General features: G+C 47.0%; 7 protein-coding genes and 1 long non-coding RNA gene across 35 annotated transcripts; 4 read left to right on the top strand and 4 right to left on the bottom strand.

The window, feature by feature from the left end:
• Nucleotides 1–18,530: 18,530 nt before the first annotated feature.
• On the top strand, nt 18,531–34,575 carry BAK1 (BCL2 antagonist/killer 1). The gene is made up of 6 exons (XM_049832972.1): nt 18,531–18,674; nt 22,784–22,903; nt 29,292–29,427; nt 29,561–29,704; nt 31,873–32,053; nt 32,250–34,575. The coding sequence occupies exons 2-6, from the start codon at nt 22,816–22,818 to the stop codon at nt 32,352–32,354; spliced, it is 654 nt and encodes a 217-aa protein (XP_049688929.1). The 5' UTR covers nt 18,531–18,674; nt 22,784–22,815; the 3' UTR covers nt 32,355–34,575.
• Nucleotides 34,576–46,766: 12,191 nt separating this feature from the next.
• Nucleotides 46,767–52,348, top strand: TSPO2 (translocator protein 2). 2 transcript variants are annotated; one of them, XM_049832980.1, is made up of 5 exons: nt 46,767–47,087; nt 47,240–47,576; nt 49,232–49,438; nt 49,900–50,038; nt 50,993–52,344. In XM_049832980.1, exons 3-5 carry the CDS (start codon nt 49,266–49,268, stop codon nt 51,173–51,175), a joined length of 495 nt encoding a protein of 164 aa, XP_049688937.1. In that variant the 5' UTR covers nt 46,767–47,087; nt 47,240–47,576; nt 49,232–49,265; the 3' UTR covers nt 51,176–52,344. The 2 variants fall into 2 exon arrangements, with proteins under 2 accessions (XP_049688937.1, XP_049688938.1); XM_049832981.1 differs by lacking the exons at nt 46,767–47,087; nt 47,240–47,576 and adding an exon at nt 47,607–48,945 and having other exon boundaries at nt 50,993–52,348.
• LOC126052397 (uncharacterized) lies at nt 52,332–67,750 on the bottom strand. Of its 3 annotated transcripts, XR_007510020.1 has the most exons (3): nt 60,278–67,750; nt 56,547–58,873; nt 52,332–55,539 (listed from the first exon to the last, which is right to left on the bottom strand). It is a non-coding gene; the product is annotated as an uncharacterized LOC126052397 (long non-coding RNA). The 3 variants fall into 3 exon arrangements; XR_007510018.1 differs by having other exon boundaries at nt 52,332–58,873; XR_007510019.1 differs by having other exon boundaries at nt 52,332–56,645.
• APOBEC2 (apolipoprotein B mRNA editing enzyme catalytic subunit 2) lies at nt 58,862–69,393 on the top strand. Its single transcript, XM_049832971.1, has 3 exons — nt 58,862–59,959; nt 67,749–68,296; nt 68,906–69,393. The coding sequence occupies exons 1-2, from the start codon at nt 59,832–59,834 to the stop codon at nt 68,287–68,289; spliced, it is 669 nt and encodes a 222-aa protein (XP_049688928.1). The 5' UTR covers nt 58,862–59,831; the 3' UTR covers nt 68,290–68,296; nt 68,906–69,393.
• A 1,489-nt stretch (nt 69,394–70,882) lies between these two features.
• OARD1 (O-acyl-ADP-ribose deacylase 1) lies at nt 70,883–74,721 on the bottom strand. 6 transcript variants are annotated; one of them, XM_049832975.1, is made up of 6 exons: nt 74,569–74,721; nt 73,327–73,394; nt 72,627–72,771; nt 72,416–72,474; nt 71,924–72,036; nt 70,883–71,594 (listed from the first exon to the last, which is right to left on the bottom strand). In XM_049832975.1, exons 2-6 carry the CDS (start codon nt 73,360–73,362, stop codon nt 71,492–71,494), a joined length of 456 nt encoding a protein of 151 aa, XP_049688932.1. In that variant the 5' UTR covers nt 73,363–73,394; nt 74,569–74,721; the 3' UTR covers nt 70,883–71,491. The 6 variants fall into 6 exon arrangements, with proteins under 6 accessions (XP_049688932.1, XP_049688930.1, XP_049688936.1 ...); XM_049832973.1 differs by lacking the exon at nt 74,569–74,721 and adding an exon at nt 73,910–74,044; XM_049832979.1 differs by lacking the exon at nt 74,569–74,721 and adding an exon at nt 73,843–73,941.
• NFYA (nuclear transcription factor Y subunit alpha) lies at nt 74,169–90,727 on the top strand. 13 transcript variants are annotated; one of them, XM_049832964.1, is made up of 10 exons: nt 74,169–74,325; nt 77,524–77,645; nt 79,374–79,454; nt 81,764–81,910; nt 83,204–83,335; nt 83,997–84,102; nt 84,635–84,801; nt 85,600–85,773; nt 86,145–86,246; nt 87,041–90,726. In XM_049832964.1, exons 2-10 carry the CDS (start codon nt 77,571–77,573, stop codon nt 87,092–87,094), a joined length of 1,038 nt encoding a protein of 345 aa, XP_049688921.1. In that variant the 5' UTR covers nt 74,169–74,325; nt 77,524–77,570; the 3' UTR covers nt 87,095–90,726. The 13 variants fall into 13 exon arrangements, with proteins under 13 accessions (XP_049688921.1, XP_049688919.1, XP_049688920.1 ...); XM_049832962.1 differs by having other exon boundaries at nt 79,374–79,457; XM_049832963.1 differs by having other exon boundaries at nt 79,371–79,454.
• A 1,732-nt stretch (nt 90,728–92,459) lies between these two features.
• On the bottom strand, nt 92,460–108,479 carry LOC126052390 (triggering receptor expressed on myeloid cells 2-like). Of its 2 annotated transcripts, XM_049832955.1 has the most exons (6): nt 108,263–108,479; nt 105,278–105,622; nt 104,846–104,900; nt 97,729–97,832; nt 97,438–97,490; nt 92,460–96,804 (listed from the first exon to the last, which is right to left on the bottom strand). In XM_049832955.1, the coding sequence occupies exons 1-6, from the start codon at nt 108,438–108,440 to the stop codon at nt 96,475–96,477; spliced, it is 1,065 nt and encodes a 354-aa protein (XP_049688912.1). In that variant the 5' UTR covers nt 108,441–108,479; the 3' UTR covers nt 92,460–96,474. The 2 variants fall into 2 exon arrangements, with proteins under 2 accessions (XP_049688912.1, XP_049688913.1); XM_049832956.1 differs by lacking the exons at nt 92,460–96,804; nt 97,438–97,490; nt 97,729–97,832 and adding an exon at nt 102,895–104,441.
• Nucleotides 108,448–118,646, bottom strand: LOC126052389 (polymeric immunoglobulin receptor-like). 7 transcript variants are annotated; one of them, XR_007510017.1, is made up of 9 exons: nt 118,431–118,638; nt 117,044–117,394; nt 116,360–116,677; nt 115,332–115,661; nt 114,182–114,257; nt 112,653–112,768; nt 112,184–112,233; nt 111,441–111,720; nt 108,448–108,536 (listed from the first exon to the last, which is right to left on the bottom strand). XR_007510017.1 is itself a non-coding variant. In XM_049832949.1 (8 exons), exons 1-8 carry the CDS (start codon nt 118,621–118,623, stop codon nt 111,514–111,516), a joined length of 1,515 nt encoding a protein of 504 aa, XP_049688906.1. In that variant the 5' UTR covers nt 118,624–118,639; the 3' UTR covers nt 111,230–111,513. The 7 variants fall into 7 exon arrangements, 6 of the variants coding, with proteins under 6 accessions (XP_049688906.1, XP_049688905.1, XP_049688911.1 ...); XM_049832949.1 differs by lacking the exon at nt 108,448–108,536 and having other exon boundaries at nt 111,230–111,720; nt 116,360–116,551; nt 118,431–118,639; XM_049832948.1 differs by lacking the exon at nt 108,448–108,536 and having other exon boundaries at nt 111,230–111,720.
• Nucleotides 118,647–139,086: the final 20,440 nt, after the last annotated feature.

The raw sequence follows: 139,086 nt of genomic DNA, 5'->3' as shown, positions 1-139,086 counted from the left end.
TTGCTTGAGCTGCAAACCCAAACCCTAAACCTTCCCCCCAGCAGCCGTTTGAAAGGCGACCCAAGTTCTGCTGGGGCAGGGCTGAAACCCCCTCGGGTGACTTCATTAACCAGCAGAGACGAGGGCCAGATCCCTCCCGCCTGTCCCATCTGTGCCTCCGCTCGCGCCTGGCCGTCTCCGACTGTGGCTGTGCGAACGGTCTCACGGGAGCAGCCACGCTCCCCCAAAATAGCTCTCAGACTGGATGACTTTGGCCCACATCCTCAAAGGTATTGAGGCTCCGGGTTACCTCGGAGAACCTGAGCCTCCGTCCCCGCAGAGGTGGCAGGAGATGGCCTGGGAAGGAGAAGATGCTGGTGCACAAGCGGTCCTGCTCGGACTGACCTCCACCGTGCACAGGAGGATGCCCACACGCTGGTGTCACCCCAGCAAGACAGAGAGGCGGATGCTGTAGAAAAATAGGGCAAAATAGAGCAATTCCTGCAGTCCCACACTTGCTCCTTGCCCACCCTCCTGTCCACATGTCCAATCCGTGGGTGGGTGCATCCCACCCTGAGGATGGGCAGGGCGAGCAGCGGGAGCTGAGAAGAGGGGAAGGACCCCCGGCTCCCACCCACCCTCCCTCCCCGAGAAGGGTTAAGCGACACTCGCACCGAAGACACTTTGTACTTGGATTTAAAAATACAGCCAATGCCCCGGTGGCTCAGCTCCGTGCAACTTGCAGGTATATTTCCACACTTGAGCCAATAACCTTCCCCGAGGGAAATTTAGGTTTTTTATGATTAAAAGGGGAAAAAATAATAGTGGGGAATTAAATATAGTACAGAACAAGAGAACAATTAGCAGTTGCTGTTAGCGACACCGGGCCAAGTTTGGGACAAATGCTGTGGTTGTCTGGAGAACAGCGGGACTGGGGACAGCCACCGGTGTGGCCGGGTGACACAGGAATCGGCCGGGGGTTTGGGGCAGGGAGGGACTCTTGGTCCTTGGCAAGTGGTCCTTGGGAGCCCAGACCCAGCACGACCCAGACCCACATGAGCAGCCTGCTGGGACTGGCCACACCTCATGGGCATGATTTTTTTCTGCCTTCACTTTATGAAAAGCAAATGGAAGTGTTTGCACAGGCTTGTAGCTTCCCTAATAAGCAAACACTGGTTAATTGTGGGGTGGAGCAGGGGCTGGGGCTGCCAGCCGTACCCTCGCCGTGGGCCAGGATGGCAGCCGGCAGCAGGGACAGAACGGGTGAGGGAAGAGCCCCATTCCCCATTTCCCATCCCTTCTGGTGCATTGCCCAAGAGATTTTTTCATTGCACAACCTGCCCTGGCTCGGCTGGCCGTCCGCTGCCCCACACCTTGCTCATCGCCTGTGTGCAGCTACCATGCAAACTCCTCCACAGTTGCACAACAATTTTGCTCCAAATCAGCTGATTTATTGCCCACTACAGTCATGCCCATGTGAGAGCATCACTAACAGCTTTGCTGGCTCATCTCTGAGGGCACACACTCATTTACATCCTGGGCAAAGCCTCCTGTCATTTCCCCAAGCCCTCTCGCTCCTGCGCATCAGGGCAGGGACCCAGACTAGACTTCCTCGCACGGTCCCTATCGAGGGGAAGATTTCCAAGAGCAGCCAGCAGCTCCAGAGTGACCCCGAGCACTGCTGGAATCAGATCACACCAGCATGTCTCAGCCCCTGAAGAAATCCGGAGGGATCCACTGCAAACCACGCTCCAGCACAGAGGAGCCAGCGGCACAGCCTCTTCTTTCAATAGCTCTTTTGGAGATGGATTACCACGCCAAGCAGCATTTCCTCTGCCTCCAAGTGGACCACGCAGGCCCTCTTGCCTGGCTTGCGGTCAACATGCAGCGATGAATGAACAACACATCTTATCGGAGAGCGGACGGAAAATGCTCTCCAGCTACAGCCCGGGACGGGCACGGTGCCCACCTCCATGCGCTGCTGGGACACAGGACGGGCTCCAGCTCCATCCCGCTGCCTCCAAGCTGGGGACGGGGATGCTCTGCCAAACTGGCTTTAAACAGGGTGTACTACTGCACCCAGTCCAGCTCCTCTTCAGGTGGGTCTGGTCTGAAGGGTGCAGGGACCTGTGGGAATGTCACAGAGAGGAGAAGGGACAGAGCGCAGAGGAGCTGGCTTCCCCCTACAGACCTGTCCTGCCCCGACCTCCATTTCTCCCTGCAAAGTTTCATATAAAATGGCTGATCTGAGGTTCTTCCCTCCTCCCCAGCTTTTTGAGACAAGTTAGTGCCAATCAGCCTAATTACAGTCTTCGCTGAGATAACCACATGCTTTCCTGCTGAATGACAGGCTGGGTTACCATGTGGCTCAGGGCCAGGACCAGCTGCCTCCCTGTCTGGCCCAGGCCACCGCCTCCATCACACCGGTCATGTCCCCAAGGGATGGGGGGGACAAGCAGGCTCTGCTCCCCTCCAGCAAGGGCGTGCTGAGAACAGGAGCACGCAGGCAGCCCTGCCTGCAGGAGCCCGACAGCCGCAGCCCGCGCTTGCAGTCGGTTTTATGGGCTCCCTTAATGTGACAATGAAAGGAAACACGCTGCGAGTGCGGCCAGGCTGCTGCACGGGTGTTATGCCTCTGAGATCAAAGGAGATGCTCGGGGCGAGCTGGGTGATGCTGCGGTGCAGGCAGCTGTACGTCCCACGGCAGGGGGATCCCACGCCATGCTGTACCCCCAATCCCAGCACTGCAAGTGAGGAATGCCCCGGGCACCCAGCACAGCCTGCTGTCACCTCAAATTGGGGACTGGCTGCAGTGCAGGGCGCTGGGAGGGTTTCTGGGCATGCAGCATGGCAAGGGCTGGCTCTGCAAGTGGGGTCTTGCCGTGCTGCTGGTGGGGTCCCTGCTGGGGTCACAGCATCCGCATCACGGGGGGACACAGGTGCTCGATACGGCGAGGTCCCACGCAGGGCTCAGTACCGTTCAGTGTGGAGATCCCAGCCGTTGGCACTGTGCGGGGAGGTGAGCGCAGGGAGCGGGGGGCTCTGCTCTTGCCCCGACCATGGGGGCTGCATACGGCCAGAGCTAAACCCAGCCCAGGGCAGCAGAAAACCCACAGCAGGAGCACAGAGCAGGACTGGCTGCCAGGGCTGGGCATAGAGGGACACCACCACAAGTTACCAGCCCAGGCCGCAAAACACATTTTTGCTTTCACCTCAGGCAAGCTCCCTGCTCCCTCTCTCCCTTTGCTCTCAGACAAGCCCAGCACAGGGGGAACAGCTTTCCAGGCTGACATCCCTCTTGCACGGGCCCCAATACAGCAAATCCCAAATGCACCAGCTGCCTACCAAAGATCCACCAGCATAAGTACTCACAGTGCAGGACCTGCCGTGGTCAGGCACCACAGACTCCATCAGCCCCCAGAGCTGCATCAGCCCAAGCTTCCAGAAGGAAATCCCCCCCCTCCCCCCCCCCACTCCAGCTGCCTCCTCTTTAAGGGCTCCCCACCCACCACTGCAATTAAAGGGCTGGGGTGGGCTCACCTCCCTGCACACACTTGGGTGTTGCTGGACCAAAGAATCAGGTTCTCGGCTTTTTCCCACTTGAGATTTGCTCAGCAAAGAGAGAAAGGAAAGATGGGGTGTATGGTAACAGTGCCTCATCGAACACATTTCCACCCTCACGGTGATGGACGTCCCAGGTGATGGACGTCCTCGCTCCCAAGCCCGTCTCATCATGCTGGGGGGTTGAAGAGAGCCTGGATGCAAACCCCAACAGCAATCAACTTTGCGGTTGACAAACCCCTGCAGCGGGTCCAAAAGCTGCTGGGAAGGAAACAGCCCAAACAGCACCAGAAGGACTGATAACAACCAGCCTGTGATCTGATTTCAAGGGACCGGCCACATCCAGTTCTGAGAATAACACTTGCTGGGTGGGACCAAGGGAGCGCCGGGCACGGCGAGGGCAGGAGAAAGCTGGCAGCTCTACCTGCTTCTAGCCCGGCACGGCCACGTGCATCGGTCCGGCTGGAGCTCCCAGAGCGGGATATGTGCAGAAGCGGTGCTGGAGAACCCGGACATCCTCGCGTCCCGGAGATTGGCGTGCACCTCCGTGGGATGAGTCACGCTGCTGTGCCAGGGCGGTTCGTTAGGCAGCTTCCACCAGCACAGAGGAATGCATTGAACAAAGACCCAAAATCCCTGTTTGTTGTAGAGGGAAGAGTTAGTCACGCTTGTGCTCCACACTGCTGAGTCACCCAGCAGCCACGGAGTCCTGGGATAAGGGACTGGAGAGGGTGGGAGCGACTGTTTACTGACTTTACGTGTAAATCAATCAGGAGGTTGTGATGATGCCATAAACCAAGACAGTCACCAGCTGAGAGGGAAGAGGAATAGTTGGGCAGAGTTTATAGCTGTTAAAGAAAAGAAAAAAGGAACCATAGAGGAATTTTATTTGCGGGACTGGAGCTGGCTTTAAAAATTATAGGTAACATTATATTGCATTTTATATACCACCAACAGACCCAAAAGCTCTTTTATATGCTGCGGCAGACGCAGCTCCTTCCTGCCTGATTCAGAGCAGCAGCTGGGCCGCGATTTCTGAAGGCATCAGCATCTCGGCTGGGGCCGTGGAAAGGCGGCTGTAACTGGGCAGCTGATGGCTTGAAAACCCACCCGGGCTGTCCCAGGAGCAATGCTGGTTCAGTGCAGCTAACGAACAGCCCGCAGGGAGGCAAGATGCAATTGCCTCGCTGGACTTTTAAACTGGGACACAAAGCATGTTCGTGCTGGTAGAGCGGAGTTTTCTTTATCATGGATGCCAGCTTAACATCTAGCATTTAATTTTAACACCAGAGGCTCAAGTCTCCAATGACTAATGTTTCCTTTGATCAAAATCATGGCTCTGGCGAGCAAAATGCCCCAACGCTGCTGGGAGGGAGGCGTGGGCAGCACGCAGCCGCTTTGCAGTGGCTGGCCCCGGCCCTGTGCAGGACACGCTTGCTGGAAATGCTGCGTTGGATTTCTCTGGTGAGGTCGAACCATCAGTTGTTGTTCCTCGTCCCGGCCAGGAGCAGCTCTGGGGCTCCGCCGGCAGCGTGCCGGAGTTTCCCCGGCTCTCTGCTGCTTCGCCCCGTTGCACAAGCCCGAGGCATCCCTCTGGCAGGGCTATGGATGGGTGCAAACAGAAAAATAGGTGTATCTGTAGCCTACATCCACAAAGAGATTCAAACCATTCCTGAATGTAAAGCAGGAATTCCATCTGCTTGTAAAAGGAGCCCTTGCTCCCATTGTGGATGAGGCAGAACCGCTCAGCCCGTGACATGAGAATTTCCTACCCACGCTGGCTCGGGCCGCTTGCCTCCAGAGCTTGAATCATTTCTCTCATTCAATGCAGAAGTCGGAGGATTTCCTTGAAAATAGAGTCTTTGTTTGGCAAATATTTCTCCCGTCTGGACCGGGGCTGTAAGCGCTTTTTGTTGATGAAATGACAATCTCTTTCTTGGCCAGCATGATACCATCAGCAGAAGGAGAGGACTTTTGAGGCCCGTCTGAATTGCCAGGGAAGGGTCCGTGCCTGTGCAGACGCCCTGCGCGGAGGAAGTGCTGTGTGTGTTAGAGAACAGGTTTGTTTTCTGAAAAATACCAGGCTACATCCTTAGCGGTTTCAAATTTGGGGCACAGACTGTCGAGCTGTTCTGTGATTTTAGAGCACCTGAAATAATGGGATCTTAAGCTGGAGGCGATCTCCTAGAACCTCCCAGCCACCATCATAATACAAATGGGTCATAATAAAAAATAAATTAGTGTGAGTCCACAGAAGCCAGGAGAGCTCTATCCCTTCCACAGGCTGAGGATCCAGATGAATATTTAATTTAAAATATTCTATTACGTTGGCTCGTATCATTGTAATATCTGAGTATCTCACATTTGTAATGCAACTTTACAACAGCTTTGTGAGACCTGGAAATCTCAGACTGGAAATTATTTCAGGCACCAGCCATTTATTTTACTGTGTGTTGGTGCAGCATCTTACACAAAAAAGTCCACGACTGGGGCTTCGTGGTGCTACTGAAGATGCGGAATAAGCAGAGCAAGACCATGCATCTCAGAACAAGGTTGCACCGAAGCACGGGACGATGCGGGAAATTGGATTGAGCCTCCCAGTGCCAAAGCGGTCCCACCGGCCCATCCATCTCCGCAGCTGGAACAGACGCAGCAGTTAGAGCACTCCAGCGCTGGATTGTCATCTTCTATCAGGGCATGGGAAGTCAATGAGGTTTGCAGAGGCTTTTCTATCTCACACGATTTGTGAGCAGCCTCGCTCGCCCTAGCACCACATCGGTGTTTGTAAACAACCTTCTCAAAATACATCGAGCAGGATGTGGGAGCACCACGTGAACGTGCAGCTTCTTGTCGAGGCAACGGGCCCGACTCTGCCCTCAAAGGGTAGAGCAGAACAACTCACCGAGCTCATTTCCACTGGCCTGCCCCAAACATCGCCAAGGACAGCTCAGCGTAGGCGTCTCCACTGCCCACCTACGCAGTGGGGACAGCACAGGGACAAGGACCGCGCCGACCAGGGATGCTCGGATGCTGTGGAAATGACCTGCTGCTTCTGCCAGACCTGATTTAGCAGACGACACCAGCTGCTTCCCAAAGAGGTGCACATAACCCTGAAACAAGCTGCTATGAAATGACTCAGCCAAGGCAAACCCTTCCTCCTAACACCTCCTTGTGCTGGTGTTTGACATATGACCTGGCAGAGGGAGATTGCTAATAATACCTACATTTTATATAGCACTTTTCTTCGGGAAATCTCAGACCGTTTTACACAGAAGTCAAGTCTATTTGGAGCTCAAGGCTTCTAAGGATGTGTCAAGGACAGAGAGTTTTGGTACCCCGCAAAGCATCATGGGAAGGGTCTATTGCCAGGATAGATCTGCTAAACCAATCTAGCAAGAAAGTAATGATGGCTGTGGTTAACTTGCCATTGTTAGGGCCCAGAGTAAACAGCCCAGAGATGATCAGGGAGTTCGTCTCTTTCACAGCCATGATTTCAGGTTAGCCAGCAGAGTTTAGATGCTACAGCCCCATTTTGCAATGTGCCCCAGAGAGACTGGCAGGAGCACGAGATGGCAGTGAGAGCATCCCATGCCATGCCAGGCCGGGAGCCCTGTCCGCTCGTGGGAGGACCGAGCTCTGACACCGCAGCCAAAGCAGGTGCCCGACCCTCGGGCAAGTCCGGGGAGGGAACCAGCGAGGCCTCACACGCTGGAGACCGCTCAGAAGTAGCCCCAAGCCGTGCAGAGGAACGCCTGGGGAGAGCTGGTGCGTACACTGCGGGCTTTGTCTCCGGCAGGTCGGCTGGGTGTGTGTTTCCTGGCATACAATTCCCAGATTAGCAGGAGTCGGGCTGCCAGCAGCTCTGGCCGTGAATGAGCTGCCCGGGGCTGGGAACCGCTGCCGAGGTCAGTGGTTCAAGCACCGAGCGGCTTGGGGCGGAGGGGATGGGACGAGGTGAGGATGTGGGGATGGGGCATCTCCGCCCATGCACCCAAGGGAAAAGGAAGGGGCAGGGGGGCACTTCTCCAACCCCCACCCCTCTCTGGTACCTCTGCAAGAGGTTGGCTTTAGCCCCAGGGGATGGAGATCACCACCAAACCGATCTCACCGCTCCTTTTGCGGTGGGTGGGGAACAGAGGCAGGGACCTGTCTTTTCACACCCTGAAATTAATAAATAAAAACCTTAAAAGCCACAGAGAGTAACTAATGTGGAGAACATGAAAAAGCTGGAGGGTAGAAGGGTTGGGAAAGGAGAAAAAGTAATTCAACACAGAACTGTTTAATAAGGGAAAGTGAATGATCAGAGGGAGAAGTGAGAACAATTTACTCACACTAAATGCTTAATCTGAAAAAAAAATAAAAATTCAAACCAAAGCCAGGCTGTGCCAGCCAGGGGGTGAGACTCACGGGTCCTTCCCAAGGAACAAGAACGGGGAAAGCAAAAAGGGAAACGTGGTATGTTCATTAAAGAGAAACATAGGGGAAAGAAGAGGAAAAAGCTGGAGCTGAGGAGCTCTTTGGGACAAGCCTAAGCCCAGCCGGTACTGGGATGGGGAGCAAAGACGAAGCGTTGACCGAGATCTTCTCTGGGAGGGTTGCCGACGTGGGGTGGTCTGTCGGGGGCTGCTCCCCACCTCTCCCAGGAGCTGGATCTAGAGAGGGAAAAAGATGCACCTCAGGGACCGAAGCGGCTGACGCAGAGCGGCACTGCCTCCCACCAGCCCTGCTGCCCGCTCCCATCACCCAACGGGGCTCCCGGTGCTGCCCCGTGCCCCAAAATGGGCTCTTCCATTACCTGCAGCCACTGGGCAGGGGGCTCTGGACACTTCCAGCATCTCTCGCTACGAGAGCTGGACCCATGCTGCCACGTTGCAATCATTAGCATGAAGCAAGCTTGACCCGACACCCCGCTGACACCCAGCTGCTTGCACCCCTCCAGCCTCCAGCCCCATTTAGTGCCTCAGAGAAGCTGGACACCAGCATTTCCCCACTGACTGCGGCTCCGGGAGCCGTGCCAGGCATGCCCCTGCCTTTATCTGCCTGTGAAGACCGTGCTTATGAATCGGCATCTGTTTGCAGACACCCCCTCAGAGGCTGAAAGGAGCTACTGTGTGGGCTCTCGGGATCAGACCCGCACCGGGGAGCTCATGGCAGATGGGTTCAGACAGAGAAGCATCCCTGTTAAACTCTGGGTGCCTTCCTAAATGCTCAAAGTCTGCGCCTGCCCACGCACTGCAGAGTGAGGCGGCTGCGGAGAAAGCCGAGCAAGGAGGAAAAAAAAAAATTAACCAACCAAACAACCTGGTAAAACTCCTGGCCCGCACGGCATGAGACAAAGAAACCGCCTCCACGCTCCGTTTTCCAATACTATTTGGGAGTTTCCCATTTCCCTGCTGCAGGTACTGAAGACAAGACGAGACGTCTGGTCTTTGCAGGAGGGAGAAGACGGGATGCTGTGAAGTGACCCCCACGCACACGTGCCCGGTGGGCAGCGAGGGCAGGCAGCCCCCCCAGCACCCCTCTCTCCACCTCCCAGACATGCTCTTCCTGTGCATGGAGCGAAGGAAGTCACTTTTTCCTCTCTCCCGGGCTGTCCCTGCTTTCGGGAGGAGCGTCCTGGCGTTCAGCTGCCCTCGTCTCACACCAGCGAGGAGCGATAACCAGCACACGGATCTGCCTTTCGCAGAGCCAGGCTTGGAAACTCCCCAGGTTTCCTCCGTGCGATGGTGGAGTGTTTCTGTAGCCAGTTGTCTGGTACTGCCCGGAGCCCTTGTCAGCCCAGATTTCAGAGGCATTTAGAAATATGGCACTGATCCATGAGGTGCTTTGGAGGGGATGAGCTGGTATGCAACCCCTTGTATAAAAGGGGACACTGAGGCAGGGAGTGCAGATCCAGTCTTCTCAAAGGGGACACTTAAAACTAGGCTCATTTAATAAATAATCTCAACTGAAATGTGCTGGGTTTTTTTTTCTACAGAAGCCACCAGCTTTTCTAAAATGGATTTATGGACCTGACACTATGCAATTTTAAGCATATTGGCTAAAGTGCCTTGCCTGTGGTCCCACAATGGCTCGGTGGAGGAGGCAGAAATACAGCTGTGGCCACAGTGCACCGTGGTGGCACACGGTGCCAAGAGAGATGTCCCATGTCAGTGCACCGATGGCATTTTTCTCTTCTCAACCGACCTCAGCCTTTTCCAGGGGCTCCCGCTCCACTTGCTCCCAGCTGTACCCAGCTTCTCCCAGAGCAGCCAATGGTTTCTGCTGCTCTGTCCTCAGAAAACCTCGGTTAGAGAAAGAAATATGTCAGAGAGACAGACACCCTGAGTACTACAGCAAATTGCAATAACACTCTCATCGTGTCCTCGCAGCCAGGAATCGACCCCAGACACTGACTGCTTGGCCACATCGTCACAGACCTGCAGGACCTTAGAAGCAGCAGAGAGCTCTGCTGCCGCGCTTGAGCACCATCTGTGCTGACGTGCCAAGGATCTGAGAGTCTTCTCGGGGTGCTCGCAGGACCCCTGTGCTTCAGGACTCACACCCAGGACACGATGAGTTAGCTTTCTTAGCCTGATTAGGAAAAATACTTGGGACACCACGGTGTGCCTCCCAGAGGGAAGAGATGGGAGCTCTGTTATTTGAAATACTGCAAATCCAGTGGGCAAAGTTGGAGAGAATGGTCTGGACAGAACAATTCTGTGCTGGGGACGAAGGTGAAAAGGAGGAAGGTCTGGGAGTCCCTTCCCTCTCCTCTTGCTGGGAGCCCGTACGATGACACTGAACGCCCCCCCAGATTTATCAGACCTCTGATAGATACAGGCAGTCACAGAACCTCCCCCCTCTTCCCATATTTATACACCACATTATCAGAAGGTGTATTTATAAATTATTTAGTCCTAAACAGATTATAGCTTGACAGCTCTTCCAATGCCTGAAAAACACAAGCTGGCTTACGCTGGCTTCTCTGGACACGGCAAACAGACGGTTTGATTAACGTCCAACATGCTCCAATAGCTATTATAGGAACAAGCCCTGGATCTGTTGGGGTTTTTTTTTAATCAATTTGATAAATCTGGTGCATGTGAGAAGCGCTTTGCCTGAAGCCTCATATTCTCTCTTCATCCAGAGCCCAGAGACAGCACGGCCGTGATAAACTCGGCGTGGAGACACACGCGGTCTTGGCACAGTGGCTGTGCTCCGCGGGGAGCTGAGACATCGATGCTCCGACCTCGGCCCCCGGGCGCTTGGCACTGCCACCGCCTGCATCCTCCCACCCTGCCCCAGCGCGAAAGGCGCCTTGCCATCCCCAGCAACCCCGGAGGGAACCGGGAAGAAACTCTGTGGATAAAACCTGATGAACGACAAGGGCTTTGCTATTGCTTTTCACAGTTGCAAACGCTCTCCGTAGCACAGCATCCTCCGGAGAGCCGTCGCATCCCACTGAGTTGGGTGCTGTGGAGCCAGGCGAGCTGGACCAGCTCCTTCCCACTGGGGAGCAGTGGGCAGCCCAGCTCTGGAGCAGCGAGAGGAGCAGAGAACAACTTTCCCTTAGTCACATCCTCCGGATAGTTAAGCAACGCTGCGGTGAGCCGGACTGAGCCGTGGGCGGCATGTACGCGCTGCTGGCACCGTGGCCGGGGTTCACAGCCGGACTGTGCCACCCACGGCCGCCCACGGCCACCCAGGCTCCAGCAGCTCCGGGGCAGGGGTTGGAATCTTGGATTTGCCAAGGTTTTGCAGGAGACGAGCCTGCCCACCCCTGACACTCGCGCCGCGTGGGGTGACCAAACCTGTAGGTTGATGGAAAAACCTCTTTGGCCCGTGCAGAGATGGTCCCTCGATGCACCCCATCCTCCTGTCCCCACTGTCCCCAGCCCTCACCCAGGCGCAGGGCAGGGAGACAGGGTGCCCCCCCCCCCTCCACACCCACGGGTGTCTGTGTCACCCGACTGGGTTAGCCCGGCTCGGCTCAGCTCGGTTGGAAGTCGGAGAGTGCCATCTGGTGCTCCGAGGAAATTTCTCTCCCCAGCAGGTTCCCGCAGCTCTGCTGAAGGGCTGGGGGGAGCCGGGGGGGGGGGGGAGAATTCTGCTCCCATCCTCGGCAGGAGAGAGCGGAGCAGCTCACCTCTCGACCAGGACCACATCAGAGGGGTTGGCAGGCGGGAGAGGGAGAACCGGTGTTGCAGGTGTATTAGCAGCTGCATTCAAAAGAGGCTTCTCTTTGCTTTCCAGCTCCAGCGGAGCTTGAGGCTGCAGCCGGAAAAAAAAGAAAAAGATGATGTCAGAGTAGACAAACTGCCTCTGTACAACAGCTTGATTCCGATGTAACGCGAATTCCAGTAGCTGATCTTGAAAAAAACCCTCTACCTCTCCTTCCCTCCGCTCCCCCCACCATGCCAATTTATCATGCAGAGATCCCAGAGCGCTTCATGCAATTGAGTAGATGTCTCCTGGCACAGATGGGAAACTGAGGCAAGCAGAGGAAAAGGCTGGCCCCGGGGTCACATAGGGAGTGCGAGTGACAAAACCCAGCAGACATCTGGTCTCCAGGCTCCCACGCCCTAACTGTTAATTTGGCTCTTGTCTCCCATGTTTTGCCAGGCAGCGGCAGGATCTGTAGCATGGTTATGCCGTATAGAAAGGAAATCTATTAAAAACCCAAGTTTTTAACAGCTTCAGGCAGCTCCCCAAGGTTACTGTTAAAACAGCGCCCTGGAGTCCCTCTTCGCTGTCTGGAACAAAATATTGACCATTTCTCAAAGAGCTGATTTAATGCACTGCACCATCCAGCAGAGAGGGGGCCTAATTTGTCTTGTATCTATGTGCTGCACCATTCACACCCCACACCCACGCACCGGCAGAACGGCTTTATTAAACCACCAACCCGTCCGCCACCTCAGCTACTTCCTGCAGCTTTACCAGCTCCTGCATCTTTCTCAGCGCCTCTCAGAGCCCCGACCGAGCAGCTGGAGTCTCTGCTCTGCTGCAGATTTGTTTCTCTGCTGCAAACCTGCCCTGCTTATGTTGTCTGGATTGGAGATGCCCATCTTGCTCCATCCATGGCTTCTTCTGGCTTGCTTATGCTGTCTTGCAGATACTTGGGAAAATCACCAGCATCCCTGACCTGACCCTCATCTCGGATGAAGACCTAGTCTGCAGGGGCAACTCTTGTTCTACTTCAGATCAATGTGTTCGGGAGGTCTAGGAGCTATTAGAACAGGTTTGTCAGAGACAGCAAGATTAATTCTGCACATACAGCTTGTTCCAGGGCTGGTGGGTAACCGGTTACCCCAGTTAAACAACCACGGTTACAGTGGGGCCTGTAAGAAGACCAGGAAGGGAATTCCAAAGGCCTGGCTCTTCCCACTATCCCTATTCCCCTCCCATCCATCCTGTCTCAGCAAACATCCCTATACCATGTGTCGCCCATCACTGACCAGCAGCACCCTGAGACCATTCCCTGCTCAGCTGGAAAGGACCACGGAGGTACAGAAGAACTTCAAAGACACCCCTGAAAGTCCACAGCCTCTGACGCAGCAGTGCCTTGGCAGTGCCAGGGATCAGTTTTAGAATCCCCCATGCTGATCTATCCTTGTGCCCTTCCTAAGGCCTGAGGGCACTTAGATCTGCCTGCACATAGATCCTTCTCGGGAGTGATCACTGCCTTAGCCCCATGCCCCATGTCCTTTCACCAACCTTACGTGAAGTCCGTCGATGTCTGTTCATACTGAAGAGCCTGTTCCACTGGGACAGCTCTTCTTTTGGGGATCCTGCACCCTCACCTGCTGTTTAAAACAAGCCCAAAGAAAACAGTGACTCCCCAGAGCTGTCTTCTCCCTTCCTGCATATGGTCCTTGGCACAGCAATCATACGTGCCCCCAGTGGAGTGTCTGAAAGAGGATACCATGCCAGGTCCAGATCCTCTAGGACCACCAAAGCAAATGGACTTATTGCCAGGCACACTGGGCAATGAGTTCAGTGGGCAGCTGGCTGAAGTGCTCCAGTCCCTCACATCTCCTGGGCAATTTTCAGTGCTCTCTACCCTGGCCCTCGGGTACTTTCCCCAGTGATCTGACTCCCTGGGCAATCCCCCTGGTTGGGCCTCTCCAACACGCAGCTTTGATGCCAACATTTAGCCAGCAGAGAGTAGGCAGTGTGCGGCACTAGCCCCGAGGCTCATATCCAAAAAGCAGAATACAGACTGGGAGAAGGGCTACTGGTCGTTCCTCAGGACTTCTCCCGCCAACCACCAGGCAGCCCTCAAGACCTCAGGGATGAAGGGGGGGATTTCCTTTCCCTCTGAGCCACCCTCTCACCTTTCAGGAGCTGCTCTTTCTCCCATTCAGCATCAAAGTCAACAGAAAACATTGGCTCGGGGCTTGTACCGCAGGTACCATCTTCACCATCAGCACCCAGACCTTGAAGGAGCCCATCCCTGGAAGCAAAGCAGAGTTAGGTGTGTTCAAACAAAGGCCAGCAGGACCAGCGTCGCAATTTCTGACCCTCTAGCAGCAACACCAAGACAGCTGGATCTGGTTGCATCCCTTGTCAGCAGCCTAGAGAGGCCAAAGACCGCAAAGAGCTATAACTCGAGTTCCTGATGGGAGCCACGGTCCATAGACAGCCGCCTGGGGGGGACCTTTGGGGAAGTAAGAGCAGCACAGGCAGCGGTGGGAACAGATGCAGGATGTCCCGAAGCTGTGTGGGTTCTGGAAGCCAACTGCAGCCTTACTGGAAACACTGGGCTCATTTCAATATTTTAAGGAAGTAAGGGGAAAACTGGGTTTTATAAAATCCAAATGAGCAGCTGTTTATAAAATCCAAACAAGCAGCCTTCTGCAAAACACCGGCTGCTCGGGATCTGACAAGGCTGATGCAGCCAAGCGGGCTTCTCCCTATCCCTCTAGGGCATCGTGTCTGTGAGGACACGCTCCCTCAACAGGGACACTGAAGCAAGCTGAGCTTTTGGCCCCACGTCACCCCCCCCATGCCAACGCTTACGTCTCCAGCGCTTTGTCACCGAAAGCTTCTGGCACGGCTGTCCCCTCCTCGCTGGCCACCCCACCGCCTGCACGTTGCCGGGCTGGGCTGCCCGCAGGAGCGTCCACCATGTCACCGGCCACCGCCAGCTCCGTGTCACTGGCGCTCAACGTCAGGCAGCTCCTGCTGGTGCTGCTCCCCAGGGAGCCGGCCAGGCTGAGCTCCTCCAGTTTCCCCAGCAGCGGCTCCGTGCTCTCCCCCTCGGCCCCCACCCAGGGCTCCCAGCTCGGGTCCTGCTGGCCAGCCCGCTCCCCTGGGACGCTGTGGCCCCCAACAGCACCCAGCTCTTGCCCCTCCGCTCTGGGCTCCTGTGTCCCCCACATGCTCCGTGCTCCGAGCCCAAAAAGATTCCTGAGGAGCTGGAGCAGGGAGGGACGGCCGGGAGCCCGAGCGGCGGCCGTTGGGGCATCCATGGGTGCCAGTGCTGGTGGCTCAACGGCTCAATTTGAATCAAACGGCCCCAAACCGCCCGGAGCCCAGAGCTGCGGCACTGAGGCAGTGGCAGGGATCTGAAACAAGGCTGGGGGGGGGGGCAAGATGTCACCCAGGGGGGCAAAGGATGCACAACCCAGGGCTGGGAGGGGGATACAGACCAAGCACAGCCCAGAGCTGGGGGAGAAGACGGGCCCCAAAAGGTGAAGCCTTCCTTCTACCCACAGTGACTCATTCTTGCAGCATTCCCACCTCTGTCACAGTTTGGCCTAGCCCTGAAATTTCGGAGGGTGGGAGGAAGGAGGAAGGCTCACAAAAACATGCAGGAACCCCTCTGGCAGCGCAGTACCATGGCCAAAGAGAGAAAGATAAAAAATTACTTCTTCAGCAGGCAGCAGCACAGCAAACGGCTTTAAAAATAAGCAGCATCTGCATTTGCCCATCGCAATGCGATACATTCATGACAATAACGGCAGGAACCGAAACAGCAGCAAGCCCAAGGACCCATTTCTCCCTCGGCCGCTCAGGCACATTTCCGATGGGTATTTTCCTAGGACCACAGTCTCAGGCAGGGGCATGATTTTCCCCGCAATGTTCCTGCACTCAACAGAACCGTGCTGGAGCTGCAGTAACACTGGCATAAAGCTGCTCTCGCTGCTAGAACGTATCCCTCGCGGAGGCATGCTGCTAGGAGTTCAGCTTTGCTTCTGCGCTAGGAGTTTCTTCTGGCTGGCTCTGCCAGTGTCTGCTTATCCTTGGCTCGGCTAGCCCACAAGCTGCTGGCTGCAAGAAGGGTTATTTTTCCTCAAAAAAACTCATCTAAAACTGCCATGTCATTGTGACTAGTTGAAACCAAGATTCTCCCACCCTCCAGCTGCACCCTCCTGTTTCCTTTCCTCTGCTGTCGCTGGGTTCGGGCGGCCAGCACAGGGCACAGCTCCTGCAAAGCACCGACCACAGCCCTCCTTGCCGCCAAAAGTATGTTTTCACATCAGTCCCTTGCTCTTGCTGGCACAAGAGGAGGGCTGGGGATGCATAGCTGAGTGCAGCCCCCTTTCCAGTAGCAGCACAGATTAGACTACATCAACCAATTGGTGAAACCACATCCTAAAACATCGCGTAAATCCCGAAAGCAGAGGGTCCTTCTCTGCATTTGCCGTGCCTCTCTTACTTATACCACCAAATATAACTCTTCATTTACACCAGCAAAAGGGGCTGCCGGTGGAAGCACGGAACATTTCACATCGGCATCAGTAATCGCAAAGCCAGTGTGGCAGAGCCAGCTGGGAATTTCTTCCCTATTGCCTCAACATCTTAAAGCCACTGCAACAGCAAAGCAGGCTGTCTCCCACCAGCAGAGCCACATGCAGGATTTAGATCACTCATCAAATGGTCTCCTAAATACTTGCTTGCCACCATCATTTCTTAATGTCCACATTGGCCATTCCCCTAACAGAGCTGGTGCTTTCAAACTAATTTCCCTTTTTTCCTGATACCTCCCCCTTCTCTAACACTCTCCAGCAGCCATTTGCAGACACATTGCAGTGCAAGTCCCTGCTGCCCACCCACAGCTCTGTCCCCACAAGCTCCTTGCTGCACTTGCTGTGGACACAGAGGAGTTGTCCAAGCCTCCTGCACAGCTTATTTTCCACACTTTTTGCTGCTCAGCGTGATTAGAAGCAGCTACGAATATCGTACACTTGATGCTCACCTAATACCACTTTCCCAGCTGTTTTTCTACAGCCATGCCAGAAGTGTTATGCAGTGTATTTGAGGTGGAAGAGAAGTGGTTTGCAGAAAAGAAGAAGGATTTAGAGATGAGATTTGCTTTTGCAAAAGTTCTCACCAACGCTGCTGCCTGATGAGGTAATACTAAGGGATGCTAACTCTGAAATGGTGGTAAGACTCAGGAACAGCGCAGATTGATGTAACGTGGCAGAGAGAAGCACAGGATCCATCCTGCAGCAGTCAGCACATCTCGATGTGCCTGTGCTGGTATTCAGCCTAAAAGCCATCCATCCGTCATGCTGGTTGTGCACAAGAACAGCCACCACCAGCACAGATCAGCAGGGGCACTGGGATAACCCAGAGGGAGGGACATTCAGACCCAAACAGCCACCATTGCTACATTCACCACCAAAACTCACCCCAAGGCTCAATTTGTTGTTGGGACCTCGAGCCCCACCAGGACCAGGAGTTTCTCTGCGACTGCACACTGGGAGGAAGGCAGACCCCTTGCTACCAGGCTGATGCGGACAGTCCCCGTTAGCTGATTCCTCCCCTTCCTCTGCTCCATGATTAGTCTTGCCTCCCTGAGAGCCATCTCTGGCCAGGGCACACCTCTCCTGGCCCCTGGCCCCCGCAGTCACCGCAGCCATCCTTTGCTTCACCCTCCACAGCCTGCTTTTCACTGGCGTCAGTGCAGCTACCACGCTCAGAAAGGTCTGCCAAGGCCACGTCCCCGGCAGCCCCCACCTCCAAGGGGGGAGAAAGCTTCTCTGGAGCCAGAGAGGGACCCTCTGCAGCCAGGGGCCCATTTTCCCTGGCAAAGCTCAGCCAAGTAAGTCAAGGATTCAAAAATATCTGTTTGGCTCTGGGACAGGGAGCATCCCACAGGGCATGTCATCCCAGGGCATGAACAGTGCTCCTACCATTGGACAGACAGGTAATTTGATAATTAGCAGGCAGGCATTTATACTGGCCCCAAACCTCAGCTTATCTGGCATTTTTCAGCAGAGTGAAGTCCCTGGCAGTCTCCCAAGGAGTGAGGGGAAGAAAAGCAGCTGGGGCAGCTTGCTGAGCCAAAGAGCCACCTCCAGCGAAGAAGCTCTCTTGCTCTCCTGGGTGAATCATGCTCTTTCCTCCAGCCACTGTGATTTTTCCTAATCTCAGTGGAATTCAGATTTCTGAAGTCACTTGGGGTGAACCACCTCCACCACCAGCAACTCTTTTTTGTCTGGTGGATCAACACAGAAGTTACCTACTAGAAACCAGAAATGCTCTTAATAATGACTTTAACAGGGCTCCTGGCCCTACCTGCCAGGCAACCTGACGGAGGACAAACCGATCGTGCTGAGGCGCCACAGCCTCAACAAAAAGGTCAGAAACTCACTGGAGAATCCACGGAGAAGCCGAAAACTCCCAGAGAACCACGACGAGCAAGGCACTGGGATGTCCTGGGCCACTCCATCCCCGCACAGCTGAGCTCAGCGAAGCAGCCCCCAACCCCGCTCCCAGCAAAACCGCAACCAGGGCGATGCCCCAAGCCCCTCAGCCCCCCCCCAGGAGCCCCGGTACCCCCCCTTTCCCCCGCCTGCAGCCCCGCCGCGGTGCTCGGCGCTGCACAGAGCCGCACGGCAGCCGCTTTCCCACGCTCGGCCCGGGGAAGGTGCCTCTAGAGGGAGCTAAACGCTGCCCGGCTCCGCGGCTGCGTCTATGGTCTGGGGTTGGGTTTCTAATTTTTTTTTTTTTTTTTTTTTTTTTTTTCTCTTCTCTCTCCCTTCTTTTCCCTCCTCCTCCCCGGCCCCGCTCGCTTCCTTCCCCCGCGCCGCGCTCCGGGGAGGAGGCAGGAAGGGAGGCGGCGGGGATGGAGCAGCTCCCCGCCGGGATGCGTTAGCTTCCCGGGACACCCCGGCCCGCTTGGTCCTCGCCGGGACGCGGTGAGTAGTGGGGAGACAACCCCCCCCCCCCCCCCCAACACCCCCCCATGGCCCTCAGCCTCCCCCCCGGGATGGGTTATCTTTATTCACCGGGCCCGGTCGGGGTTGCCGGGAGCCAGGGGAGGGATGTACGGGGAACCCCGGGGTGCCGGAGGGCTCTGGGGGAGCCCGGCAAGGCGGGAGGGGTGGGAAGAGCTGCAGGGCCTCATCCTGCACCGCCCGGTGCAGAAGGTTAAAGTACACAGGGGTACCTCAGCAAGCAGCGCTCTGGCGTGTGCGATAGCTGGGCCAGGGCTGAAAGGTCTCGCTCTTGAGCTGATCGTTGCCCCAGAGAGGGAATATCACCTTTTTTAATAATATTTTCTCTAGGTGGGTTTTTTTCCCCCCTCCTTGCAAGGCCGCGGTGGTGACAGCCCCTCCCGGCATCCCCATGCCAGCGCTCAGTGGGGGGGGTCAGGGTGGACAAAGTTGGTTGAGGTGTCGGTGGGAAGAGTTGTACTGGGGTGATAGCCGTTTCACCCCGCGCTGGGCTGTGACCTGACACGGGTACGGCACGCGTGGCTTTGCCGGTTCGCCCGCACTGCTTCCCGCCCAGCAGCACCGGGGATCTCCGGGAACGCGGGTGCGTGGGCTTTTGGGGGACCCTGGTTGCACTGTCTGCGTCTGCTGGGGCTCGTGGGCCAGCTGGACCCTGGTGCCGTGCTGCGTGGGTAAACACCAAACTGGACAAACTCACCTGTTTGCTCTTCTATGGCAGGCTGGGGGGAGCGGGCCTGATTCTGCTCTGTCCGTGCAGGGATGTCAGTAGGGCACAGGAGTCCTGCAGGATCTCTGTCCTGGAGAGAGTTAGCTGCCCTGCACGCCACGTGATGGAATCACTCCCATGCACAGGCCCAGGGCCAGACCTGTGAACTGCTCGTCCCAGAGGATGCTCCATGCATTTCCTGGAACAGGATCTTCATAACATGTCGGGGGGGACTGCAGAGCCCCATAGCCTGACTTGCTCATAGGGATTAATGGCTGCTCCTGCACACCCTCTCCTCTCCTGCAAGCTTGCAATTCTGCTTCCCTCTCTGGGCCAGTCCCGCCATCTTCCCGGCATCCAGGCACTTTCCTTTGGAGAAAAGTTGGGAGAAGTGGTGAGCATGTCATGAGGTCACACAGGAAATGTGTCAGAGACCGTTAAGGAGAAGAGGGCGAACGGAGAAACAGCTGAGGCAAAGGTCTTTTTTTTTTATTAGGGAAGGCTGGCAGGTTCCAGGAAGGCTGATTCCGTGCATGGCAGGTACTAGTTAATAAAGATAAGACTCCGTGCCATCTTGGAGGTGTTGCTAAATCCACATCCCAGGTGCTGTCTGCTGCTTTTAACCCTTTATTGCCTCCTACAAGAGCAAAAAGTCAGGGTGGAGCTGAATCTTTTAGCAGCTGCTGAGAATTAGACACTGCTCCCCGTAACCTGCAGCTTCCCCCAAACCCTCTCTTGAGCCCCGTCTCAAGTCCTGGAGCCTTGGGCTGTCTTTAAGTGTACGGCTGTCATCCTCCTTGACACTCCTCCCTGCTCTTTTCCAGTAACGAAGGCGGAATGGGGCAAATCAAAGGGGCATTGGGCCGGAAAGCAGGAGGAGTCTGGGCAGCAGCACTCTTGATACTGGAGAGGATGGTCCAAGGCACTTTGACCCCAGCAGACACTGGCAGTGAGCTATCGTGGGCGCTCACTTGGTTTGCAGGAGTAGGAGGTTAGGGTGCTCCCCGGGAAGGAGGTTGGGGACCGGCAGCGTGCTGACAGGGATGTAGCTGCCGGTCCCAGATGTGCGCATGTGCAAAAGGGCTGCCGTGTCCCATGTTGCAAGAGAAGAAAGCACTGCAAGAAACTATATTGAGAAGGAAAGCGAAAATGAAAGTTCCTCTTAAATGACGGCCACAGTCGCAGCCTGCTGCTTCCTACGGTTTGGCAGACGGCAAATGTGAAGAATCACTTGAGTCAGCTGCTTCTCTGGCACTGGACTCCTGTGCTCACCAGCCATCCTTCATACCGAGCAGCCAGGTCTGCATCAGAAATTCCTTGTTATCTGTGGCTGAGCTCTGGGTCAGAGGCAGCGGATTGATGTGAAACACAGTCGGTTGCACCGATAGACCAACTCTAAAACTCCAGAGGCAGCTGAACTCTTTGGCTGGATGCGTCCGCATCCTCCCTAGTGCTCAGCACATCCTCTGGGTGTAGCAGCATGGAGTACAGTAGAAATTCCTACTGCTTCGCTTACCCACGAACTCCAGAGAGCTGCTCCGAGTCTAGTCTTGCTTCCTCTTGAAAGGCACAGAGGCTTTCCTAGGCAAGGTGGGCTGCAGCGGTAGCCTGGCTACGCGCCCGAGGAGGGGCTGGGGATGGCAGCGGAGGAAGCACGGGAGGGTTTCCTCCGTGGAGGAGGGGATGGGGGCAACGTGCATCTGCTCCAAGCGCTCCCTGAGCTGTCTCCATTACGTCCCGGAGCAGAGAAGAGCAAGGAGAGGAGCAGCTCTGGAGCCTGGGTCTCTGCTGAACTGGGCAAGTGGGAGCCAGCTCTCCTCCCAACTTTACCATTGGTCTCAACTGCTGATCCTCATCGTGTTTTCAGCTTTTCCATGGATGGGGATGTTTGAGGTTGGGGAGGAAAAGGGAAATCCTGTCCTTGGAGGCACGTAGGAAAAAACAGCATCTCTGTCTGCGTGTCACTGCTGCTCAGGCTCCCTGAATGCAGCTATGCAAAGACACGATGGCTTTCTAAGCCAGGCTGATAAGCTTTGCATTTTCAGCCCCCCATCCCCACCTTGACTGCAGGCCGTACTTCACATTACGGCTTGTGGTCTCAATTTATTTTCCCTTTTGAATAATCTTCAGTGTGAGGTTGTAAGCTCGGACCACGTGTTGCACTTCTAATCTTGACATAGGTGGTTATTTATCCATGACCAGCACTTTTTTAAATTTTTGCCCAGGATACAATTGAAAGTTCTGGGTGCTGATGTGTCTTCATGAATTTAGACTTGGTGCAAATCAGAAAACCCACCGGTTCAGCCCTGTAGAAGTCTGGCCTGGGAACATGTACTGGCATGCCAAACAGCAGGCTAGGACCTGCAGTGATCTCTCTCTAACCCTGACGGTAACCGCGTGGCCTCACTTCCTTCTCTGCAAAAACCAGAGGGTGAGGTCAGTGCGATGAGCAGGAGGGTGAAGGAGCTGCCGTGAACTACAGGACTGGGCTTAGGATACCTGTGAAGTTTAGGGGTGATATGAACCACGCGTTTGGTTCTCACTTAATTTTCTTATTCTGAGAGGAGCTCAGAGTAAGAAACGTAAAGAACAGGGGGAATCAGAGCCTCTGGATTTAGGAAAACAGAGAGCTCATCTCTTGTAGAAGTAGTGGAAAACAAGCCGGAGGTGCTTGCCAGGAGACGTCGGCACTGTCGCTGCAGCTCCGCGTGGGAGCCACGGCAGCTCGGTGTGGTTGCAGGTCGGTTTGCTCTTGCCGCGCTCTGAACCGTCGTGGTTGCAGGTGGGGGTAGCAGCAGCAGCATTTCGGGCAGCAGCAGAGCCCCACGACTCAGCTCCCAGACACGTTCCTCCGGGTGCAGCCAGGGAGTCGCAGAACCCTTTGTGCCGTGATTTTTTTGCATTCATCCCAGCGCAAAGCCACTGCAGATGCAGCTGTTGTCTGGGCTGAGTAAGAGCCGGTGCAGCCCGTGGCACTTGCTGAGTGGGTCAGAGGAGAGCTGGGCTCGTTTCCAGCAAGGGTGGGGAGGTGGCGAAGCGGGGTAGGGAGTTGGGTGACTTCTCTCTTCTGGCATATGACTGTCCGCAAACGCGTTACTGAGAAGAGGCAGGAAGAGAGGAAAAAAATCTAGCCAAGGGACTTGGTGTGGCCAGGAATCGGGGAGCAAGTGTGCTGGGAAGGGAGGAGCCAGGTCGCTGGCAGAGATAAAAGCAGGCAGCGTTGCTCTTCTGAGCACTTGGCTCAGCCGGAGGGGCTTCCTAAGGCTGGCCTGGGAGCTGTGTAAGGGAGCAAGGGGCCGCCAGGCTCCCGTGTCCCTTCCGGCTGCTCATAACCTGGTTCGCTTACTGTCTCTTGTCATTCCAGGTAAAGCCGATACTCCCAAGCATCTCTCTGCAATGGCCTCAGGGAACGACGGTGACCCACCGAGGGCCCACAGACGCCGGGGAAGCAACAGGCGCAGGCTGTCACAAGAGCTCAACTCAGGTAAAAAGGTTGCTGTGATATTCAGGGGATGAAGCATTTTCAACCCATTCTGGGTTTTTTTTTCCCCTGCTGTGTCTCTTTGAAAAGATGGGGGATTTCTTCATACCTCTAGGGCCCTTTGCAAGACTGGGATAACAGGTCAGTTCCGTAAAGCCGAGTTGAACTGGGAGAGCACACGCTCAATGCTTTTGGGAGACGCTTGGCATTGGATTAGCGCGGTGGGCAGCAAGAGGGGCTTGAAAGGCACGGAGAAAATAGTGCGGAGGGAGCTGCTGGACTGGGGTACGCTGGCAGCTCCGGGCAGGCAGGCTGAGGCACAGGGGTTGGGACGTGGGGCAGATCACCCCGGCTTGGCTGCGAGATGTACGTCTGGTTCCTGATGTCATTTACTTTCCCTTCCCCGAGCGCAGGAGAGCGAAAGGTGCTTGATGTTTAAGACACAGAGAAAAAACACGTCTTGCTGAGCAGCGCCTGGTCTCAGGCAGTCGGTTTCAGTCTTGCCGTATCGGCTGCTGGATGAAATCGGGTCTCCGGTGTGCCTTGGCAGAGCAGCGATGAAAAGTTATGGCTCGCCAACATTCAGAAGCGGTTCAGTCCGTTTCTCCTGTGTGCCGAGCCCAGCAGACTGTGTAATTGCGTTTCACACTAATGGGTGAAACTGGGAACGGGGCCGAAAGGAACCCAGGAAAAACCTCAGCTCCCGTTTCATCCCCAAATGATAAAATGCCACCGCACAGAAAGCTGTTAAACATGGGTGACTTCTTAACCTGCTTGCAGGTGGACTTGTAAATAAGGCTGAGTCACTGCGGCTCTGTCAATAATGGAGATTAGAAGCTATACCTAACTGCTTATGTATTTGAGCTCAGATCCAGCTCAGAGCTGTTTTATTGGCCTGATAACGTTATTTATACTCTGGTATTGCCTGGACTCCTCTCCATCTCAGAGTACCATTTGTGCTAGATCCTGCGTGAATACACTGGAAGAAAAAATACCCTGTCCTTCCCTTACCAAAGTCTACAAGGTATGAGAAGAAATAAATAAGAGCAGTTGTTTACGTATGCTGATTTCCTGTTGAGGCCAATGAGATGCTGATGTGAAAACCAGTAAGAGGATCAGGCCCTGAGCTCTAACCACACTGTTGTACAGTCACGCTTCCTGTACGCTTGCAAATACTTACTGGCTGTACTGGCATCCGTCTGCTTCCCAAAACTCAGGGGGTCCCTCAGGAATTTGGAGGTGGGATCTGCATGCCTCTTAGGGAGAAGCCTCATGGACTCCAGCGGGAACAGAAATGTGCAGCTTCCACCAACACGCGCTACGGGATTACGGGGTGGAAGGCGGTTTTCCTCAATAGGTATTAAGCCTGGCTTTCATTTAGGGCTCGCTTGCTCTGTTTGTTGATCTTTGGATGGGGTAGGGAGCGAAGAGTTTGTCTGCTGCTCAAGGACTCGCTTGAGCATCGTTCTGAGCCCTTGTTCTACCAGCCGTTGCTCGGGGCACGGACAAGATGCTGCTGCTTCTGTCTAGGTTGGGTGGCGATTTGCACTTCTGGTGGTTTTAGGGCACGGTGGACGAAGGCAGGAGCTTCATACTCCTGGCAGTATGGAGCGGGAGGCCCAGGACCAACGGTGCTGAGCTGAGCTTAGGAAACAGGGCTCAGACTTCAGAAAAGTAACCTTGCCCTCCTTCAGTTCTCATCCGTAACATGACGGTGGCAGGGCCTCCCTGTTCAGATGTGCTGCCAGGGTCCGCACACAGCTACAGGAATGGCTTGGATAATTCCGTCGAGGCTTAGATCTGTGGGACACGCCATGGACGCGGCTGTCCTCACACTTGCAGGTAACCACGCCAAATGCAGCTCAGCCCCCGCTGCACTGCAGAGGGGCTAGTCCAGGTGGTGAAAATATTGCTTATGTGGTCACACTTAGCTCCTGTGTGGACCACATTAGCTGGAATCCCAAAGTACTTTGGTGAGAAAAGCGATGTATTGCTATGTCCACTCATTATTACTAAGGAGATGGAGAGAGCGTTGATGTCAGTCTCTGCGAGGGTGTCCAGGGTGTCAGGGCTGTACCTGGAAAGCCCAGCCACCCTGCCTCACAGTTTGCAGAGTCAGATTGGCAACTGTTCTCTTCCTCAGATTACCTGGGCTTTCTCATCTGTCCGTGTGTGTTTAATACTCACGTAACATACCTGGAGAGGTGTGAGATTTGGTCCTTAGTTGTTTATCTTAGCTCTGGACTTGATGTTGCAAGTCATGAACGGATAAATAGTTGCTTGGGGATGTTAGTCATGCATCTGCGAATGTCTTCATCTCCCAGACCACCTGCAAAATGAGTAGGAAAAACACGAGCTGCCTGTTTAAACCTGGATTCTCATACATTCTGTAGAGCACCCAAAACCATTTAAATGTACTTTTCTCTCGTCTGGTGCCCATGCAGTTCCTATTTCCAGCACACACACAAAAGTACTGGACTTCCCGTTGAACTGCATCTCCCATCAATATGTGGTTTCCTTTTTTAAAAGAAAGAAAGAAAAAAAAAATCATCCTTCTGATGACTGTGCTGGGAAATAACTCTACTATGGAATTGCCTCATGACTCTCTTGTTCTGGCCTGCAAAGGATGCCCCAAAAAGTCTTTTATGAAAAACTTGATGGGGCAGAGGAAGATACATTGCCAGAGCCGAGATGCCCACCCATCTCGAGCATCCCACTGAGCACTGGGTCCAGTGTCCCTTTGCAGTTCAGTAGATTAGCAAATATGGGACAGGTCTCAGCTTGGGCAGCGAAGTACCAGAGAAAAACCTTGCTGCAGCCCCCAGCCCCTCCTGAAAGTGTGTAGCTCTGGGTGTGTTGGTGGGACACCATTGAACAACAGAATTAAAGCAGGTTTCTTGAGTCCAGCCCAGAATCTAGACCAGAGCATCTCCCTCACTGACAGATGAATTTCTGTCTTAAAGCCAAGGGTGTTTGCCCATTAGCTCTGCAGGGAGGCTGTTTGTGAATATTGCTTCTCTTTTGGGTGAGAAGATACTTGTTCTAAATAGAAGAATAAGGGGAAGGGCTTTGTGCTGCACAGACGCCTCTGGGGACGGCAGTTTTCCATTTCCCTGTCTAGGAGCTTTGCTCTCGGGTGCAAGCTGTGCAGGATTATGCCAACATGATGCAATGTCAGGCTGATCAGCCTTTGATCCTGGATTCCATTGCTATTGACAGGCGATAGTGTTCACAAGGGGCTGTCTTGCCTGGTGGAAGCCAACACAAATCCAGATACTGCTCATCCTTACGCTTGAATTGCAACTACCATGAGGTGGAGCTGAGCTTCCCCTCGAGGCAGAAATCTCCAGAGACGGCTCTTGGTTCCCCAGAGCTGTCTTCTCCCTTCGAAGCCAGTAGCTGTTTCCAGGCTGGATATCTCCCTCTGTGCAAACAGAGGCACCTCTCAGTGTAGTTACTGCCTGTCTCCTGAGCTCAAAAGGGATACTGCCAGGTTGCATCTGTCATTATTACAGTCTGTAGCAAGCCTATTTAGTTGTAACAAGGTCTGATGGATAACTTTGGTGAGACCTGCCAGTTTTTACTATAGCGCAGCTGCTCTGCGGGAGATGAGAACAATGAGAAATAAAGGATCTTGCACAGAAATGCGGGTGTTGCGCGTTTGAGACTGGCCGGGGTCCGGTCAATGCTGTCTACAGTGTGGGTCCAGGCAAGAGGTTGTTGGGGCAGGTCTGGTCTAGATGCTGAGAGTGAGCTGGGGACCGAGGATGACGGGGTCGCTGCTCCGTCAAGCAGAAGCGGAGCAGGTCCTCCCTTGCAGTGTGGGGGTTTGCAGCAGCTCGTGAGCCCCCTAACACGGCCCCGATGATCCCACAGGGAGACCAAAGATCCCAGAGGAGCTCCAAACCCCTCTCCCCCTCTCCGCTGCCAGTACTGGGAGTCCACAAGGCAAATCTTGATCCGGATCCTCTTCCTTTGAGTGGGAAAGACCCAGAGATGGTCCCAGTGGGTGCTGTGGATTAGCACCTGGGGGAAAAAGATGCGCGTTCGCTTGTCCTTGTGTTACTAAAAATAGCGCCTTGGGGTAATTAAAACTAGGGATTTTTTTTGGTACACTTATTTCCTCTTTTGTTCTCGCAGTGTGTTTACCCTGTCTCTCACTGAAACTGTGAGTCAGTCGGTTTCGTTTTCTGGCTCTCGGTGGAGCGGTCACTGGCTCCGCTGGCTCCTCCATAAGGTGGGATTTGTTTACCGCCAAATAAACCTGTTCCTGCAAAACAAAAAAACAATCCCCTGAAAACACAGTGACCAGGGCTTGTCATTTCCCTTCACCTTTATTTACCCAACCCAAACTCTGCGTAACCTGAGTCTTTGCACGACAGGTCCTCTCCCTTCCCCGCACCCCATCCAGGGCTGGGCCCGTCTCCCCGGAGCCGCACGTGGGCCACGTAGATGTGACCAGCTGGAAAAACCCGGTGACGAGTAGCACGGCATGTTTTGGAGACTTGGATACAGGGTTTTATGGGGCAGTGTTGCCAGGACAGCTGTGTCCATGAGGCCAGGTCCTGACATCCCAGCTCTGGCATGTTGCTCAGGCACGAGCATCTCCGCATTGGAAATCCAGTTTCCAGTGGCCAGAGAACTGCATGGCCAGTCTGGCGGGTGGATATACTGGCATGCTGGGAAAGGGTTTCAACTGGGTTGGCTGCAGTGAGCTGCACCGCTGCTAGACAGTGTTGCTGGTGCAGATGTGCTGCTGCATGTCACCAGCACGCCTTGCAGGATGATCACCTAAAGCCGCGGGTTTGCAGGGTCCTGCGCTTCTGACGTTGCCCCAGGTAGCTCATTTACCTGGGCTTTGCACCTTGTTTAATGGCTGTGAATCTCCACCCTGAATGGTGATACCCTGTCAAATGAGCAGGGCTCTGATCCATCCATACCGTTTCTGTCCCCTACAAATTTTGCATCTTAGAAAAGAAACTGGAAAAAACTGTGTTACCAGGACCTTAGGGCCAGCTCCCCCTGAGCCCGGCGACATGACTTAGCTGGGCTGCCATCAGTTCGGGAACTGGTGCTCTAGCCCAGATTGCTTCTTGAGCCAGCTGAAACCGAGCTGTAATCAAAGACATCCCGTGACGGTCCGGGTACTTTCCCCAGGAGCTATGTAATGCATGTGATAAGGTATCGGTCACCATGGTACCTACGGGACTGAAACGCCTCGCCGGGGGCTCCCTGCTCTGGAGGGGGCAGGTCCTGGCCACATCCAGACCCTTACTCTTCCCCAAGCAGCGTGGGCACGGGGGACACACGTGGGGGTCCCAAGCTCGAGCCGTTTTCGGATGGGCGCACGCGTGTCGACGCCAGTTGTTTCCGACTCGCTTCCTGCTTGCGCAGAGCCGGGTCGGTTTTCGCGCGCTATCGGGGCCGGGTGACGTTACCGCACGGGCGCATTCCCCCGCTGAACCCTGAATACCTGGCGTGCCGAGCCCTGCTTGTTTACAAGAGGAGGGGAAGGAAGCTGTGGCACCCAAAACCAGCCTCAGCTCACCCCCTGCCCGGCTGCAGCCTCCCGCTCGCCGTGCAACGGGCTCGTTGCTTCCACGGGTATTTGTCAGCGAAGCAGTGTCCGCTCTCACACAGCGGCAATGGGTGTGCTGGAGCGGGAACAGGCATTCGGTTCAAACTTATCACCTGGCTGTTTATCTGCTTTCAAGCGCAAGATGGGGAGTCACCTCTCTGGGTTACAGTTTAGGAGTTATTCAAAAGCTCGTCTCCTTTCTGCTCTGCCAGCAGCTCGTGCAGAAGTTGCAAACCCTGCCCTGGCATTGCCGCTGCCGGGCTGATGGGTGTCTGCGAGACCGGTGATGGGTGATTGAATCGGCAAGGAATTATACCAAAATGACCAATTTAACTTTTGCTCACCGCATCAATGCTGATGCCATGCTAGGGCAAGATCGTTGGTGACACTGAAAACCAAAGATTGTTTGCTGAGGGTTGGTGGGCAGCACTAGACTGAGCTTTGCCCCCGGTTTGGGTTTGAATCTGAGATTCCTGAACTTGTTTGTGCTGAGCAAACCCCTTATCAAGAGGTAACAGAGCTGCCAAGCACAAGCACTTGAACATCTGGTTTGTGTTGTGACAGTCCTGTAGCTGTCTCTTGCCAAAAATGGATTCAAAAGGTGGGCCTGTGCCCCGAAGAACAAAGACTGGCTTAAAAATTAGTTTTCTGAGAACTAATTTATGTTGGATTCTTTTTGTTTTACTGCAAAAGGCCAGAGCTAATACAAACAGCACAAATTTAGGCTGAAAATGAGGGAATGGTCTCTTTCTGACTTGGGAAAGGGGGGAGACGAGGTTCTCCCTTGACTTTTCTTCCTTTTGTCTCTCTTAGAAGACCAGGTGGTGGAGGAGACGGAGGAGGTGTTTCGGAGCTATGCCTTCTACCGCTACCAACAGGAGAGAGAGGAGAGAGGGGAGGAGGTGCCCATGGACCCAGAGATTGTGGAGATCCAGCAGGAGCTGGGCAGGTAAAAACTCTGATACCAGCCGTATGCGTGTTCCTCAACCCCATTCTGAGCCAGGCTCTATTACAGATCCACCCCTCAGTCCTGCTTACCAGTCTTGCTGCCCTCTCCATAACGCCGTCTTCCCTCTGGGCAGCACCGGGAGCCTGGTAGGAAGGCGCCTGGCCATCATCGGTGACGACATTAATAAGCGGTACGATGCGGAGTTTCGCTACATGCTGAAATCCTTGCAGCCCACCAAGGAGAACGTCTACGAGCACTTCACCAGAATAGCCTCCAGGTAAGGCCACAGGCTCCCTCAGCATGGGCTGGATCCCTTCTCCTGGAGAAGACCGGGGAAGGAAGGGTCGGACAGGGTGCAATGCAGTCGGTTAAACCCTTGCCCCCACCCCAGAGCAGCTACCCCAGTATGCAGACCCTGTCCATTCAAGCTTCACCCACCGTCCCCGGGTTGAGCTCCCAACAAGCTCACCGTGACAGTTCCTGTGTTTTCTGCCTGTCTGCTCTTTCTCCTGCGCACTGTTTGGACGGTCTTCACCTGACAATCACCTCGCAGTCCTTGCACAAGCTGACCGGGGTCAGAAAGTTTGGGGGAACATGCCTGGGAAGCGTGGCCCGTGCATCAGTAGCCAAGTGAACGTCCCAGCAACCCTTCAGGGGTACGACCAGCCCCGGACCATGGCAGACTTGCTGCTGGTCCCACTGCTGCTTGCTCGGTAGCTGGAAAGCCCTGATGAATCAGGCTTTCAGAGGCACAAAGCAAACGCGGCTGCAGGCTGCGGGGACGGGCAGGTACTCGCTGCCCTTGGTGTGGTCCACATGGAACAGGATCCGACTAACTCAGGATGGGGGATGCTCTGCGGGCTTGCAGAGCCTGTAGCCATCTCGTGCAGGCGACGCGTGCCCACCTCACCCACGCAAAGCACAGCAGCAGGGCGAAGAGCGAAGGCAAACACCTGGACGACTTACAGCCCTGATCGCCTGAAGTACAGGCTTGGATCGAGGTGGCTGTCGAGGGGTTCAGTTCTCACCTCTCTCTGTCCATAGGGAAACCAAGTATGCACGTGAAATAGTTTACCCAGGGTCATGCAGAAGACCTCTGGCAGAGCCAGGAGAGAAGCCGGGATCTCTGGGTTCCCAGGTCCCAGGCTCCTGTCTCTCCTCCGAGCACACCTGGCTCTGGCACAGCCCCGTCCCTGGGCACCCTCCGCTCAGTGTTTGTTGTCTAACTGCCTCTCTTCTGTCCTTTTCCTGCTCCCCTGTCCTTGGGAAGCCATGCTGCGCTGTTTTCACCGCTTTGCCAGCCTGAGGCGGTTAACGCACCGCAAACAGGTAAATTAACCTCTGTCCCTCTCTTTGCGCTACCTGTTTCTCTGTAGTTCCTTCCCTGGCTCTAACTTCCCTCTCCCTCTGCCACCTCCACGGTGGCAGCTCCACGCCAGGGCTCTGCAGAGAAGACAGTTCCCTTCGGCTGTGCAGGCAGGGACCACTAGGACAGGGCACCAGATTAAAACACAGAGCCCGAGTCTACTCTATTATTCTCCCCGTCCGTCCCCCGTCCCCCCCCTTTTTCTCCTTCTTGCTTGCCTTGCTGGAAACCAGAAAAAACACCTTCAAAAACTGGTCTAGATAAATCAGTGCCAAACCTGCCCACAGCGATGCAGTTTGTGCCCACAGCAACCAAAAGCTGGATCAAAAGCAGTAGGCATCGAGTAGGCACGTTTTGGAGCCCCCCCAGCCCCTGCGAGCCTCAGTCAAAGGAAGGATCAGGTTTTGTTCTTGGAGGGGTTTGTCTGTGCAGGAAAAGGGAAAATCCTGTTTTAACATGCTTTGACCTTAGATATAATTAAACTTCCTTACCTCCTCCAGGTATGACCGCACAAGCAAGGGATGCTCTGGGACAGGTGGGTGGTAGTTGCTGCTCCTGGCTGCATGTGTAGCAGCTACTGAGCTTGCTGCAGCCTACAGCCTGATGGCTTAAACCACCACCAGTTCCAGCTTACCTTGTTTAATACCCTTGCCCATGAAAACACAGGACCTCCAGGCAGCTGATGTGTCCTGGATTCGGATGGAGACCTCAGGGAAAGGCAGAACAGGCAGGAAGGTGGCAGGTCAACAACGGCCACTGCAAAGCTTCCCCTCCAGCACTTCAGAGCTTGTAGCTGTGTAGACTTTTTCCCTAGGACATCCTCAACCCACCTGGCTGAGAGAAACAGCAGTTGTGACCAAGACTGTGTTTGTTCTGCTCCGAAAGCACATCCTGGTTATGGGTGGCCATGTGTCACTTAGCCACAAAATGACTACGTTGTCTGTGCGGCTGGGATGCAGCCCGAGAACTAACACAGCATCCCCAGCTCTGCTCAAGAGCCCGTGGCCTGGGACGCAGAGACTAGGGAGGTCTGAGCCAGCCACGGCAGTGATTTAATCAGACCATCGGCTTCATTTCAGCTTGTTCGAGAGCGGCATTAACTGGGGCCGGGTGATTGCGCTGCTGGGTTTCGGCTACCGCATGGCCATCCACGTCTACCAGCACGGCACAAGGGGTTTCCTCTACTGGATCACCCGCTACGTCTCGGAGTTCATGCTCCGCAACCGCATCGCCCAGTGGATCGCCCAGCAGGGAGGATGGGTGAGCCAGCGGGAACGTGGGGCTGTCCCAGGGGGAATTTGGGGACAAGGGGAGGCAGCCGTGCTCCGGCCAGTGAACGGTGCAGCCTGGGGACTACGGCACTGCTGTGGTCGGTGGGGTTACCCGGGTGCCAGCAGAGCAGCAACCTGGCCCAGGCAGATCTAACACGCTCTGGTTATTCTCTGTTTCCCGTCAGGTGGCTGCACTCGAGCTGGACAATGTTTACATGAAGTACATGCTGGTGGTGGTGGCCCTGGTCATGGTGGGGCATTTAGTGGTACGACGCTTCTTCAGGCCCTAACTGACATGGGGGCAGAGGCTGGGGGGGTCCAGCCAAGCTCTCTCTCAAATCTCTGCTCTGCGTTGACGTCTCCCAAGAGAGGGGGGAATTCGAGGAACCTCCAAGAGAGAGAGCAGCTTGGACCTGTGACCCTCCCGCCACGGGGCCCAGGGTCTCTGCCATCTATGCAGACACCACCAGGAGCTATGGGGAGAAGAATTGAGGGAAAGGTTCAACTTTCTTGCCTGTTTTATGCCTCACTTAACTGCTGAGGACACTGTGATGGTCCTAGCACGCAGCAGCGAGGCAGAACAGGCTCCTCTGGAGTCAAGAGTCCGAGGGAACAAACGTGTTGTGATAATGCCAGCATATGTGTGTGTGTGTGTGTGTGTGTGCACGAGTACGTGGGTCTTGTCCACTCCGTGGGGCAGGTGCAGAGCTCCCCATTTGCTAACGGCTCTAGCCCAGACCATCGGCGCATTTGAGGAGGAATTGCAGCCTTGGTTGCTGCAATTATTGTCTGTAAGTCACTGGAGGGGCAAGCCAGCATTGGCCCATGCGGGGCTTGCTTTCACCTTCCCTCTGATCCTGAGCCCAAGTTCTTGAGCATTCTCTTTCCTTTTAACAAACATCCCTACCCCTTTTTAAGGAAACACACGGACTACCCGTCCTCTGACAGTCGATGGAAACATCTGACAGCACCTGCAGGCAGGTTTTTCCCTGCCGCAGCCCAAACCTGGAGACCTGCAGCTCTCCCGTGGCTGATGCAGGTGCTGGGGTGCAGCCTCACCGCCCTCCGTGAGCTCCGAGGCTGCGTGCCAGCAGACCGAGGAAGCACCAGCAGGTTTCCAAACACTAAAAATCTGTGGGGTTACTAGCGGTCGGTGTAGGCAGCCTGCCTGCCTTCCCTCCAGTTCTGCTGGGGGCTTCCATTCGGTAGACTTGGATGCTGGCAAACAAGCAGCCCAAGTGAGACCAGTTGGTCTCCCTTGCTCTCAGTGGGAGGCACTGGAGTTGCATCCCATCCCTGCATCAGCTCTTTGCTTTCTGAGCTCAGCCAGGCAGGATGGTGCGGGCATGCCCTGGTTAAGCCCAGGGCTGCAGTGTTTTATAGCTGCCCAGAGAGCAGGACCCAGCGTCTTTGGGAAGTGACTTCAGCTTGTTCTGTTCATGACTAATGCTTGAGCATGATTTTTGGGGGAGGGAGGGAAGCAAGCTCCACTCTCCCATCCCAAATCTTTCTGAATTCTATAAAATAGGGAGAGCGTCCCAGCGTGGACCGCATGGTTCAGCTCTGTTCTTTTTACTCCAGGTGACACTGTAAGGCTTGAAACTGTGACTGGCCCCTGTCTGAGCCAAATTCACCCTACCTATTCCAGCATCACCCATCTCCTAGAGCAGGTCAGCCAGCTGGGGGAGGGAGCCGGAGGGACCTCGGAGGTAGGAATTGAGCAGTGGTCCTCGGTCTGGGCTCCTCTCCTAATGCAGCCAGAGCCCTTCTGGGCTGGAGCCTGGGACAACGGGAGTCACAGTATCGTAGCCCGAAAGAGGCTGAGCCTCCTGCCCTCTGGGGCCTTTCCGCGATGGCTGGAGCGGGGAACTTGCCTGGTATTGCTACCGCAAAACGGGCTGAGTGACCACAACTGACGGCGCTCCCACTCATCTCTGCGGCACGGGGATCGCCAAACCGGGGCAGAGCCCGGCTCACCTGCAGTCTGCCTGGTGTCACCCGCTGCGGGGACCACCGTGAGAGCCCAACGGGGGTCAGGGAGACCTTGAGAGCAGCCCATCTGCCCCCCTGTAACAAAGGCGTTCCTGACAGACGGCTGTCTAACCTGTTTTTAAAACCCTCCAGTATTGCCTCCCCCATATCACTGATTCTTACCTTAATCTTTACCTTCAGATAGATTTCTTCCCCCCCCCCCCCTCAATGCCTATCCCTCACTGCAGTTTAAGCTTGTTACTACACGCCCTGTCCAAGCACAGAGACAGGACACCTTACATCCTTTCTCTTTGCAGCTGCAGAGGCTTTGCAGGACCAGCCATAATTTTATAACACTTAATGTTCCTGCCTCTTTTAACATAAGAATAGCAAACTTTTCAGCCTATTTCCATATCAGGGTCTTTCTGTGCTTATCATTTTGACCCTGACTGTTTCTGCAGTATCCCTTTCCCTGGTGGAATGCCCTGGACTGTGCTTAATAGAAAGCATTAAAATATTTGCTATAATATTTCTCTTCTATATCTCTCTGTTTTGGTTGCTTTATTTGTTTTATCTGTGCTGAGCAGCACAAATCCCCAGTGGATTTTCCATGCTCAGGTTTTGCGGCCATGCTGACTCTCTGAGCAGCTGAATGCCCACTGAGCTCATTTGTCCCCCTTGCAAATGTATTTATTGCTTTGCATTTATCCACACGCAACTTCATTTACCATCGTGCCACCTGGTCACCCGTTTTGAGGGGATCTTGAGATTTCCTCAAGATCTCAAGACTCTTCTCTGGTGTGAACCAGTCTAACCAACTTAGTATCATCTGCAGTTTCCCATCCCCACTCCTTACCTTCTTTTTTGGGTGACACCACCACCAGATGGAGCCTTTTTGCCACGATGAAAATGAACTACTAATTGTCATTTTCCTTTTCTCTTAATCAGCCCCATTATCAACATGTCACTGTCCTCTAGGGTAGTTATCTGGTTTGGTTGTGTCTCCAGCGGGACTTTTGCAGAGGACCTTGGAAAGAAAACAGTATATCAACTTTTATTCACTACTTCACTGACACACTCCAAGAACTCTAATGGATTGGAGAGAACTTTTGCTTGTACAAAAAGCCATGCTGCTTGTAATTTATTCTCGTCTTCCAGATAAAATGTTTCACCTTGCAAACCAAATTCAGCTGTATGGCCAGCAGACTTTAAATGAAGAACATTTTTCAGCTTTATGGTAGATGATCAAGCCTTAGTAAAGTCTGTGATACCAGATACCAGGACAGAGAAGGGAACTTTTAAAACAGGTGCTATAGCAAAGGAAAGTTTCCATTTTATCCGTTTTCTCAGGGGATTTGCAGGGAGGATTGTCTCAGGATATCAGCAGATTGTCTCCCTCTGCTCTCACCTCTCCTAGCCTTCCTGACACTGGTTAGCAATTGGAAAAAAGCTTGAACTGGGACTGTGAACGGGCAACTTAGTGCTGTGTCCTGTCACTGGATGGCAACAGCACTGCAGGCACAGCCACAAGGGTGCTGGCTCCGAGGGGAAAAAAAAAAACCCAACCCCTTCCAGGTCCCATCTTTGTCCAGGAGCCCTCGGTATCCATCAGCTGTGGTCTGCACACCCAGAGCTGTGGGCGTGCGCCGTGCTCTGACCCGTAGCAAAGGCAGGCATCAGTGGTTTGTACTGGACTGCTGGTAGGGAAAGCGCCAGGTGCTTTAGTGGGGCAGGAACAGGCTGCAGCGGGGTTGGATTTGCTGGGATCAAAGCAGACCAAGGTGAGAAGGCTTGGTTCTCCCCAGAACCTGATGCTCTTTGTAGGGTTGGTGGGCTCTCTCGCGAGGGCCGCAGCGGGTATCTACCTCGAAGCCCCACTCGGCAGAGTTTGGGCAGGGGGCCTGGACAAGGTACCACAGGCCACCTTGACTACATGCAGAAGGCTTTTGCTCTGGGACTGGCAGTGCCAGGAGCCAGTTTTACAAAAAAGTACGTCTCTGCTATAGAAGCAAGAGCTCTAGATAAAACTACTTCCCTAGAATAACCCCAGACTTCCTTTACAGGGCTGAATTAGCTACTTTATTCTGCGGGGATAAAGCCCTGATCAACTACAATATTTTTAACCAGTGTAAACGTTGTTTAACCACCAACCCGGTCACATATTGTACCTTGTAGGAAAGCAAGCTCGTCTGGTGCACTGAATAGCAGGCTGTCCCTGCTGCTACCTTCCTAGCCACTGTGGTGCTACTGGGGCACAACTGCCCCTGGGGCTTTGGCTTCTTCCCTTGGTGAGCAAGGGAAACAGGGGTGGGAAGCCCTCAGGTGGAAAATGAAAGCAGAAGATGAGGAGGGGGCTCTGCCATTCACAAGGAGAGGATTGTTCACCGAATCATTTGGGTTGGAAGGAAAGTCTCACCCCCACTCAAAGCAAGGCTACCTAAATCACCGCAGGGTTCGGTGGACAGCTGCTCAGCGAGCATCCCATTTTTCTAGCATCAGAGACCCAAGCTGGGTTTGCACCCGAGGAAGGACTGGCTCTCTCTGATGCCTACAACTTAGCTGCACCCACTGGTACCAGTGCCTGCCTGGTCTGCTCACTCCTAGAGCTGGTAGGAGGAGGGACCAAAGAAAAGCCTGTGCTGGTTCCCTTCTCCACCCAGCCCCAGGACTAACAGATGGGATGGCTTCAGCATCACAGTGCCCAGTGAAGGCTGACGTGCACCCCCAGAAGTAGCAAAGAGGGGGTGCAGGCTGTCCAGGTAGCGGTGCCAGTCCCCAGGGCTGGAGGAACCGTACGTGGATGCAAGTCAGGGCTGCTGGTCACAGCCCCACGCGAGGCCACAAGCTCTACGCCGTGGTTCCTTGTACCTCTCCCTGCCAGCTCCCTACCTATCAAGGGGTGCAGGAAGGGAAAAGGTACATTTGTCGGGGATTTCTTTGCGCAAGAGGCTACCCCAGGAGAGGTGTTAAGGGAGCATGGCACAGGGAGTTGTCCAGACAGAAAACTCTTGGTTCAAGCAGAAGCATCTGTCTTCAGGAGGGTGGGCAGAAGAATTTCATTCAGAGGGTTATAATGCGTGCATAGAAAAGGGGTGAGAGTCTGAAGAAAGAGTCCCATTTACTGAGCCTATGTGAGAGCATTTTTCACTCCCACCCTCTTTCCTTCTGGACAGAAGAATCTGCCTGAGCTATTAGTTTGCTTGTCAGAACCACCTCTCCCTTCTAGCCATTCCTCACGCTGCGAGCCAGATCCCGAGCCATCCCTGCCAAACGCCGGGTGCCACGGGGCTCAGGCTGGCAAGGACCAGCACTGCCCTGGAGAAACTGGTCTTTTCACGGCCAGGACTAGTGGCAGCCTTCTGTGAAGCTCCGTGTGATGGGTTTTACACATGTACTTGAAAACACATTATTAATTCTGGTTCTTCCTTGCCTTCTTCACAGTATCAAAGCGCATGGTGTTTCACAGCTCCTTCCCTTCTCCACCCCTCCAGGAAGCCCCAGTCTCTCCCAGCACTGCAGGAAGGGGACAGGGTGTATGATGGAGCAATAAAGCATGCTTTGCACTGACTCTGGAGGGAAGGGACTTGTAAACACCTTTCCTTTCCAGGGGAGGAGGAGAGGAAGACCACAGGTTGTCCCAGTAGCAGCAGGGAGATGGGGAACAAGCTCTGCCTGCAGGCCAGCCTTTCCCCAGTGCAGGTCATCTTTAAATGGCAGGCAAAGGGGCTATGTGGAACATGGTGGGTTGCTTTTACCTGAAAAAAAACCCCACATTTCTTTCACAAATATTCTGTTTTAAAATGATGTAATATATATATGTGAAAATAAAAATGGTACATGCAGTGCAAACTCTTTTCCTGGCTGTGTTGAAGGTTTTCTTCCAGAAGCTGTACTCCTTTGCAGGGTGCTCTGGGTAGCTCTTGGGTGCATTATAGTTCCCATGCACAAATTTGCACAAGCTAGTCTCAGTTGCCCCGTTAGTTTAGGGATACCAGGCGTTCTTACACTTTCTCTAGCATGAAAATTTAGATAGGGAGAGAAATCTGGTGCTGAAGCTTGCTTTGCCATCCCTGAGAAATACTGCCTTTACAGCAGATGCTGTGGGGATGAAGAAGAGACCACAGTAGAAATCTGCTGTCTGATCAGCTGCTCAGCCTGCCCAGAAGTTAAGGATCTTATCTCTGGGGCATCCATCCCTCCCTAGTAGGAAACAATAAGGACAGGAAATTGCAAAGGAAAAATCCATTACAGAGGAGTGGAACAGGATTCTCAACTGCCATAAAACACTCCAGCAAATCAAAGGGAGATGGGTGTTCATATCAGAAAAGCCCAACACGTACAAGATGGAGAGATGCTACCGCTGTCCTGCATTGGAATGACAGCAATACCTCCTGCTAGCTAACCACTCCAGCTGAGCGCGCAGAGAACTCCCATTGCTAAGCAGAACTAGAGTTGGCACAAAGATGGGAAGCTGGGGCTCCTGCAGCAGTCACTGTCCTGGGCTACCTTTCCCAAATACCAGCTCAGATCCCCAGGCTACGCCACTTCCAGCTGCTCTCTTTTCACATGCCAAGACAGGGCACGAGCTTGTATCTAGCTGCCCTCCCTTCCTTTGCTCGGAGACAAACCTTGCTGCTTACCTGATTTTTTCACCCCTCGCAGGACCGATCTGGATTCCAGCTTCCACCAACCGTTCCTACTGGTACTGCAGAGCTCCAACAGTATCTCTAAGGGGTAAAGCAGCAAGTGATGTCAGGGGGACGGGATGCTTTAACACCACTGCCTGGGGGGTGGGACCTGTGCCTTGTTAATGAGCACACTGCCTTGCTAATAAGCACAGAAACCCCCAGTCATCCCCACCTGGAACCACTTCTGCTGATGCCTTCTCACCTCCAGCACTAGTCACTGTAGTCCTTGCTTTTGGGGCTGGGAGGAACCTCCCAATGGAGCCCCAGTCTCTTGGTCACTGGTTGCGGTGGGAGCCCAGGGCAGCCCCTGGTGACTGCGAGGGGTTAGGGGAGATGCTGTCCCCACCCTCCATAAGGATCCGCTGTCCTGGCTAAGGAAAGGAGGGGGGTGGGCAGCAGCAGGATTTGTGGTTACTGTAGGACGCTGTGGTGTAACGGGGGGGGCTTTACAATGGGGATGGCTCTGCTGGCACTGGTCAGCCAGCTTAGCGATGAATCCCAGTGACTGCGCAGCTCCCATCCCCTGCTCTATCCCATCCCACGTCATTGCAAACAAGTCTGTCGATCCAACAGAGCAATGACGGCTTCGTGCCGTTACCCTTCATGCTCCCCGGGTGCCTGGATTTGCAATTTCTACCTCTGAATGCCAGTCAGTTAAAATGAGGGAGGAGAGAGATGGAGGGCAGGATGCCTGCCAGCATGGTCTGGGACCAGAAGGTGCCGGAGGGTCTGAACCCAGGCCATGCCCATTTTCTGCAGAATTAATCCAGGGGAATGTGTATGTGAGCTCTGGGAGAAGGAGAGGAGATGAAGGCTCCGGTTATAAATTGCTGTAGAAAGAGTGGGGGCTCAGGCTTTCCACACAATCAGCCAGTAGCAGATTAAGCATTGGAATCTAAACAAATATTTACCCTCTAGTTCCTGGTCTCTATAAATAGCCCTATGTCACGGTTGCCAGTTGGTACTTTAGGACTGCTGCAGTGAGATTCGAGCAAGATGAGAGTATTCCCAGTCACGCAATCTTGCGCATACCTGGCTGACCTGACGCTCTGCACATAAAAACACGCTGCTGAAACTCTGTCCCTTGCTGTCACTGCCTCTCTGTGCAAGTAAAGGTTAAACTTTAACAAAAGATAAATGGCCCCAATTAAAGAGCCAGCTGCTCCTCTAATCCACTTTGTGTCCTGCCCCAAAACCAGATCAAGCTCCTAATTAAATTACCAAAAAAAAATTAAGGCCGCTATTATTGAAGTGTTTGCCTTTGGCCATTCAAATAGAATTGACCCTAAACCAGAATCCAAGATCTGGTAGCAATCTAGATCTAGATCTGGTATTTGAGACAGGTACCTTATCTCTAAAACTGGGTCAAACTCTGAACCACCCGGAGTTTTGGGGAAATAAAGGCTTTTCTAGTTAACTTCCAGGATATGAAATGAGAGTGGGCAGGAGCTGGGAAATCACACTTGTTTTTATCATCTTAATTTTAAAAATAAAAATCCTTCGCTCCCAGGCAGGTTTCCTTCATTTGGCATGTGTTTGAAGCTTCCCAGCCTCTGGCTAAGATTCAGCACGCTGTCATTACAATGTCAGGGATCCGCTTCCTCCCAAGGGCTTGTTCACGTCCATTCATCTCACACATCATTTCTACCACTGATATCTGGGATTCCACATGGGACCTGGCTGCATTGACACAAATGAATTGAAGGAAACAGACTTTGATCTCCCGGCTGAAAGGGGAACACGTGCAGCAGTAAAACCCCATGACTGACATGAACTGGCACTAGCACCTCCGACAGCGGGAGTGCCTTTGTGGCAGCGCTGTGAGAATAGCTTGCAGCAAACAGTTTACTAAGCCAGTGGTTTTTTCCATCCTCTGAATTGGCAGCCAGAGATGCAGAGTCTTCTCCAATTTATTCCTTATTCCCAGATCTCCCTGACTTTCCCTGAACAATCTCCACGAATCAGGGTGGTCTGGGCAAGTTCAAGAGAAGACAACCCTGGAGCTACGTCTATCGGTTAGACCGCGGGGTGAGGTGAGCTTGTTCCAGCACACGTGACTGTTCTGACACGTATGAAGTTGGGCTCTGCTCTGCTTTCCTGGCAGTCATACAGTTTTCTGGATCAAAGCTGGAGTCTGTCCAGATATCAAGAACTCTGGCAAAGCAATTTCATGTCTGCACTCAATATACCATTTACACATACCCTTATCATCAGATGGCTGTGGGGAATACTGTGGTAATTCAATGTCCTTGGATGGATCTCTCTTGTAAAGGAGGAACCTCTTCTATTAAAGTTAGAAGACCTGATTCAGCACAAAGCAAGCAATAAATTCAGTTTTCTACTTACACCAGTCCTTGAAGGAGACCAAACCATAACACCGCCTTTGTGCAAGTCGTATTTCTAATTCAGAACTCCCTCTCTCCAAAAATGCCCTCGCATTTGCTTGAACCATGACTCTGCCCATCAACTTGTTCACCAGAATAGTCCAGGGAAGTAACCTGGCATTTACCATGTGCTGATTGTGCTCTTCTGGGGGGATTTACACCCGTGATTTAGGTGGGGTTGTTCTACACTTACTCTGCAGAACCTGGCCCAAAGGTCAGAAAGCTGAAACGGGATGAGGTCTACATGGCTCAGATGACACCCTCTTTGAACTCTACGGCAGCACACAAGTAGCACAAGATGTCTCACAACCCTTTTTTGCTTGTGAGCTTGCAAAAATATGTAGCTAAACAATGACAACACATGCAATGACCATGGCTCAGCTTGAAAATAAAGCAATCCTACCATCAAGACACCAAGCAGCAAGGCTTTGCCAGGGCAGCAGCACAGCTTTCTAAGAAGAAATGAGTCATTTTTAGCAGCTGGCACAAATGAGTGAGGGAAAGGCAAACCCACAAAGACAGCAAAATTCTGGCACTCTACAGCTTGTTCAGACTTTGAGCCTTGTCTTGTCTTTAAAACAATTCATAGATGCTCATTTTGCTATTTGCAAGCAGTGTTACTCCAGCTGCACCCCCATCTTTGTTACTCCTTGGTGCAGATGTTGTCAGGGGAAAACACAACTAAGCATCATTCCCAGCAGAAGCGTTGTCCTTCATCCCTTCTAGACTTTACAGCTGGCAACTCCTCTGCCGCTGAACGGAAAAAACCATGCTTCTGCCACGACAAGTTTGCGTGGACCATCATGCCAAGGGTAAAGCCACCACTTAAGAACCACCCCAGCTGCTGAGGAACTGACCTTAAAAGCCACCAGAGAAGTACATCAGGAATGGATACTGCATTTCTCCTGTGACCTGCTCACTGTCCCTACCTGGACAGCGCTCAGATGTGAAACATCTGCTCTCCTTCACAGCTGGCTGCAGCCTTCCAGAGAGACTGCTGCAAGAGGCAATAAGCACTTTACTCACACATCTCTATATCTGGGAAAAAAATGAAGAATAAAAGACAGGCTTGTAGCAACTCACAAAAAAACAAAGGCAGGTCCTAAATAAGAGTAACACCAAGGTTAGAGCTGTTAGCTCAAGAAGAGGATGCACACTTCAGAACAAATAAATGAAAAAACCCCCACATTTATCCTATCTTCCGAGTGTTGTGGTTTCTCTTCCTGTAATAAAACCTTGGTTTTCTGCAGATTCTTTACCTTTATTTTCCTCTGGTTCCTGTATTCTTTCACCTTTTCACTTTCTATTTCTGCTACAACTGAAGAAACAAAGAAGAAAAGCATAGTTTTTCTCTTCTCAAAGCACCATTTTGATGCATTTTGACAGATCCACAATTCTCAGAAAAAAATATTTAGAGCAAAAAGAAGCAGTCACTGAAGTTTTCCCTCCTAGTAAAAAGGGCATTTCCATTAAAAGAACAAGAAAATACTTTAATACAAGTTTCTCTGCCAATCTGATCTTGAGCTGAACTCTATAGTGAATGCAGGTGTACAGGTAACGTTGCTTCCCAGGTCTGGTGGAAGCCTTGAATTAATGAGTTAGGGTAGAAAACTCCTTCCACTGAAAATCCAAGACAGCTGGTCCCTTTCTTCTTCATGATCACCAGCAATAAAAACCTTGCAGGCTGACTAATGCCTTCCCTAATACCTGGACAAAGCTTGTTTCCAGGTTTTATGCTTACTGAGCCCTGGAAGCCGAGGGTTTGGCAGACCCCTCGAACCTGGAAAAGCCCTTGTGAAGGACCCTGACCTCCTCTCGCTGCCAGCTCAGTAATGCTGCATTAGCAGGAGGGAAAGGTGAGTTATAAATCACAGGCAGGAGGCTGAGTTAGCCAGGGTGTGTGCAGGAAAGGGTTACACCATCCTGCTCCGGGAATAAGATGCATCCAGTCTGCTAGACTGGAATTCACCATTCGATGCCTGTCCCTGGTGCTTGTCTTACTTTCCCAGTTCACTACCTGAACCACCTGGGTGAGGAAATATCCGAGAACTTTTCTTAGAAAAAAGTTGCAGAAAACACAGCTAAGGGTCCAGAAGCCGTCCGCTGCTTTTTTAAGGCCTCAGGGATGTAAGCGCTGCCCCTCAGTTTCTGGCTTTCCTCTGAAAGTACCAGCAGGAAAACCCTCTCCCCAATGTTTTTGTAACTGGTGAACATCATGCCCTTACTACAAAGCCTTGCCTGGCTGGAAATCTGCACCAGTGTAATTTAGGGCACATCAGCGCACAAAAGTGAACTTGATTTAAGTGAGAGCATCACTTGAAACCGCAATAGCTTTTCTCAATTAGCTCTGCGTGTAGGAAAGACCTTGAAACGCATTTTAAACTGCTATATTAAGGCACGACGAAATCCTTTGTGAACACTATTATTCTGGCTCAGTATAAACCTGATACCCCAATCTGACAATAATACAAGGGTTGCAATCGTGACTTAGTGAGACATAACTAAGCGGCTGAGATGTGATAACAGTTAACCCTCTGCAATACAACACCCTGCCAGTGACTTTGTACCATTTTTGCAGCTTTTTTTTCCTGAGGCAAGGGCTGAGTCCTCTGAGACAAAAAACCCAGCCCTCTGCACATCCCCAGGTACCATCCTCGCCGTGCCAAAGCCCAGTATCCCACCGTGCACGATGCAATACGAGCGGACGACATGGCCCTGCACGGTCAGGGACACCAGAGTTACGTGCTCTCCCTGATGTGACAGCTGCAGGTCAAAATTAGTGCTACCAAGTACTCCAGTAAAGCAGGTATTACTGGTCACGGTGGTTGAAGGCAAAATATTTTATGCCACATTAGTGCTGGGCTGGGTCTGTGCATGTGGTTAATTAAGGAGGCTCAGCTAGAGAGTGGTAATTTGTTAAGCTGCATAACTTAATTGCTTGCAATCATCTGCCTATCCCCATACTATGCTACTCCTAACATGAAAGAAGGCGTTGAGCTGTGTCCGTTAAAATTTATTCTTCTGGCTACTGAGGTGCAACTTCTGCATGCAGATAAGCCCTGACTATTCCCCTTATGGTTATCGCACGTCGGCAGCTCTGTACGCCAGCTCTGCTACTGACAAACAAGCAGTGCTATGAGAAGCCCCAATATTCAAAATTTACCTCAAAACTCAGCCTGACCTTTCCGTTCAGCTGGCCACGAACACAGCCCTGCGGGATGCAGAGACCCCAGCCACGGGAGAGCCCGGTGAGCCCCGACGGGCAGAGAGAAATCAAAGGCTGAGCCTTAAAAAATTAAGGAGCCTTTTCTGCTATTCATCTCACAACAGAGTTTGTTCCTGTGATTAGCTATAACCAGCCGGGACTGGGAAAGGATCTTGTGCCTTAGGGAAGGGCCAGTGCTCCTGTGCATCCAGGTCCAGCAGTGTCCTGCAGGCAATACTTTTTAATACACTGAAAACTGGACTTTAATGCTAAGAAAGATCCGTTTTAAAATTCCCTCTAGCGGAGAAAGCGTGGAAATTCAAGCTGCAAGGTTCAGCTCACCGAGCAGTCCACATCCAAGTTTTGAGGGACTGAGAGATCTTGCACTGTCTGGCCCAGGGCCACCTCAGCACATGCGGAAAAACCCCACAACTGACCAGCTGGAAATTCCTATATAATTTCCTATTATCCAGAATTTTTATTTCAACATAACTGAAAACTTTAAGACAAGCTTTTATTCTTTAGAAATAAAACTAGGGGATTTTTTTTTTTTTAATAGCTTTTCATACTGATAAATTAAATGTTTTATTCTGTAATGTCGAGGCTGGCAGGTTTGGGTTGCTCAGAAGACAGTGATTGCCATGAAGGTTCCTCCCTGGCCACGGCCGTGTCCTTTGTGGCAGCTCAGCGAGCACACTCACGCTCTCATCAGTGGCAGACAAACCAGGACGACTTTATTGCCGATGTAAATCAGAGAAGCTCCGCCGGCTTCTGAGGAGCACTGCAGATTTATGCCAGGAGCTGACCCGGCATCTCTATTTTCAAAACTAGGGCAGATTGAAATATGCTGTTTTTCAATAATATATTCAGGTTAACAGGGCTTTTATATTTGGGCAATTAATCTTGCATAGACTGAGGACCTCTTGGGACAACGTGCAAAGGTTGCTAAGAAGAAGAAAACACACACAGTTGTGTAACTCGGTTCTCCCATGTCTTTTCTTTCATGAAAACACATTGCTGTGATACAGCAGTGATCTGAAACCCAGCAGTAATACTATTTTAATAATCAGAAGCATACCAAGACATAGTATAGAAATTATTTTACTAAGAGGTAGTATTACCTCATCTTGTATTACTGTAAAATGATTCAAACCAGAAATATTGAGACATAAATCTGTGGTAACAGAGGAAAACCAATACTGTGCTAGAGAAAGTCTTTCCTGTTTATTGCAAGCCCGTTCCCTCCCGTGGCATGTGCTCACACTCAGAAGGGGAGGCCTGGGGCACGCACACACGCTTGTCTTTGTGTGTCTGGGCACGAGCTCACACCGTATTTAAAATCACTCCAGGTCCCAGTCCTGATCCCTGGTTGGTGCCACCAAAAACTCTTCCCAAACCTGATCCTTGTCTTTCTGCACTCCCTCTCGCGGTCTCTTCTATCTGCCCAGCAGCCCTACTGTCGTCTGCCAGTGTCTTCAACTTAATCATTACCTAAGAAACACCGTAAGAGATGCTCTTCGGAAGTCCGGACGAGCGAGGTGTACCACATCTTCTTGCTCAGGAAGCAGACATCTGCCCAGGCAATGGCATCCAGCCTGCTGTGATCCACTTTCAGCAAATCTGTTACATATTACCGCATTTTTCCAGGTACCTCCATGTCTTCGCTTATCCCTTTCTTTGCTCTAAAGCTCGAGTAGGACTGATACATGACTTTTAAGCCTGGAATTGCCTCTGCTGGTTTTTTCCTCTTTGCGTTTGCTATTCCCCAGTCACGCAGCATCATCCCCAGCTTCACAGATTTACCGAGATCCTTGTAATTTGTCCCTTAGTTTTTAATTCTTCAGCACATTAGACACTAAAATAGCCTGGGAATACAATTGCTATACGCCGAGCAAACCAGTCATCATGGGTCTGTGCTTAAGCCCAGGGAAAGAAATACTACCAACTAAAAACTGTTGAACTGCTTGCTTTCTGACAAAGTTGCCAAAGCCTGGTGGAGGCAATGCTACCCAGCGATCTGTGTGATGACTGCTTCAGCGGAGAAGTGGCTGACTGCAATGGAAACCATTCAGTCACATGTAGTAGCTGCATCACTGCACGACAGAAGTTTCCAATCGCAAATAGCAACAGACTCTGAAAGGATATGCAGGTGGCTACTGCTTGATTAATGTGTGCTGCATCTGTTATTTCAAAGTGGCAATTACGCTATATAAACACACCACTGCAATAGCAGTGGATTGATTTATGCTAGCTGAAAATCTGTGCCTTTACACTGTTTTTTTTTTCTTTCTTTCCCCTCCCACAAAAAATAATTTCCTTCTGAGCTCAATAAAACAGAAGTTCTCATTGGTTCTATGTTATAACAGTAATATCGCATTCTGCTAGGAACCAGCAATTCTGCCTCTGGCCATGAAATTCAGGTAATGACCCATAACTGAAGTAAATTAGTGTTTCATTTCCCATCCCTTGCAGACAGCTTACTAATGGAAATTGATTTCTGGCTTTTTTCTTTTTCATTTAACATGCTTGTGTAATGTCTTTATTTTAGATTCAAGTGATTTCCAGTGAATTTTAGCCAAAAGGCTAGCGTACAGGCAGCCACCGAAAGCATCTGGTTAATCAGTGTTGCGTTAAAGAGCGCGTGGGGGACTGGCATGGCAGGGACATCCTCGTACGTGCAGCCGGCTCCTTCTGTCCTGCGCTCACACTCACGGACACGCTCCGGGACACATCCTCAGACGGAAGAAATCAGCAGAGCTTGCATCCACGTAACACGTACGAAGTCCTACTGTTACGGACCTGATCCCTTATGCACAAGCTCTTACACAATTACCACATTCATTTATACATGACACACTTTAATTTATGCTTTCGCACCCCCAACGCGCTCCCAGCCCGATAAAAAGGTGCTTCTCTGTCCCATGCAGCCACCCTCTGACCTACAGGCAAGATGCGTGTCCTCAAACCAAGCCAAGAGCCTCAGATGTCACATCTCGGTGGCGTCGGGACCCAGAAGCCGGTGCTGTCCTCCGCACGGTTGCTCAACCACCCCCAAATCCCCTGTAATTCTTGCCGAACATGGGCTCTCTTGTGTAATCTGATACAGCCACCAGCGAACGCACACACACCCTTTTTTTCTGCTCTTTAGGTAAAACTCAGCTGACAATTTCTTCATTGTATAGCAGCACCAGCATTAGAGACAGAAGCTGGCCTTGGACGTCCAACCCTTTTTCTTTGCAAGAGAGAGAAAGGCAGTAAGAGGCGGTAAGGTTTTTTACAGCTCCTACCCTGTTAAGTTGTAACAGCTGTGAGACAAAATAAGTTTTTATAAGAGTGTTGCGTTATTTTCAACCCTCAGTTACTTCTGCAGTCTTTCAGGTTAGTCTGGCAACTACAAAGAAGCTGGGAGGAGGGAAAACCCTACTTTTCCCATTTTACCTTTCAGAAGTACTATGGAGGAACCAGAACCCAGCTGGTGCTGTTTTACACTTTAAAAGCAGGACTAACAGCTATTATTTTTCTCAGTGTTCAGTTGATTTTCTAGTTCCATAGACACTTTAATAGCGCTATAAATTGTCTGGTAAAGGAATTGTTAGTTAGAGATGGTGTCTGGGGTATTTGTTCCTTATTGATGTATAAATTGGCTTGTACTGCTGGCGTGCATTTCTAAAGATGAATGCTTTGTAGCATGATGATAATAATAACAATTAGCATAGGATATAGCAAAGTGTTAATTGTGAATTAAAATCCCAAACAGAGATGCCTGTGCAGATCAGTCCTCTCCTGATGCTCCCTGCTTCTCTGACCAGTGCTCAGGGTGCCAGGGACGTTTCCCTGGGCGAGGGAATTTTCTGTCCCTGCTTCTCTCTTCTTGCATTGCTAAAACCAATCTTTCCCAAGTGCATTTGCTCGGGTGCAATTTGTGTTTATGCTGATAGCACAAAACTGCTGTGCTCCTGGAAAATTGTATGTGTTATTCCCGATGAATGCTAATTTGGGTTTAATTCCTTAATGGATCAAAAGGACAGGTGAATACAGAGACCAAAGGGAGGAGGACAGAATACTGGCAGGTTCAGAGCCCAAGTGAGGATAATGGCAGGGAAGATACGGGAGAGAGAATGAAATGCTAGATGTTATCCTTATCACAGCTGTCTTGTGCAGGAGCATAATGTAATTATTAAAGTAAATGTTCCTTCCTCTTATGCAAGAGGAAGACCGTGAGCAAATTAAGAAACTACTCTTGTGTCTCAGCTTACCTGCTTACAGAGGTGAGAATCCACCTCTGCCTGCTAGGGCTGCAGAGAGGATTAAACAAGGTTCATTGAGCCCTTAAAATTTGCTGTAAGGGTGTTGTCTTGTTATAGACCTCATTTGAAATATAAATCCATGGCGAAAAATTAAATGAAGTCAGAATGGACGGGGTTTTCTGGGCATGATCTGTCTGGGTTTTCAAATTCAGAATAGCATGCAGAGGAGAGATAACGGCTCTGCTGAGACGCGTAGCCTCCGTGTACGTACACTGAAGTTTGTGCGCTGTCTGACTTGGGCATTTGGAGGAGGAATGATAAAAGTAACTGCAGTCTTGTCTTCTAAGAATATAACCACCTTAGCTGAACCCTGCCACACGAATATTGTAAGAAGCCATGAAATAGCAGGGGGGGAGGCACTTTGCTAGGTAGATCAAGGGGAAAAATGTAACCATGACAGAAATAATTACCCCTTTTTCAGAGATCGGGAGATGGGCAGAGGGGAGCCAGCAGCAGAGCCGAATATGATATTAAATACTTACCTTCGGCCTTAGAGTCTAAAGCGGAATATGGGCAATTAGAGAAAAAGCTAAAGAGAAAGAGCTTAGAGAAAGATCTAAGTAGGAAAAAATGTCTTTAAAATGATAATCAATTATTGTTTTTAACTTACAGCAGGCAAAAGGCTACTTCAAGCCACTAAGGAAGGATGTGGGCTTATACTGTTGGGTTTACTGTCCTGCCTCATGTTGGAGGTTTCCTTGGCTGGTTCATTAATCGAAAAGCAATACCTGTTTGGTATGAGAAGCTGAAAAAACCTGCATGGTGTCCACCCCGCAAAATGTTCCCTGTTGCTTGGACTGTCCTCTACACTGGCATGGGGTAAGTTCTGCATACCGCTCCCTCTCTCGCCCTGCTGTGTCTGATACACGGAAGAGCAGTCATTTCAAACTCCTTCATTTGCTTTTGGGATATCCCTTGTACCCGAACCAGCAGAGCACGTCAGGTACTCTTATTCCCAGCAGATGAAATACAGCCTGAGCCAAATTCTGGGCTGAGTTCCTCAGATTCACACTGCAGGCAATGCTTTTGGCCAGGGACACAGCCCATGTTCAGCTTTGTAAACAGATACTAAAACCAGCCACTGCTCTGGGGAAGCTGTACGAGCCACGCAGGTATGAGACGGGCAATGGGTTTGAGAGCAGCGAGGGACACGGATGCAGCTGTCGCTCAAATATGAGTGTCCTGCGAGTCCCTGTTGTGAAACAACGTCACGTGGAAAGATGCTGTCTGCATTAGGGGTTTACTCGCCGCAAAACACTGATGCGTTTCCCTCTTCGCAGCTATGCCTCCTACCTGATATGGAATGACCTGGGTGGCTGCAGCAGCAAAGCTATCGTCCCGCTTGGCCTCTACGGGGCTCAGCTGGCCTTGAACTGGGCTTGGCCTCCCCTCTTCTTTGGTGCCCGTAACCTGAAGATGGTAACGTATCTGCCCATCCATCCATCTGCTGGAGGCTTGTTTGCTGGTGTCCCTGCCATGGGTTTGGGGGTTATCTGGAGCTTTTCTAACTAGCATTATGCAACTGTAAAGAGAGCTGCAAGAAGAGCTTTTGCTCTGATACAACTCATGCTGCACCTGGTTCTAGACAATGATATCAGTACTTTCCACTCCTCATCCTGCTCTTGATATCCGTGCAGATAGCCGGCCTGACCAGAGCAGGGCGGGAGATCAGGGAGGCAATAGCCCTGCTGCATCTCCCCGTTAAGGGTTCGGGGTTAGAGATAAGTCCTTCTGGGAGTCACACCCTGCACCGGCAAGCAGCAAAGTTAGCATCCCCGGGGTTGCATATTAGCTGCGGGTGGCTTATCGAGCAAATACAATGCGCTGTGCGTTGCAGAGTCTGTGAGGAGGATGTGCACGAAGGTAAGGCACGGCACAGCTGAGCTTGTGCTATATTCAAAAAGCACCTCCCTCAGGTGCCAAGGCCCAGAGGTGACAGAAGCAGAGAGTGGGATTTATGTTTCCATCTGAATTTTGTCACTTTGTGGATGAAAGGTACATTTAGGAGGTTTGTTAAGTGATAATAGCCATCAGTATTAACATAAGGATGTTACTGATCTGTCTGCGTAGGCATTAGCAGAAGGGGACACTGATCATCACTAAGAGTGTATTAATCTGCAGAACTCAATAATGAACAAAAAAAATTAACATTCGTCTTGGCTCCTGGTGTGACACATTCAGATCTCACTGATTAGAGTTCAGAGCCAAGGTCCTGGGGTCTAAGATCACTCTAGGTGACTTTTCAGCACTAAACCTCCCCGTATTCCTATTCCATCTCACCCCCTTTAGTAGGATGGTTTAGAGTCGTGCTGGGGAAGACTGCTGCGTGTTCCAAGGGTGAGCACCACAGTCAGTGTGTTCTCTCTGCTCCAGGCACTGATTGACATCCTGTGCTTGGACGTCCTGGCGATAGGCACGATGTGCTCCTGGTACCGCATTAACAAGATAGCGACGCTGCTGATGGTGCCTTACCTGGGCTGGCTGGCCATGGCGACTTGTCTCACAATCCGCATCTGGAAGGACAACCCTGAGCAAAAACCAGGAAAGAGTGAATAAGAGCGGGACAGATATGAAGGCATTTTGTGAAACTAAACTATGCTGATGTGAACCAAGGTCTAATAATTTGGGGGATTCATTTTGGGACAGGCATCAGAACATGCCTCCTCCTCCCACGTTCATCGTGGTTGTGTGAAAGAAAGGTTTGTACCATGCGCTTGTGGGCTCCTTTGAAGGAACCGTGCATCCTTAACCTGGGAACTATTTTCTCCAGCACTGTTGAGATTCAGGGGCTACAGCTGTATGGTGACCTTACTGCTATGAGGTCAAATTCCATTAGCCAAATTAGGGTCTCATGATGCCAGCATAATTGAGTAGCAAAACTGGACACCCCTCAAAACTGCTACCATTCCCCCAGAGAGCAGAACTTGTTCACACACGTGGTAAATCCCATATCCTCTTCAGGGACCAAACAAAAATGGCCTTCACTCATGCACACCAATTTTTAAGAACTTGATTTTTTGCTATTTGTGCTGTTGCTTCATTTTCATGTATCACCTGGTTTGTGCTTTATACCATTAACTTTTTATCTGTCAGCTACTGAGCAAGCAGTAATCTGCCTTGTTCTGCTAGTGAAAGGAGACTGGGCACTTTGACTTCTATTTGTGGAGTATCGCACTTCTTGAGTTTCATGCTCCAAGATAAAGCAGCAATGATTAGAATGCAAATGCTTCTCCCAAGGGGAAATTTCTCTCTTCCACCTCTGTGTGCTATTCCTCATCAGAAAAGAAAAACTAACATCGGTGCCTTTGAAAAAAATATTTTAAATGGTTTTTTTAAGTACCGAAACACAAGAGCTTTTGTAAAATTTAAGAACTTGCTCACACTGCCTTGAAGGTTGTAATTACACGATTGGCAAAAAGCCCCATGCCAAGTCTGTCAGGTGCAGTACAATTATCTCATCCCAGTCTTTCCACTCCTGAATATTATTGATCAGGAAAGGTTAAAATACACCTAGTTCCAGAGAAATGGGACCAAGCTGTGACAGAATCAGACACAAGAGGAGCATGGACTAGCCCTTGTCCATTCTTTATTCTGGTCATTGCCTTTGATAGATCTGAACCTTAGATGTTGCTGTCTACAGAGAATATTTGCTATTATTTTTTAATTGATAGAATGTGAAGAAAAGTGGTAAGTGGATCTTCTTTCTGGCAGCTGCCTGTAGATTAAGGTGCATGGGTATACTTGCAAAGGGTGGGGGTGGGAGAGCTTAGCTGGGGATGTAAAATAAATTGTATTTGCTTTTAACCAAGCCACTTCTGTTTGGAGAATAAATAAATCCAAGTTATTCTTGTTTTACTGATTTGGCACTAGGTCTGCAAAAGCTCAAGGGACCCTGTCTGGAGTCCGTGGCTTGTGCTCTGACTCCAAAGGGAAGGGGATGGGCAGCCAGACTCATTCCCGGTGCATGTTAGGAGTAAATGGGCTGTGTGGGTTTCCAGCCTAAAAGTCCCAAAGGTCCCTTGAGCCCCTGCACGGTGCAGACATGCTCACTTGGGGATCCAACCCCGTGACAGGCTCCTCCCTTACGCTTCGCCCACAGCTTCAAGGTAAGGAAGCTAATTCTTGGGTCTGAGGTCCTTCCTGAGCGACGTCAAGCCTGATTTTTAGAGATGCTGAATGTGCCCAGGTCCAATTCACGTCAATGGCAGAGCTGGGTGCTCAGCATGACTGAAAGCTGGGGCCAAGAGAAACAAATACCAGCAGCTGAGAGCAGCCGAAATTTGTAGTACCTTTTTAAAATTTGGTCATATATCTTGTTCTGTCATTTTGATCCCCTCCATTATTTTTCCCTTCTAGCTACAGGACACCTTTATACAAGACTGCTGCTGCAAGCATATTGCTGTAATCTCCCAAGTAAAAGCTGCATAAGAGCAGGCCATTGAATAGACGTGGCTGTAAGCAGGAGTAGGACTATAAAGCATGAGCACTGCAAGCAGCACTAGAAAGATCATAAGCTACTTTAAAATAAAAAAAAAAAAAAAGGGGGGGGGAAAAAGTGCTATATATTTCAGGGCTTTATATGACTCTGTTACCACTGAGCTTATTTACAGTGATGCCTCGTCTGTGTCTTCCAGAAAGCCACATGCCAAAGGACAGGAAGACATAAATTATTTCGTCCTAAAAAGAAGCTAATATCTGGGCTGGAGATTCAATTCAGTGGAGTTAAGAATGATTTAGGGCGCCTGAACATCATTATGCCTGTCCTTTCCTAGTTAGCATGGCAAAGCCACGAGGAATAGAGATGAGTAGAGCCACCTAGTGAAGACAGGAGGGATAAATCAAGTCTTTACAGTGATCTCTGCTTTTGAAAAGGGGAAGAGTGTTATTTAAATCACATTTAAGTTGGTAAGTGACTCTAGATCTGGTTCAAACCTGCAACGTTTTAATAACATTTCCAAATTCAATATATGGATGCATACTTGATCAGCTTTCATAAATTAGTTTGCTCTCTCCCGTTCTTCCCATTTTTTTTCTGCAGGTAAAGGAAAATCTGTAATTAAGAGTAATAGATATTTTTGATCTTTCATGTTTGCCCTCCCCATTTCCCCAACTGGTGTGACTAGCGGACTTGTTCTCGTCTTCATTTCAGTTCCTCTTCCTTCGAGTCCACCTATAAGTGCACCAATAGCTTCTCTTTGCTACTTGCATTTTCTTGCAGGCAGCAAAAATAGCAAATGTTCCTACATGTAACATACATAATAGCTTGAAATCAATTGACAAAGTTAAATTCAGCAAAGCACCCTCTTATATTAATATTTAAAGCATCATTTAGTATATTTGCTATTTAAACAGATACACTAAACCCCCTTGCATAAAAATAACTTTAATGACATTTCAAAGTCAGTCATCTAGAAAATTTCTTATTTATACTGTGCAGTGCAGACCAAAATCAGCCTCTGCCTTTGTGGATCCAGAGGGGCCCTGGTTTCCCATTAGCGCTGCCTAACGGGGCTCGTTCTCCTGGTCACACGACGGCTGGAAGACGCGCGCGGCCACGCAGCCCTTGTCTGGATCCATCCCTGTGTTACAAACAGACCAAAGGGAAGAGGAGAAAACCAAAACAAAGAGGTGCTAGAAATCCAAAGCACAACGAGGAACCTGGCTTGCTAAAATCAGTGAAATTTTGCCTCCGAGATTTCACCTGAGGTCTGCTATGCGTGAGCTGAGGGCTCTCCTCCCGGCCACACGCCGTCTTCCTGAAGGGCCCTTTTTCCCAGGGGATCCAGAAGGAGCGCTGGGAAGTTTTGCTCCTGCCAGCATCGACCAGGCGGCAGGCAGGCTGGATCACCTTAGCAGGCACGCAAGGTGCTTGTCCAGCCCCACCTAAATTAGCTGATGGAATGGATACCATGTCCCCCCCAGTGTCAGGAACATTCATAACCCACGACGGGACACGTTGCAGCCTTCACGATTCAAGCGGTGACTCAGACAAAGGCCGTGCATTTGTGGCAGCTTTCATGGGGTCGTGGCATTTAGAAAGAAGAGCCACCTCTCAGATCATCATGTCTAATGATGATCCCTCTCTTCAACTTCAGCCAGTCTTTCCAGAAAGATGTATTTGATATTAAACCGATCGTTACTCAGTCCAAAGGGCACATCCCCTGGCTGCTGGATACACAATATTTGTGCATAAACAAACTCTTTCTGCCTTTCAGTCCAGCCTCTTTTCCTAAGCCTTGCCTCATTCAATAATTTACCAGCTGTTCCAGAAAACACTCAGGCTTCAGTAGTAAGGAACTTTAATTGATTTGCTGATGTCTGGAACTATGTTAAAATACAGAGTCAAATGCTAGAGAGGATTTGCTGCTGTGTGCATGTAAACTTCAGAGAGCTGACTCCAGTCCAGCAGCTCTCCCCACCACCCCGTCGTTAGCACTGGGTGGTGCAGAAAACAAATTCCTCTGGCTTTAAGCACCTGCAGCACGGCTAGGGCTGACCTTCCCCTTCAACTGCTCCCAGTAAAACTGCAGCAGAAACCCAGCAGGAAGGAGGTTGTGCTGCTTGGAGCCATCGTTAACTTCCAGTCGGGCTTTGAATTCATCAGCCAGCCAGCAGCGCCCGCCAACAAAACGGACTCCTTCCCAGCTCTACAGCAGCGCGGTGATGGTGTGCGAGGGTTGGGGATCGCGGGCCAGGGAGGGCGATGCTTTAGCTGTGAAGATAAGGCAGGCAAGGAGGCGAGAGCATCCATTCTCTCTGCCGGCACCACAGCTCACTTCAGCTCTGGTTTAGAGCCTTTCACGGGGAGCTGCCACCCTGCGCGGAGGGACGCGGGCTCTGTCCGGGTCAAAGCCACGGGATGCTGCGGGGTCCGACACCGGTGTTTCCTGCCCCTTCTTTTAAATCTTAGCATTGTGGTCCTGCAGCAGGAGGAGAGGGACAGGTGAGAGCCTACAGGGGCCGAGGGAAGGAAATCTGCCTCTGCACATCACTGTCAGAGTGTTTATTTATTTATCACGTAACGGTAGTTACAGCTGGAAAAAGCAGGAGGGGGACTGCTGCCAGACAATGTATCTAGGGAGATGTTTTGTTGGTGCCACCAGCTGTCCCCTTGGAATAGAGAGCACGTCTGAGCCATGACTCACACAGCCAGTGTCTTATTTCACTCTCGCATCTCTCCAAAAATGTTCCTCCAGCCCGAGAATGCAATAAAAGCCTCCTTTTCCTGGCAAGGGCTTTCGCAGCCAGGTCTCTTCTACTGCCCCTTTGTGCTCAGGAAAGGAAAACAGCCATTTTAACTTCAGGAAAGTAACTCCTGCCGCAATTAGGGGAACAGCAGATGACCTGCCTGGCAGACAGGTCAAGGGAATACAGTACCCTCTGTGTAAGATACCTGTTCAAGATAGGGGGAAAAAAGTCATCAGATTGTTCAGAGATGCCTCTAAAGTCAGTGGAGAAACTATTCTGGACTTGGATGGATGCAGGATCCGACCTTAATAGCCAATACTCCATCAAAGCCAGAAAGCTTCTCCCAGAACAGGTTGTCACCGTAGCCTTGCCTGGCTAGCAGTCGCCTTTGCTGGCAGCGTTCCCACGCAGACAGCTCTTCGAATCTTACTGCAAGTCGGTGTCCCTGAGGTCTACTCCTCCCCATTACTTCATCTAGCTCTGCTCAGGTATTCTGGCCTGGATGGCCGGACACAGTGAAGCCAGACTTTTTAAAATAGAGGGAGACAGGCTGCCAGATGTTGCGGGACAGCACATCTGTCACGGGATGGAGAACAGGCTCGGGCAGGAAACCACAGCTGGGTCTGTGCCACTGAGATGGAGCTGGCTCAGTGGCCGATCCCGCGGCTGCGGTGCGGGGTTGCGGTCACCCTGTCGGAGGTTTCCCCACACGTGAGGTGCAGATGCTGAAGAGGATTACCTGCGAGGGAAGGGTCCGCACCGACCGACTGCAGCCAGCGTGCTGGATACGGGGAGAGACCGTGGGGCTCCGCTGGAAACGAGCGTCATTTAGCCCTTGCTGAGGAGCAAACAGGGGGGATGAGAATTATTCTCATTCTCCCTGCACGAGACCTGATGTGCGTGTGGATCTCTTGTGCCTCTTCTGTGGCTGAACAGCGATTCCGCTGTGCAGGGCTCTCCCAGCAGAACGAAATTCATAGTCAACTAAATAAACCATTAAATCGGTGGGGAAAGGTGCAGGGTGGAGGGAAACCTCAATAAAAATGCTGCCTGGCAAGTGCATTGATTTTAGTTAACCAAAGTGCCGTGGGGAGGTCCTTACGTCACGCTAGCCGCATCCCTGGCACCTCTCAGGACCTGTGCCCCAGCTCCTTCTCTGAACTTGCTGATGCAAAAAAAGTTCCGTCGCTGGCTTCAGTCTTTAGACCCAAGCACACACGCTGTTGTACACAGGCACGCATCTCAGGGCAACTAGGGTCACTTAAAAACAACCGAAAAAAATTGATCAAAGCTTTCATTCCTATGGCTCTAATGCAAAATGTCAGATTGACAGCAGCTTGGTGGTATCCTTTTATATTTTTGGTGCAGGCAGACGCTGCAGCGAGGTGGATCATGACTATTTAGTGCACTGCCCTAGATGGAGCTGTGAAGCAGCTGGGGAAGGGCTGGATGGAGGTAGAGTCTCGGTGCCACATTCCCGAGATTAGATTAGAGCTCAGCCCTGAACCCTGCAGGGGGGTCAGGCCAGTGAAAGCTAAAGGCTGCAGGAAAGATGGAACCCTAGCCATTAAGAGCTTCCGAAAATAAAGAAAAGTGGGTCAGAGGGACTGAAGAGGGGCTGGAATGCTTCTTTAAAGTATAAGGGTAAGAAGGAAACAAGCTGTCACTCATTAAGAGAGGATTCCCATCCCCAAAAACACTGCCTGAAATGTCAAAGGTGAGAGTAATTGGACAGGGGAGTTGGAATTTGAGCACAGTTACCATGCAAGAGGAAAAACACTACATCTGCCCTCCAGGAAAGTATTTTAAGTTTAAAAATAAATAAAATTCTGCACCATGAAAATGAAAGATGTTCCACAGATAGGATGTCTTGGAACTTGTCAAATCCTTGATTGCGCTGTTGTCACAATACTCTCCATGCCAGCTGTGTCAGTCATCAAATAAACAACTTCTCATCACTAGCAACCAGTGCGAGAGTAAAGGGGGGTGGGGGTGTGCGTGGGGGTGCTCTGTCCCCAGAACGACTGCATTTCGGTGATGTTACTAATGGAAAGCTACAAAGGATATTGTAGCACAGAAAGGCAGGCTATTGTTAGCAAGGGGGCTTGAAAGAGTAGAAAGAATAAATTATCTGCCCAATGGCCTAAATTTATTTCACTTTGTGATAGTGCAGACCCCTCTAAAGTCTCTAAAGAGCTGACTACAATGGTATCACGAAGACTGAGTTTGGCCTGAAAGCAGGTATTCACACCTATTCGATTTCTACCGAATACAGTTTATCCTCCTCAAACTAAGAGCAGGTTTTCCACTAAGTACAGACTGAACACTCAATCAAATATAGCTTAATATTTCATATTTATCCAAATCTTGTTGATGGGGGGTTATGAACTAAGTGCAGAACCCAAGATACTGGAGATTTGATTTCCAGTATGCTTTGGCTAAAACATGACTTCTGCATAGCTACACATTTTCCATTTACTTTCACTGTCATGGCACAGCAGGATTAGTCTCTGAGAAAAATCTTACTCAGGTTTTCATTAGGCTTGGCTCACATGGGATTTATACAATGATTTAACAATGATTTATACAAATGATTTAAATTTAGAGTGAGAAATTGGAAGAATTTCACATAATCCTGAAGAAATAAAAAAGAAAAAAGAGACACCCCCCCCCAACCCAAACATAAAAACCTCTTTCTAGCGCTCACGTGAGAGCTACATTACCCCTGAGTACACTTCTAAGTTACCACAGCCTCTTCAAGAAATCTACTTGATACAGTGCCAAGCAAACCAAACATCCCAAACTTGTGTCAATAAAATCTTTATGGTCCTTCTTGTTTCTCTTTGTGTGCAAGGCAGATTCCACACCCACACTAGTTCAAGCAAATCCCAGTAAGTACCTTACCAGAACGTCTCCAGTACTCTGTCCTTGGCATACTACCGACACCAGTCCCAGTAATTACTGCATAACCACACACACTGCACTTCTCATCACACCTCCAGCACAGGCTCTTAGCTGTCTGATTCTTTGGCTCTGGTGCAATCACTCGTTCAACATCTGCATCCTCTGCAGCAGCGAAGGTGAAAGAAACAAAGAAATACTGCAAGAAAGTCTAACCCTGGCAGTTTTCAACTGCTTACTCTTACCTAGCTATGTTATCGCTCCCAGTATGCTGGGCACTTTTCAAACATTCAGGCAACTGGGAGAAAAAAATCCAGAATAATGGGCAGATGCTCAGCACATGCACTTGGAATTGCCCTGCACCAGAAATACTGCCCCACTGTGAATTATAAGGCTGACCCTAAAATATCTGGGAGAAGGTTTTGGCTTGCATTTATACCAGTACGACGTGACTCCAACTTCAACAAGCAAGATTTCACCCTGTTCAGCTCCGGTTTTCAGTGTCCCTGCATGGATGAAGAGGGTGGAAAGAAAAGCAGGTCTTGTGCTCCTCTGAGCACTCCTGCTGTGATGCTCCAGGTGGCCCACGAGGCCAAATCCACCAAGAATGGGAATTTTTCAGCAAACCAAATGGGGTCTGCCCCTTTCCCCTCTTGCCTGAGCCAAACCAGTGGTTCTTCAAGGTCAGCAATATAATAAACTGGCAAAAGAAGGTAGGTGGAAAAGCTTCCAGCTCTGCACCTTGCCAGCTATCTGTCACGCTAATGGATAAATAGATAGTCATGCTTCCAGGATTTTCCATCCATTGCTTAACCCGCCCACAGTGAAGTCGTCACTTAATTTTAAATTAAAAGGGGAGCAAGAGAGATTGTTAAAAAAGACCTAGAGAAAGCAAGGGAAGGAGGCGACATCTGAGAGCCCTGGGTCACCCTACCCCATCCAGCCTCTACCATTGCTGCTTTGTTCCATATTTAGCTCCTGACAACTGTGCCTAGTGCAGGAACTCCCAGCTCTGTTTTTCCCTCCTCCCTCGGCTGTCTCCTCTCCCTTAGAGAGATTTCTCTCAGAAATTGCTCTTTCTTTTTCCCCGTGGCCATAAGCTAATACCCCTGTACTCAAGAAGATGGCAGAAAAGCAGGAGGAGCCCAGCAATGCCCAGAACGGTGAACCTGACAACGCAGAGGAAGGCGAGGAAAAAAAGAAGAAGAAGTTGAAGCGGGAAGATCTGCCACCGTTTGAAATTGTGACAGGGTAAGAGGTTTAGATATAAATATGAGGGTGCAGGAGAGTGAAGTGGGGATGTTCAAAGGTCTCTGCCTCGGCTCTTATGTTGGGTAATTAAAGATGGCATCTTCAGCCAGTGCACTTCTGAATATTCTTAAATGGTGTAAGTATGGCTTTCATTATTGTGAGATTTTGTTAAACGTTTTGCCGACTTCCACAGAGGATGGATTCACACCAGGCAGGCAGACAAATCTGTTTGTTTTATACAAGCGAGTCTGTTTCTATAGCATTGACTGATTCCCTTACAGTGCAAGTAGTCCGACTGGCTGCAATGGGATCACTTACCTGATGATATCAGGATGGAAGGTATTGGCCCTTGATGAGCACTGAATATTGATTTCTTGGTGTGATCAATGGCTCTTGTCTGAAAGTTTCTCTATCTGTGGATTAGGAAAAATACGCCTGCTATGGCTGATTTGCTTTACGGACCCAAGGGACAGATTTTTCAACATAGCTGAAAGTCCACATTTTTAAGGGCTCCACACCCACAGCTGGAACCTGACTTTCAAAAAAGCCTAACTCACAGAAAGGCACAAAAACAATAGGCAGTTTTCAAGGCAGCAAAGCAGTAAGCGGCTCCTTTTGCTCCAGTGAGCCTGGCCTTTGAAAAAGGCAGATATAACAGAGATCTACTAGGACGCTGAACTCTGTCAGACATAACTGACAGCTGCAACTAGAAAAAACTCTGTAATCTGCTATCTCTAAGCATTTCAAAATGCTCATTGTAGTAGTAGCAAGATGCCCTATGTCATTCTTCCCTCTGGCCTCCCTTAGCAGTCACCAAGGCAGCGTTCCCAGCGCATAAACCAAAACCATGATTTCTTCCAGCTGCTTGAATGTAAAGCTCAGGCCAGACTCTAAAATCCCACTTGGAGTCATGCTGCCTGTGACATGGTCACTGGTAAGAAAGATTCTACAAATAAAATTTGGCTGGCATTTCTGAGAACAATGCATGAGGCAGGACAGCGCCTATGTCTGATTCCTGCACAGGGATGAAAAAAACATTTTCTTCTTAAAATGTGTCTGCTCTGAAAAACCACTTCTTGGGGTGAGGCTGTTCGCAGCCTTTGGTCTGTCATACATGATCATAGAAATAATACACGTCTGCTAGAGCAGTGACTTTTAAGAAAAGCACACCCCTCTGCTCGGAACAGAGCTAAGACACCAAAAATTATTTATATAAGCCAATGGACCAACGACACATATGGTGACAACTTCTAGACACTTAAGACTTACTAAAATGAATCTCAATGAGGAAGATAGATTTTTCACCCTTAGAGCACTCAACTTGCAATTAGAAATGCTAAGGAATTGGGCAATAGCTTCAAACTTCCTCGCTAACCCCAACAACCTGGATAGGAATTGGTGTGCTAATCGTGGATGAAAAATACTTTCTTAGTGTCATCCTGCAATGAATTATTTGTTGCAATGACAAGGGTGTTGCAGAATTTGACAGGACTTTCCACTCCGGAAAGGCGGCCGTGAGAATGCGAGGGGTGATATGTGCTTGCAGAAAGGGGTAACAGCAAGAAAACTTAACCTGCCGAGGCTCAGCAGTGAACCGCACCGGGGCAGAGGTCCTAGCGTTAAGAGCAGCAGGTGATGCAAGGAAGCCTCAGGTAACGCTTTTCTAGGGACAAGTTAAAGTCTGTGCTATGGCATCTACATACATTAAGCCGGTACCAGCTGATTTTCACATTCTATACCCCGATACCAAGCAAGACAGGAGTTTCAGTTTCTGAAATGAAAGTACTCAGACATTTGGTGAGGGACCACAGAGCTGTCAGTATGTGAGTATTTATACCGTCCTCATCACAATATTATTTGGAAAGTGCTTATAAATATCTGGTGAATTCCTGTAGGAATCATGAACAAGTCTGCTCTGATTATTAGTTTATTACTAATATGCTGGCTATTAAAGGAGAGAATGAGGAAGTAAAGCAGAAATCCTAAAGGACCCTGAAAGAGGTACTGAAAAATCCAGCAATTTTTACTTTCATTTTAAGAAGTACACTGTGAGTTTAGACTGTGCCTTGACCTGGTATGATCACTGTTGGGATTTTTCTAATTATTTACAAATTTTCAGCCAATAAAGCCAGTTATGTGAATTATGAGAAAACACATAACTGCAACTATGAAAGCACTTACATTCAATTACATTGCATTTCAGTTTTAGCCCTTGGATTAGGGGCATCTTATGACACACAGCCAAGTTTTCAAGCTGTTGCTTATAGCTCTAAGGAGTCTGGCTTACAAGAAAAATACTGGGAACCTAATTTCTCTGTTTAAGAATATTAACCCTCTTTTTTGTCAACATTTGGCTCAACACAGTCCTGGATAAATATAAGCCCCATCTGTGTACTTTTCATGGCATTTAAGTAGACACATTTATTAACACTTTCCCCAGGGTGTAAATGAGGCTCCTTCTAGCAGTGATAAATCCTTGGTTCCTGTTACAGTTGATCATTACAGGCTTTCTATAATCAATGAGCCCGGCATGAATGTGTTTATTTGTGAATAGTTGTCAAAGAGCAAGCAAAAGGACACTGTTTTATCAGGTCAGATAACCTAAGGCCATAGTATAAATAGTCATTGAACAAATATTTAAATTTAAAGAATATGTCCTACTAGTTTACAGCATCTTTTAGCTAATCCCACATTTTCATTCTCTCATTAGAAGTTCCCAATCTCTCCTCCTACCCAGCATGCGATAGTGCTGGGGTCATGCTGGGCAGCTGCTGTATTCCTCCAGCCTACCTTATTTCAGCAAACTTAAAAGCACATTATCTCTTCAGTCCAGTACCATTCTTATAGAGTGAGTTTTCTGTCTCAAAGTTTAACTCTTTTTCATCTCAATACGATCTACCAGATGACAAAACACTTTGCTGCCCAGGGCAAGCACTTCAATAAATTAGGTTTGAGGCATTTAGGAAATCACTAAAGATGACCATTTAATTACAATCTTCAGAGAAGTAGGAGAATGAAGATTTCAACTTTTACCTTCCCATATACCACAAGTGAGCTATGTGACCACCGGCATCCTGTTGTTGGAGCAGGTCATTATTAAGCGTATCGTGACATTTCAGTGCCTGTAAACAATTTTTCAGAGAACCTTCCATATACATAAAACTTACCTGCAAGTCCTACACTGACTATGATGCCTTTATTGGAGGGGGAAATGGCAAGAAAACTTCACTAATTGCAAGAAAAAAAAACAAAACCAGAAAAGCAATTAGCCTAGTCACTGAAATATTTGATATTTGTATATTTTAAGAGATTGTAAAGTGACGTGCAAGATGACACAATTTCTATGTTTAGCATTTATAGCAATATAGCTTCCAGTATAAGGAAGTATATTGGAACTCACATCTCCTAGGCATATTTTGTTAGCATTATCTTTCCTTAATGTTGGAACAAAAAAAAAAAGAAAAAGGTAAAATAGACATTAACATTTGTACACCACCTGTCATTCAAACACGGAAAACAGGCTTGCCAAGAATTAGTCATTTACTCAGAAACAGTCTATTCAAAGCTAGACTTGAGTTTCCAAAGAAGTTGTCTTAGCTTGTTGTAGTGGTTGACAGAGCAATTTCAGAGATGTATTTTGATGCTCAATTGTTTGCAAAGAGTTTTAATCTACCCAGATAAACAATATAATTACGATACTTCACTTTGCAGTAAGTTATGAGGGTCATCTGCCAAGCATGCTGTAGCTCAAAGGTGAGAGGCAGCATACAGCATTTAAGTACGTATGCAGTCTTACAGTACATATGGTTTGGGTTTGCCCATTCTTCCACTGCCAAATCGCTCGCTGCGAGGCCTTCCAATGACTCACAGGACCAGGGGCACCTCGTCCAAATCCCCACTGCTGGGAAGAGTCACATAGCAAGGACTCAGCTAAGCCCTGTCAGGACAGGAGTTTACAATTCACACTTGGGCTGACATGTCCTCCCCGCTCTGGTTTACGTGGGATTAAGCAGATTCTTGCTAACGAGCACACACAGCTCATTGGTTGCCTACGTATCCATGATCAGCAAATTTTCCAAGCTCTCAGCCAGCTACTTACAGGCTTGGAAAATGCCCTTAGCTTTGTTTATATTCTTTATCGGAAACTTATTAATTAAGCTGATGCATATTCCATGTTGCTAGGAGGGCAGATTTAGGTGAACATCCCAGATAATCTTAGACAGACGCCAAGATGATAAGCAATAAAATCTGTCTAGAAGGCCTGACTAAATACACGTCTGAGTCAATACATCCTGGAACAGATCGCTGCTGTTTAAACAGTTTATCAAAACACACAGATTCAAACTCATCACTGATGTAACCGCTTTGCAGTCAAGGGAGTTAAATCAGGAATGAACTTCCATGTGACTCTGATGTGCTACATTTAAAGACATGATGTTATTTTAAAACAACTTGCTGTAGCCTTACAAACTTAGCTCTGAAACAAGGTGATGGGTGGCTTATGTCAGAGCCAACATAGCTGGACTTCAAAGACATCATTAATTAAAGAATCGTTAAATCATTAAACAAAGAACCACTCATTATCTAGGATATAAAGCAGGAAAAGCGCTATTCTTGGAAGCACGCAAATTTCTTTTTGTCTCAAAGAACATGAGGAAGGAGTTCAGGGAATAAGAGGCACTGTGCTAAATTAGAGTCTGATAATGCCCTTTAACAAAAGCAGTGGAAGTCTTGCAGTTCATCTTAAACAAAATGAGTCTCGCTCTAACAGGTAACTTTAAGTCATCTAACATAAGTGAACAGAGGTCAAAATGGTAAGAAGGAAGTTAAAGTAGTCTTTCTGGGTAGTTTAGAAATTGTGCAAGATACTGCAGGTTTCCCTTTTCTAGGCTTGTGCAAACTCTCAATGCAAACCAGAGAACCATAGACCAAATCATACCCTAACAGCATGATTTATTTGCTCATTAATCAAAATAAAAGTCTGTATCCACACTACTGCTTCTCATCCCTCATTAATACGCTGCCAGCTAAAACATTGATAGCATGAAAGGCTCCCAAACAGGCTTTTCCATTGTTTGTCCCATCTTGTGCAGATCTCATCTAAGTAGAATTGAACAATGTCAGGGTTTAATTATACTGTTTAAGAAGCAGCTGAAAACCTGCTTCTGGTAAAATTTCTAAAGCCAAACCGGTACTCTAAACTTCCACTGTCACGAATCAATGATACGTGAAAAGAATTACAGTGGTCCTTGACTGACAGCAACAGTAGATATTCCCAGTGTAGATGCAGTTCTACGAACAGAATCGTTTCGATTCTTGTTGCATTTGGAAGACTAATGATCTTCCTCTCAGAGTACAAAGTACAACTGTGCCAACCTAACCGCATCAATTCTCACACCATTTGGCTGGTATAGTACACTGATATTCCAAGGGAAGTTGTTCATCCGTAAAATCATGCGTTGGGAAATCCAAAACAGAAGTGGGAACTGTAACTCCAGGCCTTTTACTGTGAATCTGTGTCGCAGGCCCAAATGGACCCTAGATACTACTGTAGTATCATAAAAAATTAAATAGAGAGGGTGTTCTTTTATGTTTTAACTTTCTCAAAAGCCAAAAATGCCACAGGACTTTGGCAGCAAGAAGATTCCTGGCTGCGTTAAGACAAGTATGGAATATACACACACTGAAATTTCTGAAACTTTGTAAGTGGAATTAAACATTTATGGAAAATTGTATTTAAACTTTTAAAATAACATAGCTAAAGCAGCTTGACAATAGCTATAATTTACTGTGAGTTATGTATTTAGGCAGCACACTATTTCCAATTCATTTCTAAGCAAAAAGCCACTTGCTTACAGTAGATCATGTAGTATTTGCAGCCAGGTATTACATGCAGAACTCCTAAGCGCCTATTCCCTGGTCTTTCTGCTCAGACGTTTCCATTCCAATCCCCCTGATTTGCACAAAGTACCATGCTATTTGGGGCTTTTCATGCTGTCCTAGCAAAGCCTTATCCTTTGCATTTTATAGGAGGACATCCTTTAAAAGGCATCAGATCCAGGTCTTCATGAACAGTCCTTCCTCCTGACCTGCAACCATCCCGCATTTTCACTGTGTCCCATGCCAGCATTTCCCACTAGCAAATTGACAGTACATTCAGTTGTTGTTCCCACATTACTAAGCGAGCATAACATACTAATTTTGATTATTTTCACTCTTTTCCATACCATTCTCTTCCACCGTCTCTGGAGACATCTTGCGAGGTGTTGCATCACAAATTGTTCTTTCCTCTCAGCAGAACAACGCTTTGCCACTTACTCCTGCAGCCTTGTTGCTCTCTCCAATTAAAATTTCCAAGACTCTGAGAATCTCTCCTGACCTTTGCTCAGTGTACCCCCTGGAGAGGCCTGACATTATAATCTGACTATAGATGAGACAGGGATGAATAAGACACTTACTGTTTTACAAAGATTCATTATTGCCTCACTGGGAATATCAAGGTTACAGGTCTACCTAAAGCTCAGATGAGAGGAATGCAACATGCCAGAAGATTACTGGTGTGTAATAAATGAAATGTTGTGTCACTACTTTACTTCACCTTGGCTTTGGCTACTCCGTGCAGTCTTCACTCCCATCCTTTGTAGCATTTAGCAGGTCACAAGGCATGTTGCGAGAAGTGTCGTCTTCATCTTTCCACCTAACATCCTTCAAGAACCAGTTCTTGTACTGATGCACTCCATAGTTAGATGCTACAGGAGGCAATCAGGAAAGCCTGGTACTCCATTAGAAAGCAACAGGTACTATGAGATGATGCAGCTTTCCTTTTTCACCTCTTCAGTCAGCAACGCGTAAAAGCTATACACAGTATTTTAAGGGACTAATTTTAACTTCCCTAAATAACAGCAGACTACCTTGTTTGGGTGAAAGAGAACTGCAAACACATTACTCACTGCGATGATTCACATTGGATTATGCTTATTTAGAAACCCAGAATGGCAGAGGTGCACAACAAATTAAAGTATGTGAAGTTTATCAGTAGTATCCATGAGACAGCTATCAAACTTCAGTAGGAAATACACTTTTTCATAGTGAAGTTAGAGTTGATCTCAGATATTTTATTAAAACAAAGTCACAACATATTCCTACTGAATATTAGTATTCAACTAATACTGGAAAAGTAAAACTAGAACACGTAAAAACTCCAACTAGTCGGTCACGCTTGCCTCTAATCAGAGGAGATCCAGACTGCAAAAGCACTGGGGGTAAAACATTAATTAGCAATGCCAACATCCTAACAATTTAGGACAACAGATCCCACAGATTAACATTGCAATACCACTCCCAAAAAACTACGTTAATGGCCTAGAAAACAGAAGAACAGTTCAGTCTACAGGTGCATTAAGACTGGGAAAATGCCAATTGCCGTCTCTCCTTACCAAAAGTGAATATCATAGTCTCAAGAAATACATTTCAGAAGCAAGTTCCTCTTCAAATACCTCAATGCAGATACCAGAAATTCCCAGTAGAGGTTTGTTAATATGAAGTGAAAAAAGACAAGGTAGTAAGAATGGGCCTCGAAGCCTCACCACATAGCAATACTAGCTGAATATCTTACAGGTTTTGAGGTATTGTTATCCTCCTATTAAAAGGCATCTCCTTTTAATACATGAAAAAATACAGCTATCATAGATGCAGCAACTTGTCTAAGATCACACACAAGAACTAAACCAATGCTATAACCCCTTATTATCTGCCTCTGAGACGCTTCTTTCCTCTCCACTCTCTATAGGGAACGCCTCCCAGCCATGTTTTTCAAATTCCAGTTCAGGAATGTGGAATACAGCTCAGGCAGGAACAAAACCTTCCTGTGTTATGTTATTGAGACCCAAGGCAAAGAGTCAGTGACTTCTCGGGGTTACCTGGAAGATGAGCATGCAGCCGCCCATGCAGAAATGGCTTTCTTCAACACAATTTTACCGAAGTGTGAATCAAACCTCCGCTACAACGTCACCTGGTACGTCTCTTCCAGTCCCTGTGTGACCTGCGCCGATCGGATAACCGAGATGCTAAAGAAGAACAAGAACCTGCGTCTGACAATCATGGTAGGGCGCCTCTTCATGTGGGAAGAGCCAGAAATGCAGGCTGCCCTGAAAAAAATGAAGTCAGCTGGCTGCAAGCTGAGGATTATGAAGCCTCAAGACTTTGAGTATGTCTGGCAGAACTTTGTGGAACAGGAGGAAGGAGAGGAAGCAAAGGCTTTCGTGCCATGGGAGGACATTCAAGAGAACTTCCAGTATTATGAGGAAAAGTTGGCTGAGATTTTGCACTGAAGCTCACGTGAGTGAGGATTTCCACTTGGTCACCTGTCTGTTCATATTAGTATTACAGACTCCTCTTTTTTTCTTCCAGTTGTTAAAGGCATAACCCAGAGCCAGTTTCAGTTACTGTTACTCTCACACATACCTGGCTGGGTTTGCCTGTACCCAAATATTGAAAATAATCCTAAGCAGTACCTTCCCCCTTCAAGGGTAGTAACATGACAGCAAGCTCCTCCACAGCAGACACTTAAGGGAGTTAGAACTGGTTGTTGGTGTTTTTTTTTTTCTCCTCAGAGTAAACACCTCCAGGAATCAAGAATAAAAAGGTACTAGGGCCACTAGGTGCAACAAGAATACCTCATTGTTGCCCACATGCATGATATTCAAGACACATGGCAACAGTAGGAGGAATGTACAGAAAAGGGGATTTCCCCCATCCCTCAAAGCCTAGCCCTCTAGAAAAAAAACCAACCACTAAAGGAAATTAGAGTTATCATTGCAGAATCCCCCCCCCCCCCCCCCCCCCGCCGCCCTTTTTTTTAAGGGGTACTCAAGAGTCACCTATTTAAGCCATAAAAACATGAAAGTATTTAAAAGTTCTAACATGTGTCTCTTTTTCCTTCCCCAGGACCAATTCAGAAAGGATCCATGAAGAGAGATGCAACAGACTCAGACATCTGGCACACTCCTGCTTTCCAAAGCTTTGATTCCACCAGGATGGAGTACCAACTCCTGGAAGACTAGACTGATGGACTACAAACACAACACAGATCTTTGGTGTTCGGGATTTCTTTGTTTTATTTTGTTCCTTCCTCCCCACCCCAAACAAACCCATACTGCCTTTGCTGATAGGAAGAAGAGAAGGCAACAACATACTGTGTGATTGAAAGCCATGGATGAGATGGATTGCAGTGGACCTACAGGAAAGACTGTAGGCCTCACATTATGAGACTACTTTACGAGAAAAGACCTTAGAACAAAGCTGCCAATTAGACAAATGCATTTAGAAAGTACATACACCATAAATGTTAAAAAGACAGGGATTTAAGATGAAAAAAAGCTTTTCTTCCTCTGTTGTCCTCAATAATCAGAGCTGTGATTTAAATCAGGGCTAACTGGTTTATTCTAAATTATGATGGAAGCCTAAGTACTCGATTTCAAATACTTTCTCCCCTTATTCAATGATGTTTGTGATAGAAAACTGGGAAAAGCAAAGTGAAATAAAATTGGAAGTCACTGCAAAAGCCTACAGCACTGTTTATTCCTTCTTCTCTATTTGCAAGAGGTCCTAAATTTAATCTGACAAGTGAGACATCCTGGGACAGCCATGTATGAAATATTTCGTAGCTGAAGTGCAGCATGGTAAGAAGGGAAAATTACTATATGCCAAAAAAAATTCAAGAGTACATACAAGTGTGGAAGACAGAGAGAGAAAGAATATGGGTGTATCACTTTCCATATAAAACAAGACACAAACCAAGCAAGGGTCACAGGGATGCTTGTTAGCCAAGAAACTGAGTCAGGGCTGGTTCTTCCAAACAGTTCGTGTTGGTTTCTCCTGCACTGGAGACACAGCTGGACACACACACATAAAAGTGCTGAGTGCATCCATCTCTCACCTCAGTCAACTGCACTAAATTCTGGCATAAATTTTAAAGGCAGAAAAAACAAGTGGCAATGAGAACACCTTTGCTGAGCCACTGTGGATTTCGTCTCTTTGCCACTCGATTTAAAAAACAAACATAAATAAGTGTAAGGACTAAATTCATGAGCAGTCTTGATGTCCACTCTGGATCAGCTCAATACTCCAAGTTCCTATTTGCCTTACTGAGTTTATTTTTTTTCCAGTTGTGCATTTAGCCACAGCAATTAGCCACCAGAAACAAGTTTACAAAGGATGGTCAACAAACAGGGAGAGTAATAATATGAAGCTCTTAAAGACACAAACAGGATTTGCAGATCTGCATCAGCAAAGAAACCACACAATACAGATTAATCCATGATGCTAAGAACAGAAAACGCTCCACGCACTCAATTCATAGTGAAAACCAATTAAGAACCCTATGTTATGGTACAAACTTCTCAACTGTTATGTCCCATCTTTTAGATTTATTCAACATATCTGGCATTTTTCTGGGCATTCAATATGAGAGAAGTCAAAAAGATTTCTTATTATGGGAGGGTGGGAAAAACCATACATAAAGGAAATGCAGAATATATCATAGTTCAGTACTGGAACCAAACTTTCAAAACCCAAGTGTTTACCAATGATCTGATCAACTAAGTATTTTACTGGTTTGCTTTTGCTATTGGTGACATCAAACACCAACCTACACGTAAGAGCTAAACTACAAATGCAGTAAAAAAAGAAATATGAAAAACAAACCTTAAACTCCATGCTATGACTTTTGATGGCACATCAGTCATTCACACGTGTGGATTCTCAGAAAACTGAGTTCTGCAGGCTATGCGGCATAAAATGCACACAAGGTGTCTTTACAGATCTCCACCATTCCCCTTCAAAACCCAGGTTTCCTCTAGAATACAGCCACAACACATACAGACATGTTTTTCAAAAGGACCATGCTCTGATCTGACAGCAGACTACTGAAGAGCTATTTATTTAATGTTGACAGCATGATTCTTAGCAAGTACAATCTCATAACAAAAAATTGTATTTATGGCCAGAAGGTAGAAATTAAATTTTTAATCCTGTAATAAACAGAGTAACTAAACTGTATGCCAAATATGAACATTGCAAAACTTTTTAAAAAAAAAAAGTGTCAGGGCTCCACAGCTCACCATTATCAACTGTAACTACAAACCAACAAATACCTAAGCAACAGACAGCTCCAATTTCACTCTGCACAGGAACCGTCAGCTCTAAGTAGAAGCTCTAGTGCAAGCAGGTGCTCCGTGGAGGACCAGTGACATCTGGTGGCTTCCTGGGACGGACTGACCGGGCACTCCCAGAGGGTTACCACAATACCTCTGCCTTCTTTACAGGCTCCCTGAACACTACATCCCAAATTAGCTGCTCTGGAGCTTTGTTGTTATTGTTGTTGTTGTTGTGAAAAGCCACTGCCACTGCCAACACAAGAGTGAGCTACACTCAAACGAAGAATGTGCTCAGCATGCAGTTTCCCCCCTCACCAATTAACAGGTTTCCACTCCTGAAAGCAAGGGAAATGGAGCTCTCTTTAAACTCTTTTGCTCACAGAGTGTAAACTGTGATTTTTATATCTGTGTCTTCAAACACTTCCCCAAGTATTGCTGAAACTTTATTCCAATCCAGGCCATCAAGTCCACATCCAATCCTAGAAAATAAGACATCAAACAGCTGTAATAGCCTCTATTGGAGCATGCTATGAACAACTAGCACAACAAGCAGCTACAGTTTTATGTGGCACTAACTGATCTCACCTCAAATCAACTTATATAGTTAAAATAAGGAAACAGACAAACTTTATGTTTTGCTATCATTTAAATGCACTAGGAAATGCAAATTTCATTTGCACAATTGGACAGAAGAGTTGAAGAGAAGTGGATACTTGAACTCTTATTTCACAGCAGGGGATCATCTCTCAAACATCCTTCTATGCAAGAAACACTCAAGTATTTACATTGCAGTAACTGTTTTTCTTACCTAGGCATGGAAATGTCAGTAACTCCATTGTTTAGACAGTGAGCTTTCATGGCTTCTAAACTCTTTCGCATATTCTCGTATGTTGGTTTGTGAGAAACTTTCTTCTTCGTAATCTAAGTATAAACGTAAGAGGTCAGTTGTTCCTTTGGCATGATCACTGCAAACTACTTTCTTTTTTAAAAAACATATTCCACTACACTCTGAAACCCCGCACCCAGACTTGCTACTGGGAAGAGAAAAAGACTCAGAAAAAGAACTATGTTTCACAGCTTAAAATAGTGCAATTTAGCAGCTAGTTCTGTCCATTTATAGTTTAAATATACATACACAAGACAGCTTGGCTTCTCCTCAACTAGCAATATTTGAGTAATACATCTCGCACCTCTTATTTAGAGGAACATACTAAAAAACCCCACAACTATTAAAGTCCTCCTCATCATATCTAATATAGTTTAGTCACAGGCAAGTGCCTGAGTGATGTCCCACTCTTACCAGGTAGTAAATGTATCGATCCTCTCTTTGGAGAACTGCCACCTCCCCAGTCTTCTTTTCTAAAGTGAAGAAATTAAGAAGGTATTTTTGAAACAGTTACGTTCCACTACATAATTCCCCCTACACCCCAAGTAGCTTGGAATACCCTTATTGCTGGAAATCAAGGTTTTCCCTTCAGCTCCTGCATGTCCACCCCATGTGTATCACTCACGTTGATCCAACAGCTCTTGTACGCCTCCAAACTTTTTCTTAAAAAGAACAGCTATGCCTGCACCCATGCGACAGTCCTCGCTGATGCAATGAGCCAATGAGTCCGTCTGAGGGCATGAGAAAAGGTCCCCCTTAACACATTTGATCTGGAAAAGAGCACAAACAGAAGGGCAAATGAAAATAAGCTAAGAGTGCAGACTCAGATACTACAATATGAAGATAACAGGCAGTCTGGCAAGCCTGTAGACTAAAGAGCGTAAGGCACGGAGTTTAAGATGCAGTTCCCAAGTAGATGAGTTGGCATGAAATACGAACCCAATATACAGGTAACTATCTATCTTTTCTACAAGATCAGTTATGAGTACCACATGCCAGCTCAGCAGTTAATTTTACAAAATCAATGCTTAAAAAGGAAAATTGCATAATAGAGAGTACAGCTGGATTAGTGCACATCTTCAGCATACTATTGGTGTGTCAGTGCTGGATATTTAGTTAAGCAGGTAAGCTCTGTGCTCTTGTACAGTATCTGCATCATTGACATAAGCACAAAAGCCCAAGAAATTTAGCAGTGTCAGCCACTTTCCTCCAAAAAGGTAGATAGTACAGCCAGCTGCCACGTTACTAGGCCTCCAATAACAGGAAGGCCTCTTTACAGAGACACACATCACAGCAGTAGCCCACATAACCCATTTTCTACGCACTCTCTCCTCCTGATCCTTGGAGAAGTGGGTGGCCATGGTAACACGGGCTATGGTGAAGACTCCTGCAGCTGGAAAGATGACAGAGAGAAGAACAGAGTTATCAGGAACCCCAAACTAGGCACTAAGCTGGTGTGCCAGAACGTGCGAGGCTAAGCCTACTTCATCTATGGGAGAGCCGCAACAATCAAGACACCCCCTGAAAGCAGAAAAGGAGGCGGCCAGTACCCCCGAAGAGTGTGGCGCAAGCTTTCCCGCTACAGCCCCACAGCTCCAGCCCAGGAGGTGCAAGGAGGCCTCAGCCCAGGCTCATCACGCAACTGACACCCACAGGCCTTCCATCCTCCTCCAAATCAGCCCTGCCCCTTCAGGTAAACCCCTCAGCTGGCCACACCCGCGGGCACGGTGTGAAGAACGATCCGCCGGGCCGGGGCCTGCACCACGAAGAACCTCCCCAGCGCTCCCCACATCGGCCAACCCAACCCTTCCTCCGCTCCACCACGGCGGCCTTATCGTCACCTAAACATGGCCGCCGGCGCTCGCCTCTCTAGGCGGGCGGGAGGAACGCCCTCTCTATGATACTCGCCGAGAACATTCCGAAGGCCAACCCGCCGTGGCGCCGGCGCATGCGCAAGGCGCTCGCAGGCGGAGCCTAGGGTAAGAGGAGAAAGGGGGTGGGGCCGCAGCCGGCGCTTGCGCATTGCCGGCCGCGGCCGCCCTACGAGGCGCGCGCACTGCCTGGGGCGCAGGCGCAGTTGCCGCGGGTGGGCAGGGCGCGGGCGGGCGGGCGGTGCCCGGCGCTAAGGGCCGCGAAGAGGGAGGCGGGGCCACCCGGGGCGGGCGCCGCCGTGCGCCTGCGCCGCCCGCGCCCGCCCCCTCCCTTGCCTTTGTTCGGGGTTGGGCGCCATTTTGCGCGGCGGCTGAGTGGAGGCGCTGATTGGGTTTCGGGGACCGGTAGCGGAGCCAATCAGCGCGGGACCCGAACCGGGGGAGCGAGGCACGGTGAGTGCGAGCAGCCAATATGGAGCCCCCGAGCGCCGGCCCCAGCGCCGGGATTGGCGGGGCCGAGTGACCAGTCAGGAGGCCGCTCGCAGGGCCGGGGCCGGCCGGCCGGGCACTGGGGGGGAGGCGAGGGGCCGGGGCCCGGCTCCTCCCGGGGCGGGCGGGGGGGGACCCGCACCGGGAGGAGGAGAGGGGCCGGGGCCGCCGGGCCCCGGGACGGAGAGGGCCCGGGACGGAGCGTACCGGGAGGTGCGGGCGCAGGGCCGAGGGCGGCAGCGGTGGAGGAGAAAAGGCGAGGCCGCGGCCTGGACCGCTGAGGGGAGGTGCGCGGCGGGCCCGGCCTCCCTTGGCGGGGACAGGCCTTGCCCGTGCGGGGCCGCTGGGACGGGAGCCGGCAGGGCTCCGCCCTCGACCGGGCGGGAGGGGGGGGGAGCGGGGCGGGCGAGCCTCCCCGCCGGCCCTGCTGACAGATGGGCCGCGGGCAGCCCGGGCCGCCCCTCCTCCTCCGCCCCCTCCTCCTCCTCCCCGCCTTGCCCGGGGGAGGTGGGGGGGGAAGGCGCCCAGAGCAGGTCGCTGCCTCTCCCCCCGCCCCCTTCCTCTTCCCCGGGGCTGCCAGCGTGCCGGTGAAGCGGGTGTGCGCGCTCCCCCTCCCGCCTCCCCTCAAGGCACCTGGACGCCAAATGTCGCCAGCCACGTGCTCCTCCGTGAGGAGAAACTGCCCTTTTTGCGGGAGCGAGGGGGGCCCCCGGGGCCGCCTCGGTTTCTCCTCCCTGAGCTGCAGGGCATTGCCTCGTCCGCCTGAGCACAGCGCGGGGGCTCTGCCCGCAGAGAAGATCCCCAGGTCCGAGGCTTTCTGCAATAAAATTAAAACGTCCCTGGGAGAACTCCCTGACTTGCATGTTTGATAAGGAGGTGGGAAACAAAATCTGGGTGCCACATGTGTTGTGCTGCAGAACAGTGGGAGGGAGGACTGTGGCCTGTCTGTGCTGCTCTTTAGTTAAATCCTGCCTTTGGCTTCACGCGGGTGTCTGTCCTCTGCTGGTGTCGGTAGAGGACAACGATCGTGTGGGTAGATTGACAGGGTCTGCCCTAGAAACTTCTGCCAATTTAGTAATGTTGCTTCAGGATGCCACGCGTTTAATACCGATACTTTCAAGTTAGCTCAAGTCCTAGCATGGTTTATCATGCTAGTTTGTTCTTAGCATAGCTTATTTGCTGAAGGAACTGTTGTTGGTGTAGCTTCTGTAGCCTTACATATATGTGTGTGTGTATATATATGAATATATGCTGATAGAACTAGAACACTAAGTCATTTTCCGTGCAGACAAGGGCCTACTGAGGAGGGGCTGACTGGTGAGATCAGCTGTGGGAGGAGCGTGCCATTGAAGTAGATGACCAATCTTTAAAATTTAACTTTGATACAGGAACATTGTTGCTCTGGGCTTTAATGAAAGGAATGAAGTCATCCCTTGGAGACTATGATCAAGCGCATGTAAAATCTTGTTTGTAACTTTGGCTAGCCACAGCTGGTGCAGAGAGCTAGGATTACAATGCTGCTAATATTTTACGTAAACAAGACAGGTACCGGGGTCTGCGAAGAAGCATGGCCAAGTAGAAGTACGCCTGTGCTTGATTATTGGTTGTGGCATTAAGGAAGCCAGAGAACTTTTGGCAAATACAGTTTACTGGCATCCTGTGCTTGCTGTTGAAATACTTCCCTGAAGAATGAAATGTGGGAGCTGTTTTCTGACAGGCCCACAGGCATTAAGGGCAGAAATTAAGTATGCAGTGCAAAATTGAAATGAGAACCTTAGGAGGCAGTATCATCTTCAGAAAGAATATTTTATCTTCTTTTATTCTGGCAGGCTGTGAAAAACTGTTAGTAAACGGGCCAAGGATAGAATTCAAATTGCAGTAAAATGTAGTGCCTTTCAGTGACTCAGATTATCTTTGTGATCTCCAGGGTTAGCATCATTACATCCTTATTCTGAACAAAAGATCTGACAGGGACTGAGAAGGTTCTTACATTATTATGGTTGAGTATTATGCCCCCTGTAATGAGCATGCTTCTGGTCTGTCATGATACATACCGGTTAATCGTTTATTTTTGTAGGTAAGCGACATTTGGTGTTAACGTGCAAGAAAACAACAAGATTTAAAATCATTGTGTGTCGTCTTAGGCCATGGTGAGGAGTACATTGATGAAAAAATGAAGTGTTCTTAAGATAAATGCAAGACACTGAAGTACAAAGGATGTTTTAAACTTAAAGAGCAGGAAGCATGAGAGGTGTCATTACAGTAGTAATTACAGCAACTGTTACAGTTAGTTTAAGCTGTGAATAAATTTTGTGTACATTTCTATGAAAACTGAAGGAGCCTGGATTTTTGTTGCTTTAAGACTGCAGATTAAAGTTACAGGCTGCTTTTTCACTAATGTAGGAGGTACTTGTTCAGTCATAACATAAATCAAATACCTCATTAAAAGTAATAGTAAGAATTCTTCCCTTGTTGATCACCTGAGAAGAGAAGAACTGGGAAGGAGAAGGAGGTAATGGAACTGAGTATTTTTTTTCAATAGTGTGTTCTTCATATGTGTAGGCAAGGGTCCAAGAAATGAGAGGCAGTAAAAGGATGGAGGCAGGGAGAAGTCTGCTGGGTATTTTCAAAATATATGAAAGTAGGAAGAGAAGAGATACGCAGAGGGAGTGCTGCGTAGTTGGGGAAGGAGAGACAATTTCACTTAGCTTTGTTGAATTCATGAAATGTAGTTTGGTTTTACACCTCAACTTTGTATTTTGTGAGGGTTTTTTAGTGATTACACCCCTCTCATCCCTCTCCACCACCAATATACGATGTAGGCAACTGTCTGTAGCCCAGAATATGCAGACTGGAGGGGTAAAACAGGAAGAGAGACAGGTTCATAGCTACTATTTGATTCACTGAAGATAATGACAGAATTGAGATTGAAATACTTCTCAGTCAAGTTATATGTTCTTGAAATTACAATTCTAGTTTTGCTACTTAATTGAAAGTAAGGTGACATTAGGAAGGAGGTAGGTCCTTGATTAAACAGTGGATCTTACTGTGTGATTCTGACCTCAGTGTCAGTGGATGGTTTGATTTTCAGCTATTGTAAAAGAATACAGATCTTCAAATCTTGGGTCAATAATTACATGCTTTTTTAACTTGTCTTGCCAGATACGCAGACTGAGGTGTGCCTTTTACCATATTGGAACTGAAGCGCTATGGAGCAGTACACAGCGAATAGTAACAGTTCCACAGAGCAAATTGTTGTGCAGGCTGGACAGATTCAGCAGCAGGTATGGAAAGTGATAACGGGTAAGCTGGCATTGCCAAGGCTGAGTTACAGAACTGACTGTACTTCTCAGAGTTTCACAGAACCAGCAAGATGCTTCGTGATACCCTCTGGATAGGTGTTCTATCTGACTTCTGTCACCTGATCAGTGGTCAGTGGTCTGACTAGGCTTGAAGTCAGACTAAATATGTTTTTTAAAAAATACTTATTATAAAATTAAATTAATAAAATTGCAGATATACAAGTTACCAAATTTCAGTGTAGTAGGGAGTTTGCAAACTGGTAGTGACATGAGGAAAGTCACAAATAGTCTCTGACAATGGAGGAAAGAGAATATTAATATAAATGGTCAGTTGTCCACAAAGAACAATGTAGATCTGCCCTCCCCACCCCCCCCACCCCCCCCCCCAAATTGAAATAGGTTTTGTTCAAGCCCATAGGGGCTTTCTCAAAATAAGTACTTATTGAGATCCTTTGTTTTAGAACTACAGGTGGATCAAAATGAACACACCGTACAGGAACTGCAACAAAACATGTAGCTTTGGATGAATTCACCCATTTCAGAAAGAAGTTTCTAGTTCATGTTATAATGTGCAGATGAGTAGGGCTGGGTTTTTTAAGGGTTTATAGATTTTTACTGTTGTTAAGCTTCACCCATTCAGATATAGTAATGCATTTTCAGATGAGCTGTGCTGCAGCTGAATTTTTTGTTGCATCTTACATTTGTTCTGTTTCAAGGCAAGAGGAGTTTCTTAGTTTGTCGTGCAAATGAATGAGCCACTGGATTATGTTTTTAATGAGATATGCTTTGCTTTGTCATCAGCCTGTTTTGAGTGTTTGATAGCGGGGACCAGCTTCTTGCATTGAATTTAGTTGGCTTTTTCAGTCAGAACAAGATTGCACGTGAGGTTAAAAAAATTATATATTAAGATTTACCAAAAATACCTGCTTCCAGCAGATAACCAAAGATATATTTGGGTTTATTGACACTTTGTAGGTAGAAGGGAGGTAAAAACATACCTTGGCTTGTTTCATTTTCAGTACGTGCTCTTAAAGCCCGTGTTGTATTTGACATGAAATGATTTTCTAAAATACATTTTTTTAACAGGCCCGTTGTAGTACAGCTTTTAGTAGACAGATGTCCTTCATCTCCCAAATGCTAACACAGTTAATGCAGATTATTTTGGGACTCTTACTGAAGAGGCTAAAGATAGAAAAGGCTTTTAGATTTAACTGCTTTTGCAACCTCTCAAGATTGTCCTTCAAGGTCAGTAATGGGAAGACATTGATGCAGGGGTGACATAGATGAAGCTTAGACTGTAGTCATCTGTGCTGCTGTTCTGTGCAGAAAGGAATTTATGGCCTTTATTGTAACTAACAAGTCTGACAAAAGTCTGGAACCCCTTCACAGGAAGAAACCTGCACAGTGAAAGGAAACATTAAGCAGAATAGTAGCAGCCTAAAACAGTGAAGCTGAGATTTTAAATTCTGCAAAATAACCTCTCATGTTCTTTGTAAGTGATTTTTGTTTGGGATATTGAAGCCTGTCAGTATCATGTGCAGTTTTGGTGGTATTCCATTCTTAGGTTTGCTAAACATATTCACATTGCTTATGTTCCAAGAGCAGTGTGTATGAATTTTAAATTCACCCTCTTCCAGCAAAGTGTCGTCATCTCTTGTCAGAGCTGTGCATTTCCATGTTTCAAGCTATTCCTGTTCCTATTCCCAGCAGCAGGGTGGTGTCACTGCTGTCCAGTTGCAGACTGAGGCCCAGGTGGCATCCGCCTCAGGCCAGCAAGTCCAGACCCTCCAGGTAGTGGTGATCTCTCTAATTGTGTTTGTGAGCACTGCATGACTCTCACCATCGCCACATATCTAATGCTGTGTTTTTTCCAGGGTTTGAAATAGGAATAGGAAGATTTGTTAGCAGTAGTATCTGTGCTTTAATGCTAGCTGTAGGGTTTTCCATGAAGAGCATGGGGTTATAGCTTTTCTTTGGATCTCAGGCACATGCCAGAAAACCTGATGCATTCATGAATTCCTGCTGCTGTAATTCTGAAAGTGAATAGTGGTTGAAATGAGACTTAAAAGGAAAAACCACCAAGATGAGGAAGTAACAGTCAAGAGATATAACCCAAAGATTTCCTGTAGTTTCAAGGAGATTAGATTCCTGATATCCACTGTGAGTAGTTCCGTGTCTTCACTACATGAAACAAAGACAGAGAGGAGGTGGACGACCCATGAGTTTGAAGAGTGAGCCTTTTTCATCTGTGATTAAAAAGGGCACCTGAGGACAATATTGGCCTCTATGAGATTGAGAGATCCGATTTCTTATTTACATGTGAACAACACAGGAAAACCCAGGAGAAGTATGTGTCCTAACAGTAAATAGATCACAAATTGGACAGAAATGCAAGGTTATTTCAAACCCTGATTTGTTTCAATATCAAGTATTTTTTGTCTTGCAAACTTCATTTCATTAGCTCACATAGGAGGCTTTTGAAGAAGTTGATAAACCCTGGATGGCCATAGCAGTTTAGTGGTGTGTTTTTCACTCAGTATTTTGGTTTTGTTTGTTTGTTAATTCTTCAGAGGAGGAGAGTTCTAAGAGGCTAGAATCGTCTTGCCAGGTGTAAAATTGAACACAGCATTTTTTATGTTCAGAGTTAAAATATGAAAAGCTGGCTGACTTGAGTTGCTTGGGTCACTGTGGCCTCCTGGTCATTGTTATGTGTTGTGTCCCCTCCCCTTTTTTTTTTCTTGCTCTAATACATTAACAAGAATCCTGGAATGCATCGTTTTTCTTTCTGCTTATTGGATATTGTACTGCTGACTGTGCTTCTCTGCAGCTGAAATGAGCATGCTTATCTCTCTCTGTTGTAATTCAAAACAAATACTGCCGATTTTTGTTAGGGACTTGTGTGCAGTAGTTACAAGGTTGAGGAACAGAACAGGATCGCAAGGGTATTAGGTGACCTGTAAAGTCACAATATTCTATGTAGGGTGTTGATCACTGAGGTACAACTGTGGTTGTTTCCGTGGATGTGTTAGCATATAATTCACTAAGATATTTCAACTATGCAAAATGAAGCTTTTTTTAGGTAGTTCAGTATGTGCTGAAAATCTCTCTACTGATGTTTAGCCTGGTATTTTACAGTGGTTGAAGAGTGAGCATTTGCTATTGCATATTCTTGAAAATTTACAAGAACTTGGTGACTTTTTATCATGTTGTGTTGCTCTTGTTTCTAAACAACTCAGAGCATGGTAAAGAGTGATTACCTAGTTCGTAAGACCCATTTCACATTTAAGCTATGGAGGTATGGTATTTTTAAAGATATATTTTGGGGAGTCTGGGGACTCAGCAGGTGAGGATGTTTAAACAGAGAGGTTTTCACCTTGCTTTTCTTTTCATTGGCCTTTTCCCTAGTGATCAGAGATACACCTGGTCTAAGAGTCCAGAGACTCTTATGCCAAATTTATAAATCCACTCTAAGCCTTATTCGGCAAAGAAGTGGCTGCTGCTTATTTTCTTTCACTCTTCCTTACTGAACTACATTTTCTGTTGTTACATTTATAATTTCACTTAATAACTGTGAAAGGATTCTCTAAGACCATCTCATGCTATATATTCGTTAGGAAATGGAAATGTTATAAGCATGTAATTGGACAGAGTTGAAGCTACCTCAGAATCTCTTTGTCAGAATAGCTTATTTAGAGCTTTTTCTCATTAGGAACCCCAATTAAAGATTAGTAATAGTGATGTGGATAATGAAGTTTCTTTTATTACACTTTGCTCTCGGGCTGTGCACGAAGATGGTTATCGTGTCTGGAAAATCTAGCCATGCTTTTCATGCTTTATTGCAATTAGACTTGGAAGTTTTGGTTAGACTGCAACAGAAAAAGATAATTTACTAAACGCAGTAGCACATCATGGAAAATTTTTTAGAAACTAAAGATACTTGATGCTGATTATAAACCCAGTTTAGTGACTGTTGCTTAGTTTCTCTGGTCACCGCATTAAAATAGGTAAGCATTTAGCCTTGTGTGGTAGCCACCTCAGTTTCTGGCTTCATGTCACCAGACTTTTTCATTGTTCTGTTTGTTTTTTCTCCTGTTTCCTAGGTCCAGGGTCAACCACTAATGGTACAAGTAAGCGGAGGTCAGCTGATCACATCAACTGGCCAGCCGATCATGGTGCAGGCTGTGCCTGGGGGTCAGGGCCAGACAATCATGCAAGTCCCAGTTTCTGGAACTCAGGGACTGCAGCAGGTGAGATAACCCTAATTTTATTTTAAGATAAATTGCAGAGAACGAACTGTGATGTTCTCACCTTGTCAGATAGTACGTTTGCCTCAGCACTCTTAAAATAAACTGGGCAAAGGCGGTCGTTCTCCAGCTATGGATCTGGCAGTGAGCTGCATGTTAAGGATGCAATGAAAATTCTTTGTGTATTTGATTTTTGTATTTTATGGGATGGTGCAAACCTTTTAAATGAAGTCCATTAAAATACAGCTGGAGTTGGTTTGGGTTTTTTGTTTGTTTATGGGTTTTTTATTTTTATTTTAACTGGCCCTTGCAGTACAATTGGTGGTCTGATGCCTACTCAATTTATGGCTCAGAAAGACAATTTATTTATTTAAGAAAGCTTCTTGAAAATAACTCTTGTGCTTGAGTTAATCTAATATGTGATGGCTGAAGGTGAATTTAAACATTTCCATTGCACAGAAGGTAATACTGTAGGAGTATAGAAGCTGGATTTTATTAGAAGCAATTATTTTGAAATAATTGTCTAAAAGACAGTTTTTAAATTTAAACAGGTGCTGAAAGTGTGTTCCTCAAGAGCAAAGGGGAAGAACTCTTAACAGTGGCATAATGAAAGTGTTCTAGTGATTTGAGAATGGGATTTAGGAATCAAGTTCAGCACAGTCCAGGAAGGCATATGATGTCTTGGTGTTTTGAGAGGTTTATTTAGTGTTTATTTAAAATTTCTTTTGTTGAAAACCAATATATTTTGTGTTAGGTTCCCTACAGTCTGGTTGTTGGAGGAAAATCCATAACTGGGTTTTTAAGCACAAGCTTCAAGCCATATTCCAGTTCCTCTTTTTTAATCTAAGAAATGTTCCACATTGGTGGAAAGACTTCTGCAAAGCTGAAGACAACTTTTATGTGTATCCAAGAGTACTTCTGTATGCTGCATAATTAACACTCTACAGATACATTAAATCAGTCCTTTTTTTTTCTTTCACCTGAGTAGTATTATTCCTAGTTTCATGTGAATAATTTATTTCTTTTGACCCTTTTATTGTGTAAGCAGTGGAGAACTGCTAGGGCATAATGACACTAGCATGTTATGTTTCCTCTATTCTGTATGTTTGTGACTGCTGTGTCACAGGGAGGAATAAATTAAAACTCTTCATTTTAAAATGGAAAAAGAGAAGAATCAGTGTTTTCTTTTTCTTTGCAATGGTAAATCATCCTCAGAGATGATCTGGTAATGCTGAGGCCAAGGAGGGAGAAATAAGAGGCATAGTTAATGTTCCTTTCTGACTCTTTCTTCCACAGATTCAGTTGGTCCAGCCAGGTCAGATTCAGATTCAAGGTGGGCAGGCTGTGCAGGTACAGGGGCAGCAGGGCCAGACCCAGCAGATCATTATACAGCAGCCACAGACTGCAGTTACTGCTGGCCAGACACAGGTAACTGCACCAGCATGAAAGGGTTTTCTTGAGAGAAATAGGAAGAGAAACTTGACAAATGACTTAAGGTGTGGTTAAGTAAAAAAAGGAAAAAGAAAAAAAAAAGGAGGAATTATTAATATTGAGGAGAACTTGAGAATGAATTTCATATTTTTGTAGTGTTTTCATACATAACTCTGGGGCAGAATAAATAGATTGCATGTTTTTATCCATTGTGTTTCTGTATTTTATTGGTTCATGGTTGGTTTTGTCTATTTGTTGAAATATGAAAACATGAAGTATTGCTAATTTCATACGTGCGCCATTTTGTGAAGTAGTCTAGTCATACCTGGGTTTTCTGCTGATTCTTTTGTTTAGGACCAAAATTAAATTTCTGAGCAGAGTAGTTCTTCCTTTATACATATTCATAGTGAGACAGGAAACCTAGAACTTGTTTCTTTCAATATTAAATACTACACTGTAAGAAAAAGTGTGTTATATGTGCTTTAGGTATTTTATCTACAGTTCAATTGGTTTGTGCTCCATGCTATTTCTTGATGCTTGTAATAAAGCAAAAGAAATAGGTGCCTGAAACACCTTAAGCACCATGTGTTAATGCAGGAATTGTGGAATTTGAAAAATAAACAATTTGTAAAGTTACTGTGTTCTTTGTTTTGTTTAGACCCAGCAACAAATAGCAGTTCAAGGACAACAGGTAGCACAAGCAGCTGAAGGCCAGACCATAGTCTATCAGCCAGTTAATGCTGATGGAACCATTCTCCAACAAGGTATGAGCTTTGGTGTGAAAGTCAGGACTTCTCAATATCTCTTTGATAGGTTTTTATTGCCTTGTAATTATTGTCAAAGAAAACATTGAGTTGCAATGCTGGTAGTGCTGTGACTGCTGTGATACGAATTGTTGGCATAGAGAATGGAATAAGAGATGTTTATGTTACTATACAGGAATTCAGTCTGCGGTTCTTTCCCCAGGAAAATAAAAAATGGCTCTTTTCTTTGGCAAGGGCTATTACAAAAGAAACGCTTAAGTTTGCTTTTCCACCTTAGAGTATATGATCTCTTATCTGACACTGGGATTACTGTGCAGATACAAATGCAAAAAATAGGAAGTATAAGGACCAGGTGATGGAATTTATTTAATAACTTGCAATACTTTTCTGAATCTTTTTGCATGTTATGGAAGGATGAATGAGTAAAAAACAGAAGTGGGACTAATGGTGTTCCCTTCTTTTTGTGTGCGTGTTTTTGGTTGTTTTTTTTTTTTCTTTTTTTTTTTTTCTTTTGTGTTTATTTTTCTTAAAGTTACAGTCCCTGTTACAGGCATGATCACCATTCCAGCAGCCAGTTTGGCTGGAGCACAAATTGTCCAAACGGGAGCCAACACCAATACAACCAGTAGTGGACAAGGGACTGTCACGGTGACGTTGCCAGTTGCTGGAAATGTTGTCAATTCAGGTGGAATGGTTATGGTATGTATTTAACTTTCCATTGATATTTATAAAGATTGATGTTTAAGATGTCAGTGCACAAACTGTTGTCTGAGATTCATGTTACCTTAAAATGGTCAGTCTTCTCAGTAGCTACCATTAGTTTAAAGTTTAAACAATGTAAGTTTTCAGTTTTAATGGCCCGTGTCCTATTGTGGTCTATGTACTCTGTACTTTCCCACAGTAGATTGAGTTCAGAAGTCTAGAAACGGAAGTTCAAAATAAGCTGTTAACTGATAAGCAGAGGTTTAAAAAGATTGAATCAACTATTGCTTTTCTTAAGGATCCCTTAGTATTTGTTTCTTTGATTCATGAGGGCTTTTTCTGCCAATTCTTATTTCTTTGTAGTGAGGCCTTTTAACTTGAATTTTATTGTTTGTCCCCACTAGATGTCAGCAGCTCTACAAGTAATATTTGCTTACAAAAATTATCTGAAATTATCATATAAATTAAATAAGTGATAACCAAAAATAAAGGGAAGCAATGGGCATGTCCTGTATGCTTAATTGTACAAGAAGCAGTAACATGGTCATAGAATTGTATATTGTATTGAAATTGTACCATTGTCAGAAAAAAAAGAAGCACGTCTTACAAGTAATTGATTTGTTTAAATTTGTTCTGCAGTTTGGGAACAACTTTATCACTCCTTTTTATTTAAGTAGATGCATTATCTGAACAAAACCCAAACAATTTCCCTTTTAAATTTTTTTTTTTAAACTACTTTTTTGCATTTACTTTGTGTTCTGAGCTACAAGTACTAAAAACATACTCTCTTTACAGATGGTACCTGGAGCTGGATCAGTACCAGCTATCCAGAGAATACCTTTGCCTGGAGCAGAAATGCTGGAAGAAGAGCCCCTCTATGTAAATGCCAAGCAGTATCACCGGATCCTTAAGAGGAGGCAGGCACGTGCTAAGCTTGAAGCGGAGGGAAAAATTCCCAAAGAAAGAAGGGTGAGAATATAACTCAGATATAATACAGGGTTGCTCTATGAGAAAGGCACAGAAAACCACCTGTTCTGGAAAATGGGGACTAGAATCTTAAAGTATTCTTCAATATTTTTTATTATTTTTTTTTTTCCCCCCATGAGCTACATCAGAACAATTTTTTTAGGTCCCTTGGTGGCAGTCCTGTTTCCTTTGCATGCATTTAATTGTTGAATGTGTATGTAGCTGTATTGCAAATGGGCATTTACTGTAAACACTTTCTCCTCAGGCAAAGGGGGAGGATGGGGACTGGCTAGTGGTCAGGAATTTTCCCTACTGAAAGTACTGAATTTGAAATAGAAGGCTAGCCTCTCATTATCACCTTCATATTCTTGCAGAAATACTTGCATGAATCTCGGCATCGTCATGCTATGGCCAGGAAGCGGGGAGAAGGTGGACGTTTCTTCTCACCAAAGGAAAAAGACAGCCCTCATATGCAGGTAAGTAGAATTTTATCTGTTCTTTGGACAACTGCCACTTTGAGTTCTTCAGAATACACTTTAGAGGTGTCTTTGTACTGTTTGTTTGTTCTTTTTTGGGCTAGGCTGCTGACCTTTGTCTCTCTCTGTCTTTGAATTTATGTTTCAGGCGTTGTAAAGAAACCTTCTGTCTCACTTCTCATAGAGAGCAAGTGTCTATTTGCCTTGAGTAATTAAATTATAGTAATATTGATAGAAATGTACTCACTTTGTTTTACAAACAGAGAATGTATTTTTTTGTCCTAAGAAATACAGTCTTTGCAGGCTTTCTGGTTGGATACCAGAAGTACTTTTTTAGGACAGGAATTAAAGGTAGAGACACCACCTGATGGAAAGTTAAAAATGTGAATATCTGATTCTTAGCTGCATATTGATTTACATTAAAAGTACAAGTCAGGTTTTCCAAGGAGGGGACACAACAGGGTAGAATTAGCAAATTCTGTTGTTGATTAGTGCTTTAAAGCAGTCCTGTAGCTTTAGCGGAAGATTATTTCTTATCCTGAAGTAGAATGCTTCCCAAATCCTAGACCTGTACTAGGTCTTCCCTATTACCAGAAACAACACATTACTAGAAACTATTAAGATTTATATATCCCATTTCTCTACACTGGCCTGTAAAACCCAGGAAAAATATGGTATGTTTAGAGATCAAGGCAGGGGGCAGGAGTATCTCTTCTTGATAGCTGTGTGTGAATCTCTCTGCTGTTAAGGAAAAATGTTGAAGTTACAACATGGTATGTATTTTGTATCTGTAGGATCCAACTCAGGCCAATGAAGAAGCAATGACACAGATGATCAGAGTCTCCTAACCACTGCTTAAAGAAAAAAAATAACTGAATAGAATTCCCATCCCTTCTGCAAGTCTGTCCTACCTTTCCAGTGTATCAAGCGAGTCTTTCAATGGGACAATCGCCATATCACAGCCTATCCTTTTCTACAGAACACACACCACATTTTCAGTATGTGGTCAAGATTTTAACTGCAGTTGACTCAACAGATAGAAACTTAACAACTTTATTGGTATACTGTTCTGATCCAGCACAAGGATTTCAGAGTCTGACTGCTCATGCCTTTTTCTTCTTCTTTTAAACATCTCTTGCATTAAGATTGGCCATGGGTGAGAGTGTGCCACTGACTCAGTGATCAGCAATAACTCTGGCACGCTGAAGCAGGGCCAGCAAAGACCTCTTGGAGTTATGGCCCTTCTGTACAGAGACATAATCCAGTTTATAGCAACCAGCACTGATGTGGCTATACCACAGTACTTTGTTTTCCCAGCAGAGACTTGTTATTTACATTCACTCCTTACACCTTTGGACTTTGTTGTCAACTGAACTGTTCCCTGTTGTTGCATCTGCACTTCTGAAACTGGCAGAAACTGAAAGGGGATTGTTTTAAGTTCCACCTTGAAAAATATGTAAACAGCAAGCTCTTCTCTGGGAAAAGTTCAGCCATCCAGTCAAAATTATAGAAATATTTCAAGATTATTACAGGACTTGATATATTGTGTATCCGTTCCAAGAAGTAAGACGGGAGAGGGTGTTGTGGGGATAAGGATTTAATTAGTAAAAGCAATCTCTGGGTGGTTTTTAGTGTGTTTACTGCCAGTAGTTGTTGCTTTGGAAGAAAAATTGATGCTGGCATAAAAAGGATTAAAAGTTTTGAGTGAGTCCCTTCCAAAGGATTTTTTTTTTTTTTTTTTTTTTTTTTAAATCTTCCTTCTAACCTGCCAGTCCAGTGCATGGTTCCTGCAAAAGACACAAAATCTGCAATCTCAGAACGATAGCACTTGATCCTCTTTGTGACGGTGTTTCTTGATGTCTGTTCTAAATCAGTTCTACAATTCTTTCATTCTACACAGAGTGAGGGATCATTTCATGACAGCAGAAGCATAGGGCAACTCATCTTACCCTGATGCAACTGAAGGATTGTTAAACAAATGAAGGCAGGTATTGATGAACCTTTCAGGCTTTTTATGGACTATCCTCTTTAAATTAAAAAAAAAAAAAAAAAAAAGAAAAAAAAAGTAGCACTTAATGAAGGAGGAGTACTTACATTTTAAAAAAAATTATTTTTTCATGACCTATAGCTGGCTTGTGGCTGAGTATCTTGACAAAACATATCTTTATCTCTAGTTCCATAGCTCATTACAGATTTTAAGCTTGCTCCATTCTTACTACTCTGAAATTTGGTGATGGAAGCTGTAGTTCATAACATTTTAATAGGTGATACTTGCATCTTTCCATGCTTGTCTCCTCCCATCTTGAATGAGTTTTACAGATGCTCTGTGTATCATATCACCAGCCTGCTGTAGTCCCATCTCTCCAATTGTTGTGTTCTGTAGTTAAAACATAAAAATCATGGCAGTTAAGCATGGGATTGGAAGTATTGCCAGGCATTGTCACTGAGGGAGGTGATTATGAATGTGAGTAGGTAAAGTTGCAGAGGCTGAGGTGTTTTTGAGGAAAGCAGCCAAGGATGGGTGAGACTGGTTTAAATTCAGTGAACTCTGTTTTCAAGTGACAAAAAAAGTAAATGTAACTTGAAAATACAACCCGTATTATCTCCCCGCTATGTTTTTAGCATTTACTGAAAGCTTATGACTAAATGCAAAATGGAGGACAAATCAGCAAGTTGTAGAAGACGGGGAGGATACAAAAAGACTGAGCCTGGAAAATTCTGTTTACTTTGGATAAAAGAAGAAAAATACTGGACCTAAGAGTATGAGAAGATGGGAAGGAATGCAAGAGGAGGGAGCAGAAATGTGGAGAAATGTCAGATTCTAGATTGCCAGCAGGCAATCTTGGAGGAAGGCTATGCCTGTCTAGATACTAAGGATGACAATGTTTAGGTCCACCACCTGTGGGGAGGTATGTAGCCAATGAAAGAACAAAGAAAAAAATGCAGATTTGTTATTTGTAGGTAGGCAGCTGGATTTTCTATATGGAGTTCAGTTCATTTTTCTGAATTTTTAGTTCCATGTTCTTACCCTTGCCACAGCTGACATGGTGAACTAAAGCTGAGAAAGAAGCTGTTTGACACACAGTGACGCCTGCAGCTATGGGAGGAGGTGGCCTAGTTCTTGACATGCAAATAAATCTTTCTTTCGATTTTGTCTTAAGTTATATTAGTAATCTAATGCTGTGTTCACAAATCTTACATTAGGATTTTTTTTCTAATGATTTAAAAAGCAATTGTTTACCTCCATTGCATTGATGGCATCTTTGGTGCCTTTGGTTGCTTCCGCCTTAAAATACTTGGCCAATTAGAGCATGGTGCTTATTTTCTTCAGTTGGCGACTATGAAATCCTCACCTAGCATTTCTTGTGAGGTCACCCATTTCAGGAAATATGTAGCTCTCTTTTAGTGAAGGAATAACACAAAATTTGCTTTAGATGAATTTGCAGCATTACTGTAAATATTTTTTTTTAAAGCATCTGTACATTTTGTCAGTGCAGTATTCATGTATTGGAGGAATATTTCTGTGCTGGAGTAAGACAGCCTCTCTATAACGTTTCTGCTCTTCAACTGATGGCTAATCTCTGTCCTGGAGAACCCCCACTGAGAGTTGGAAGTTAGGGAAGCAAGATTATTGCTCTGACATAGGTTTGTTGTTTTTTTTAATGAGTAATGACTCCTTGATGAACTTGTAAACTTCTTCAAAACAGCTAGAACTTTTTTCCCAGTAAGCCCTTCATATATAGGTTCTCCAATCCGTTGTTGTAGAATGTGTATTAAGACCTATGGATTTGTGTTATATAGGAAGTCTTATCGTTAATACTTTAAATAGTGATGTGAAAGCCTGAGTGCTACTGTCATATTTTTTTCATTTGCTTTGGGTTATGTGTATCACTTCTAAAAGTAGTGTTTGCTTGGTGAGATTGGAGTTATTGGTCAGCACCACGTTACCAAAAAAGTCTGCTTTCTTTTCCTGGGTAAATTTGTTAAATTGGAGATGTCATAAAGTTCAATCCTCTCTAGTAATTAAATGAGAATTCTTTGTGGATTGGCTACATTTAAGCAAAAACTCCACTTTAGGAGTGCATAAAAGAATGGATGAGGCTAAAAGAAGAGGCTCGGGGAGAAACGTGGTCGATAGACCCAGAGAGCACTGGAGCGGCGAACCGATCAAAAAACAGTTTTATATGAGTGTAAAGAATGGGATGTGGAAAATGGTCCTCAAGTGATGCTAAATGGCTTTAAGGCCTTGCATGTTAAAAGGGGGGGAGGGGGGATCTTTTCTTTGTGAATGGGTGTGGGAGGGTACTGAGATTAATGTAATGTAAGGCAAAGTTTGTATATAGTTAAAAGTTTATAATTTTTTTTATATGATGCATTTTTTCAAGTGTATTTTGGTCTTTAATAGATGCAATTGTAAGTACTGTGTACACTATCCAGCTAATAAAAATTTATAAACCGAGAACAAGCTTTGGCTCTGTTTTTCAGACCTTCTGCTCTTTTCAGTCAAGTGGCAGCAGTGACATGGAGCGGTGAGGGCAGGCAGTGGTTTTAGCACTGCTAAGAAACGCCTAGGTAGCCAGTGAGCTTTCCTGCCCTCCATGAAGGCAGCTCAGACTCCAGCCTGGGGGACATCTGGGTGCATCTGCTGCTCTTCTGCTCTGTGGAGAAGGGCCTGGACATCTTCGTGCTCATCTTCCCCTCCATCCCCATCCTGCCATTTTGCTGCCTGAGGGAATTGCTCTGCCCGCCCTTGGGGCCTGGCTGCTGGTGAGTGCTGGAAGCTGACTGGCTGAGGGAAGCTGGGGATGTCCCAACATGGGTTCCGATTGGATGGCTGTTGCTTTGGGTCACCTCTGATTGGCTGGTGAAGAGGGCGTCCATCTTGCCCTGCTGCTCTTCCTCACAGGCTGAAGTAGTGCCTCAAGATGGCGGCTGCAGAGTGGTTTGCATGCAGGAGCTGGGTTGCCTGAGAAAGGGCTGCAGGAAGGACGGAAGAAGGCCTTGCCTCTCAGCTCTGAGCCCAGGGAAGCTTCTGTGATGAGCTTGGAGTTGGGAAATGGCCTCACTGAGCTGGGGGAAGGAAGGAAGGCTTCTTTGAGCCAGCCGGTGTTGCTTTGGTATGTCCTTTGAGTGTGAGGAAAATGTTGATGAGTCTGGGGTGGGAGGAAAGAGGATGCACTGCAATTTTTGTTTGAAAGAAAAAATTACCATTCTAATAACGAAGAGGAATATGCCCAATAGTTACACTATGTCCCGTCCACAGCTAGCCAGCTCCTAGATATCTGTCAGCATAATGCTCAGTGTGCCTCAGTGTCGTTTCACTCTCTTTGCATGCTTGCTGCAGGGTTCATTGCATTGAGTAATTATCCCTGAAAGGCCAAGCTGAAGAATCCAGTGATTATATAGAAGCTGCCCTGGGGCACAGGGAGTGTCCTATGGGTGCAGTGGTAGATCTGTACAGGGTTGCATAAGTTTAAGAGATGACAATCCAACATCGTGTTACCTGAATGCTCTTCCTTGAAAGACATTCATTTCTTTATATTCTTGATTACCTTTCAGGAAGGTGATTTCTTCTTGTCCCCATATTCCCAAGTATCATTTCATTATCTTTTTTGGCCAAACATGACTGAATGGACACCCTTAGAAAGAGCTTTATTTCTTGTGTTTTGGCCCAAAAGGAAGGTTTCCTCTTAAGAGGACTGGGCAGGCTTTGAAAGGTTTAAGAGATAGCTCCGTGTCTGCCTGCTGATCCTTCTCAGGCATGCTGTTTCTTCCACACGTGCTGTTCAGGATCTCTCAGCAGTATCTTAACTTAAACATTCACTATGATAATCAAGGCTGAGGTCTCTCACTGTTAGCCAATCTTTGTGTGGTATGAAATAGTTGTATGTTATAGTATTGTTGACAGTTCCTGTGTATATTTACAGTTTGCAAAGCTCTTTGGGTTAACAGCAGCCATAAAAAAGCAAAACATTACATCTGCCTTTTTTTTTCCCTGTGTTCTTGGGATGGACGCACTTTTAGAAGGGATACACTGAACTTCACAGGTATTTGTAGCTATATGCTATCTTCTTGAAAGAACACTAGTCACTGCTGTAGTTCAGGGGGCCTGGTTTTGCCCTCACTGGTGCAAAAGCATCTCTCTGCTAGCAGAGGTTGAAAGCAGACATGAATGTCACTAGCTGGCAACAAATATAACAAAAAAGGCAAGTTCTACCCCAAACACTTGTGTGTGTTTCTCCTGCGGTGGATGCCTTAATACTGCTTTTCAAGTGAACCAACTGTGAGTGACAGCTTTACGCTAGCTGAAAAACAGCTTGGAAATACTGGATGAGTTTGTATTTAGCTACACTGAAGTGGTCTCAGAGATCCAATGGAAAATTGGTGTGTACTTCTAATGCCAGATACGACGGGGCATAACCATACTGCCTATGTTAAGTGTTGAAATTACGAGGATGGTATACCCATAGGTGAGATGGACGTTCCTCTAGCAGGCAGTTCAGAACATCCAGTTAGGTCCTGCTGTTTGGAAATATCTTCTGAAGGTGCCTTTTTCCCTCTGCCGAATGTACAGGATCTGGCCTCCTAACTCAGACTCTGTTGTTAGGTGCTGCAAAACCCCCACATGCTGGCAGTTAGTGTGGGTCCTGAAAAAAGCTGGCCTGGTTTTCTGTCACTGCGTTGCTGGCAGCTTTGCAATCATGGTGAAATGCAGAAATGCTGGAAGTGTGATTGTTGGCAAATAGTGCAGAATAAATCCTCAAGGATCTCACAGCTGAAGATTCGTGGATGCAGAAGAGCATGAAGGGCAGTGGCCCAAGGGAGTAAGCAGGCATCACAGGCTTGGAGGGAATGCCCTTAGCACATAATAGGTTATCTGATTACAAAGCCACTCAGATATTGATTTTTACAGCTTTTTGCTTTATTCTTAATTTGAAATTCTTTTCAGTTCCCTAATAAGAACAGGAGCAGACTAATTTAAAGCAATCTCTCACTTCGGAGAGAAGTTCCTCTATGTGCTAATCTTGGGCTAGTCACGGTTGCCAGGATCTTGCCTTTTATTGCTTAGTTTTCCTTTCTGGTAATTAATATTTGTGATTGCTAGGCATGGGAGGAAAGTGAGGCAGGAAGTTGAGAACAATTGAACAGGTATTCTAAAGTGAATAGAATTAATAAAATTTTGTACTACTAACACAAAGTGAATAGGGTTGGTAAGCTGGGTTTTCTGTTTCTTTAGGTTCTTCATTCAACAACACTTTGCTGATTCTTTGTACTTGGAGGAGTTAGACACAATCATTTGTTCCAAAAATGTTCTCATGTTTCAGTGACTTCCAGAGGAAGAGGAAAGGTATGAATGAGTCAACTCTGCTTTGTCTAGCAGGAGACTCCTTGGTCTGTAGTTCGTAGTATATCCAAAATGCAGTTTACTTTCCCATTTTGCTTTCTGTGGGTCTTTGAAGACATGGAGCAGAACTGGATGGTTTACATAGTGACTAATAAAACATTGTCCTTTTAATCTTTTGCTCAAGTCTCCCTGGCTTCTTAGGCATATGGCAAATTTTACCGAATTTGCAAAACTGCTACTGGAAGGCACTTGATGGCATAGTACTATGATGACTTCAGCAGAATCTCCACAGTATAATTTATTATATGATTGTTCCATTCTTATAGTGCTCTTAGGGCACTTAGGGCAAGAGCTCTTTGCAGTGAACAGCAGGTAACAGATGAAGGTGCCCAGGCATTAGTCATATGGATATTAGATTGCTCCCTATTAGAGATGAAAATGGTCCTCTTAGCGTTCACTGCTTTTGAAGTGAGACAAAGAAGAAACAAATAACTATTTCAGCATAGGCTGCAGAGAATGTTTAGATTTGGAGTGAGTTTTAACTAGACGTCCTGTAGAAGGACAGAGGAGATGTACAGAGGAACTGGAATGGAAGGTATTGACTAATAGCTTCAGTCTTAGAAAAAACTCCTGTCCTTTTACATCTTGTAAGCTGTGCCCTGTCCATCTGACAAGCCCAGTTCCTAGAATGCTGCAATATTTCCTGCTGCCATTGAATGAAAGATAAGCTGGGAGGACCTGTGAGACATTAGCCAGATACATGTCTACACCACTATTCAACAGCCAATATAAAACTGGGTCACTAACTAGGTGTCTCTGTCAGGCTTATCTGAAGACATGGCCAGGTTTGCAATGTCCCACATGTCTAGAGGCTGCTTGTATGTAAGTTAGACCATTCCTGAATGTGGTTCCACAGCTGAGCATAACAGAAGTAGATTGGATGGGCTACTGATGCTTTCCAAATTTAACTACCAAACATGCCAATCTAAACTGGGTCTTAAGATAATTCTTCCTTCACAGTAGACAGTTCAGGTTACTAGCAAATCTCCATCATTTGCACACCAGGAAAATACCTGTAAGATGTTACAAATTTAGAAAGATTTGAGAATATTTCTTCTGTCTTTATTTTATATCAGGCAGTTACATTTTTACATTTTGTGACAGAGGACTGATGCCATCCATAGAGATAAACTGTCCCTAGAAACATGCTTGAATTCATCATATCATATTATAGTAGATCTTCTTCAGCTTTGTAGGCAGAAAGAAATACATACCAGTAAGCCTGTCTATTTAGTTATTTAACTTCTATTACATAAGGATCTGAGGCCCTCAGAACTTTCACTCTGTATGACATTGTGAGGAATTTAGGCATACAAAGTTTTAGGTGCTTTCAAAAGAGTCAAACAGGCTAAATAAGGAGTTGAATTTGTATATTGAACCTTATTATGTTAACCATTTGTCTTTTCCTGTTGAGTATCATTTCAGACCTTAATGGTATGGTCCCCACACCAACACTTTTGATATCTCAGAAATGACCCAAAGCACAAGGGTGTCAGTCATTAATTCTTTCCAGAGTTGATCAATGCAGTGATGATCAAAAAAAAAAAAAAGGGGGGAAAAGAAAAAAAGGAAATAACAATATGCAAGAACAGAACATGGGAAGCTGGGACAGGAAGTGAAGAATGCAATCATGCAAGCCTGTTTAGGAAGCCAGAAATTGATTTCTTCAGCTATTATTATGGGGTTTTTCTAGCTTTATTTTCCGAGAATTTGCAATAAAGAACCAAAATAATCTCAGATATAATGGCAAAAAGCCTCCTATCATGTAGCCACATCAGACCCATCAACAAAATTTTCTTATTCTCTCCCCGCCCCCCTCTCTCCCCCACCCTTCAGGACTGTACAAGCACTCACAGGCAGAGTGGAGTTTATATGACTCACGGACATATTCTCTGCCTTTTCACATTCCTTTCCTCCCATGCTACCCAGTACCTAGGCTGGAGTCTTCATGCAATCTTAATACCAAAAAATTAAAAACCATTTTTGTATCATATTCAGCATCCTCAGGCTCCAACTCACAGAATTAAAATTAAAATCTCAGTCAGATGAATTTTGGGATTTATCCATAATCCCTGATGGACGTTTGCATGTGTCACCATGATAACAGGATTCAGTAGTTTGATGAAAATATGTGTAATTTATAATAAAGTCAAGCTAGATCTCTACTGGTAGCATGGGTGTGGCATTAATAGACAAAAAGCACCAAAGGCAAGGAAATACAAAGTTATTTCTTTATAAGAATAAAGAAATAAATAAATAACTTTGGGTGTAAATTCTACACCCATGTGTTCAAGCTGAAGACAGTTCATACTATAATGTAGACAAATATTTTTCAACAAGACCCTTGTTTATTAAAATGTCAGATGCATTACTTGTCTTTCTGAAGTCCGTGAAACAACTCCTATGTTTAAAATAAGCAGATTCTTTACTACTTTGCTGACTTGCATCTCATCAGAGTGGGCAATAATTAACATTTTATATATGAGTATCTAAGTGAGCTGTTGAAGAAAGTCTGAAAGGAAGCATCATGTTACCATATCTCACAGCCCTTTGTTGACTGTGGCACGGTATCAGCTGCTACCAGGGAGAACCAGTTTCCTGTCTTTGGGTTTGTAGTTGCCTGTCGTTTAAAAATAGAGCAATTTGGAAAAAGCAAATATGCCATAGCTTTCCACTAGATTTGGTTACCAATAGCTGAATTGTAATGCTGTGCTATTACAAAAGTGTAGTTATTTTTTCAGGGAAGGTTTGTGCATCCATGTGCCTCATCCTTTCAGTTGCTTTCTGCCTTGCAACCCATATGTATTCAGCTTCAGCAACTGGTTACGAATAGATTGTTTCTAAGTGCAGTTCAGCAAAATTCTGTGAATAAGCCCAAGGCCTTGTGCTGTTTTGTTTAGGTGGACCTGTTTTTCTTTTTTCACTTCCAGAATGTGGATTTGTGACTCTGAAGATAACAGTAGCATATTCCATAGGCCCTGAGGAAAGTGGATTGCTTGGTGGTTCTTGAATGCTGAAGAAAACTTTTGGTGAAGGCTGTGTGTTGACATATATAACATCTTCGGGCTGAGGTTGGTGCCTTATGACAGCATATATTGTACAATCATTCGGTTCCCCTTCTGGCATTCTACTTGCTTTGTTTCTTCCATCCTTCTGATAAACCACGAAGAATGAGAAGTTTAAAAGAAATTCAGAGGTTTTTGCTTCTGCATATTAGTCTTAGTTCATCTACAACAACAAATATTTTCTCCTTTTATCATGAAACTGGGGAAGAGTGGAGGGGATGCATGGGAAAAGGATATGTGCTCAGAGAAGTTTAGAAAACTTCTCTTGCTCAACACTCCACTTCCTAAGATTTAAGGGACTGGGTAGAAGGGTGCAGCAATAGTTACCACACTAAATATTTAGGGTGATTACAACTAGCAAAATTTTCCTTTAATGAGAAACTTTGGTAGTGTTACTAAAGATTCAAGGCCAGCTAATTATCAAAATTATATATTTGTTATTACATTTCTTCTTCTGAGTACTATAAACAAAAATATGCAGAAGGGCTATGACTTAACTCAACCAAGTTAGGTTGTGTCTGCTTTGCAACAAGATGTCAGACAATCAACAAATACAGGCAGCTAGCTTTAGTCAGCTAGCTTGAGTGGATGCTACACATCCATTGTAAGATGTATGGTACTGCATGCTTTATAATCCCCATGAATGGTGAACACAGAGCCAGTGCCTCTGCATGACAGAGATCAAAGCACCAGGAATGTGGGATTTCTGATGATGTCTTACCTGCAGTGCTGCTTGTCTGAAAGAAGGATGTCTGCCAAAGTCCATCTGTTTTCCTGCCATGAAGGACAGAATCTCCTTTAAGTATAAAACTACACCTTACCTTTTCATTTTAAAAATTGTTACCCCCACTATCCCTTCCCTGCGATTTAACTCACATCTTGCATTTCCCTCTCAGCTCAGCCTCAATGCCTCCCTGGACAATCATTGCTATGAACCTTCCTTACATTCAGGGTGGTGGGACAACAAGCTGTAGGGGCAGGAAAACTAGACAAGAGGATTAGGGAGCTTTACCTGCCCTTTTCCTTCTGATGTAAGTGGTGAGGAGGAGTAAAACAGTAGCAATCAGAGCAGTCGTAGGCAGGAAGGAACTCGGCACCATGAGAGCATAGAGAGTCCTGCAGGGAAAAGAATGCTATCTCCATTACTATTTACAGCACCAGAGGTGACTAGGTTAATTTGGGAGTGGATTTTGTGTGTTTGAAAATGGATTATTGTTCCAGAATAAAAATTCAGCATGCAAATATTACCCCTGCTGTCTCAAAACAAGCGTGGTTCTGTGAGGTCAGTACTGATCTACAGCCACAGAGGATCCATCCCAGCTGTATTTTCTTTGGCACTTGGCAAGCCTGGGGAATACTCAGGAGCTTGAATTCTCTTCCTGCAGTCATTTGCAGTGCTACCAGAGTTCAAAGGCATCCCTCATCAGGATGCAGTAGTAGCCCCTCTCATGGTCTGTCTTTGATCAGGATCATTAATAGGGTCGCCTTTGGTCAGGCCTGGTAATAACTCTCCTAACATGCTACGTAGTTTAGTTGGGATTGGTCTTAGGCTGGTCTGCTTGTACAAAAGGCAGAGTCATGGTAGCATTGCATGGCCCATGTAGTTGTCCCTTTTTTAACCAGGTAGAAAGTAAGAACACAGTCAGACCGAGCATGTTCAGTAAAAGCCTCACCTAGTGCTCCTGAAACTCCTTCTACAGCTTTTCATGGGACTTGGGGAGGTTGGACAAAACTCTATAGGGGATATGGGGGAAGCCTCCTTGTGTGTGTATGTGTGTGTGTGCACATGCTTCAGTTGCTTGTCATACCACTGTTCAAATCCTGCAGTGTATCTAGAATGCTCTAGAATTTGGGAGTCTGTTTTTTTGCCTGTGATCCTTACTGCTGTCATCTGTGGAGTTGGCAACATCCCCCTTCTTAGTGGGAAATGAAATGGTGTCCAAATCTGCATCCCAATTCCAATTTTCCCCTTGGAAAAAAAACCAAGAGCAGGTGATTTTCCCACGTCAGTCCATCCCTGGTGACTTTTTCTTGTGCTAAAAAATCCTGCTTTGCAGGTTTGTAAAATGGTCCAGAGTTACTGCTTGCTTGTTTGCTATGAAATTGTGAAGTTACACAATAAAATTAATCCTGTGCTCTCTACCAGTAAAAGAAGGTTAGTTAATGCAGCTGAATCACAGGAATGGGATCAATCAGTTCTTCAGGTAAGAGTTTTGTTTGGGTTGTTGGATAGTACCTGTTATCAGTGTATCTAAATGAAAATATCAAGTGTAAGCCCAGCCAGAGAACTAGTAGTAAGTAGCTAGTAGAGCAAGAACAGACATACTGTGATTGCAGCTTTCTTCCCTTTGGGTTGTGGTCCTCTGGTGTTTTTTTCATTCTTGCAAAATCTTTGATACTTGATTGCATGATGCCTTGGAAAACCTACTTATTCAATGATTATATCATGTGCAGAGGGACAAATGAGATTTGGTTTCTGCTTTCCTTACAAGTTTGGGTCCTGTGACAGATCAAACAGAAAGGACAGTTCCTGCAGGAAGCAAGTTTTGTAGAAGGTATAGGTCAGCCATGCAAATGCATACTGTTTTAGAGAATGATATGAAAACTGAATTACTTATTTAAATGCTGTTAGAAAGGAAGCATCTTAGAAAAGCAATGCACCATGTGATTCCCATACCCATTTTTCAGTCACGTCAGAAAAATCAAAGAATACCTTCCACTAAGCAGCTTCTGTTTTTCTGCTTTCCATGCTGGCTAAAAGCAGGAAAGGAAGTCAAATATTAAAACAAATACAGAAGTTTACTAATGAGCAGTGGCAAAGAGATGAACTCGGGTAGAAATTCAGGCAAAGATTCAGTTTGCTTGGAGTCTGTTTCATCTGCTGGTGTAAATGTAAAATTGCATTAGTCAATGAAGCCAAGCCAGACTCCCCCCACCAATTGGCTGCAATTTGTTTATACCATTAGTATGTACCAAAAATCTGTTTAAAAAGAAGAAATTCAGGAATTATCTGTGTCTGAGGAAATTTCCAGGCTCAGAAGAGAGTTCTTTAACATTGACTTGTAATCTTTCTTGTCAAGTGGTAAGAAATTGCTGACTTTTAGAAGATCATTAATTCTTTGATTAACTCACCCAAAACTTCCAGCATGAGCCTATTTCAGTAGTTTGTTTCTCCCCTGGAAATGGCTCTCAAGATGATATTCTCCTGAGTCATTAAGTTGGAGCTTTTTCAGCCACACTCTAATCATTTTCCATGAGAAGTCATTCATCATTTCAGTCCTTCCTACTTTAACAATACTTTGATCAGAGTTACCTCTGATAATAGGTTGACACCTAATTCAGGACACCATTTTGCACCAAATAAAATGTTGACGTTTCCTGGTGTTGGCTATCACAGAATAGGAGCAATGGAGGGACAGGGAGTTCCTTTTTTTTGCAAACAGCCTTACAAGTGCTAAAGAAAATAGGATGCTGATTCATTAGAGGGAGAAGACAGGAAAAATCAGTCCCCATTGTGGCGTACATCTCACCCAACAAAGGAGCGGAGCTAATATCAGCACAAAGAGAACTTGCAGAAGACAAGGAAATAACCAGCCCCTGTCTGAGGAGGGTGATCACTGGAGATGAAGTTGGGGTGGCAAATGGGAAATTTGGATTACTGCTCCCCTTCCTGAACATGAGCTGTATCAGGTTCCAGGACTGTTATTGCTGTCAAATTCCCCAGGTGCAGGGACATGGAGCCACCTCAGCATATTTCTTATGCCTCATACGTATGTTCAAGTTTAAGATGTTGTTGCTCCATCTCATGAGTCTTCTACATGCATTATCAAAGCTTTTCTGTGTGAAAGGTTTCTGTGGCTGTAAAACACTTTTAACAGAATTTTGTGCAAAAGCAAGTATTGTTTTTTAGTTTCCATCAACTTACTTGAAATATTTCTGTCCCAAGCCCATTTGGTTTTGATTAATACAATCCTACAAAATTGTATTCATTGTTTTTGATGGTAATCCATAAAATATTGATTATCTGCTTTTTTTTTTCCTTTCAAACTTTTTTATTTCATATGGTAAAAATAATTTCCTGGCCACTTCTGCCTCTAGATACATACAGGTACATATTGTGGTTCTATGTTGAACTATATTGCATAGTTTTAGCCTGTCCTTGATATAATCTAGTGGGATCTCTATGTCTAGATACACCATCTTTTGCTGTGAAACAAAAATGGAAATGACATATCATTCTTGATTTATTTTGGCTGTCTCCCACCTGGCACACTGTTGACCTCATAGCTCACCTTCAAGTGAAACCACCATCTGTATTCTTTGCAGCAGAATATTCTCCAGATCCCTCCCCCCCCCTCCACCAATATGTGCCAGAATTCCCTCTTCGAAGTGCTGTCATGACCAAAGTCTATCAGGTCAACTGAATGATGCAGTGCACAGTTAAGGTTAATCCTTTCTTTTAAAGGGGAACTCACAGCTTCTTGCACCAAAATTTCTTTTCACATGAATTCTTGTGCATGTCACATGAGCAGTTAGGACTCTCCCTCTGTATGCAGAAACACTTGTGTGTTTTCTCCTGCTATGCATGATTCTTCCAAAGAAAGAAAAAAAAAGATGCTACAACTAGTCACAGCTTAGTATGTCATTTTTTCTTACATTATACCACTGGGACTCTCACGCTGGGCCTCTGAGAAGAGTAATTAAACTCTGCAGGTTTGCCTAAATAAACATCCATGCTTAGCCTTAGTGCCACTACCCTTTTTCCATTTTTATTCCTATTGTTCCTCTCTGTGGACTCAGTATTTATTTGCCATAAGAAAGCAAACAGCAGCTAGCCTGTCTATGACAATACCTGATCCATGATGTATCAAGGGAGAGCAATAAACCTAGATTTTCCTCTCCATATGCTAGGTGATTTCAGTCAGAACTTTGCAATAATGGGAGAGAAGTCTCAGAACGGCAAAGATTGCCAGATGTCCCACCATGAAGTTCAGTTTCTGGACAAAATACAGAACTACTGTAAGCAAAAATGAGAACCCAAAAGCTTGTATAATTAAAATAAGGAAATTTGGGGCTGAACATTTCCTCCCCTCATTGACTTCTGGGAATCTCATTTTGTGTCTGACTATAGATGGCCTGAATAAAAAGTGCTCAAGCCAGTAACAGTGTGCAATGCATGCAACAGCACAGAGAGCATCCTGTTCCCAGGGGAAATGAAGAGTCTCTAAGCCTTACCTGGTAGTGCCAGCAAGAGCAGCAGGGCTGGAAAACCCCCCATCCTGAAGTAGAAAGTGTTTTAGGGCATAGCAGAAAAAAATGTATCCCAGAGCTGCTTTATCACTGAGAAATTCTCTGTTGCAGAGGAAGCTAACTTGCTCTGTCACTTGCAGTCGTCCACTGCCTAGAGGAATTATGCCAGTCTAGAATTGCTGAGAATATCTTTTAACCACAATGTTAATATTGCTTCTTGGGTGGGAAGGCTGCACAATGTTTACTGGCTGCTGCTTCACTTTAAATATATTGTTGTCTAGATAGCCGTATTTAGCAATCAGGTTGTGCAGCTGGAAAAGAAATAGGCATTTTTGGTCTCTAGAGCTACCTTGATATATTACAGAGCAGCTTTCAGTTGGATGTGTTCATCCTTACTGCTGCTTTGCACTTACATGCAAGGTTGATATCCCTATTTCCCAAAGCCTTTGTATAGTGGTGGAGAACCATCACTGTGCCATCACAGAGGCAGTGGATGGCCCTGCCTGAGGTCTGTCAATAGGTTGCATCTGGAACTAGGACCCAGATCTACTGGTTAGAGCTGCAGTTCCCTTGTTTTGTAGCTCATCTAGCTGGACATCACAGTACTGTCCAGGAATACTGAAACTAGGTTTGTGTTAGTACAGCTGCAGTGGTGTGTGACTGCGTGTGGGCTAATTTACCCTCTGGAAATAGAGGAAATTAGTTTAGACAGAGCACAACCATGCATAGGCTGATCTGGTTTGGGGATCTGAGCTGCTGTTTCTGCATGGTGCTAAATGGAGCTGGTTGGATGTGCCAGCCTGCCCAGCTGGCTCAGAGCATTTCTGTACATTATAAACACACCAGCATGTTTGAAGTGTTACCTCTTCTTTGGGTGACATATTGTGATCTGGTGTACTGCAGCTCTTTATCATGAATCCACACCAAGTCAGATCATCAGTTTGATTTTATTTAGCTTTGCAGGCAGTGCAGGGAAAAGAGGTGTGAATGCCCTTGGTTTGGGGATCTTCCTGGGAGAGCTAAATGCAGCTTCACTTTGGGGAGTGATGAACAATGATCACATGTTGGTAACATCCCCATGAGAGGGTAGAAAAAATACAGGGAGAAATACAGAGAGACAGTTCATTCTTTGTTCACAGAGCCATTTTAGAAATGAGGAAGCACGCTCAGAGCTGTGTATAGACTTCACATCCCTATCTGTTATGTTCTGCAGTTCCTTATGCGTTTCCACAGTGACTATTCACCAAGGATCCATGCTGTCCGAGGCAGTTTTTGGGAGCTAGTCTCCATCACCTTGGAAAGACAGAATCTCTCCCCTGGCAGTGCTCTGGGATGACATGAAGTTGATTGGTCTCAGTGCAGACCCTTGTGGAATGATACTAGGCATGAGTATCTGGAATAACTCTGCCTGGAGGTGTGGTGCAGCTACTGGCAGTGACTGGAGATGACAGCAGAGCATGACATTGCCAAAAGCATGTCAAAAGCTTCAGTCTTTAGTGAGTAGAATCTCAGTTAAAAAGCTGATTTTTAGATGAACTGTATTAGCTTTCAATACAAACCATCTAGTTCTGGTTATATTTCATGCTTCGGGGGAAGCGTTTGAGTGTTTTGTAGAGACATGTAGGACACCTTGAAAAAAGCTATTAGTTCTTTAATGCTGATCTTCAATGAATCAGGAGAAGTATCTTTGAGATTTGAGACAGAACCATGTCTTTCCATTTTTACATTAGGTGGATGTGTGTGTGAGTTGCTCAACACATGATCATTGAGCTGTGTTACCTGAACTTCTATTTATGTTTGCAGATGTATCTGTAGTTTTACTTATAACAAAGCATTTGCCAGTAGCTGTGTAGAGCAGCAAAGTTTTTTCTGGCCTAGCAATAAGCTGGGGGAAAATAGAGCAGACCTCTCTCACCTTTACCATGCCTGGGGAGGCATCTCTGCAGATAGAGATAAATAAGTCTGTGCTGGATCTCATGACAGAAAGACTTCATCTTCCTCCTTCCCCTCTGGCCTTCGATCCCATCCTCTTCCACTATGTTCAGGTGTTAATGGCAGCATCTTTTCAGTTCAGTTGTGTTGGAAAAAGTTGGTCAGTGCCAATGACAAGAGGTGGTAGATGGTGACATTCCCTTTCTAGAGTGATACGTTCATCAATACCTATGGTTAGTAGGTGATCCTTTTCTTACCACAGGTGGCAAAGCTTTGCCTTCAAAGGCTTGATGTTCATTTCTCTGTGGATTCCCTTTGGTTTGGCTCTAAGCAGTGCTCTCCCAGGAGGGGCTGATTCCATCATGTGCAACGTCACCAGCGAAAGGGAGGACCTGCTGCTCATTCAAGCTTGGATTCTTCTGCTCTGTTTCTCTGTTCTTCCTACTGTTGCCAGCGATAAAGATCAGCACAGCCACCACGAATTTAATAACCAGGAATCCAGCAATGATATAGAAGACAGTGAAATCAGCTTCAGGAGGGATGCTATGAGGAACCATAAATACAACAATGAAAGGGATGGTTCAACCTTTAGAGAAATTCTTGTAGTACACAATGTGAAGATGGTAACGTCTCCTGTAACAGGCAGTCCCTGCCTGTGCACAACAGCCTGGGAGGTTAGAGCAACTATAATAGGTTCTCTGACATACACATAATTTATGATCTGCAGGAGTTGTTTCACTTGGCACTGAAGCACTGCATTTTCTGGATTAGGATAAAGCTGCTGTTTAGAAACCACACAGCATCTCTAGGAATTGTCACAGATTAGGGAGAGGTAGAGAATATGCCTATGGTGGTATTCCTCTCAACTTCAAATGGGGTTGCCGATGCTGATCTGCCTTAGTCCTAGGAAGACTGTAGATCACAGCATGAGTAGTTTTATGGCTTACCTGGAGATGCTCTGCACAGCACTAGGCTCCTCTGGCATTTGGGTCTCCAGGACAGCTGATGATGGAAACAGAACAGTTTAGTCTGCTGATGTTTCTGGGTGATATTCATTGGTGTCACCAACACCAGTGTCCCAGCTTAGGCATAGATAACCAAGGTGAGACTGGGCAATGGGCTGTGTGCGAGAAGATTAATACGGGTAGCAATAATGGGATGACATGTGTTAGATGTTCTGTAACAGTGGGGTCATGTTGCTGTAAATCAGAACTAAAAAGAGGCAATGAAACACGGTACCTTCTTAAGTAAGACAAAAGTAGATGTTTACTAAAGTGAGGCTTTGACATCTGCAGACACATATGAAATTTAAGTAGCAACTCAAGAGCTGCCCTCCATTCTGTACACCACAGTGACATTCTCTGCAGCAGAGGACATACCTGTCAGCACTTCCACTTGCACCTTCCTTAAGCTGTTTGTTTCCCCCAGGTAGTCAGTTTTGCATTGGTACAACCCAGCATCCTGCTTCTTGAGTTGCTTCATGGTCACTGTGAGGACCCCATCACGGACATTGTCACTGATGGAAGTGGTGCCATTCCTGTTCTTTAAGAATGGCAGCCAGAAGCGTCGGGCGCTCACCACATGTTGGCACTTGGTCTCATCAATCTGCTTGCACCAGCTCTTTTCTCTCCACCGCTGCTGCCAGGGGTTATAGGTGCAGTTGACAGAAATGGTGCCCCCCTCCATTCCATAGACCACAGTGACGTTCTCTGCAGCACAGGATGCTAGGAAAGGAGGAAGAAGTGGTGAGCCAAGTCTCTTTCATATCTATCCCTTACCATTATGTTTATGCTAAATGTCATTTGCATCTTTTACAACTCTAGTGATGGCTGCTGTCAACTTTAGGGCTGTCACCTGTCTGCTTCCCCCCTGAAAGATACAGTATGCTCAGATTCAGAGTCTTGGTTCAGACTTTCTTGAAATATGTCTGTAGTGATCCCGCTGACTGGTGTGTTCTTTGGCTCTTGCCAGGCAGCTATTCTTGCAGGGGGGGGACTGAGGGAAGCAGTAGGTATCAGCTTCATTAATATTTGCAGATTTTCTGAAGCTCAGGAAATTTTGGTCACTTCCTTCCCTTCTGGCCCTGTGGTGGCTGCTCTGGATTGCTGTCTGGAGCTCAACCACATCACACTTTCTGTAATCATTTGGCTCCTGCTCAGTAAGGTGAAGCAGTTTGTCACCACGATTAGGGGATTAAATACAAACTTGCATTTTCCTCTGGTCCTGAGGAGCATGAAGCTAGGCACTCAGGTAGATTGAGTTGGCATCAGACAAGCTGTCTTGATTTTTAAAAGCTCTTTTTACAAGGCAGCTCATAAAAACATAGCTTGTCCCAGTAATGACAAATTGTTTCTGTGTAACTCTCAGTAGGCTAGTGTTGCTGTTAACAGCCCTGCTTTGCAAAGTCCAACCTGCTTACTTGCATACAGCTGCAGCAAGGCAGCTTGCTTCAGGTTTTGGCCTTGAGGTCAGCCCTTCCACGTTATGTTCATAGATGCAGATTTGGCTCTGGAGGACCCGCTGGTGCAGAAAAGGTCCTTTGCAGTAAATGCCCATTAAGTTTATCCCTGTTTTAAGGCTCTTTACACAGCCAGAGAGAAGCAACACAACCCTGGAAAATACTAGAATCACAGTGACGCTTACAAACCAGTGTCCAGCTAGCTCTTTAGGAGGTTACTTCTTAATCCCACTCCTAATTTCCAAGTCCAAGGTTTTAGCAATTTTTTTCACCCTATCTTTTAATAACCTACTAATTTTAATCATGTTGACCACTGGTCTTTGGCTGCTTGGCTTTTTTTTTTTTTTTTTTTGCCTTAGTTCCTTATTTCTAATTTCCATTCCTCTTCATGGTAGGCAAAGGCAGAAGGGACAGTCTGAGCTATTAATACTTCCAGAGAGAAGTGCAGTGTGGTGCTTGTGGAAATCTCTGTATTTCTAGTGAAAAAATTCAGAGGCTAGTGCCTTTCATGAAACCGTAAGTAATGGTAAAACAGAAGTAAATTAAAAATTAGGCTCTTGTGAGGACTTTGTGGTGGCTGAGCCTTTTAATAACACTTCGTAAAATAATTTCAACCATTCTAAGAGAATTGTAAACTAAAAAAACCTGAAGATCTTTCAGGCTTGACTAGAAGGCGGCATAAAAACGGATCTGTGTTCTCCAAGTATCCAACACATACAACTCTTCATCCTGATATGTTGCTCCGCTCAGATGTTCCAGTCAAGGCTTACTGCGCTGCATGTCCAGTCCAGTCCTGTGCAATCCCTCTAAACATTTTAACTCCCTCTCCTATTTCTCTTGTGGATCCTTCCTTGCCTCCAGTTCTGCCCCTTCAGTTCCTGCAACGGCCCAGGGGTTTTGATTTTTGGTTTTGTTTTAAACGGAAACAGCATTGCAAAAAATCTCTTGATCAGAATCGTGGCATTTAAAGATTTGCTGATGCCCCTGTGGAAAACTTTCTGTCATTATCTTTTCCACCAGTTCTGCTGACAGATCATTTACTATTTGCGTTCCTCCTCCCTTGTTGTGTCCTACTGAAAAAAAGTATAGTGGACTTTCTTCCACACTCATTCAGATTTTTGAGACAGGTTTTTATGCTCCTGAAGCCTGAATCTGTTGCCTTTCTGTGCACTGCTGCAAGTATCTGGGATCTCCAAAATGTGGCTGGAGAGAGAAGGCTGCCAGCTGGGAGTACCAGCTGGGTCCTGTCCCTTGTTTCTCGTTTCAGATGAACACTGCTTTCCAAGCTGAAAATAGTCAAGTGTCCAAGATTTTAGAGACACCCCCTTCATTGAGTTTTATTTTCCTCCTCTTGAACCCTAGCTGCTGCAACTTACATTCAAAGCCCTACAAATGCAAACAAATAGGATTTTGCAATTTCACATTTCACTCTGAGCAGGCACACAAGACTTCTGTCAACAGTGTTTCCTGTTCTGACTCAAAAGGATCCCTATGAGAAAAGCTGAGCACTTGGATCACCGCTTGCTCTTTGTTAAATTAAGGGAAAAGAGCGAATTCTGAGGAAGGAGTCTGCCACCCCTACAGTGTAATTGGGGAGGAAGAGTAGAGTGCAGAACACACTGCAGTGCTCCAGGTTTCCTCTGCTTGCATTGCATTGGACTTTGCAGTGTACAGACAGGCAGTAAGACTCTTAATCTGTAGTAAGTGTTTGTATTGATCTTCCAAAGAACTGCATGCTACAGTGAAGAAGCCTTTGCATCTGGAAAAATCTAGTGTGTTTCAAGACCTATGCAGTCTTTCCCCATAGCTTTATCAGTAATCTCATATGAGGTGCAGGTAGAGACTAAATTTTGCACCAGTCCTTTACCCTATCTGTTAACTGAAACCCAAGGCCATGTATGCTTACCTGACAAGAAGACCAAGAATATGAGGTGCACGAGCTTCTCCATGTCAGTCGAGCAGCAAAGGGGACAAGAGAGGAATCTGGAGAAAAGTGAAAAGGGCTCTTGCCCAAGAGCAGCTTGCTTTTCCCCCTCCTTGCTCTGCCGGAAGGAATGAGCACAAGAACTTGGCATCTTTTTCATCCTGCATATTGAGCAATTCACCAGGCATTTCTTTCGTGGGCTGAAAATTCAGGCATCAGCATTGCCCACTCACAGCCACGATTTAGTCTAGACAGCCTGAAAGAGAGCATCATGTGATGGCCTGAAACTATGGTACTGGGAGTCCCTCTGAGTGGTGCTCTACTTGCAAGCTTTGCATGGGGTGAATTTCTGGAAAGCCGAAAGGGAAAGGGTGGCTCTCATCGAGACTCTGCAGGTAGCTCAGTCAGCATCACGAGGGTGAAAGGAGGGCAAGGACATAATCTTGTGGGTTATTTACAGGAGAAGGAAGATTTAGAAAAGCCTGCACATGAAGCATTCCTATTTGACATAAAACTGAAGACAGGAACGCAAGAACACTGTGTTGGGTGAAGTTGTGAGGTGCTTTAGATGAGCAAAACAGACATCTTTATTTTGTACCTAGCAGAAAGGATGTAAGATCAAGGGGGCATTGATTCAGAGCCCATCAGTGCCATACTGATGCAGTAGTTCAGGGCTGCAGTTACAGGAGCCTCCTTAGGTGTTGGCAAACTGCTATGCTGTGGATGGGTTACTGTTTTTTCTTTTTTGAATTTATTTACTTGGAGATCTTCCATGCAAGTACCAATAGACCCTGGCTTCTTAACTTGTGTGCTTATCTCCTTCTTAACAGGCAGATATACCTGCAGGTCTGTCCATTCATAAATGTGCCTTCTTTTTCTTTCCTCTGATTAGTGTTTAAGAAAATGGTACCTTACAGTATCCAAAAATTCTCTGTGAGGCTTACTGATTGCAGTTTTTGCTCATTCTTGCTCCAGTGAGCACAAATGTGGATTCTCTTTGATCAGAAGCAACTGCCTCCATGAAAATGTCTCTTTTCCACTCGATTGTTTTCTACTATTACTCTTCCACTGTTTGACCCTGTGTAACTGACTGCATGAATAGCAAATAGGTGAATTTGGGGCTGAATGAACCATTTCCAGAACCATTTTCTTTTTCTTTCTGTCATTTCAAGTTAAACGTGTCAACTCTGAAAATCTCAAAAAGTAGATCAGCTTCCCTGCTGCAGCCATAACAAGAAAAGCCTATTGGATGTGACTGGCTTGTGAATTAGGGAGTGGTTCAGGCCCTTTTAATTTGCCACCTGTCAGCAGAGCTTGGTGCAGCCAAATAAAGTGCAAGGGTTTCTGGTCTTTTGCAGAAATTGAGCTGAGCCCCAGAAAACTCATTTCATATTGCTCACCACATGACTGCTAAATAAAGGCAGCAAATGTGTCATTTGGAGTATTTCCAGCAGAGAGAGGGAAGTAACGGTATCGCTTTCCAAGGCCCTGGTGAGCTCTCCCATGAAACTGCACATGCATTTCTAGTCTCCTGTGACTTTAGAAGAAGCCGCAAAAGATTGCTTTCTATGGTGTAGCCAGAAAAATAGAAAGTGCTGAAGTACTGGTTTGTATTGGTCTTCCAAACAAGCAGCTGCACTGGTGAAATAGGCTGGGAAGAGCTGTTTAAAGTATAGCACAATGCTGCAAAAGAACAGAGCTACATCTGAGGCTGGCTAGATAGTGATTGCTGCAGGGATGCGAAGATGCTTCATAACAATGAAGGCGAGAGACCAAGTGCATTGCAAAAACATGTTTGATAGTTTATGGTGTGATTATTCGGGATAGCAGGGTTTGATGAGGTCCCAGCCAGTCCAGTGTTCCTGTGGCAGCTCTTGGAAATTGCCAGCATGCATCAGAGCTGCACTGGAGATCTGTAACTATATTGCGTGTCTGACTTACTTGGACATTTACATCTGTAAGTAATCCACTCTTAATTACCATTGTGTCCCTTCTGTTACATCATCTGATGTTGAGACCAGCCCTCTTATGCCCATACTTCTTCCGCTGTTGTCTGTGTCATACTAACTGCAATTTCTTTGCACGGCCCACCAGTTTCTTGCTCTGTGCTACTGTCAGTACAGACCTTCCTCATGTCTGTCTCAGGGCTCATGCTTAAAGTTAGCACAGCAAGGCAAATTCTGTTCAAAAACATCCCAGTGCCCTGTCCACTCCTCTAGTCCAATACCACATGTTGTTCTCTTCTTTCCTTTCTCCAGAAATACTAATTTTTGGTTCTCCCTGCTTGTCCTGATTCCACACTGCCTTGGTTTAAGCAGTCAGTTTGTGTATTCTTAGGGAGCAGGCTAGCCAGAAGTTTTTGAACAAAGTAAGGGCCTTTGATTAGGAGGTGGTGAAAGGGTGGGGCAGTCTGCACAAGGGAAATTCCACTGCGCACACTCTATTTCTTGATCTAGTTTGAAAGCCTCTTACCATCTTACTTCTTACCTAAGCAGACTGATAAATTTAGGTTATAGGGGAATTTGCATTAAGTCTCAAAAAGTGTATGTATTACTTATATGCACCATTGTTGTTTTGTAGCTACAAGACCTTCTGGTGCTCAGATTCATATAGCACAATCCTCAGTCTGCAAAGTTTGCAATGCAGCATATCATCATGTTGCAATACACTCTCAAGCTATTTGCCATAAGGTAGATGCCGGTTCTGCTTATTCTTATAATCCAGTGCTCATACTCATATCCCCCACGCATTACATGGCAAATGAACCTGGTCACAGCAAGGTTAGAGTTTTTTCCCTACAGAACTGTAATGAGTTTGCTTGGCCATAGTAGCTGAACCCTTAGGAGTGGGATAGAGTTTCTACCAGGGAAGACAGTTGAAATACCAAGCCCATCCACTTCCAGATGAATATTGCTCTTTTTCAAAAGGTCAGTCTTCCACACCTGCCTCTCCAAAAGAGTCTGTATTTTAATGGAATTGAAGAAAGCAGATTTGCAAGGGATCCTGAGAATTACTCAGCACTTCTGTCTGGCCTGAGAGAATCTGCACGCTTGCGGCAAAATTCTCTACTGGCCTCTGATAGGAGGGAGGTCTTAAAATGCACAGGCAACATAGACATGGCAGCAAAAACTTATATTTCCCCCAGTGTCCATCTACACACCTTTTACTTCCCATTCCCACTTTGTATTCCAGTTCTTTTCCCCCATTTCTGGATTGTTTGGGGATTCTGTGCTTCATCCTTTGTCATTTGTTGGTAACTGCTTGAGCGCAATGGTAGCATACTCCACATTTTCATCTTTGGGTTTCCCGTGAGCCTGGCTTGGTTCAACATTACAGTAGAGAGGATCCTCAGGGCTGAGTTGGGATTTAAAGTTCAGGGTAATGTATTTTACATCTTTGCTGTCATCCTTGGGACTTTCCATTCTTTCAGTGCTGTCAAGCTATGAAAAGAAAGGGAAAACACTTGTTAGCATGATTCAGTGCCAGGTCACAGCTGTTATCAGAAGAACAAGATTTTCCCAGTAGGAAGGGAGAAGCCATGTAAGAACTTACCTTCGGTCATGACAGAGGTGAAAGAACAGAAAACTTTCTTTCATAACTTCTCCTTGATAGAGGTTACAACCTCATCATCTAACCTCGGTTTCTAGTCTTTGAGTCATTTCTCAGAGATTACTAGAATTTGCTCCACTGTGGTTTTTTCCTACTGGAGTTTCCTTACAATAATTACCCCCCATTTCTCTCCAGCTAGGAACATTCCTCTCTCTGATGACATTAAATACCGTCTCCCCTCCTGCTCACAACCGAAAATGAGCACCAAGGTCCTCATCAGATGGGTCAGCCAGCTCCTCACAGACTACTGGTAAGGGATTCAGTACCACATGGGAAATCTATCATTTTTCTTACCTGTGCTATGCCCTCTGGTTTGTCATAGATGTCCTCTGCTTGTCTGTTACCTTTGGAATGAGCCAAAATCAGAGGTTTTAGAAGTAGAGAAGTCCATGAAATGCCTGGGCATTGCCTATGCTTCAGGGAGTTTGGGGGAAGGCTGTGGGATTGCCCAGTGATAGAAGCAATGGGTATGCCAGTGGGACCCATCTACCCTAAATCTGGTGAAGACATTGCTCTCCCTTCACTTGTCCTCTAACATGTTAGGAGGTGTCCTGTGCAGAGTCTGGAGGAACATGGGTTTGACTTATTGTGAGAGGAGATCACAGCAAGGACCCTGCCTTAAGGCTTCACAGGCTTCAACTGCCTTATCTTCTCCAGGACACTGTGAGTTGGGAGTAAGCTCGCCTAGAGTGAAAAAATGATGGCCAGAGAAGGCCCTGTTTAATACAGACTAGAACATGAGGCATCACCAGTCTCCACATACCTCTTCTCTTCAGCTGCTTGCGCCTCTTGACGCATAGTGTTATCAAGCTGGTGAGTGCCAGGATGAACAGAATGCTCAGGACCCCAGAGAGTAGGATGAAGGTATTTACATTTGAGCTGAAACCAGGAGGGCAAAGGAGTTACCAGTGTTAGATGGCAGCACAGTATGATGCTGGTGCAGCCCATTACCAAACAGTGACCAAAAAAAGGGACAGGAATAGCTTTTATGCACTAGCTTTTATGCACTTGGTAGGAGGGTCTGGTTCTCCTGTAGCAATGCTATCTTGATTTTTCTACCTGGCTGTGCCTTCTGACCTTTTCCTGAACTACTCTCCAGGCTTTAAAAACAAGCCACTGTTCAAACAATTCCAGGCTCTCTGGAGCAGGTATTGCCTTTTCCTCCTGTTTTTTGCTGCACCTGGCGCACTGGAGCTTATGTGTGATTGTACTCTTAGGTGCTGCTATAGTGTTGATGACAGCAGATGTTCAAAGGGGAAGAAAATCCTTTACATTTAACAGCCTGGTAAATAGAGGGATAAAATAGCAGCCAAGGACTATTTCATTGTTAAATATTCGTGGACGGGAGTGAGCAAAATCAAGACAGAAGGGCTTAGGGGCAGAATCTGGGGGTTTCTGTTGCTCCAAAGAGCACAACCCAAAGAGATAAGGATAAAAATGTAGATAGGCATCTACATTCCAGGGAACTGTGACTTGATTTTACCAATCTGCTTCTTCCTTTGTAATTACACTCTGGGCAGGAGCTGGAAGAGGAGAGGTGTGCTGGTTTCAGCTGGGATAGGGTTAATTTTCTTCACAGTAGCTTGTATGGGGCTATGTTTTAGATTTGTGCTGAAAACAGTGTTGATAATGCAGAGATGTTTTTGTTACTGCTGAGCAGTGCTTACACAGAGTCAAGGCCTTTTCTGCTTCTTACACCACCCTGCCAGGGAGTAGGCTGGGGGTGCATAAGAAGTTGGGAGGCGCACAGCTGGGACAGCTGACCCCAGCTGACCAAAGGGATATTCCAGACAATATCACGTTGTGCTCAGCATATAAAGCTGGGAGAAGAAGGAAGGGGAGGACGTTCGGAGTGATGGCATTTGTCTTCCCAAGTAACCATTACATGTGATGGAGCCCTGCTTTCCTGGAGATGGCTGAGTACCTACTTGCCGATAGGAGGTAGTGAATGAATTCCTTATTTTGCTTTGCTTGTGTGCATGGCTTTTGCTTTAGTTATTAAACTGTCTTTATCTCAACCCATGAGTTTTCTCACTTCTACCCTTCTGATTCTCTCCCCTATCCCGGCGGCGGGGAGTAAGCAAGCAGCTGTGTGGGGCTTAGTTACTGGCTGCAGTTAAACCATGACAAGAGGCCATCTTTGGTAAGGGTGCCTGTCATATCTAATTCCTCTCTAAGCAGGAGTCTTCAGAATGCCCAGAACCTGCTTACCCCAGGAAGACAGGCATATTGTGGACAAGACATTAGTAACTCTTGTCTGTGTTCAAGCTCAGAGACTTCTTTAGGCCTTACCTTGGTGCTGGGGTGTTGCTAGAAGGGGTTGCTTGACTGGTGCTTGCAGTACCTGACAAAGTTGTTCCAGCCAATACTGCAATCACAAACACAAAGAATAATCACTACTTGGCTGCTTTGTATTTACCAGCTAAATTTCCCCGCCATTGCTACATGGATATAAATACACACCCACTGTGACACCCAACACAGACAAGCTGCCCAGGCTGTAACCTGTGTCATCAAGACTCGCTGGCAGCAAGCGAAGCAATGTAAGGATCAAAATGTGGGACCGAGGGGCAAGGAGCTCAGCAGGAGCCCCACTCTGTGTGTACCCACCCCAGTGCATGGCAGAAGGAAGTGGTGTAAGTGCAAGCAGATATGTTTTATGGCAAAGATCTTCAGGTAGCAATGAAGTACTTAATGACTCTGTGCTTAAGCAGACAGAAGCTTGCGAAAACTAAGCAAAGAACATTGCCTGTGAAAGACTCGGCTGTAAGAATTGCTTCCAGGACTGTGTCTGTGCCCAAGGGAGGTTGTGTGTGCAGGAGCCTGCTTGCTTAGAGACTGCATTCAGTCCTACATGTTAGGATTATCACCTAGAGAATTATGCCGTTCCCTCTCACCTTCTGGATTGCCGTATCCCTTCAGTGCTGGTCTGCCACATTCCTGAAAGACAGGCTGCAGCATGGTGCTGGTCTGCCACAATCAGGTGCCTAAAGGTTATCCCTTACTGTTATCCCTTATCATGCCAAAAGAAAACCTAGAAGTCACAGATCTTTAAAATATGGGTCTAAAGGTTGTCCCCTTGGCAACCAAAAGTGAAGATCTTAATAGTTTTTGAAAGCCAAGGGATGAGTTGCTATAAAGGGGCAGAACTGCTATCCTGAGAATGAGAAACACCTCTGTGAAGACGACTGAAGCTGCTCTCAGGTAAAGGAGAAGCAGCAGAGCACATGCATGTGGTTCAGTTCTGATCCCTGCTGCTGTTCCATACCATTGAATACCATAGTGTGAGAACGTACAATGATGTAGGGTTTGGGAGGGAAACGCATCCAGATGTAACGCGGAAGATGGTGTAAGCTGGGCAGTGCAGAGACTAGAGGGAGAGAGTAGGAAAGTGAGTCTGGAATCTACAACCAACTACGTTTCCCTACAGGTCAGTACTCACCCTCAGAAACAGTGAGCGTAACCTCCACCATTCGGAGAAGCTGGCCGTGTTCATAAAGTGCACACCAGTACACGCCAGAGTCCTGCACCTGCAGCTTCTCCATGGTGACAGTGACCATCCCCTGCTGGGTGTCATCCTGGATCGTGAATCTGCCTTGCTGAATTTTCTTCCGGTACCCTGACAGCTTCAAATCTGTGGTGACTAGCATGGTACATGCTCCCCTAGCTCCCTCTTTGCACCAGGCTTTGCTCACAGCCCCATAGTATGAGGCGCTGTACGGACACTGGACAGAGACATCGTCTGACTCCTTGGGTGTGTATTGTTGGGTCCCTGGAAAACACCCGGCATGTTTGGTGAGATCCCAAAGCAGGCACAATTGCACCCCTTCCCCATCACTGGAATACATGCTATGGGCTGAATGCTCCCTGGATCTCCTTCTATCACCAGGCATGAGGAGCAGAAGGGGGCTGGACCCAGATTACTCATGCAGAGGTGAGTCACAAATTGGGTGGGTGTCCTGTCTCCTTCCTTTGATTCCCCCAGGGACTGCATGCTCACAGGCACTCAGCCTGTAGGTTCTGGGAGGCAAGGACCGGGGATGGCTGGCAGCTGCGGGGCTAGAGCAAGAGCAATCACTGGCAGTGGTGGGAGGTCCTCAGCAGTGCCCAGCATGGGCAAGCCAAGTGCTGAGCTGGGGAAGCTGCTCCTGGAGCCACTGGATCAGCCCAGTGGGAAGCAGTTGTGAAGAGTGGCCCCGTTCGTGGGAGCTCATGGGGACCTCCCCTGAGTCTCTGCCAGGAGCAGACAGAGCATGAAAGGCCAGGCTTAAGCTTTGGCTCCACAGGCCCAAGAAGCAGCTGCCAATGTGTCCGCTAGAGAGACAGGCAGGCAGGGAGACATGGGTGGCAGCTGTGTGGTGGCAGCACTGAGCTCCTCAGTGGTGTGGTGCAGGACAGGAGGGAGAGCAAGCAGGGAAGGTGGGGCTGAAATCTGCCTAAATCCACACTTGGCTGCCAGTAGGTACTCACTCTTGGACACAGAGAGCCTGATCTCCATTTTCTGGGTGGGAGAAGAGCCTCTGTAGAGCACACACCAGTACACGCCGGCATCCTGGGCTTGCAGTTTCTTCATGGTGATGGTGACAGTCCTTTTCTGGGCATCATCCTGGATCAAGGTTTTGTCTTCCAGGTCTTTGCTCTTAGTCCATGTTGAAAGGTTATCTGTCATCAACCAGATTTCACACCCAGTCTGACCACTCCGACACCAGGCTTTTCTATCTGTGCTGTGCACCAAGCCACTGTATTTGCACTGCACAGAGAGATTGTCCAACTCCCACTTGTGCAGCTCTGCAAAATAGCAAGTGTGGTCACTGACCCGTAAGTGGTGGGCACACGGGCATCCGCCTCCCAGCCTGAGCTGGGCACATGGGCCAAACTCTGCCCTGGGGCAACTCCCTCATGGACAGCCCATCAGTCAGGGCAGGGGTGAGGTAGGGCAGGACAAGACAGAGCCAAGAGCCTGCAGGGCCAGCCAGGTCTGTGGGACTCCTACACAACATGCCTATGTGAGCGGGAAAGGCAGCAAGCGAGGCTGGGTGGCTGTGGGAGTTGGGGGAAGCTGCTCAGCTATGCAGGAGAGCGGGGACAGAGCGGGGGAAGGAATGATGTTGCTTTCTGACAAGACTTGGGTTTGTGTGGGAAAAAGATACTCACCCTTGAAAACATTCAGTGAGATAATCTTGAGTGGAAGATAGTCGTAATGGTAGGAACGGTAAGCACATAAGTATGTGCCCGAGTCCTCTACCTGGAGGTTAGTCATAGTGATGGACACGGTCTTATACATGGGGTTGTCCTCTATTGTAACTTTCCCGTTTGTGACCCGGTTTGTGCGTGGGTATCGTGTTGGGTAGGTCGTCTCCACTAAGGGCTCGCATTGTCCACCTCTCACGTGGCACCAGACTTTCTGCTGGTGGTAGTCAGCCTGTGCTGTGTAAGGACACTGGATGGAGAGAGAGCTTCCTTCCGATAGTCCTTCCTCAGCATGAGGTGTTTGGGCTTGGAGAGCTGTAAATATCAGATGTGGTGAGGGAGAGGGGAGCTGATGGAGGGCTGCCCACAGCCTCCTAATGGACACAGGCAAACTCTGCCTCCAGCCTTCCCCCATAGGCACTTGTGGCTGGAGGAACTCCGAAAACCAAGATCCGTTCCCCCTGCTAAATTCACCTGCTTGGAAATGGGAAGGTTTGATTTCTGGTGGGCAGTGTTGACCTTTGAGCTGGGACTGCAACTGTGATTTAAAATCCAGTGTCTTTGATTTAAAACCCACAGACATGTGGGTGCTAGAGGTGTTGGACCTTCAAGCCTAAATGGAGCCATGTGTGGTGCAGTGTTTGGAACTGCGCTAGCAGCCCAGCCCTGTTGTTACTGCTCCTTGCCGCAGGCAAAATGGAGACCACCCTCTCCCCACATAGCACACCTCAGGACCCAGGTGGCCATCTGTACGGAATGGTGGGATGGGGGCAAAGGGAAGGAGCTGGGGCACTGTGTGTGCTGGGGATGAAATGCTTGATCTGTGGCTGGGCCTGAGCTTGCCCCCAGCAGCGTGCAGCTCCTCCATGCTGCATCCTTGGAGGATGCCCAGTGACTCATGGTTGTGAGGCTGTGCTAGGTGTAGGGCTGCCTTGATTCCCCAACCTACTACATGCTGAAAGCTTTGTGCTTTCTGCTGGGATGGCAGGGGAGGCAGGCGGGTGCCCCTGTACAGCTCTGTCCTGACCCAGGACTGCAATCGGAGGAGCCGAGTGGGGCCGGGCAGTGTGATGGGAAATGCCAACTGGGGGAGGCACTGGGGCTGCTTTGGAGGCCACAGCTCTCTGCTCCCAGGATGGTTTGTCCTGGGAGCCTGGGGGAGCCAGATGTGTGATGGTGGCAAATGGGACTGCCCCTTCCCTCCCCACCCCTGAAGTTGCTCAGCTCAGAGTCCTGCTGGTGTTGGATTCCCCCCCACCCTGGAGCTCCCCAGGCAGCAGGAGGTGGGGAAGGGTGTCCCACTCCCCCTGGGTGTGTGGGAAGCCCGAGGCATGCCCAGCCCTTCTCTTACCTGGGAAGCAGAGCAGCAGCAGGAGGAGGGCTCTCAGCTCCATGGCCGTCCTCAAGCCCAGGGAAGAGGCATTGCTGGGGGATGCCCAATGTGTCCTGTTCAAAAGTGTCTGCCTTGTGAGCCCTCCTGCATCACAGTGACACTGCTGGAGGAAGTGCCTGAGCTCTTGCCTCAGGCGGAAATCCTTCACCATGTTTTGTTACAAGACTGATACTAAGATCATTTCGGAGTGCATTTGGGGAAGTGGCTGAGAGCAGAGCTCGGCCCATCCTGATGGCAAAGGCCCTTTGCTGCTCTCGCCTGGCCATTGTCACACTCTGCCCTCATTCCAGTGGCAGTGGGGCACTCGTTTGCCTGTCCCAAGCTATGGGAGATGGAGCAGGTCCTTTGCCCTGGCCTAGCCCTTCTCTCTGGGGTCCCAAGGTGTCCTCTGCCCAGGCCCTTGCTGGAAAGTCTTCTCAAAGTCAGGGTGGCAATGAGTCCAGGGCTGTGTCTGCATGGACCCTCCCATGGGCCAAGCCATTTGGGATCCCCAGTCTCTGCCACCCCAGCCAGTCCCCTTGTGCCCTGTGCTCTGCCGTGCACAGAGCCCTCGGGGTGCCTACCCCCAGAGTGCCCAGCTGCGGAAACCAAACCAGAACCATTTGGCTTTTGCACATTACATAGTAATGTCTCCACAGGCACAACTGAAGTGATTTTAAGTACCGAGAAAACAATGCAAATATTGAAATAATCCACTAAAAGCAGCTCCTGACACAACTCGCTCTTGGCTCACTGTGAAAATGGACAGCTTCCTGGCTCTGCATGTCCTTTTGGTTCCCCCATATGATTCAGGAACTGGAGATGACAGGGTGAGGGAACAGGAGCAGCCTAGTAGGTAAAATGAACTGCGGAGTACAGAGAGCAGAGATCGGGTGGAGCAGGTGAGGCAGCAAGCCTGGGAAGTGAATTCTTCTGCAAGGAAAATAAGGAGGGAGTCTCTCCAATTTAAAAAAAAAAAAAAGAGACACTTACTTATGGAAACAGCCAGCTTAATTTCCTTTATTCAGAAGAGACAAGAGTCATCATAAAGAGCACATCAGTACTCACCAGTGTCTTGTACTGTAAGCTTCTCTGTGGTGAGGCTGAGAACTCCCCTCTGGGTGTCTTAATTTATGGTGTATCTTCCTTTTTGAGTGTTATACTGACTGCTCATCTTTTCTGTACTGACCAAGAAAGCACACTCTTTCCCGATTGTGTTTTTGCACCAGGCTTTCCACACAGCCTTGTAATCTTGTATGTTGTATGGGCACTCAGCAGAGAGACTGCATCTCCCTAGCTACATATCCTTGGGTTTCTGGAAAAGGTCAAACTGGTTAGTAAGGTCCAGACAAAACGTCCAGTTACATCAGTTTCCTACAATTAGAATAAGGACAATATTGTAATCCAATTCACAGACATTTTAGCTACAGGAGGGTCAAATTGAACTGGGATGCTAAATAAAATAATATCCAAAATATTCTGTCCTCCTGAAGCAACTTTAGAATAATACAATCATATCCCCAAACAAAGCAAAGCTTGTTGTAACAGAAACATCAGGAGTCTTTGCTCTGAATTAATCAGCTGAGTTGGTGATCAGAGAAAAACAGCCAAGACAAAGAAAGATCTGAGGCACCTAACGTACAAGAAATTACTAAAACAACTTTTTGCCTGGAAAGGAAATGACGGGGTTGATATTACAAAAGTCTATAAAATCAGGGATAGAGAGAATGGGAGCAATAATTCAGTGCCTGTTATAAGGCAGTCACTAGTTAGGAGAAAAGGAAATTCTCCATGCATGCATCGAGTGTGGAATTCACTGCCAGAGGATGTTTATATACCAAAAGCTTTTATGTGTCAGCAGAATGAGTAGATGAATTAAAGAGAAAAAAAGAATTTAGCCATTGCTATTATAACAAAAATATTCTTTCCAGAAAATCACTGGAGGCTGGGAGAGTATTCTGGAGAGCTGTTTCTATGAGCTTCTCTGTTTTTAGACTCCTTCCTAATTATCTGCTTCAGCCAGTGTAGGAGACCTTTAGTCTGACTTACTATGGCTATTCCTTAGTAACCTGGGAGAAGGTGATACAAAACACTGAAAAGGTAAGCAGAGAAAGTGAGGCAGAAATCTACAAAATGTCCACATTTTCCTTAAAAAGAAATACTCACTCTTGGAAACAGACAGCTTAATCTCAATTGGGAAAAATGAGGACATGTATAGTGTGCACACCAGTACACTCCTAAGTCTTCAACTTGCAGCTTCTGTGTTGTGACAGTGATTGTCCCCTTCTGGGTGTCATCAAGTATAGTGCTTCTCTCAGAATGAGCTTTGTTTTGATATGCTGATAGGTGGTGATCGGTGCTGACCAAGATATCACATCTATCTTTATCTTTCCTTCAGCACCAGGCTTTCCTTGTAGCGTTGTAGTTCTGGACTTTATAGGGACATACAGCAGAGAGACTCTTCAGCTCCGTAGCAGAGTGGTTTCAGGCCATAGAACAGAACATAAGAACCACAGTATAAATCCCAGCTAAGAGTCACGATGACACATCTTCCATGAATGACATATCCACTATGGCATAAAGTCTTCGCAGGTGAAATCCAGATCCTGGCTTCAGCTGGGACCTCAGTCCTATGTACCTCGCACACCACCTGCTCTCTCTGTCTCTCCCATAACAACTTATTTCCCCACAGTGTCCCAAGTTCTGACAGGAAAAAGCTGCTGGATTTAGGTAGTAGCAATTTTAAAATACAAGCGCTGTATCTCTCCTTTCCTGTTACCACCATCACAGCACAGCTGGGAGAAACCAGCGGTGTTCACAGCTGAGCAGCCTCAGTCCATTATCAAATGAGTTAGTATAAAACCTCAGGTAGAAGAAGTTATTGCCTTTTTCAGACTTTGTGGGAGAATCTAGCAAGCTACGAGTTGCTGAGTAAATTCTTAGACTGCTTACCTCAGATTGTGGTTTTGGCGGGGCGGGGGGGAAGCCTCTTGTAAAAATATTTTAAAGAACATGAAGGTGAGGTAAGCCTTAAAATAACGTCCTTTTTTCACAGAAATTGAGAAGGAGACTAATGTAACAAATTTTAATAGCATTTGGTTTGAATTCTTGGTCCGAGGAGTGTGTGATCTAGCAATAACATAACAAAAGTTTAGGGAGAAGGGGAGTCTGGGAAACATTCAGATGTTTCCCCCAGGTTTCATGGTTGTCATATGCATAGTTTTTATAGCCATTATTTTTGTGCTGTCTGCCTGTTTATCAGTACAAACCTTGCAGTAAATAAGACAGAACAAGGGTAGGGTAAAGGACTGCAAGAGCGCGGGCAGCGGAGCATTTGCAGAAGCCAGTTCTGCAGTGTTTCTCGTGATGTGGGTCTGTCCATGCCCCATGCAGTGTCACGAGTTGTGCAAGAGGATAAAGTGCCAGGCTGGCAGAGGGAATGCTGTTGTTTCAGTGCCAGTTTATGAACACTGTCCTGTTCAGGAGGCTGTGATGTGCCATATGGGGAGGACAGACTTATAGCCATATTTTCAAAATTTCCAGAATTTAGCGCTCTCCACTGAAAGAGAAGAGAAGGAATATTGTATCTCAGCATCCCTTGGCATTGCTAATAGGAAAATGGGGTCTTTTCCTTACTCCAAGTTAATTTTATACTCTATTGTAAAGGATAACACGAATTTAAGTAAAAAATTTGATCTTTCACAGAAAGCGAATATATTTTGGGGTTAAAAATAACAAATTTGCACTAAAATATAGTTTTCCTCAACCAAAGATCACTGACTGTCTGGTGTAGAAACTGTTCTTTGTGTTGTAGTGTTGGGGAATTCCTTGGTTTTAGTCTGTCCTGCTTGAGCATGAGTCAGAAACAGTTTCTTAAAAAATGAAGAAATTGTGCTGTGTGGCTCGGTGCCAGCTCCACTGTAGTTCTGCACAAGTTCTTGTGATGGCTGGTGGGTTCAGTGTGTGTACTCAAGAGAAAGGGAGGGATCAGGCAGGAAACTGTGGTTGTCAAAAGATGAGGAGATTCTCCAGCTTTGGTTACAGCTTAGTACTGTGCTCAGGGACAGATCTTTTCATACCTATTCAAGCTTTGTGTCTAGAGATACAGTGAGCACAAATATATATGGAATTATATTCCCTCTATGGAATAGTTAACAGGCCTGAGCTGGCTCTGCGGAGGCTTCAAAAGACTGAGGATATAAAAGGTTTGGTGTGGAAACAGAAGACTCTGTCAGTTGTGTGTGATGGTAAATCTGTGCTAGTCATTTCTGGGGGCTGCTGAAATAGAATTACACTGCTGTCATTTGGATGATCCCAGTTCCAAAATTATTAGCAAGTCTTTTATGTACATTTGCTTCTTTGCTGCCTCCCAAAGACTCTCCTTTTCCTTGACAGAGGCTTTCAGAGGGATCCTTCCCTTCAGAGTTGCTTTTTGTGCTGCATCAAAGGTACATTGCTCTGTGCACTTAGTCTGGTATGCCTCAGTACCTGGGATTCTGCATCTTAATAATCAACTCCTAAGAGGCATTTAACAGCCATGAAACAAATGCTTTAAGGCCTTCCTATCTTGATTCACACAGATTTAGCCTGTCCTTAAGTAGCTGTGATTTCTATTAAATATTGAACATGCAGAGAAGGAATTGCTGCCAGGACAGCTGTCCCTTGAGCCAGTGACCACATGGTCCTTTCAGGGAGTGGTGGAGCTGGGCCAGGCAGTGCCAGGGGACGTGTTTGCATGACACACTTATACCTGTTTTTGAAGAGGAAACTATGCCCAGAGTGACTTGGCTTATGGTCCTGGAGAAGCCGGAATCTCCAATAGGAACCAGAGCTGGCCCATCTCCTTTTGTAGCAGTGCAGAGAATTTCTCTGTCTGAAAAGAAACTGCCTTTGGTGGTAGAAACGTTAAGAAAATTCCTTTCCTAATGCTGGAATGGCCTGCATTGTACAGAACCTTAGGCAAATGCAAAAGAAACACTGTACCTGAGCTCCCCTTGCCTCTTGTACTGCCTCACCCATTCTCTTACCTAAAAAACAGAAGAGCAGAAGCAGGAGGAATCTTGACTCCATGCCTGTCTTGGAGCCAAGAGAAAGGGCAATAGCAAAGGCAGATCGGAGGATTAGTAGATGTCTGCTCTCTGTACCCTCCTATCCCACACTGGTACTTCTGGAGGAAGTGGCTGAGTTTAGTGGCTTACCAGTTGGCTTGGCACAGAAATCCTTCACTGCTGTTTTATAATAAAATTCATGCTTAAATAATTGAATTCTCCATATCAACAGAGCTTAGCCAGTTAAGAAGACACAGATGCATTAGACAGAATTCAAAGTGAAGCTGTTTTCTTCTCCCCATTGCATCACAGAAGCCACACTTTACCATCTTGCTACGCTTTCAGTGTTGTCCCTGAAAGACCCCTTGACACTCCCACTAGCAACATCATTAAAATCAGCCAGCCCGTGGCCTCAGAAAAATGGAGAAATGTTTCAGTTTTTGAGGCACATAAACTTCCATGTGGCTGATTCTGAACCTGAGTGCCTTGCATGCCTGGGTTCAACGATAGTGGAGGTGAGGGAAGGAAGACATAGGCTGGTACAATGTCACATCCCTGTATCTGTGCACCCGCTGGGCAGAGCTAACAGAAGGGATGCTCTACAGAAGCTTTTCCCCTCCTTTCCCTTGGCCTCCCTGAGAAACTCTGCCTCCTGGAAATCTGGACAAAGCCACCTGTGGAAACCTCCAGTTCAGTCATCAAGCCACATCATAGCCACAACCAAAGTCTTCCTTTAGCAGTGGCTGTCACAGCTCTGCGGTGGACTCATGGATCTTCCACAGCTGGGTCTAACTCAAATAGCTGCTTTGGGAAGCACAAGCAGTGGCAGGTTTTATTTGTCTTGACTCTGTGCTTTCTTGGCCTTATTCTCATTTTAGCTGTTGTAAGGATACTGGAGAGTGCCTGTCCTTCCACTCTGGTCCCCAGACACCTTGTGCTTGCCATACTGGGAAACATGCCCCTAGTCACTGGGACTTGGCAGATTCCCTTCTGCCTCCCCTTGAAATCCCTGTGCCCTTCTCTGCCCTTCAAGGCAGCGACAGTAAAGAAGTATAATGGCAGTAAATTCCTCTGCCTCCCCACTGCCAGCACATGTGCTCACAGTGACCTCCCCTGGGCCAGTACCTACCTGCCTCGCTCCATCAGAGCACTGCAGAAAGACTGTACTGACACCCTGGCTGCAAATAATTTCCAATTATATGAATAAGCAGCTTATTAACAATACATTCTGGCTAATCATTTTGTGCTAGATATCTTTGCATTGTCTTGTCCCCAAATCCCTCTCTCATCAGGCACTTGATGCTCAGTAACAAGAAGGGGGAACGCACTCGTTCTCTTATGAACAAATCCCAAGAGTCTGCAATTAGTTCAGTTTCTGCAACTGGTTGCCTGCAAACTGAGCCAAGAAGTGTGCTGCATTGCAATGCCTCATCCTTCCCCATAGCATCTGCATTTGGCATGTCCATTGGAGGTCCTGTCTTTGAGGAGAGAAGCTATTTGGGGCAGGACAGGTCATGAAGAGATGTCTGTCCAGGACCCATCATGTTTGTCACTAAGGAGTAGCAAGGACGGAATGAAGTTGCTCCTTTTGCTGCATCTCTGACAGAGGTTTGTTATGGCTTTTAATGATAGTATCACAGAAAAAAAGATGAATGTTGTCTCAGGAGGTCACTTAATCTAGCCCAGTGACACACAATAGGATCAGGTCTTTCAATGCAATTTCTAAAGATCTCTGTTTAACTAGTTTATGTTGCAGCATTCTCCTGGTGACCTATTCCAGTGCTGCACCATCCTTATTTGAAAGCTTCTCTTAACATCTGACTCTCCCTGCTATTTAAACACCTCGTTCCCTTTTGTATCCACTGTGAACTTGAAGAACAGATTATTCCCTTTCTCTTGTTTTGTATGCAGTGATGCCTGCCATGCCTCCCCTCAGTCTTTCCACTGCAGACTAACCATCCCCAAGTCTTTTAATTTTCCTTCCTAGGTTGTGTTTCTGACAGCTTGGATCATTTTTTTTTTCCCCTTCTCTGAACTCTCTCATCAATCCACCTCTTCTCTGCCTATCTACTTGGAGTCCTCAAAGCCCCCTGAAGTTTCTTTTGAGCTTTTCATCCAATCAAGGATGAAACCATACGCCTCTCCATTGCCTTCCATAGAAATTGTTGCTTCCCGTTGATTTACTCCCGTTGCCGCAGAAACCTCTTTGGATTAGACACTTCTTAAAATGTCAGTGGCCTTACAGAGACTTCCCTGCTTTAGGTTTACCTGCCCCATGCGTTGGCCCTTGCTGAGCTCTATAAGAAGACCTGGCAGAGGGGTCCCTGTCGCAGCAGCGCTGGGGCTGCTCCATGGGGTCTCAGAGCCCAGGCAGAAGCCGGGTGCTGCCGCGGAGCTGTGTGCGAAGGGGAGGGCTGGTTTTGGGGTGCGAGGCCACTAGAGGGCAGAGGAAGATCAGGAATGGGGTGCCGGGCTAGGGGACGGGGGCTGCAGGAGGGGGCTTCGCAGGCAGCAGGGGGTCTTCGGTAGCCAAGTCCCGTCTCTGTCCGCAAGCAGCCGGTTAGCTGCCTGGAGGTGGGCACCAAGGTGAAATGCTGGCCTTCACAGTACCTTCGCCATATTCCCCATGTTTTTGCAACGAAAATGAAATGCTCCGCTCAGCTAGCAGACTGCGCAGTGACCAAAGCCCCGGGTGTCACGCTGCTGGCTGCAGGCAGGTGCCCGGGCATAGCAGTTTTTCTGTTGCTCCTGTTTGCCCTGGCTCTGGGAGGCAGGTGCCCATGTGAGCCCATGTTGCGCCTGCTGCAAAGTTTTTAGAGAAGCTGTATTACCGTTGCCTCACCCTGCGGTGTGCCTTAAGAGAGATCTTGAACAGAGAGCCAAAGATCCTTCTTCCCAAAACTGTAGGGAGGCTAAAGTCTTAAGACCTTATCTGTCAGATGATGGAGCCTGCCGAGCCCTTCCTGGGGGCATCAGCACCAGTTGCTTCTTCAGCAGAGCAACACAAACTAGTCCTTTACCCTTATCCAGGCCTGATGCTCTGCAGGGATGCCGGGCAGTGGGGAATTGATGCTAAATAATCCTGAGAAAGGGGGATGCTGGGATAAGGGAGAAGGTGGGGGCTTGTCTTAGAATAAGATGGTAGAAGATGGCTCAGGGAAATGGTAGCTTTAGTGAGCAGTGAGAGCAGGAGCATGGCTGGGGGGAGGCAGGCAGACCTGGGGCCGGAGGCACTGGCTGTGCGTGTGCAGGGGCTGCTGGGCACACAGGACAGGCATTCTGTAAGCAGGACATGGGCCATGGGCTCGGCTCGGCTCAGCTCTAAAGGAGAAGAGGCCCCACAGCAGCAGCTTAGCGAGAGGCCTGGTGTTTGGTCTGTTCCACATCAATGGGGCGTCCAGCTGTGGCTGAGGATGAAAGCAAGTGAGAGAGAGAGGATTAAAGGCTCCCAGGGTCTCCTCTAACCCGCCTAAGACTCGCCGAGAGGGCAGTGTGCGGCTTCAGGAAGGCTTCTTCATATGGAAAATATTATGTGAGGGAGAGAAAGAGAAGGGGGAAGGGAAGAGGGAGAGAGGGAGACTTCTGTCCAGAGAGCGCTGGTGGAAGACTGATTGCAAAAAGCATTTTGGAGGCTCAGACTAAGCCCAAGGAGAAAGAGCTGAGCTCTGCCATACCTGAGAGTGTGGTGGGGCACAGGTGTGATGAGTTTGGGAGGCCTGCAGACAGGGGAGAGCATGCGAGGTCCAAATGTGCTAAGAGCACATAGCAGCAGAAAAATAAAGGGATGAAAGAAGAGGGGAAGTGGAGAAGGGGAACAAGGAGGCTGGCAAAAGGGAGGAGAAAGGAGAGAAATGGAGGGGGAGGTGGTGAAAGGCAGAATGAGGGACATAGAGGAAAGCGAGAGGTGGTGAAAGGCTGGCTGTCTGCTCCATTGTGTTATTAACCAGGTCGCCAGGTGGAATCGCCCTGCACGCAGCCCTCCTGGCCTGTTTCCTACCCCCACCAAACTTCTCCCAGGAATGCCTGTGATGGGGAACAAATTGCTAACAGAAGTGAGACATTTTGCACTGAATGCAAGCAAGTTTCCAGTGAAAGGTTTCCTGTCAGCGGGTTGGGACTGGAGGGTGTGGAGCCTTTCTGCCTGCTCTGGCAGAATAATCCTGTGAGTTAACACGAAGCATTGGTTATAGCACAGGATAAAGGACCTGAGGCTGGGCTTTCCTGCCTTCTGTTTTGGCTGCCACCGTTTTGCTGCTTTCATTCACTGTTATTTTCTGCTTCACCCGCGTGTGGCATTCTCGGTCTCATTAGCCCTTCCTCCGCTCCCCTGGCCACCCCCCACTGGTGAGATCTCCCGAGTATTCACAGGCTTCCACTCTACTTTCCTCCTTGATTTATACTGTTGAACTGGATGACCTTCCTTGACCTCATTTTCATGACAGTGTGAGCACACACATCGGCACTTGGCGAATGGCAAAGATAGTCCCTCCCTTGCAGTCCTGCCCTCTGAGCTGCAAGGATGCTAACTCTCCCATTCACACGTGGGGTAGGTTTGGTGTGTGCTCCCATGCTGCAGATGGGTGCCTCATCACCTGGATCTGCAGTACTCCCTTGCACACTAGAGTCCAGAGACTTTGAAGATGCTGGCTGAAAAATGCTGATCTGTGTTATCTTTGTACATATGGACAGTGTTTAGCTGAGCTGCTGTGCATGCACAACCAGTATGTAGGAATATACTCCTGTGTATTTCACTCTATGTATAGATGTGCAGAACCTTTCGCCTCTCCATCACCTATGCTTCGAGGCAGCCTACAGATTTATGTGGTCTGTCCCCGTGAGAAATATACTAGGTTGCTGTATTCTTGGTCATTGCTGTAGTAGCTGAAAACTTGCTAGATGGGCCAGACAAGTCAAAACACAGAGCTGGAAGATGTGCATTGACTCCCTGGTATGAACAGACTTGCAAGGTGAGGGAATTTCTATAACCACAAACATCTCCTGGTGCCCTGTGACTTCTGATGGAGTAAGTGGATTTTAACAGGAGAGAGATCACTTCTCCCTCCTCCCTAGAAAACACATAGCTGAGTCTCTGCTCCTGGTTCTGAGGAATTTCAGACAAGAGTCTGAAGTTCTTAAGTGTAAGAGGAGCAGCCAACCCAAAGGTGCTGCTGGGTTTTGGAACACCAATTCAGTGATGATCCTGTTTGCCATACTTCCAGCTGCACTCACCTAGGCTCCACTCTGACATCCCAAAGCTGAGTGTCTTCCACACTCTTTCTAAATAGTGGGCAAAGCAGCTTTGCCCCCTTCCCTAGCCCAGCAGTACATAAATCCCTTTGTCCCCTAGTCTGGAAATCTGCCTTCCTGTCCCTCCCTTCCCTGCCTTCCTGGGAAGTCAGTGTGGATATGGTGCTGCCGGCTTGCCTGTCTGAGCTGCTTAGTTAAGAATAATAAACAAACTCCTAAATGGAAGGATATTCTTTAAACCTGCCTTGTGCTGCCTGCCAGGGAATGCAGGCAGCAAAGCCCACCTCCTGTCCCCCTCCAGCCCTAGCTCCAGGCTCTCCTGAAACCTGATCTCCTTTGCTGTGGAGCTGCACCATGGCCTCTGTGTGCACCTTCCCCCCTGACCCTGTCTGGATTCTCCTGTCCTTTTCCTGACACACACCCAACAAGCACGTGCTCCTTGCTCAGACACACACATACTACAGAGGGGCACACAGTGATGTTGCCACATCTGGAAGCAGAGGCAGAGGTGTGCTATGCCCACCGCACGGGTGGGCATGTAGTGGATTTACACACACGTCCATGCCCATTCCTTCACATAGGTATACCCAAACATGCTATGAAAAGTCATGCAAATGCCCACCGTGCCGACAACTAGAGGCTGCTTACCCCTTTGGAAACCCACCTAGGCAGTGTATGCAGGTCAGAGGCAGAAATGCTCCAAGAAGTTCACAGACACAAGGAAGTAGTGCCCACACAGCCCCAGACATGAAAAGCGGTGTGGCACCAGCTCTGCAAAGAAGTGGCAACCTCATATCACAGCATGACAACAGAGCATACCCAATAGCAGGCTCACTGATAAACCCAGCCAGCACGTGTCCTGATTTCTCTCACACTCACCTCCTTTTGCGGAGGTGTCTATCCATATCTCTCTTGCTATTTTTCTCACGTTCTTCTCATATTTATGCACTGTCCCTTCACTCTCACACATCCCAGTTTTCCTATGTATACCTGCTGGTCCATTCTCCCATTCCCTGGAGGTTTACTTCTCATGCAGGGATATTCTACACATACCATCCATACTCATGCTTGAAATGCAGACCTTCCTGTACACATCTGTTTTGTTTTCATACATTCTCTGCTCTTTGCAGCTTGTCTGACACAGGTATGTCTTTCCCTGTCTCTCCATGTTGCTCATGCAGCTTTTATTTAGGCACACTGGCATCTTCTCCCACCGTGTCCTCCTTGTTCTCCACCTTCTAGCTCTCGCAGCTTCCCAGCTTTCCTTCTCTGTGGCCCATTTTCCTCATGCCAGCATTCACAGCTAGCAGGAAGAGGATGTCAGTTAGAGGCTAAGCAGTCCCTGGGACCCTCTGGCCCTGCCACACTTTTCAACCCACTTCTCATTTTTCTTCTCATTTTGTAATTTATTGTTTTCAGCTCTCCCTCTCCTCAGTGCCTGCTAAAGGGAACTCAGCTCCTTGCCTCCTCTTCTGTTTTCATCTTAGGAGAAAGGGAAAAACCCATTTTGCTCTTTCCCCAGCTCCAATTCCCCTTCCACCCCCACACCCTCCCACCCCCCTTCCCAGCCCTGAAACCTTTTCCTGATAGTGTTGCTGTAACTGTTCAATTAAACGAGCAATTACAAAATCAATCAAACCGAAACGTGTGCTGTGCGCTGTGGGGGGACCGACTGCAGAGTGGGGACGTCGCCTGAGCCTGTCCCAGCCTGAAGGCAGCTCAGCTCACAGCTCAGCTGAAATTGTCTCGTTTGATGGTGAGACATTGCTCTGAGGACAGGTACTCTGGTTCTATAGGGTCGCACTCTGCTGTGTAAAGCCAGCATCATTAGCTTCACGCAACCTGCAAATTTCCCCTATCTGAGAAGATCCTGGTAAAGCTGTTAATGTTAACCATGACCTTTGGTTTGACTTGGCCAGTAAGAGGGTGCCGGTTGGAAAAAGGCATTGAGGGTGCTCAGGTGAGGGTGGTTTCTGTGGCAACAGGGTGGAAGGAAAGTGATGAGGTGAAAATGGTAAACTGAAGCACCCGTCTTGTTGTGTAATTTCATGAGGTTACACCTGCTGACTTCCTCTCCCCTTTCATGTGTATATTTCTGCTCCTGCTACACACTTAACATGTAAAATCAGTGGGTGCCATGTCTCTTTGCCACTCTCTACTGTTTTCTCACCAGGTGACACTCACACTGTCTTACTCCCTACTATCTGTCTCCTTAGAACTACATCCATGATTTTCACTGCAGGAATTCCCTTTTGACACCTGCAGCCCTCTTGGTGCTGTCATAAGGAAGCAGCTAGACCGTCCCTGACACAAAGCCATAAATCTTTGCAAACTCATCACAAACAAGAAAAGATGAGCTGGAGAACAGGTTGGCTTAAGAGGAAAATGAGCAAAGCAGATGAGTTTTGGTTCACATGTGGGCAGAATCATGGCAGCTTTCCAGTAGCATGAGGAAGCCAGCTTTAGCATACAATATTTACCAAGGAGACCCAGATCCTGCTCTTGGTTACACCAGGGAAACCCCATCACTATCTCATCCCTTGAAAGGCTGAGGCAAACTGACAAGAATTTGGGACCAGAGAGCTTATTGGAAAGGATGGGGAAGGCTTTCTTGTCTTCTTATGAGCAACATACATGAAAGGAACACCTTCTAAAAAGCCCTTTGCCGTAGTATAATCCATTTGGGCTGTCAGGAGCATACCTTCATCTTGCTGGTGGGTTCTGGTTCTGCTTTCAAGGAAGACTTCCCTCCAGAATTAATGGAAGTGGGATTGGAACTATTTAATGAGGAGCTCTTATCCCAGACTTGACCCTGATTTTGCACAGTCAGAAAAGCAGCATCCCAAAGGCTTATCATTCCTTTAAGAGCAGAAATCTGGCGAGTTTCCTAGAGCAGGAGTCCAGTTTGTCTTTAACTTTTAGTGAGTAATACTTAAAGCCTGGTCACCTTGCAGATCCTATGGCAACACAGGACTGTGTTGATACACTTCCTAATGCAGCAGGAGGTATGCAAATCAATTTGCAAGGATGCTTTAACAAGGTCCCCCGGTCACACCCCGATTTACTAGAGTTCTATATATATTAAAATATTGAAGATAAGCACCAATACACAGCTGCTGCTTTACCCCGGTTCCAAAGTTCCCTGTGTCTGAGGGTGACTTCAGTGCTGTTGCAAAGCTCATGTATTTCCCCACCCACCTGGAAATGACAGAGTGAAGAGGACTGGAAAGGGAGGAAATTTGGCAGGGGGAGCAGTGGGGGGGTAGGTTGATTTTTATGCCAGTTGTCTTGCTGGTGCCATGTTATCTTGGATTGTACTGATACCATTTAGGGTGTATTTATTGGGTATGCCAAAGATGCCTGGAGCCTGTGGCCCTGGTGTTTGTATAAATCTAAATAAATAAGTGTATGTTTCAAAGCAGTTCTATGGCATCAGCCCAGCTGCATGGCCCTTGTGCTGGCAACCCAAGTCTGTCTGTCTGTGAGTGCTATTAAGTTAGGGCTATTTTGATCTCCTTCTATGACTTGGGGAACTCCCTGAGGTAGTGTCCATTGCCTCTCAGTCCTAGAAAGATTTTAGCTTGTGACTTTAAGGGCAAGACAGGCGGGTACCCCTCCCTGTCAGCCTTTGGTTGGAAGGACCAGTTGCAGAGCCTAAAGGAGATTCCTGTTTTTCTTGGTGGGTTTGGGACCATCCGCAAGAGGACTCATCTATGGGAAAGATCTAAAATGCCAAAGAGGGACAGGGAGGGACATTATTTTGCAACCTTTTTGTCCATAAGCTACAAATCTCTCACCCGTGGCTCTGCCTGTCCCTTGGCTCTCCCTTCATGCCGGGTGCATACGATCACGTGTGTGAAACAGCTTGGCCTGTCCCCCTGCCAGATATACGGCAGGACCATTAGTCAAGCCACATATGGGAAGGAGCAGGTTACAATTTGCTGATCAGGAGGGAAGAAAACCCAACTGGCTCCTTGGAGGAGAAGTCCCCCTGCAACAAATAAAGGCTACAAAGAGGCTGCTGGTATGAGAGCCCTCTCAGTTCCTCCAATTTGTTGTAGTGTTTGCCAGGGCTTGATGGAGGTGGATGAACAGAACTGAACACACTCCTACTTGGCTTCTGGCAGGTGGGGAAACTGTTGTCTCTGAGGAATTGACTCCTGATTTATGAAGGGCTCACTCCTGACTTGCAGTAAGATGAATAATAGGGAAATTTGGCCTGTGCTCCCTGCTTAGGGGAATGCATTGCATGCTCTAAGAGATAAACACAGAGCTCATGCTTACAGATCCCAGTCTGGCATTTCTGCAGCCCCCAGCATCCCACTGGCTTTGCTAACGCACTCTGGGGCCTGATCCCGTTGAGGCAGTGCTGGGCGAGGGAAGTACTGCTGTAGTACAACAAATTGGATCTGCTTTGGTGCAACGCCACGTGCTCGTGGTACTGCAAAATGCCAAGCGGGTGGCACTGTGTAAAAGCCTTTGGTCATGTCCGGCTGTCTGTTTGCCATCTATATTTGGTAAAAAAAATGATTTGGAATTGTTTGTTTGTGGCTCCTTGGAAACCCCCCTTAAGAAATGGCTTCTTTTGTTTGGTTACTTGGGAAAAATATTTTCCCCTCCTTCTTTCACTATTTTGAAACATTAAAAAAAGCAAAGCTTTAAAGAGCCCAAGAATATCCAGGACGGACTGTCAACAGCAGCCTCTGTATCTTTCCTCATGGCTCACTGCTTGCCTTGGTCTTCGTCTCTTCCAGACACTCTGCTCCACCTTCTTGTAAATTCTGACAATGAAAACACTATTTAAATGTCCTCGAAGTTTCTCTTTCCATTGAAAAAGGGGATTTATTCTCTTTTTTTTAATCAGAATTAATGTGATTCTAATGTGTTCCTTTTGATCTTCAGGGGATTTTTTACACTGATGATCCCTAATTTTGAAATGATTTTTTTTTTTAATTGTTTTAAAAAGCTTTAGTGAAGGGGAAAAAAATCCATCCTACTTCTTTGGCACATCTTTAACCTTTAAGTACCTCTGGAAAAAAATATTTAAAATATATTATACATTTTTAAACAGGGTGCTTTTGACAGGTCAGTTTCAAACCTCTCTCTCTTTTCTTGTGCTGTGTTGGAATAAGACAATTTTGCAGCTTGGATTTTTTTGACAGTTAAATTGCAATGTAGGCAGAGGGTGGAATAGGGATCCTGTCTCTTTAACTCTCTAACTAGACAAAGACTTTTCCCCTTTGAGAGCTGAGCCCGGGATCAGAACTGTCAGATGATCTCGTAGCACTTGGGAGAGTTTGCAAAGTCATAATTATATCTTTTAACCTGTCTTGCTCTTTGCAAAAGAAAGGTCCTATTATATTGAAATGAGATTATTAGCCATCAAATACTTTCTTTCTTGGGATTCTTCTTCTTTAAAAAAATTCAAATACCTTAACTACTTTGCAATTGAATTTTTATAAGATTTACTTTTCACTAAATAAATGTTCTGTAGCAGCTATTTTTTAAAATATTTTTTAAAAGGGTGTTTTCAATATGCAGATGCAAAAAAATCAGACTAAATGTCTGAAATGTCACCTGTATAATTAAAGGAAGGTAAAGTTTCAGAGCTCAGTTCAGTTTTTTTCCCTGGCTTAGTTAGTGAGCTTCACTATTCAAAAAACCCTGCTTCTTTTCCTGCTTTCATTGCCAAAGATTTTTTTTTTCCCAAAACCCAATCATTTTCAACCTTCCATTTTCACTCTATTTTTTTTGGTGTGTCTTTTCTTCTTCCCCAAACATGAAAAAAAAAAAAAAAAAAAGAAAATTAAACCCCAAATAACTGGAGAGGTGGTTTGAGTTTTTTGGTTTGGGTTTTTTTTTCTTTTTTAAATCCACACAATTAAAATCGCTGCACTACAGTGTCAATATGTGCTTTAACAAAAGGTGACAACTGCATTAAAGCAATCAGGGTAACACCAAAAAGCTTAGTAAAATACGATATCAAATTCAAGTAAGAGCCTCTTTAAACTAGCTCATCTGAGTACCAGTTGGCAAAATAGTTACACCTAGTCCTAATTTGAAACTTGAGATTAGTTCCAGGTTGCACAAACAATAAATATTTAGCATGTGTTTAAATATCTAGCTGAATAAGGATTGAAATGAATATAAACCAGTTGAAATCCACTAACAATCTGGGCCTGATCCAAAGACCTCTGAAGTCACTGGAGGATCCCTCCACCTGCTACAAGAGCTTTGGCTCAAGCACCCCTTTGTTGGAAGTGATTGGTCATTTTAATCGAATGATTAAAGTGCTGTCATTTATAGCTCTATAATTCAGATTGTGTCAGCCTTTCCATTATAAACTCTCTTTTTTTTCAAGGGTGGGTTATGTCTTGGCCATAAAAATTCATTCTGAGATTAAATTCAGCATGTTCCGATCTAACAAAGGATTCATTCCTTGTGCAGACAAAACTCCCCATTAAACTCACAGGATGCCAGGAGGTCACAACTGGTTTACATTTTTTTTAAAGGATTAGGTACATTTTAATTTTTAAAAATGCTATGTATTGTACACAGGGCCCAATCCTGCAGCACTCTCAATCTTGGGAGTCACTTTACCAGTGTGAGTAGTTGAAGACAATGGCATCTATTGCTATGAGTAAAGTTACTCATGTGTATGTGTTTGCTAATACCACAGCCTGGTATTTGGTGCACACCTTCAGAAAGGTCCTTGGTTGCATGCTGTCATAATCTACATGTATTTTCTGTTGACTACATACTTCATTTTTTTAACTCCAAAGACTAAGAATAAAGGCCATTATTTAATACACATTTCCTTAACCTTCTCAAAAAGATGTCTTGGTCATAATGGAAACCAGGAGACTGACAGATCAAAAGAACCTCCCTGATGTTAAATAAGGCCCCAATTCTGAACAAGACCCACCTGGGGCAATGTTGTTCATAGAGAACCTCAGGAGAGGAAAGTTAAGAAATTCGTTGAGCTGCACTTTATATAAACCTAAGCACATGCTGAATGTTAAGCACATGTTTTCTGTATCTCTAGAACTCCCCCATGCTCCTGTTGCTTTGGTGTTGAAACACCTCCCTGTCTTACCTGTTTTTAATACTCGCAACTCTATCACAAACCAAAGATTTTTTTTCCCCCTGGTTTACAGGACAGACCCAGTGTCTTTGAGGAAACTACCTGACACTGTATCAGCAGGCGTTCTCTGTCCGTCCAGCTTTCCGTTCCCATTTTCATGCTAAAGCTGCAACACCAGCTACCTCTAAGTTAAAGGTAGGAGCAAATGTCTGGTTTTACTTTGGCATTTGTGCCCTTCTATTTCTTTTCCACCCAGATGACTCAAGAGGGAAGAGTGGCAGATATTCATATAGTACCTCAATAAGCTACCTTTAATTGTCCATGTTTGCTAGAGAGTCGGGCAGGTAAAACTAGCGAGCCAATTCAACCTGTGTAAATTGGCAGTGTCCCCTTGACTTACTGGAGCAGCTCCAGTTTACACCACTGAGAATCTGACTTGGAATTTCAAGGCTTTTCAGTCACCATCATAAATATCTCTTCTTTTTCTTGGCAATGAAATAATCTATAGAGTAGTTCCAAAAAATTAAAAGAAGTTGTTGGCAGATGTGTCTATTAGTTTGAGCTGGAGATTTTTGGCTTTTTTGACATTTCAGCTCAGACACAGGGTAGCATGGAGGCTTCTTAATGTCCACAGTAGCTTTAACTTTGGCTGTGCAGTCAGCTGAGCTGTCCCTAGAGGGAAGGTACTTTGTTTCCCTGGGTTGATTGTAGAGAGGCATAGGATAGGAGGGGTTTAAATGAGAGACCCTGGAAATGTATAATAAGAGGAATTCAAAAGCTACCCCTTGTCCCCTTGTCTCACTGACAAGCGACCCCGCTGAGTCCATAAGAAGTCCACTGAACTCAGTACCTTTGTTGCAGCTTTTGACAGAGATGGTGTGTGGCTTATGGAATGTAAGCAGTAGATGATGTCTCATTTTGCATATTTGAAACATGGAAAATAGCGCCTTTCTTGACTGTAGATTCCTATGGAAAACGTTCTCAGCCTTCTGGGAGTAAAATTCCTCTGCAGGGCAGGAGGTGTTATGCCTTTGGAAGCCCTGCAAAGTCAGGCCTGCCATTGCAGTGGAAGGAGATTGGGGTTGGCGCCTCTGTGGGTGTGAGTGTAAACATCCATCTGGGTGTGCCAACTAGAACGTGCCCTGGCTTTGTTATTACTAAGGCTCAGCTCCACTTAAACTTTCTCCTGAGTGATTATCGGCGTGCTTGCAGTTCCGGGGGACGTGGAAATTGGCTTGTTTATTCTAATTTGGCAACAGTGAGCTGTCAGCCCTTTGAGGCACTGGAGTACTTCCTTGAAGTCAAGAGTTGCTGTTCAGCAACTTTGCAGGGCAGATCTGAAGAAACTGAACCCATATTTTGGACAGAAAAATGAGGTCTCAATTGGTATAGCTCACCTCAACCGTACCCCATGCATTTCTTCCTGCTGATCCTTCCATTGCTATCACCAGCCTGTGCTCCAACTCACCAAAGCCAGCACAAATCAAGGTGAAAGGTTATATAAATTCCGGATCAAAGCTTAAATTGCCTAGATTTTTTAATTTGGTCCTGGGACTCATTCAGGAAAAACGTCAAAGCCTTCTGCTCCGTTATTTGTGCTGAGCTAAAAATAACTTTGGGGGCCCCACCTTAACTGAACACGCTCCCTTGAAAACAGAGCAGTATACAAATTCCCATGTGCTGGTTCTCTTAGATTTCTGGCAGCCAGAAACCAAAGTCATCAGAAGCTAGAAAACTATTACTGTTTGTGGTGTCACCCTTCCTGATAGAAATCAATGGGTCTGTTGGAACACAGCAAGCAGCAGCTCCAACACATGGAGGAAGGATTTGCTTTATTTCCAGCTGGACATCGCCAAGCTTCAGCCAGAGCCATCAATGCAGTATCTAACACTGTCGATGTCTTAACACCAGTGTAAAGAAAAAGCACTCTGCAATAGGGGAGTTGCCCTCTGTATTGTTTTTTTCTTCTAATAATACTGCAAAAGCCAAAGTAGAAGTCAGGGCAGCACCTTGAGAGCTCATCTGCCTGCTCTCCAGGCAGTCTTCCACAGGGGTTGTCTGCTCAAGCCAGTCATGGGTCAGTGTTCCAGGTTGAATTTACATTACCAGAGGGTATGATGCTCTTGCCCTCCATGTCTTTTGTCTGTGGGCAGACACATCCTTGGGAACTGTAGTGTGTTATGGTCCTGAAAATGTATTTGCAATCTGTTCTCCTTGTCAGGTCTTTGTGATGGCCTGGAGGAGATTGTTGGTGGGCTGCCCTGCTACCCAACCAAATGTATATGTGCACCTGTAAACACCTTGTCCTTGGTTCCTGCCATGGTGGTGAAATGGGCTGAAATGGCATTTGCTAGCACCAGAGACCAGTGCAGACAGGATTTCTGTTGGTGGGGCCTTTTTGGTCAATAGTAACTTCCCCAGCTTTGCTAAGTGGGGCATTTCTCCTAAAGCAGTTCCACTTCTCCTTCCTGCCAAGACGGTCCTATCACCCTCAGATACTCAGCGCTTTACAGGTTGGATCAATGGGCAATTGTTCCAGAAACACATTGAACTTCCCCAGTCTGGGTCTCGCTTTTTTTTTTTTTTTTTCCTTTTTTCAGCCTTTAACAAAAACCCCAGAGATTTGAACAAAAATAGAAAGAATAAGAAAACAAATTCTATCATGATTTTTGTCAAGGGCAGGGAAATAATTTCCCAGCCTGCTCTACTCCTTCTTCACAGCCCCAGGAAGGTTTTACGAGCTGAAGCAATCAGTCTCTCAGGAGGTGCTTGAGAGGAAAAGGGAGACCACGAAACCAGGGCCATGTTTTCCATCTGGTGTAAAATAGCCGTGTTTCAGCTGGTGGGAGCTGAGTGCTTTCCCCTGGCCATGGCTTGGGCCAGCTGACCCCAGTCTGTGGCAAACCTCTTAGATCAATGTCAGGGAGCTGACACCTGGCTCCTCTCTGTGGTGACCATTCCTGGGGACTGAATGCATCTTGATTCCATATTTTGATTTTACAGGCCCTGCACAATAATCACCTCTTAATTCACCCTCCCACCCTCCCTCCTCTCTTCTCTCGCTGCTGAGGAACAGCAGACGGGAGATTTCATGTGCCATAAATATTTAGATTGTGCCTGTGTGTTTATAACACTTGCCGAGAGTGTAACTGGAGCAGCTCACACTCAGCAGCAACACCTGATGCTAGGGAAAGTTTTCCATCACCTCATATGGACCAAACAGCCGTGCGCCGCAAGCCGACCATGCACCAGGGAC

The sequence above is a fragment of the Accipiter gentilis genome, chromosome 29, assembly GCF_929443795.1.
Source record: "Accipiter gentilis chromosome 29, bAccGen1.1, whole genome shotgun sequence".
In the NCBI taxonomy this organism is placed as follows: Eukaryota; Metazoa; Chordata; class Aves; order Accipitriformes; family Accipitridae; genus Astur; species Astur gentilis.
This window is presented reverse-complemented; position numbering and strand designations above follow the sequence as displayed.

Bases quoted from the DNA above. Each gene is read 5' to 3' on its own strand.
- BAK1 (XM_049832972.1), top strand. From the start codon at position 22,816: ATGGCCTCAGGGAACGACGGTGACCCACCGAGGGCCCACAGACGCCGG. The intron at 22,904-29,291 runs GTAAAAAGGTTG...TGTCTCTCTTAG, and splicing joins GTCACAAGAGCTCAACTCAG to AAGACCAGGTGGTGGAGGAG. The intron at 29,705-31,872 runs GTAAGGCCACAG...GCTTCATTTCAG, and splicing joins TTCACCAGAATAGCCTCCAG to CTTGTTCGAGAGCGGCATTA.
- TSPO2 (XM_049832981.1), top strand. From the start codon at position 49,266: ATGTGGGCTTATACTGTTGGGTTTACTGTCCTGCCTCATGTTGGAGGT. The intron at 49,439-49,899 runs GTAAGTTCTGCA...CCCTCTTCGCAG, and splicing joins GTCCTCTACACTGGCATGGG to CTATGCCTCCTACCTGATAT. The intron at 50,039-50,992 runs GTAACGTATCTG...TCTCTGCTCCAG, and splicing joins GTGCCCGTAACCTGAAGATG to GCACTGATTGACATCCTGTG.
- APOBEC2 (XM_049832971.1), top strand. From the start codon at position 59,832: ATGGCAGAAAAGCAGGAGGAGCCCAGCAATGCCCAGAACGGTGAACCT. The intron at 59,960-67,748 runs GTAAGAGGTTTA...CACTCTCTATAG, and splicing joins CCGTTTGAAATTGTGACAGG to GGAACGCCTCCCAGCCATGT.
- OARD1 (XM_049832973.1), bottom strand. From the start codon at position 74,024: ATGCGCAAGCGCCGGCTGCGGCCCCACCCCCTTTCTCCTCTTACCCTA. The intron at 73,395-73,909 runs GCGAGTATCATA...TCATCTTTCCAG, and splicing joins TGGCCTTCGGAATGTTCTCG to CTGCAGGAGTCTTCACCATA. The intron at 71,595-71,923 runs GTAAGAAAAACA...CTTATTTTCTAG, and splicing joins ACTGACATTTCCATGCCTAG to GATTGGATGTGGACTTGATG.
- NFYA (XM_049832960.1), top strand. From the start codon at position 77,571: ATGGAGCAGTACACAGCGAATAGTAACAGTTCCACAGAGCAAATTGTT. The intron at 83,336-83,996 runs GTAACTGCACCA...TGTTTTGTTTAG, and splicing joins TTACTGCTGGCCAGACACAG to ACCCAGCAACAAATAGCAGT. The intron at 84,802-85,599 runs GTATGTATTTAA...CTCTCTTTACAG, and splicing joins ATTCAGGTGGAATGGTTATG to ATGGTACCTGGAGCTGGATC.
- LOC126052390 (XM_049832955.1), bottom strand. From the start codon at position 108,440: ATGAAAAAGATGCCAAGTTCTTGTGCTCATTCCTTCCGGCAGAGCAAG. The intron at 104,901-105,277 runs GTATGTCCTCTG...TTCCATCATCAG, and splicing joins GCAAGTGGAAGTGCTGACAG to CTGTCCTGGAGACCCAAATG. The intron at 97,833-104,845 runs GTAAGCCATAAA...TTTTCCCTGCAG, and splicing joins GCTGTGCAGAGCATCTCCAG to GACTCTCTATGCTCTCATGG.
- LOC126052389 (XM_049832948.1), bottom strand. From the start codon at position 118,623: ATGGTGAAGGATTTCCGCCTGAGGCAAGAGCTCAGGCACTTCCTCCAG. The intron at 117,395-118,430 runs GTAAGAGAAGGG...TGATATTTACAG, and splicing joins GCTGCTGCTCTGCTTCCCAG to CTCTCCAAGCCCAAACACCT. The intron at 115,662-116,359 runs GTGAGTACCTAC...GGTGTTTTCCAG, and splicing joins CAGGCTCTCTGTGTCCAAGA to GGACCCAACAATACACACCC.